The 144,179-nt window shown below is 39.4% G+C and overlaps 2 protein-coding genes across 15 annotated transcripts; both read left to right on the top strand.

Moving 5' to 3' along the window:
* Window positions 1–4,233: 4,233 nt before the first annotated feature.
* LOC149312614 (protein kinase C and casein kinase substrate in neurons protein 2) lies at window positions 4,234–72,888 on the top strand. Of its 10 annotated transcripts, XM_089524994.1 has the most exons (14): window positions 4,234–4,380; window positions 15,251–15,339; window positions 39,494–39,566; window positions 41,077–41,195; window positions 51,078–51,234; window positions 54,529–54,764; window positions 56,485–56,640; window positions 58,212–58,387; window positions 60,556–60,579; window positions 61,207–61,327; window positions 64,658–64,779; window positions 67,918–68,034; window positions 68,598–68,791; window positions 71,146–72,888. In XM_089524994.1, exons 4-14 carry the CDS (start codon window positions 41,136–41,138, stop codon window positions 71,256–71,258), a joined length of 1,476 nt encoding a protein of 491 aa, XP_089381120.1. In that variant the 5' UTR covers window positions 4,234–4,380; window positions 15,251–15,339; window positions 39,494–39,566; window positions 41,077–41,135; the 3' UTR covers window positions 71,259–72,888. The 10 variants fall into 10 exon arrangements, with proteins under 10 accessions (XP_089381120.1, XP_089381118.1, XP_089381121.1 ...); XM_089524992.1 differs by lacking the exon at window positions 39,494–39,566; XM_089524995.1 differs by lacking the exon at window positions 15,251–15,339.
* Window positions 72,889–79,806: 6,918 nt separating this feature from the next.
* On the top strand, window positions 79,807–118,940 carry ARFGAP3 (ARF GTPase activating protein 3). Of its 5 annotated transcripts, none has more exons than XM_089524998.1 (17): window positions 79,808–80,024; window positions 88,507–88,625; window positions 90,268–90,340; window positions 91,160–91,291; window positions 94,696–94,779; window positions 95,520–95,604; window positions 96,213–96,269; window positions 97,004–97,048; window positions 98,350–98,396; window positions 100,038–100,177; window positions 107,088–107,213; window positions 108,998–109,120; window positions 110,495–110,632; window positions 112,524–112,647; window positions 113,236–113,326; window positions 116,079–116,200; window positions 117,358–118,940. In XM_089524998.1, exons 1-17 carry the CDS (start codon window positions 79,956–79,958, stop codon window positions 117,373–117,375), a joined length of 1,593 nt encoding a protein of 530 aa, XP_089381124.1. In that variant the 5' UTR covers window positions 79,808–79,955; the 3' UTR covers window positions 117,376–118,940. The 5 variants fall into 5 exon arrangements, with proteins under 5 accessions (XP_089381127.1, XP_089381124.1, XP_089381125.1 ...); XM_089524997.1 differs by having other exon boundaries at window positions 79,809–80,024; window positions 96,210–96,269; XM_089525001.1 differs by lacking the exon at window positions 97,004–97,048 and having other exon boundaries at window positions 79,807–80,024.
* The last annotated feature ends 25,239 nt before the right edge of the window (window positions 118,941–144,179 follow it).

A 144,179-nucleotide genomic window follows, 5' to 3' on the forward strand; every position in this document is an offset into this window, starting at 1 on the left:
ACACAGACTCCCTGCCTCCCCCTCCCTCTCCCCATCTCTCCCTCCCTCTCTTCCTCCAGCAGCACAAGACGTTGGTTACAGATGTGATCCTTGTTCCAGATGGAAAGTTAGGAGGCCTGGGTTGCGGATGATGTGGTTGCTTTTTCTGACTGGCTGGCTATTTTCTCAGAGTCTTTCCTCCAAATCTGCTTAGAAATGTGTTCAGGGCTGCTGGTCCTGGTGCTGAACTTGGCTGGGAAGTCCGCCATCCTGGGTCCCTGATGCCTCTCCTGCCCTGGCCCTGGCATTCTCTGGCCCTCCGGGGACCAAGGCAGCCCAGTCCAGCCCAGGCTCTTTGACGGTTAAAGTGTTGGCATCCCGGAAAAGCAATCAAATTCGCTAATGCTTATCACACGCAGAGAAAAACAACGGGTGAAAAGCTTATTAATTAGGCAAGAAATTGGGTCGAATACGAATTTGGGTCATGAGGTGGATGAGGACAAATCCTGTTGCAAGCTTGGAAATATCTGACCGCTTCTGAAAAACCTTCCCTGGACCCTGGATTTGAAGAACTACAGGACTGTATCTCATCTTCCATTTTTTAGCAAGGTGATTGAGAGGGCTGTCGCCCTTCAACTCCAAGTCATCTTGGATGAAACCGATTATCTAGACCCATTTCAAACCGGCTTCAGGACAGGATATGGGGTGGAGACTGCCATGGTTGCTCTGGCTGACGATCTTCGTCTAGGCATTGACAGAGGAAGCGTGACCCTGTTGGTGCTTCTAGACCTCTCAGAGGCCTTCGATACAATAGATCATGACATCCTCTTGGAACGCCTGGGAGAGTTAGGAATTGGTGGCAGTGCACTCCAGTGGTTCTGGTCCTTCCTCTCGTGTAGATTCTAGAGGGTGATGCGTGGGGACAGTCACTCCTCAAAAACGGAGCTTAAATGTGGCGTCCCTCCAGGTGCCATACTGTCCCTAATGCTATTCAACATTTATATGAAGCCGCTGGGGGAAATAATTTGTAGACATGGGACAGGGTTTTATCAGTACGCTGATGACACCCAAATATATTTCTCCATGTCCCAATCAGCAGCTATGACAACAGATGGCATTGCTCCCCTCAATCAGTGTCTTGAAGCGGTAATGGGCTGGATGAGGAAAAACAAACACAGGCTGAATCCAGACAAAACGGAGGTACTTACAGTAGGGACCCCCAAACCAGGTACAGGGTTGCAACCTCCAGTCCTAGATGGGGTCACGCTCTCCACAAAGGACTGTGTTCGCAGTCTGGGGGTGCTCCTAGATCCATCGCTTCACATGAGAAATCAGGTGATTGCGACGATCAGGAGCGCCTATTATCAGCTTCGGCTGATATGCCAGCTGCGCCCTTTCCTGGAAGCAAAGGACCTAGAAACTGTGTACATTCACTGGTAACTTCACGACTTGATTTCTTTAATGCGCTCTACATGGAGCTACCCTTGTGCCTAGTCTGGAAACTTCAACTAGTGCAAAATATGGCAAACAGGCTGGTCGCCAACAAAACTAGGAGTGACCGAATAACACCCATCTTAAAATCTCTTCACTGGCTGCCTATTAGTTTCCCGGCACAGTACAAGGTGTTGGTTATAACCTTTAAAGTCCCACATGGCTTGGGTCCAAGCTATTTGAGGCATCGCCTACTCGCACATAATCCGCCCCGCACCCTCATGTCCTCTGGGAGGAATCTATTGCAGCCTTTAAAAGCCAGACTAACTACTACCTCCCAGAGGGCCTTCTCTGCAATTGCTCCCAAACTATGGAACGGTCTGCCGGACGAGATCCGTCAAATTGCCAGCTTAGACAGCTTTTAAAAAGCTGTCAAGACGGATCTCTTCCGGCAGGCCTTTCCTGAATAAAAGTGCCCGGCCAAAGAATGACTGCCCCCACATCATGTATCAGCCCACCGCTCTGTCCTTGCAGTATTTTTTATTGTGTTTTTAATAGATGTTTTAATTGTAACTTGTTTAATCCTGGGTTTTTTGTGGGGGGAAATTTGGGATATAATTTTGTAAATGTGGATTTTAATGTGTTGTAAGCCACTTTGATTGTCTTGTCACAGAAAAGCGGGATATAAATAAAAGTTTTATTTATTTGTTTATTTATTAACTCCCAGATGCCCTCCTTTTCCAGGACATATCCTCTATTTCTCCCTCCTGTACAGGAGGAATCCGAAAATGTCTCCTCTCTCTGCCTTCTTCCACCAGCTGCTCCCTTAGAGCAGCGGTTCTCAGTCGGTGGGGTTGAACAACCCTTTCCCAGGGGTAGCCTTATACCATTGGAAAACATATTTCCGATGGTCTTAGGAACCAAGACACTGCTCGGGGAGGTCACCACAACATGAGGAATTATATTAAAGGGTTGCGGCATTAGGAAGGTTGAAAACCACTGCCTGAGATATAGATATTCTTTTAAGAACAAGGCTACCTCTTTCTCTTTGGCACAGCAAGGAACCATGGAAAATCTAGGAACAGGGAGAATCTGGCACATGGTTTTCAGACTGCTGCAATTATGCGAAGAAAGCAAATTCGTAAGTGAACTGGACATGAAAACACAGTATTTTTGCAAAAATCCTTGTTCCCCGATGCACCTCTCTTTCTGTCTGGATTCTGACAGGTTTGTGCACAATGTCATCTGAAAAGCAAATGCAAAATTGTCCCTAATGCCCTGGATGACCCTTCCAATTTTGCTCGTGTGAAAACAATCCTGGGTTGGCTCTTACAGCGCCAGATCCAGCCTGATCGTAGAAGCTAAGCAGGGCCGGTCTTGGTTGGTATTCGGATGGGAGACCCCCAGAGAATATCAGGTGCTGTAGCCTATGCACTCATCACTCTATATCTTGGCTTTGATATTTGCACATTTGATTATTCATGGATTTGATTAATATGTTCTCTCGGTCCTCCAGTGCAACTCTTTGACCAAATTTAACTAAAAGTTGCACTGGAGGACCTAGAGATCCCTAGAGAGTGGTCCTCTTAGGCAAAAACATGGTGTTTTTGTTATTTGCGGTTTTCCCATATTCATGGGGGTCTTGTGCCCCTAACCCTAGCGAATATGGAGGGACAAGTGTATTACAGAGGATAGGACTGGCAAAATCAGTTTAGACTTGCAGTGGTTCCCCCAAACTTAGCTTTTCGAGGGATTTTGGCTCCCAGAATACCTGACTATTGGCCAACATGGCTGAGGCTTCTGGGAGATGAAGTCCCAAAAAAATAATCTCAGAGTATCGATTGCCTCAGAAAAGCCTGTGAAATTCATGGGGGCCATAGAAATCTCTGGGAAATTGAAGGCGCGGGCACACACTTGTGAGGAAATGCTCTTTTATTTTTGATTAAATGTGTTTCATAAGGACATTTATTCAGAAGGGTTTGCCACTGTTTTCCCCTGAGGCTGAGAGAGTTGACCCGAGGCGGGATTCGAATCCAGGTCTGCGTCCACACTGGAGAAATAACCCGGTTTGGCAGTGCTTTAACTCTCTGTCTGGCTCAAGGCTATGGGATTCTGGGAGTTGGAGTTTGTTGTGGTTTTATTGTTTTTATAAACTTTTATATTTTATTCATTATAAATGTATTTTATTTAATTTTTAATTTTATTTATTTTATTTTTATTTATTTTATTTTATATTTTATTTTTATTTTATTATTTTTTATTTTTTTAAAAAACACTAAATATTTTATTTTTATAAATTTTATTTTATTTATTTACTTTTATTTAATTTTTAATTTTAATTTTTTAATTATAAATTTTATTTATTTTCTTATTTATTTTATTTTTATAAATGTATTTAATTTTATTTATTTAATTTGATATTTTATTATATTTTATTTTATATTTTTATAAACTCCAACTCCCAGAATTCCATCAGTCTTGAGCCAGACAAAGAGTTAAAGCGGTTCCAAACCGCGTTATTTCTCCAGTGTGGACGCAGAGCAGCCCTTAAACCCGCCTTGCGCTTCCCTCATTTTTTGCACTCCGCCCCAAAAAAATTCTCCTCAGAACTAGGAAGTTGCCTTTGATTGACAGTCCAGAAAGAGAGCGAGGAGGAAAACCAATCGGATTCCGTTTTGGGTTGTTAAAATAAATAAATAAATAAAAAACTGTCCCTCGATTTTGGCTCCGTCCAATCGGAAGGGGGCTTTAGGGAGAGCTGGCCAATCAGGTTCGAGCTGGAGCTCGGCGGGCGTGGCCTGGGAGAGGGGGGAGAGGAGCCACTTGGGCAGAGGCTCATTTGCTCGGACGCTGCGGGCGGAGACGGACGAGGCAGGGAAGAGCAGAGGAGGAGGAGGGACTGGGGCAGAGGGAGTTGCCGGGCTCCTTCCTTCGTTGCTTGAGAGGCTCGTCTGCGCAGCAGAGGAGGAGGTGAGGGGCCAAAGGAAGAGCAAGCGCCCCTTTATTTGTAATGTGGGACAGGGCTGAAGGGGAGTGGAGGGTCCCACTCTCAGGAGTGAAAGGCAGCCTTGTCCCAGAGGAAGGGAAAGAGGGAGGGAAGTATGGAAGGTATATAAGGCAGCATAGGGTCACTTGGTATTCCCCCCCTCCAGGTTTAATTTTATTGATTTGTAGTTGTTGTTGTTGGGTGCCTTCTTATGGCTTTTGGCCATTGGGTTTCCTTGGCAGGCTGGCTCCAGAGGCTGAGAGAGTGTGACTTGCCCAAGGTCACCCCTATGGTTTCAGTCGGGATTTGAACCCAGGACTCCAGAGTCCAACGCTGTAGTGTTAGAAGCAGCAGGGCTGGGTGCTGGGGGATTTTTTTTTTGGGGGGGGGTAGGAGGGAGGGGAAGAAATAATGATAATAATAATAATAATAATAATAATATCATAAATAAAATTTTATTTATATTTATATGCCGCCTCTCCTGCAGGATCGAGGCAGCCTGCAATATCAAATAAAATGCAATACAAATAAAATATAATATAAAATACAACATATGTTAAAATGCATTTTATTACTTCCCCAATAATGATAAAAACTTTATTTATATTTATATTACTTCCCTCCCTGATAATAATAACATTTCATATATATTTATAGGCCTATAACATTCTATTACTTCCCCCCAATAATAGTAAAATTTTATTTATATTTATATACATTTATTTTAATATATGAATTTTAATAGATGTTGTATTTTATATAAATATAAAATGAATTTATATAAATTTTATTTATATTTATATAAAATGCAACAGATTTGTTTTATAAATAAATATTTATAAATAAATATATATATATTTTAAATAAATGTAAAATTTATTTATACAATGTATATTAAATACATATATTAAAATACATCTCCAACAATAATAAAATTGTATTTATATATGTTTATTATATTTATATATATATATTTATATATGCCGCCTCTGCTGCAGGATCGAGGCAGCCTCCAATATCAAATAAAATGCAATACAAATAAAATATAATCTAAAACACAGCGTATGTTAAAATGCATTCTATTACTTCCATCCTCAATAATAATAATTTTTTATTTATATCCGGCCTCTCAGAAGGAAATTAGATGTATTAATTGCCTTTTCTTTTTGCAGCAGTCTCTGCCCTTCCCTCCCATGACTTTTTGAATCCCTCTGCCTCCCTTTCCTTGACTTCAAAGCTGTTTCTGAAGACTGGGATGGTGGAAAACAACAGGAATCCTTCCAGCAGCTCTTGAGGGAGATTGGAATTGGCTCAAGGGTGTCCTTTGAAAAAGTTCCAGGTGCGTCCACACTCTAGAAATAGTGCAGTTTGATGCCACTTTGAAGTGTGGTGGCTCCAGTCTACGGAAACCTGGGATTTGTAGTTTTACAAGGTCTTCAGCCTTCGTTGCCAAAGAACGCCGGTGCTTCACAAAACCGCAAGCCCCCAGGATTCTGTGGGATGGTGCCATGGCAGCTAAAGTGGTGTCAAACTGCACCATTTCTGCAGTGTAGCCAGCGTGGCATAGTGGTATATGAGTGTTGGAGTACGACTCTGCCGATCAGGATTCGATTCCCAGCCATGGAAACCCACTGGGTGACCTTGGGTAAGTCACACTCTCTCAGCCTCAGGGGAAGGTCATGGCAAACCTCTGAACCAATCTTGCCAGAAAAACCCCAGAGTAGGTGGGTCACCCTAAGTCAGAATTGACTTGAAGGCACACAACACAGATGGGTCTTTGTGGTCCTGGTCTTGCAGTCCTCCTTGGTGGTAACTGCGGTTCTTTCCTTTCCCTGAAAGGAGAGGGTTAGTAAAGGTTGCCAGCCTCTGTTCTTTCCCCTTTACTTGAGGAGAAGAAGTAAAATGGAGAATTATTTGCATGGATGTGGGTTTATAACTAATGACTCAGAGAGGGAGAAATCGCCTGGTCAGATCAGTGAAGGAGAATGGGGACAGGTAACTGCGTAATGGTACACCTGAATGGAAAAATTCTCTTTATGACTTGGAAGTTGTTCATGCCAGGCCCTGCTCTGCGATGTGATTGATAGCCACCTGCCATTGGGCTTGTTTTTATTTACTGGGTGCTGCTGTACCTGGGAAGGTAGAGTGTCTGCTTTTGAACTGGCAAAGGTGTGTATTCATCTTTTGATGGTTATCTTCTGCATCTTGTTTCTGGCCATGTTTTGTCTCAGCTTTCAGTTTAGTCGGACATGTTCAGTAAAGCACAGAGATGGTTGGGAAGTACAGTTGGCCCTCTATATCCTGATTCCTGAAAGCAAACTTTGATTTTACTGTCTTATGTAAGGGACACCGTTTTGCTATGCCATTGTATATAATGGAGCTTGAGCATCCATAGATTTTGGCATCCATTGGGGCAGGCTGGGGTCCTGGAACAAAACCCCAGCGGTTACCAAGGGTCCACTGTAGCAGTTGTTGGATTCAATACATACATCACAGGTTACTGACTGAATTCCAGGAACAGTACCTTGTTTACTTCTTGGGTGGAGAAATGTCTGAATTATGATACTGTTAACAGCACCAGCATTGTTTTTCTTTTTCACATACAGAATCTAGCAATCTAGATACTCTGTAGTACTGTTCTTTCATTAAAAGAATCCCATAGCGTTATGCCACTTTAAAACAACTATTTATACTTTTATTACTTGTGTTATATCATTTATATGATCCATACTTATATTTATTTGGTAGTGTTTAAGGTTCCACAGGATCCTTGGTATTTGCTACGACAGGTCCACATGGCTATCTCTCGTAAGGTGTTGGTTCCAAGAATCCCATGTATAGAGATGGGAGGTGTTAACCCTCCCTCCTTTTCCTTAGAAACTAGACATGATAGATACACTGGAGATCCTGATCATAATCTCCTATTTGCCTTTTTATATTAATTGATGTGGTACTGGAATGTTTTATCAAGGGAACTGTTAGCAGTTGGGGAGGGAAAAATAACTACAGTATTTGTGCAAACTGCTCCTACTCTCAATGACATATCACTTCTTTGGTCTTCAAAGTGGACTCATATGGTTGCTGATTAATTTGGTGGGGGGGGGGGATGAAAAATCACCCCCTAAAACTATGTGTCATCTTTTTGGCCTTAAGATGTTGGACCTCAGAGGCAGGCAGTACTGATGGAGAAGGACATTTATGGGAAGATGGTTGTGCAGAATAATCATCAATGACAAAGAGGACATAAAGTAGTGAACGGCAGTGGTTGCATTCTGTTGTGGTTCTTTGTTTTTGCCACAGTGCATTAGATTTCTTTCCCTCTCCAGTTCTCCTGTTCTCATTCGGGCGATTGAGAAGGGTGAACTGGACTTTTAATGGTGCCGCAGACTGGGAAAAGTGTTGGTGGATAAGATTAAAGTCTAAAGGTGATGGTCGACCCTGGGAAACTTTTATTAATTCGTTTAGTAAAAGAGACTAAACGACATTCCTGTAACTCTTTCTGGCTCTTTCGTATGTGTTCCTTCATGTGGATCTGCAGTGACTTTACATATTGGAATAAACAATTGCTTCTAAGAGATACTGGCAATACAATACGGGGAAGTTTGGGCATGTTCTCTGGTTGGCACTTCTTACGCTAGACCACTCTGGGGAATAGAATTATGTGCCTTCAAGATGAAGGTTAAGGGAAGTGCTGCCTGGAGGATCTCTGTGGGCTGCAAGTTGGCCTATAAACATATGAACTGCATAGGACTTAAAAAAATTTATAGTGAGTATACTGGCATTTGCCATGCCTGGCTACATCTTTCCTCAGCTAGTTGGCGGCTTTGGTTTTAATGAGTCAGATGCTAGTCTAGCTGAATAACGCTCCTCTTCCTCCACCCTTTTAGAAGACTCCTCCTGTGTGAGACAAGAATTTAATTTATTCTTATAATGAATGCATGATACTTGGCTCTTTCAATAGCCACCCTTTTCTGGTTGAAAACATCTTCTGGTTAACGTAATTCTAACCTTGGATGTGTATATGTTGTACTTCCTCTATAATTATCTGAACAAATTATCTCTCCTGGTTTCATGAAGTACATTAAAACAAGCTCTAAAGCTAAGTAAAATATTGGTGTATTTCACATTTTTATTGATATAAGAGTGCCAAACTATTCTTTTCTCTGGGAAGCATTTGCTTGAAATTCAGGGTTTGCTGAGATAATCAACTAGATGATATCAGTTTGTGTTCAGTTTTAAATTTAGGCTCTTCTTTTTGGTTGTGGAAGAATCCACAAACATTATTTTAAAAAAATCATTGGGAGGAGGAATGTTTAACATTTTAGATAAATTCCAAGTTTTCAAATGGCTGGTGGTAGAAAATAATCTCTTCCAATTTTTCGGAAGACTCTAGTAGAATAAGTTTGGCTTCTGTTGTTGAAACTACTATAAGTAGTCTGCCACTACCTAGAAATACTGGTTTTAAATATAGATTTACGAAGCACAGATTTGTTCAATGTAATTTAGAGCTATTACCGTTGCTATTTTTTGCATACTTAACAGACCTTCTGAATCAGGATTGCTCATGTTTTTGCTACTTTTCTCCCTGACTCTTCCAATAGTATTATGTAATACTGAGCTGAGTTGTAGACATTGGTTGTGAATCTTTGTCCTTGTCCACTCCTTTAAAGAGAATTGCATGGAAATCTGTGAGGTCTGGGTGTCTGTAATCATGTTAGGGTTGTAAGATAGAACAGTTTTATTTATTTATTGGATATATATCTCAGATGGGATTCAAGGTGAATTCTGTTGGTGTACCACCTATTCCCCGTCTAACCATCTCCTTGTCAGAGTTGCTTGAGGTGGTCTCAGAAGTGGTTGTGTTGGGAGACTAAATGTCCATACGCAAATCCCCTCATTAGGAGAATGGTTCAAGTGCCTGTGGCTACCAAGGGCCTGTTTCAGCTGATATCTTCCTTGTTTAGTTAAGAAAGCTAAGTCCTGAAGGGGAGAGGACATGATTGAATTGGTCTGTCTCTGGAGTCTAATAGATCTGAGTTGATTCCTGTACTTTCTAGTAATTTTTTTTAGCAACTAGAGTTGGCAATCATGTTAAAGCCTGGTTAATCTGTTAAGCAGAGTGGTGACAAGGCCAGTTAACATGAATGCTGACAGGCACCCTTTCCTGGAATAGATATGGACTTGCTGGTCGTAGCCAAGAAGCTTAGGCCTTGCAAAGCACATAACTAGGCACCCCTCACATGTTCACAGTGGTGGGAAGACTTGGTCTGAATCTGATCAAACATGGGTTAGAGTTTTTGTTCTCAGTCTTCAAAACACCTGGATGATCTGAGTTAGAGAACCACTAAGAAAGAGCCACCCCTATGTGTTAGAATCATAGAGTTGGAAGAGACTTCAAGGGCCATCCAATCCAACCTCCTGCCATGCAGAAATCTCAATCAAAGCATCCTCAACAGATGGCCATCCAGCCTCTGCTTAAAGACCTCTAAGGAAGGAGACTCCACCACTCTCCGAGGAAGTCTGTTCCACTGTCAAACAGCCCTTATTGTCAGGAAGTTCCTCCCAATGTTGAGGCTTGTATCCATTGTTCCAGGTCCTGTTCTCTAGAGCAGCAGAAAACAAGCTTGCTCCCTCCTCAATATGACATCCCTTCAAATATTTAAACAGGGCTGTCATATCACTTCTTAACCTTCTCTTCTTCAGGCTAAACATCCCCAGCTCCCTAAGTTGTTCCTCATAGGGCATGGTTTCCATACCCTTTACCATTTTAGTCGCCCTCCTTTGAACACGCTCTAGTATCCTTATCTGGACATTTGAAATACCCCAAAGTACAAAATGAGACTTGAACATCCATGGATTTTTACCCCAAAGTACAAAATGAGACTTGAGCATCCATGGATTTTGGTATCCATGGGAGGTCTGGGAACCAAACCCCAGAGGATACCAAGCATATATCTGTGAAGTGATTTGCAAATCAGAGAATATACTGATTGTATACATTTTCCGAGAAAAGAAATAATTCTTGGCAATTCTTTAAAAAGCTGTGGACTGTGGTCATAGCTGCTTCTGCTCCTCGGGCCATTTAAGATGTTTTTTCAGGTTGTTAAAAATTATATCAGCTATGATAGAATTTGTATCCGATTCTATTTTAACATAATGTTTTTGCAAAATACTTTTGTATTTATTTATTTATTTATTTATTTATTTATTTATTTATTTCCCGCTCTTTTCCCAGGACTGGGACAGTTGTGCTGACAGATGAGTTGTTTGAAGATGAAAAATAGTCATCATGGTTCCTATGTTACTTGCTTTTTATTATTACCTTTGAGCAGTTAGTGCCAGCAGTGATTTAAGCTAGATATCATTGCATTGTTTTCTTGGATTTTCCATAGGCCATTGCTTTCTTTGTGCGCAAAGTTAATCTCTGGTAAGCGTTCTTTTTCAGCATGTTAACAATGGTATTGTGTGATGACATATATACTCAAAGCTATCTGTGTATGCAACAGCCCTGTTGCAGGAGTGAATTCATTTTGAAATTGGGACCAGTATGCTGAACAGTAAGAGCTTTGCAACTTGTTAATCAATACGTGTAGCTCATTTCAGGTATTAGGTCACACCTAATTCAACAATACCATGGCTCAGTACTGCTTGTCTGCTTTCATTTCCCATCCACATATCACTCTGGTTTCTAGGTAAAGAGGCCTCTGTCAGTGCAGTGCAGTGATTGTAAATATGCTGTGTGAGTTTAGACATCATGCCAAACAATAGTTAGTAAAAATCAGTTATTTGTAAACCTGCATCAAAATATTGCTTGTTCCAGCATGAATAATCAGACTTAACAGCTTGGTTGAACCATAAACTTTGCTTATTTTTTTTTCTTGGTTTAATCATACCTTAAAATGAAGAAGAGAAGGAAGGGGCTTTGCTCATGTCTAGCAGTCTTTTACATATCTTGGTTTAACAATCTGAGATAATCTGAATCGGTTGTCTGTTTGTTTCTAAACACAGAGTCAATTCATTTTGTCTCAGTTTATTGCCAAGCCTGGTGTAGTGGTTTGAGTGTTGGGCTGTGACTCTGGAGACCAGAGTTTGAATCCTGGCTTGGCTCTGTAAACCCACTGGGTGAGCGTGGGCAAGTCATACTCTCTCAGCCTCAGAGGATGGCACTGGCAAGCCCCCTCTGAAGACACGTTGCAAAGAAAACCCCATGATAGGTGACTTGAAGACATACAGTGACAATAATTGGTTGCTATGGGTATACGTAACTGAGATTGCTCATTATTATATTTTTAATCTATTATTAGCTATATGCATTTACAGATTGGACTGAATGAGAATAACTTTGTACCTTATGGGGACCTTTTAGTTCTCAGGAGTTGTAAGAAGATGTGTATTCAGAAATATGTATATTTGAGCTAATGAGTGTCCCAGATATTTCACAAGTATCATGTGTACTGAGATTTAGATTCCCCCGAATTGGAAAGTAAGCTATTTGTTCTAAGTGTACTTTAGACATTAAAATATTTTTGGTGTGGTTTGAGGGGGAAAAAAACACAAAATGAAATTAAACATACAGCAGGACATCACTGAATTGCTTGATTCTTTTACAAAGTGTACTAAATCCGCCAGTACTGTGAAATATGCATGTTGTCCAAATGTATGGTTAATCTGAATTTGAAAAATATTGTGACAAGATTGAGAATACTTTGAAACTTGCTTTGGGCAAAATTGGGCAAGAACAAATGAAAAAATACCTCTGGTATTTCTACAGTTAGAAAGAATTTCACTCATGTGGCAAGTTGGGTTTGCCTGAGGGCTTTATTGAATGTTACTTGCAGAGATCTTGGCCTTGTACTGTTTGTGCAATGTTGTGGGAATTAGGGGGGAAATGGCATCTGCTGCAAGCTCTTTTCCTTATGATGTTGTTGTTGTTGTTGTTGTTGTTTGCCTTCAAATCATTTTTGACTTACAGCAATCCTAAGGTGAATCTATCATGGGGATTTCTGAGGTTAAGGGTGTGTGACTTGCCCAAAGTCACTGGGTTTTCATGGCTGAGGAGGGATTTTAACCCTGGTCTTTAGAGTCATAGTCCAATGCTCAAACCAATACACCAGTCTGTCTCCTTTTTTCTAATATATCTTGCAGTAAAATGTGCTGTAATTTGATAGTACAAATTGGAAGCAACCTATGCATGTTGGGAACTGTGGAACTGTCTACTGGTCTCAACGAAATAAAATAAAATACAACATTGACAAAAGGGTGACACTTTTATTGGCCAGCTGCAATGCACAAAACACCACTCACCTTTTCTTCCTCCTGTGTGATTTTTAAAAACATATTTCTTTTTAAACTTTCTAACATGTTTTGCCCGATGAAGAAGCCGGTGGAGATTTGAAAGGCTGCACTATGTGTTTTGTGCATTTTGGCTGGCCAGTAAAGGTATCGCCTGTTTGTGGATTTTGTAGTGTGTTGTATTTTGCTGTATGGCCAGCACAGCTACACCTCAATAGGTTTCCTCGTCCCCAGTAAGTTGCGAGTTTGTATTATAAAAGTATAACTGTTTATTTCTTGAGCAGACACTTGCTCTAGATGAAATTGGATGATTTCATTTATATGGTCTGTAATCACTTGTGCTGACTGAGCAGTTTAGTGAGTAGATTGTACAAGAATTTGAGACAGTAAGTAATGCTGAATAACTGAACTGTAAGTAGTATGTAATTTCAGTCAACAAGGAAGATGAGATCAGAAATGCAGATGAGCTTGTACACATTCATTTCTTCCCTGTATTAGCTGTTTTGAAAGGGAATTCCACTACATGTAATACCAAGAAATTAAATTCATGAGTTGCCCTGGCAGTCTCCTGTGTCCCAGGCAGGTTGTGGTGCTTATTGGTGTTGTTGTGTGCTCCTGAGAATGGATACTTTGCGTGAACTTGCGAAGATTCAAAGCACAACATGACAGAGCTCACGAAAGTTGTTATTACATTTTGCAGGACAATTCCCAGAATCTCCTAGTCAACATTCTGGGCATTGGATTCCAAAAATGTTACTCTTTTAACCTCGGTGATGCAGCTGTACTGGGAAACTACTTCTGTGTGGGGTGGAGCACAGGGATTGCAGGAATGCAAAGGGTGCACTTACAGGGATTCCTTTTAAAATAATCATGATAGTGTTCTGTATATTTAGAAATGAGATCGTAATCTCTGGACAATTAAGTATGTGCTTCTGCAAATCTAGCGGATTTGTCACCAATCCCACTAATAGCAAAAATAAGTGGGATGTTCTGATAGAAATGGAGCATATTTGGGAATACTCCTACTCAGTATTCTTATATTCAGGATGAAGCAAAGGAAAACAATTCCAAAGAACATAGAAAGTTTCGGCAGGCATAACTGTTTGTGCTCACCCTGAAGGGTGGATGAATGAGGAGAGAACTATTGTACAGTAAATGATGAGTGTGATATGTTGGGGGGCGGAACCAGATTTGGGAGGGGTTAAGAAAATATGTACATGTCAAAAAAGATGTAAGGGCCAGAGTTAAGGTGCAGTATTAACTCTTATCAAAAAAGAAAGCATCTCCTTCTCTTAGTAGAGTGGCAGAAGGCAAGAGCTTCTTCAATCCTGGGAAAACATAAAGGAAACACTGACCCACCTCTTTTCTTTTGATGCACTTTAGAGGGCAAACGCCGAAGAACTGCTGCCGCTTCCACTGTTTTCTTGCACAGGTGTTCAACCACCCATTAGGTTCTCCTGGGATGGACTAAATGCTTTCCTTTCACCAGTCTACTCAGAGAAGGGGATGTTTCCTTCTTTTCTTTTCTTTTTTGATAAAAGTTAAGGTACAGTGCGCCCTCGCCATACGCGGGTGCGCCATACGCGGACTTGAGCATATGCGCTCAAGCTGCGGCGCGCGCGGGGGCGGAAGGGGCGGTGCGTCCCATTCAATTGAATGGGCGTGTGTGCCCGTTGCGCCCCACGCGCGCTCGCGCCACCGCGCTGCCGCGCACGAGCCCCATTGTTTCCAATGGGGCTTGAACATAGGCAGAATTCGCCTTACGCGGAGGGATCCGGAACGGATCCCCCGCGTAAGGCGAGGACGCACTGTATAGTATTTATATTGACCTAAGGATAAGTTCACCCAAGATTTTTTGGGCTGATTCTTTAATTAAAAATTCTAGAAATATGCTTTTGTTATATACAGTTGGCCCTCTACATCCCTGGATTCTTTATCCACAGATTTAACCATCTATGGCATGAAAATATTGAAATCCCCCCCAACAAAGTTTGATTTTGCCATTTTAAATAAGAAACACCATTTTACTGTGACATTGCATATATAGGACCTTGCTATTCATGGGGGATCTGTTGTGGAGCCCCCCACACACAATGGATACCAAAAAAGTGTGACCTCAAGTTCCATTGCCCCTAATGGTGGTACTAGCATGATCATGTGCACACACCGCCATTGAGGACTGCGGGGCTTGCCATCTGTGGATGCCTATCCCCGCAGATGGCAGGCCTGTGGGTAACAAGGCCCCACTGAACCTGAGTTCATATCCTCATTCAGCTTGAGAGAGTAACTTACTTGACAGGATAAATGTGAGGATAAATTGGGACAGTCTCATTTTGACCTTCATGGAGAAACTGGAAGTTAGAAAAAAAGATAGAGGTGCTTTACTATTTTAGATTATTAGTGCCCTAGTATACACTAATACACACTGCCTCTGTTAATTTTAAATTGTTGATTTAAGGTACATTCTTTAAGAACATTTTCTTATGCTTTCAAAAGAAAACTAGTTAAGCTTGTAACTTACGTTGTCTCAATCTTTTTTTCTTTTTTTTTTTGGAACATAAGACAAAGTACAAGTCTGTTGGTTGAACAGTATCTGGGAAAATACATTCTCCCCTGTGGAAGTAAAGTTTACAGTTCAACTGGAAATACAGGTTAGTGGTTCTTTAGTCCTGATAATGATACAAGGTCCATGTCACTGAAAGTTAATCAAACAAGTGACTTAAGATACACTGCTGTGTCAGAACTGTGGCAGAAATGTGTTCTCATAGATTTTACAATAGTACTGTCTTAGCATATTCCAGAAACAAAATATCAGCTGTATATTTTTAGAATTTCATATGTGTATTTTATTCCCCATCACTATGTACAGCTTTGAAGGCAGGAAGAAAATAAACTCATTTGAGATGTGGTGCTGGAGAAGATTGCTGAGGATACCAGGGATGGCCAAAATGATAAACAATTGGGTTGTGGAACAAATCAAACCAGAACTCTCCCTGGAAGCCATGATGATGAAACTGAGGCTGTGGTACTTTGGCCGTATCATGAGAAGGCATAATTAATTGGAAAAGACAATAATGCTCAGGAAGGTAGAAGGTAGTAGAAAGAGAGGAAGACCACATGCTATATGGCTCAATTCAATCAGGGAGGCCATGGGCCTGAATTTGCAGGACCTAAGTCTCATCCACAGGGTTGGCATGAGTTACAGGCCACTCAAGGGTAGTTAACAACAACAAATATTAAAATACACTTTTGATTTAAATCAAGGCCAAGAAAAATGACACCTCCACAAAGGTGCTTAATACACGAGCCAAATGGCCTGTGTTCCCTCCGGCCTGGTGTCCTGTACCACAATGATCCAGGCAAATAGTCCAGGTTGGGATCTGCCAGTCTGGCTGCTGATCTGGCCTGACTGTAGCCCAAAGGGCCCTTTAAAAACCCTGTCTGTTTGCTGTCTGCTACAGCCAGGAAACCACATGGGCTTGAATGCCCTTTACTTGTTGCCACTGCATCCTTTTTGAAGGCCCTTGCTATGGTCTTTGATGTTGGAAGGGGGAAGCCTTGCCTCATGGGAGTATCCAGGTAATCTTTTTCTGCTCTTACAGGCCACAGTGAAGGCCTACAGAGTAGACATGTTGGTGGTGGCAAGTAACAGGCACACAGCTACCTATGAACACATGCCTATTGCTGCATAGCCTATGAATGGAACTATGTCAGAACCATAGGCAGGATACTGTAGGGTTGGCCTGTGGTACTGGCCCAAAGAGGTCACTTAGAAAGAGAACTATTAAAGATAATGACAGCTGGTTTTCTGAGATGACTGGTTGCATCAGAGTAGTAGTGTACAACATCTTTTGTGACATTTTGCTAGTGTTTGCTAAGAATACATGTAGTGTATAGAGATATAAAGATTCCAGAAATTTTGAAGATATGGGGGAAAGCCCAGTTTTATTTTGTGGCCTTTTGGAGAGAAAAAAAACCTCAGGTAGGCTGGAGTGTACTCTAGCTCAGAGATAGCTCTCTATTTCTTTAAAATTTGCAGCATGCCTTATAACAAATTTATTTGGAACTGAAAATTTCTCATCCTATTCATTCTGTGCTCTCCAAATTAACTTTCTACAATAGTATTTGTATACAGCATTTTGGTAGACAAATATATTTGTGGCACAAAATTTTCTAAACTGGTTGTTGCCTAGTGATTATACAGGGAAATATAAAAATGGACTGGCATTATTAATGAACTTTATGTCTTGTAAATTTTGAGTGCCAAAGGCTGTTGAGCAGCAGGAGCCATTTGTCTTCATTTCTCTGAGTTTTCACATCTTGAATTTAGCCTGAATGACTGACCTAGTTATTCCTTGTCACTAATTGCTTCAAAATGGGTTCAAACGTGATGGTATGCCTGTTTAAAACTTACATTACTGTAAATCTGATTTTTTTGGGAGGTGGGGAAGAGCTGCTTATGTGGGTTATGTGTAGGATGTCCTATATAATTCTGTTAAAATCATCCTCTAAGACCAAGTTCTGGGATTTCTCCACCCTTTTAAGCAAAGTGGCGATCCTTTGGGAGTATTCTTCTCTGAAATATTGGTTTGGTGAGCTTATCTTTCGGACCCCAAGTTTATTTTCCCAAACATTTCATGGTTGCTTTGTTGTAAAGTGTCGTGGAAAGGTGAGATATAAGTGTAAGTAAATGAATAATTTATTCATATGTGTGTCTTTACCCTTCAAATGTATTTGGAAGTAGTTTGGGAAATACTGTATATACTCGACTATAAGTTGACTTCATGTATAAGTTGAGGGCAAGGATATGACCTGTAGATTGAGGGTAAAACTTAGGAGCATATAGCAAAGCATGAAGCAAAGCAAAACAATGTCAAAGAACTTAAAAAATTCCAGCAGACATAACTCGTTCTGCTTACTCTTAAGACTTGATGGATGAGAGAGTAGAGGGGGTTCGGTGCTTTCAGGACAGATTATACTCTTGCTTTTCACCAGGGGATGGTTCCTTCTTTTAAATAAGAGTTAACATACAGTACTTACATTGACTTGTGGATAAGTTGACTCAGGTTTTTTTATCAATTTTTTAACCGTATGTCATAGATGAGGAGAGAAAATGGTTGTTCTAGAACATAGGATGTATCAGGTGTGTGCTCAGAAGTTATCAGAAGTGGCTTCAGCTGTGTGAAGCTGCAGAAAAACTGCTTACCTAATGTTTGCATAACCTTGAGCTGCTGCAGACTTTTTCTTAAGGCAGTACTATGTCACATCAATTTACATATGTAGTTATAAAGCAGATGGCTTAAAGAAATACTGCTTGAAGTTATTGTGTGCTTGTTATCTGTATACCTGTGTATCTGAACAAGTAAATGGTTCAGATTTTAACTGTAGATGATTGTTGTAATAGCACGGTGCTGAAATCTATGGCAATATTGTCAATAAGAGAGTTGCTTCATCTCATTTCATCCTTTTTGGGCTTAGACAGTGGCTGTATTTAGATGATTCTTCAAACCATGACTTAGGCTTTGGAGGATTCAGAATCGACAGAAGCAAACCTTTAGCTCATGATCTCATGTGCAGAGGCTAGTTTGTTCTCAGATCTGATTTAAGAAAATACGTGGCTGCTAAACATTAGAAGCAGAAGCTTTAAATCTCCACCGCTCCCAACAAAGGGGAAGAGGCCAGGACATGAGCCCAAGTTTCATTTCTGCTTATTGTCATTACGACAAACCATAATTTCTCATTTTCCTCTAATTGAACCTTTTTGTGCATTTGTAGAAGAACGAATGATCCAGTTTTTTTCTGAAAGAGAAAGGATGATTGTTTTTCATTTCAAGTGTGAAAGATCTGCCCATTTCCTTTTTAGGATAGTCACCACTGTTCACCATCTGTTTGATTAGCTGTGGGACTGGCATTTATTTTGTTTATGTGAAAATAATTGTAGTTGGGAATTAGCCAGCTAAAGCATGTTAGTCCCCTTTTCCAGTTGACATAGTTTCCTATCCTTGCACGCATTGTATTGGTTGAATGCTACCAGCCAGCAGTGGCCATTTGCCCTAATTTCTGTGAGCCTTCAACAGATTTTGACTTTAGGCTAGACAAATGACCTAGTTATGCCCACTTAATAATTGGATGCAGACCAGTATTCCACTCAATACAGTGGTAATAGATGGATCCATTTTTTTAAAAGTCTGGGTTTGCTTAATTCATGTGTAAAGTAGTGAAAGTAGTATAAAGCTGCCAGTAGGTCTTATTTTTTTTTAAAGAATAGCAGTGGCAAGCAGATGGTGGGTGCTATACTTTCCACATCTTGTGGTTTATATCACACAGTCTTCTTTGTTATCAGAACTTAAGAGCATTAAAAGGTCTTGATGGGGCTGTGCACACCATCCATTAAGGCCAGCCTGGGGGTGGAGTTGGGGCATCCACATGATGCATGCCCCGACTCTGCGCACCGCTCCTGTGGCACTGTGTCCACATGACACAGAGACAAAGGAGTGCCTTAAAACCACAGCGCCACAACTATTGGTGTCTTTCTAGGGCGCAAAACAGGAGCCACAGAGAGGAGAGATCGGGGGGCCACGGTGTGTGGTTGCCATGGCCCCAATCTGGCCATGGGACAGTCTGCGCGGCCTCTTACTCTCTCTCTTTATATAGATCTTGTGTTTTCAAGCTTCTGAGGTTGCCTTGGTTTGGGGGACTTACACCATCTGAAATGAAGCAGGTGTTTGTCAGGCACACTACAGCGATCCCTCCACATTCACTGGGGTTAGGGGTGAAGAATATACGTGAATGTGGGGAAACTGCAAATAAAAAAAACCCTGTTCTTTTTACCTGAGAGAACACCTCTCTAGGAATCTTCAGGTCCTCCAGTGCAACTCTGTGGTCAACATCTGCCAGAGGTTGATCATAGAATCATGTTGGAGAATCTACAAATGCTTAGAGAAGTGTTTTCTCTAGGAACCTCTTGGTTCTCCAGCACAACTCTACGGTCAATGTCTGGCATAGTTGCCCTGGAGGACCTAGAGATTCCTAGAGATGACATATTAATCAAAACTACAAATAATCAAGTCTGCAGAAGTCAAAGCCACAAATGTGAAGGGCCAACATGAATCTGCATGAAGAACACAAACCAAGCCCCCACATACGGGATGCGGTCAATGCTGAGAGTCATGATACCGTGGTCATGATACAGAGTTCCTGCTTGGGGAGGGTGCCTCATCCACTTTAGGAAAATGATTAAAAAATCTCTTTTTTGTAGGCCTTTCCCTGTTTGTAAATTGATTAAACACACAGTTCAGGTTGTGTGTGTGTGTGTGTGTGCATGCACACTGATTCAAAGACTGATGTTGCTGATGTTTTTAGAAGCAGGTATTGGTAAATTGGATTTTTAAATTTATAATGGAATTGGTTAGTTGTAGTTCAAGATTGTGAGCTCCTCCTGGAGCAGATGCAGAGCAGTGGGATATAAATTTAACACAACCTCTTTTAGGTCTGTGTGCACATATCATATGTAGAATAAGATCATTGTTCTTCAAGCAAAAATTGGCGTTCTGTAATTCTTTGCCCAAAATGGTCACAGTTTTAGAAACACTATTGCTGACTTTACTTTCAGAGTCTGAAAGAGGCAGGCTGTTTCAGAAACTGCAGTACATAACATTAAAAAATAGTTAAAAGAAAAAAGATCCGAGTGCTGCAGTATGAAAGAATGACCTTAGCTTGAGCTACAAGGATTTTGAAGCAGCCGACAGGAAATGATGAAATGTGCTGTGACTATTCTGTTCGAAGAATGCTGGAGGTCATACACAGTTATGTTGGGTGAGGATAGGTACCAGCTCAGATCTGCACAGTTATATAACAACATTGATACTTTGAAGAATGTAAGATGTGTAAGGTATGCATGAGCAGATAAATGATAACAGAGAGTTAAGTTAAAATTGCTATCCGGACATAAGCCACTGTTTAGGATGATAGATAAAATACAAATTGGTGTGAGTGGAATTAGTTTGGTAAAACTAAACTGTCTTTAGTAACACAGAGGTTCTAAAAGGGAAAGGGGTTTTAGAAGTACAGTGTTGCACATTGCAGATAGACTTTTAGTGGCTGTAATATTCTCATGTCTTCATTGAGATATTTTAAAATGCAGATACTGTGTGTTTCTTGGTATTTTAAAACTAGGGTTGTTTCTGTTTTATGTTTAGTCACATCATGTTTTGAATCATTTGCATAGGTGGAATTTTTTCTTCTAGCTAAGGAAGCAAATAGGCTTTCCCAAGATTTCTGTGACTGCTCTGATGTTAGTGTGGAGAACTAATAGGGATTTGGGTTAACTACCCTGTTCGTTTTTTAAAAATAGGTTTCTCTTTCAAAATTTTCACATTACCAGCAGCTTAACTTGTGCACTTCCGTATGGAACAGGACTCTGTATCACACTGAGTTTAAATTTTATGGGCAGTAATACAAGAATAACACAGCAGACAAGCAAAGGACTGGTTTTAGGTGTGAAACAGAAAGTTTAGGTCCACAGTGAATTTAAGAGTTTCTCTTGTTCATTTAAAGAGCAGTAGATCAGGTGTTAGATTATAAAACCAAGGTAGCCTGAATACCTTAAAGGCAGCAGATCCCATATGATATTGGAAGCTAAGCAAAATCAGCCCTGGTTAGTGCTTGGCTGAGAGACCGCCAATGAATACCAGGTGCTGTAAGCTATATTTCAAAGGAAGAAACTGACAAAACACCTCTGCGTATTCCTTGCTTAAGAAAATCCTATGAAATTCATGGAGTGACATATGTTGACAAGTGACTTGAAGGCACACACAGAGCATATGAAAAGACGTTATTTTCTTTTGAGATGACTTATCAGTATGTACTATTAGTGCTAGTGATGATCTGATCTGATAATTTTATGTTTAAGTAGAATCAGGTTGCTTGAAAGACTTTCTGATTATTTAATCAGCCTAGATGGTGTCATGCAGTTATTTCAGAAGCTTTTTTCTTCCTTTGCATCTGAAATTTAAATGAGATTCTGCCAGATTATTGCCACAGGGGAAAAAAGTGAAATAAAGAGAATAATTTTGCAACTATGTGTTTTCAGAAATTTAATTATTAGTTAACTGCCCCAACTAACTCTTTAAATTAAGAAAGGGCATCTAACATTACTAATTTATAATGCAGGTCATGTTGAAATGTATGAGCATTGAACTATTCATGTTGATGAATACTTTATGGAGAAGTGGCATTATGTTCAATATACAACTAGTTCTGCAACTGCTTAATATGTACACTTGTTTTTTAGATGAGCAGTTAAAATTGCATGACTGCTAACATTATTGCTTAATGGGCTTTTATTTGGTTGAATTCAGATTCACTTGTAACAAGCCAAAACTGTTCAGTTGCAGCAGCAGAATTTCAAGTTGAGTTATAGGCTGCAAGCCATTGAACTCTATTATCAATTGTGGCTCACTAGTGAGAATTTCATGCTAGAGTAGATGTATAGCTATCTCTGAAGGCAACACCCCTGTCTGTCTCCTGCTTATTGCCTGACATTAGCAAGGCATAGTGTGTAGCAAAACGTTGTGACACTTCTATTTTTCCATACCTGTCTTCACTTTATTTGCTGCCATTTGAAAGAAAGAGAAGATTCTGAATGTCACACATTTTGCCTTGTTAAATATTTACTGGGTAGGAGAGAAATATCAGCCTACATACCTTAAAGGTACCAGATTTGTCTGATCTTGGAAGCTAAGCAGAGTCAGTCCTGGCTACTCTTTGCATAGGAGACTGCCAATGAATTACAAGTGCTGCAAGCTGTATTTCACAGGAAGGAACTGGTAAAACCACCTTTAAGAATTCCTTGCCTAAAAAATCCTGATGAAATTCATGGGGTCGCCATAAGTGGATAGGCAACTAGGTTCATGACAAACACACATACATACATTTTCATCCATACTTTCTCTCTGTGCCTGGGAATGGGCTGCTAGAAGCAAAGAATGCAGGGTGGTTTTTATTTCTATGGGAGCTCACAAACACACCTTCCTCCCCACTTTCCCTCTATGCCTGGGAATGAGAGTGCAGGGTGATTTTTATTTCTATGGGAGTAATATCTGATCCAATCACAAACACACCTTCCTCCCCATTTTCCGTAGTCCAGCATACATGCACACACATGTGTGTGCACACACACACTCTTTCCCTCCCCCCCAACTGACTCTTCACCCCTGCCTCCTCCTCATTCTTTGTGAGAAGACAAGCTGGTCACTGCAGACAAACTGTGGACAGGCCAGCTGTAAAGAGTTACCATTCTGGGGAGATTACTATAAAAGTAGGTTTCTTGTCAGGATTAAAGGGTTGAGGGTGCCTGTGACTGTTTAATCCCACTCCAAGAAAAAAAAGGGCTCTTTGGTGCTTCCTTGCTGTGGCATAACTTTGGCCCCAAAACATGCTCATGATTTATACATGAGATCGATTCATAGTTAAGTACATTTTATGCCATTTGAGATGATTTACATATTATAGTGCGCCCGCACTGTACGTGGCTTTCAGCCTACGCAGAAGCTGAGAGAGGGGAAAACAATGGGGCATGCGCTTGTGGTGTGTGCACCACACCGTGCCACAGCCTCGCACCCCATTATTTTCAAGCATACATGCTTTTTCCCTTGTGTGTGTGTGTGTGTGTGGGGGGGGGGTCTGGAACGGATCCCCCGCATAAGAGAAGGGTTCACTGAACATACATTGGAGATTCAGCTACACCGAATGTTCCAGCAACAGCCACAGTGACACAAGTCATAAGTGCCCAGAGCTACTGTTTACTTGGTTGCATTTTCTGCAGGGATGAGACATCTTCAAGTCATCTGGCCTGGTTCTGTGAATGAATCTGTAAGACACTGGATGTAGGAGAGATGATTTCTAGAAGGAGCATGACTTGCTGTTCTATACTTTTCAGTGATTAAATTAATGATGGATGTTGGATCAGTAAAGAGGCCAGATATTATAAGTCAAATGGCATTTGTTGTGCCTTCGAGACTTTTCAAATTTATGGTGACCCTAAGGCAGTGATTTCCAGAGTGGGTGGTATATCCCTCCAGGGGAGCTGTGTGGGGGAAAGGGGCAGCAGCAGTTCCTTCAGTCAAAGTATTGATGCACAAGAAAGACAAGCGGAACCAGCAGCCTTTAGGACCATGGTGGGGGTGATGATTGCATGAAACTTCTTTTCAGGGTTCCTTAAAACCACAATGCAGCCTCACTGATCATTTAGTTAAGAAAGCCTTAAAGTACTTGATTAGACCTAGTTCAGTAGACATCATTTCATCTATTCTTATCCTCTGTATTAAATCTTCTTCTTGTGGTATCCTGTTCATGGTTTTCCTGCACCATCTATGGGTTCTTTACAAGCATAATATACTTCTGCCAGGGCTTGCCTTCCACGTAAGCTCAAAGCCACGGAAGGCAAGCCCGCCTATGGGAAGAGCTGACTGTATTTGGGTTAGTGCATCTGATACTATTTCTCTTTCTCAGATCAATGGCTCCTATGAACTCTAATTCAGACATTCACTAGATTCTAATTAGATTCAGCTGGCAACATACGTGTTTCAGGACCATAGAAGGTACAAAGGCTTTGTACAGACTATTTCTGCTCTTCGCTGCCTTAAATCTGGGGTGCCCATGAAATTTGTAGTGCTTCTGTTGTAATAAGATTTGCTGGTTAGTTCATTACAATTTGGTGGTTCTTGGGGCTCCTGTCATCTCTGTTTGATAAAATGTGCCCTTTGTCCAAGCTGATTCTCTTAAATTTTCTAGTGTAGGAATCATTTTAGTTGTCTTGGCCATTGTTCCTGTCTTGTTTCTCTGAAAATGCAGTGCCATCAGTTCAGAGAATTTAAATAGTGTTTGGCTTGAGCTGTGTTTTGTTTTGTAGATTTACTGCTTTACAATAGACATTGTTAACATCAATATGTGTGGTATTGCTGTATTAAAAAGAATGTTTAAATGCTGACATTGCTCTGTAGTTTTATATTTTATCTTTGTATTAAATTTTTGTTTTGCACATTTGCAAGCTATTGTAAGTAGTCCAGTAGGAAGTTATCTCAGATGGAAAAAATAAAGTAGTCCATAGTAAAATACTTGTGTCCTTGAAATATCAGTAAGGATTGTCATGAAGGTATGCACATGCATGAAATTTTATACCATGAATATTCTGTCTTTTTTGCCCTATTAGAAAACCATTCCAGGTCTGTGCCCCTCTTTAAGAAGTGGGCCTGTCAGGAAGATGGAATCTAATATTTTGATCCTTGAAAACCTTAATTCTTCTTTGTGATCTCTGTGAATCACACAAATGGGTTTCCTGCTCCTGTGCAGAGATGTTTGGAAACTTCTAGAATCATTAGGGAAGATTTTTTGGTGGTAGCTCGGTCCACCCTGTATATACCCCTAGTGGCCCCACTCTTTCCCCCCAGTTCCCTTTTGTCTGCCGCGCTAGCAGCATGGAAGGAACTGATTCTTAGAATCACTCTTCAATTCAAATTTAACAGACTCTGGTCTAAGTTTTGGCTTTGGATTTCAGTTTTCAATTGGATTTTGGCGTTGGTGTAGAGTTTTTACTGGCTTTGACTTCGACTTGTCTTGTGATTTGGACATTGTTTGATCTGAAATGGATTGACTTTGGATTGGTAATATGGCTTCTCAGTCTGTTGTTTAAATGGTGTGAGGAATGTGGTGCGAAAATCCTTGGCAAAACAAACGCACTTGTTGTTTTCTCTGCCTGGGTGAGGGGCACAACATGTAGATATGTGCCCACTGTAGGGTCTTCACCCCTCAGGCCAGGAAAAATTGGCTCTCCTGCCTGCAGTCATTGTTATATGAAAGGGCCATGAAGCCTCATGTGCCCCCGACTGCAACCAACTTCGTCCCGCCACCATCCTCACCTCAACAAAGGCCTTCCACTATGGAAGCTGCCTGGCAGGCTGATGCTCCTCGCCTGAGTTTCTTAAGGTTGAGCCATGAGCCATCATCAGCAAAGCGTCGACGCTTGACTGCGGCTGCCAAACCCAAGGATCCACCCGCAAACAAGCGGAAATTCTTGCCAGCTGTAACTAATTCTACCTCTAAGTCCTCTAAAAAGGCATCTGAGAAGGAACAGAAAACTGGCACAAAAAAGAAGCATAAACATTTCCTGTTGCACTCCTCTTCTAAAAAGATGGCTGTATTGGATGAGTGACCTGTGGAGAAGCCTGCCTCCCCGGTACCCTCTATCCAGTTGGTTGAGGCCTAGGTTGCTTCTGTATCTGAGGGAGAATTAGTCAACTCTCCAGTACGTTGATCCCCCTCTCCAAGGCCCTTGTCACCTCTGTTGGCCACTAGATCTCTCTCTCCCCAAGCTTGAGTCCTTGACTGTCTTTTGGTTTCTGCAGTCCACCATTCCGAAGCTGACTTTCATCTTGGTACCGACCATTGACATGAATTCAATTCCCGATCCCTTACCGCCGAGCCATGTGTATGGCGCCCTGAAAGTTTCCAACATGACTTGCTGTTTGATCATGAGACTGGACTTTACTACATGCCGGTTGACCCGGAGTATCATTTCCAGCATTATGTCTGTGAGGTGCCTAGAGGTTCCCGGGGTTCTCCTACGGGTTCAGTAATCCTTCAGTCAGCTCCTGTGTCAAAACCCAAACCATTGGCTACTGCATGGACAGAACGTCCAGCACCACCGATTCTGCCGCTCCATGAATCCTTGGCTGACAGACCTCTACCAGTGCTTCTGCATTCACTACGTGCTGTCACAAGTAGACCAGAACTTTTACCTGTTCTGAGTTTTACCTTTCGAACTTTCCATGGCTCGAAGGATTTTTACAAAATGCATGGCAGTGGTGGATGCCTTCCTCTGTCAGCACAATATATCAGTCTTTCTCTACATGGACGACAGGCTTCTTACAACAATCTTGAGATAGGTTCTTGTTCAAAACATCCAGTTCACCTTGTCTTTGCTTGAATCCCTCGGCCTCATTATCAATGAGTAAGTCCCATCTCTCTTTGTCTCAAGAGATTAGGTTCATCAGGGCCATGCTGGACTCAAAATGAGGACTGGCCTACCATCTGCAGGACAGGTTCGAATCCTTAGTCCAGGCAGTGCAGGCTTAGATCTGTCACAGAAGGATCCTTGACCACAGAAGGATCCTGTAAATTGGTTTAGACAGAAAATGCTGTAATGTAATAAAAGGTTAGTTACGGGTTATTATTAATATTCTAACAAACCAGACTCTTCCTTTAAAAACAAACCCTGAAAATTCTTCAGTTAATGCTGAAATGATGAAATATTCTAGCATTTGAAGGAACAAAAACTGAAATCTATGGAAGTATTAAAAAAGGCTTGAGTGGTCCATTTTGTAGATTATTTTAATTTTTTAAAAAATTCCATTACTTTCTTAATTGGATGTTTTCCCAGAAGAGCCAATGGGGGAGTGGTTCAGATAAATCATTTATTAGTGGATGTTATCCAAGGACATTGCACAATTTTTTTAAAGGTTTTTGGACTCAGACTTTTGGTCAGCAGCATACTGTGTATTTAATAGCATGTTGCTTGTATTAATATATGTTGAGACTGCGGAACAATTTCAGTACTTTCAGTCATCTATTTGCCATCCTTTTGATTTTCTTCTTTCTGAAGCATATTTAGAACATTTTCAGCTGAAAGGAGAAATGTGTTTATCAGAGAAACTCTGAATCAGTGGCTAGTAAGGTGCCTTATACTGAGTCAAAACATTTGTTCTGGGGTGGTATCTTTAATATTCTCCAATCCATTTTTTAAAGCATGTCCTCTTTAATATTTGTTAAATACTTTGAAAGCAATTTTAGTGTGTTTCCCAATATAACTTTTAAAATTCCTGCAAGTTTCCAACTTTTAAAATGATTATTGTGATACAGTCAAATCTCATTCACTGGGGGTATCTGTTAGTGCTGTGGAAAGGAATCTACAAACTGTTTCTAAAGTTGCACTTGTAGAGAAAAATGAGTTCATTAATCTTTGTTCTGTAGCCTTTGAGTATTGGTGATTACACTATCCCATTTAAAAACAGTGATATTTTCAAGGAAAGCAGTTGGCACTTTAATATTCTAGTGGACTATGCACAGTTATGAAGAAAAAAAGATTTTTTGTGTGTGCATTTGGATGGAGTTAGATAGCTTTAAGCTCCAGGATACACGTGTGGTTCTGTGCTTGGCACTCAGGTTTGTTTTTGGGCAGAACTTCTGTTTATAAATGAGAACAACATTGGGCAGGAACCAAAGGGTTACATTAGGTGTGCCTAGTGGAATTTCTTACTCTTCCTTCAGTAGAACCAGCACTGGAATTAAAAAGAAATGTTTAAGAGTGAGGAGAGTTTCAAATGAGATTTACAATATGACAATTTGCAGTGTGGGTGGTGGATGGTGTTTGGTTGGAGAAGTAGACTTCTCAATATATATTTTTTAAATTAAGTCCACTTTGTGTAACTTAGAAAATCCATAAATAAAAGCATATCTTGAAAGTACTACTGGTTGGATTTTGACAGTTGGAGCCCCCCAGGAGAAGAGAGGATGAAGCAATGGCGGTGGTGGAAGAAGCCTGCCTGCAGTATTTGCAACACTTGCTGTGTGTTTTTGTAATATGTTGGATATTTTTTTTCCATTACAGTTTTTTGTTAAAACTGAATTCTTAGTAATGCTTTCAGAGTATCAGATCAGTGACTGAAAGGGTAATCTGTGCAACTTGTTCTTTTCAAACACTGTATTTTAAGGGAAACATTGCCACCAAATGTTCCTTCACAAGGGAGGTTGTGGGAATGTGCAGAATGCATCACCCTTTGAACTGTGCTTGAGAGCTCCATTTTAAGTTCTGGCAGGAAGTGAAAACTTCCACATGTAAAAACACTATCAGCTCTTTATGTAAGTATTGGTAAGATAGGATGTATGATGGAATCACAGTATTTATGTATGATGGGATCACAAGATTGCAATGTCTCCACATGTGAATCCACCGATCTCTTTCAGTAGAGAGCCATGAGTCTGAGTACGTGAACTTCACCTACAGGGAAAACTCCCTATGTGATTCTGGATCTAATTTTTCTGTGTTCTATGTTAGGGATGAAAAATTTTCAGAAATGTTGAAGTGCTGAGGAAAGAAGTTTCCCTCTAATTTTTGCAAAAGATAAACCCACAGAAAATTTCAGATTGAAAATTAATACAATACAATATTGGCACTCTTTACAGATTAAAAGTCATTTAGTTGCTTTAGGTACATAAAATATGTTAACTACAACTTGGTTTGACTTAAAATTCCCATGTTGGATAGTAAAAACATGCATTGGTCAGAAAATAATTACCAATCGAATTTACTTGTTTCAGTTTCATTTTTCGTACACTTGGTTCTGAACTGTTTAACAAACACGAAGCTATAAGGAATCTTTTTACATTTTTTCAGAATTAAAGTTTAAAGTTCAAAATCACTCCCAAACAGAAGTAAGAACAAAAAAAAACTGTCAACGTGAATAAAACAAAGAAAATAACTTTGGCTGCTTTATTCCTGCAAAGTGTTACACAGACATAAACCGTTCATTTTCATAAAGAGAACTGAGAAAGGTAACCAGAAACAGGAATTACAGTGGCATGATACTATACATCACTGCTTCTTAGGCTATATGATATGGGAAAACTAGATTATTCCCCTTAATGTGCCATGAGCCAGTATCATATTTTGTACCCATTGGCTACAGCTGTTTTGGCCCTACTCTACACCCAATCTTTTGAAAGTAGGGCTGCTATACATAGTCTTACATGAAACCTTTCTTCCTGAATGGTTTTAGCAATAATGTAGTGTGAATAAATATGAACACTTTGGCCTGAATACCGTACTTTTGTTTAGTCCAAACTTGAGTAGACTTGTTGAATCAGTTGATGAATGATGATTCAGCCTGTGGGTCAGAGAGTGACAAAATTCAATCCATGCACCCAAGGGTCAAAATTAATTTTTGTCCCCAAATGCTCTCTAGGGGCATGGGGGTATTCTCAGCCATTTTAGGCCCAGGAGAGCTCTTTTTCTAAAATAAGGTCAAATGATTTTAATTGGTGTGGGTGTGTGATGAGGATTTGTGGCCCACTAGCCTCCCACAGTTGCACCACCTCTAATGCAGGCAAGTCTCATTGATTCGGTCAGTTAGTTGTAATTGGGACTAACAACATGCTTTAGAATCATAGTGTTGGATGAACACAGAATCAAAGCGCTCCAAACAGATGGCCATCTAGCCTCTGTTTTAGGACCTTCAAATTTAGGATCTTGTCTTAAAGCATTCATCATTTTAAAAGAAAATATCCCATCACCCATTCTTTCTGGAAAAACAAGGCCTTTGGTGGAGAAAAAATAACAAAAACTTTAAAAAAAAAATTCCAGTTTTTTTTCCTGGCCTTTTTGCATCTCTAATCCAAACATAAGGAAATCTCTGCTATTTAGATTCATCACTCTCTCCACGTAAGAAGACTGATAGAATCAGAGACAGAGAGACTGAGGCTAGTGTGCTTTCCTTTTCACATGTTGATAGAATATGCTCACATAATGAATGAACAGAGTTATAATGTTAGCTACCCTTCCCAAAGCTCTTTCTGGTATCTGTGCATTAGTTTGCTGGGGGCTAGTGCAGTAAACCTGGCTAGATCAGGTTGTGGTTCAGGTGACAAGATGACTGCTCAAGATGAGTAATTCAGGCATGCTTCCAGGCTGGAATTAGTCTTTGTAAACTGTGATCAAGTAAGTTTCTTTCTTTTACATGTTAGTTTCCTCTTCCTCCTCCCAGTCTCTGGATAAGGAAGTGCTACACAGTGACAGCCCCTGTCGTGAGGCAATTCTCTGTATTCTTCAAATGCAGTTAATAAATCCTAACTGAGAAGTAAAAAATGAAAATAAAAGTGTTGGTAGGGAGAAAGTATTGTCTAGTGTGAAGTGTGTTCTATTCAGTCAGGGATCCTGTATAAGAACTAATGACACATTGATGTGTATATCATATTTCAATGTAAGTGTTGCCCATCTGTTTAGACCTTACTACAGTGTAATAGATTTCATGTGAGCAGCCAGACAGGGAAATGCTTTTTTGTAAAATAATTCTGCGTTGTGTGTATGTGCCTTCCCATTGCTTGTCTACTTACCATGAATTTCATAGGGTTTTCTTAGGCAAGGAATACTCAAGAGGTAGTTTGCCTGATCCTGCCTCTGAAATATAGCCTACAGTGCCTGGTATTCATTGGTGGCCTTCCATCCAAGTTCTCACCAGTACTTACCAAGTTCAGATGGATCTGGTCCCTTTAGGGTCTCAAAGCTCTTGCTTTATGTAAGTACTATAAATATTCTAGATATGTGTGAAGCATAGATAAGTATGTTTGGATATCAGTACTGTATGTTCGAATCATTACTGGAAGGAAGCGTACTGGCAGGGTTTTTTGGATAGGCTTAACTAGAACTAGTTGTACTATGGATCAGCTGGCTGATCTTGGGCAAACCACACAGTCTAAGCTTTAAAGCAGTGATTCCCAAAGTGGGTGGTTGAAGGGTCTAGGGGGGCGATGAGGTGGAAAAGAGGCAGTAGGGAGTCTATGAGGGGAAAAGGGGGTGGCAAGAGGGCCTTCAGTCAAAGTATTGGTGTGCGAGAAAGACAAGGGGAACCAGTGGCCTTTAGGACCATGGCAGGCATAAAACATCTTTTCAGGGTCCCCAGAAAACCACCACATGACCTAGCTAATCATTTTGTGTGGTGATGTCTCCACTCTTTGTCTGTCTATGTGAGTTCACTCTCTTACAGGCGTCTTTCGCTACTAGTGACAATAGGGGAACTGACGTGAGGCTGGGGCACAGGGCATCACTTCTGTGGCTTAGAGCAATACCATATTGGGACAGTCTGGAGCAAAGAGTTAGAGCACATGGAGGTGGGGGAGAAATGGTGGCAAAAAGGAGCTTTCAAATTTGGGACACTGCTTAAGCTTTGTGAGCTTTGCTGGAACTTGGCTAGCAAGTTGGAGTTGCACTGCTGCTCCTGCTTTCTCTCATCAGACAGGCTAAGAGAAGAGGTAGCAGAAGGAAAAAAAATTGTGTGAGCGTGGACACTTGAAACTGTTGGGAAGACACGTCTTCCACTCTGAGAGCATTTCGAAAGAACGGGGTATAAATACAACAGCAATAACAATAATAATTGATGATGATGATGATGATGATGATGATGATGATGATGATGATGATGTCTCTGGGGAAGGAATATCTGTCCTGAATTTTAGAAAGAAATCTTTGTCTTGGAGTTGCTCCTGCAGTTAAAATATCTCCCTTTCCTGGTCCACACCAGTCTCCAGTCCAGAGCATGCTGCCTCTGTAAACCCTTTACACACACAGGCTGTGTCTTTCTTTGCCTGGATGAAGGATTGAAAGTTCCTCCTCTCTGGGGAGAAGCTTCTCCCTTGCAGTGGTCAGCTTGGGAGCAGCATAAGTCAGAGTTGACTTGAAAGTACATAAAAATATTTAATGTCAGTCCTAAATGTGTGTGTTCAGAAGTGACTCATCATATGCTTATTGGCTGTCCTACCCAGTAGGTGTGCATAGAAATGCAACTTCTATTTTCAAGCCTCCTTTCTAATGGTGCCCTTAAACTTAAATTATTATAAATTAATCTTCATCGTTTGTTTATTTAAAGTATTTTTGTCCTGCTCCTCAGCCAAAAAATGTTTCTGGAACAGTTTGCATACACTCAATAAAAATAAGGCAGTTTTTCTCACAGGCTTGCAGTCTAAAAAGACAAATGGAAAAATGGGTGGGGAGGAAAGAAGAAAAAAGCAAATAACTTTTTCAGCAGTCCTGAATGGACCTGCTTTCCTTCTCTCCTTTCTCTGTTACAGTCTTTTGGAATGGCTGTTGATGGTAATAGTATGGCTTCCAGCTCATCTCCCTCTGCTAGCACTCTTGAAAGAGGCAGTCATTGTAGCATGTTGGAAGTTTGTGTAGGCATATGGTGAATATGGAATTGAACTTTGTATATGCGTGATCCTGTTAGATATTATCCTGAAGGTCTTACGATTCTCTAGTTTAGTATTTCTTAACCTTTTATTCACCACAGACCCCCTTTAAAAACCTTTCGTTGCTGTGGGCCACCAGGACTTAACTCAAGATTTAAAATCCTCAAGTGCATCAAACACGGCCTGTCCACAACAAGAGGGGGGCAAGCTGCAGTTCACAAGAATGTTATTATAGTATAGTATAAAGTTTATATAATTCTAGCCCAGAAGGGGAGGTGTGAGGAGCACAGAGAAGTTTACATGCCCTTTTTGTTTAAATTAATCATATGAATTTGATCACAGTACTGTCAACTACAATTGCCAGAGATGGCTTTCCAGGATCTCCAGGCAAAATCCTTTCCCTACTTGCAGATCCTTGATGTTCCCTGATGGTTTGTCATCCAAGTGTTTAACCAGACCTGTCCCTACTTATTTTCAGAAATCGGACGAGACTTGGTCTGTTCAACGGGGTGGTTTTCTTTCTCAACCCACAACTGGAAGAAGCCACTTGTGGAGGGAAAAGAGTTATACAGGTAGAAAGGAGTGGGCTCTGCACCCAGCTCTCCCAAACCCTGACTGATAGGATGGGCATCCTAGTAGCTCACCTTTTCCCCCAAGCCTCTCACTGGAATTATCATAGCAACACTGGTGGCAACAGAGACTTTTCCTTTCCCCTCTCCTCTGCACTGTTGAACTCTCTCTGGTTTTGGCCATCACTGTAATGTGCTGCTTGAGGTGCTCCAGCACTGACTATCTGCTGCCTCTTGATGGGGGAAACTGACATGGCGTTAGGTTCACAAAGTAGGAGGCACAAGGTATGCCTCGCAAGTTGGCGTTGGGGGGCACATAAATTTCTCCATGCTCCTCTCACCCTCCCCACCCAAGAAGGACTGGGAGGGTGAGAAATGGAGGGTGCCTGAGCATCTTATTTCTCCCAGGCCTGTTACATACAGCCAAAATAAAGCTGCTTCGAGTCACAGTGGAGGTATGGTGTTTCAATGATGCATGCGTCCTAAGAGTCCAGAAGCCACACCAAAGCCATGCTCCAGCCCTAAGGACTGGAGCGTGGCTTTGGTGTGGCTTCTGGACTCTTAGGACGCTTGCATCATTGAAATACCATACCTCCACTGTGACTCGAAGCAGCTTTATTTTGGCTGTCTGTAACAGGCCCCAATTTCTTTCATTTCATCTTAGACTTAGAGGCATAGAGGTTTTCACTATAAAAGCTCATAACATTTCTCCTCCCCCACCCATGGTCTTTATTACCATTAACAACAAACAAAACACATGTACAATACAGAACATAAATATTCAGTTACAACACCAGCAAACTCAAGTTATTCACCCCCTTCCCCTACTTAAATAATTATACATATATTGATTTCCCACCCCCCAAATTGAAGACATTTAATTAAAGTTAGAGAAACTTCTCTGTCTAACTGAACTATATTTGTATTTCCTGACTTAGAATCTTGGAGAAAAGGAAAAAAACACCAATCTTCTCATTTTACTAGATCAATCATATATTTAGTTTAGAAGAAGATTACCACATTTATAACTCTTATCTTGTAACTGTTAGCATATACCAAACTCTGTTTTTGATTTTATTATTTGCTTTACTTCCCATGAAAAACAAAAGTTAGCAAGGGTAACATGTTTTAATTCCAATTTTAATATAACCCAACTCCTGTGTGTGTGTATGTACACATTTTACTGCACCAGGTATCTCATATCAAATAACAAATTATTCCAAAACTGAATTAAACTGATCTAAAATTTTACCTAACACAGCAACCTTCTCAAGCCTGATAACACCACAAACTAAATCCAAATGAATCCAGTCTTTAAAAATTAACTTAGAAGCCTTTATATCTAACCCATGGCTTCCGCAGCACCTCTAAAAATTGAGCAACAGGAAAAACCTGTGTTAGAAACAATCCATAAACTACATAAAGAAGGAGAGGAGGAGAGAAAGTCAGACATAGTACATCATGTTTAGGCTCAGAGGCATATGAAAAGCCCTCCCTCCATCCCAATTGCCACTGCCCTGGCAGCAGAGGGAGAGAAGAACCAACAGCATCTGCTGGACTTAATCCCCACTTCATTCCTCTACTAAGAGGAAATTTTTTATCAATTTTGGGGTCCTCAGACTGGCAAAACTTCACCCTCTGTCTCCTTCATGGGCAGAGAGCTGGTGAGTAGGGACTGTTACTTTGCTCTGGCAGCTTAGATGTCCCAGCTCATAACAGTTCTTCAAACCTTCATGGACTCCCTGTGAGAAGATCGTAACAATGCAGGGATCCATGGACCATAGGTTAAAGACCACTGCTCTAGTTCATTAATAGGAAATGGCCACTGGGAACTGTCATTATCTATCATCCTCCAATCTTTCTCAGAGGTCTCATACATGATATAGTGAAATGATGTACCTTATGAAGTGGATACCAACCAAGTACTGCCACTGCTAAAGCACACCCTAGAACTGTTGTGCTGTCACAGTCATCCTGTGTTTCAGACACCTTATTCTGAGGCAGTTGATGGTCATGTTTCAGTTTCATAATGTTCTTGCTGCCCCATAGTTTGTTAGCTTCCTCCCTGTATAATTCTTTTTTACTTACCTGCTTACTACCTCTGGTTGCTTGCCTTTCTGCTTTCAGTATCCAGCCCTATCACAGCAACTGATCTATCTCACTTTATTTGTATACAGCTTTCCTTCCAAAATTGGGGTGCAAGGCAACTTACAAGATAAAAGGGAAAAAAAGAAGTTATAGTGTCTGAGAGCAGCTACAAAGAAGGCCCTCTCCATCATTCTCGCTAAATGTGTCTGTTAAATGCATCCCTCAGAGAGTGAGCTTGGGCAGGCTCATATGGGAACATACAGTGGTTCAGTTAGCATGGACTTAACCCATATAGGAGTTTATAGGTCATAATTCATCACCTTGAATTAAAACAGGGTGACAGCTAATGGAGCTGGGTTAACAAGAGAGTTGTGTGCTCACATTTTCAATCTTGCTTCAATTATTTGGACCATATGAAGCTTCCAAACGTTCTTGAAGAGCATCCCCATTTACGTTATATTAATCCAAAATGCATGTAATTAAAGCGTGTATTAAAGTTAGCTCTCAGTATACATGAATTCTTTCTTCATGGATCCAACCATCCATGGCTTGAAAATACTTTTTTAAAAATTCCATAAAGTAAAGTTTGATATTGTCATTTTATATAAGGTGCACCGTTATACTATGCCACTGTATTTAATAGTACTTGAACATCCATGTGACTAAGACAGCCTTCACTAGGCTGAAGTGGTATAGCTGAAGAAGGAGAGTAGATCTTAAGGTAATGTTTTAAGTAGTCTAAAAGAGTAAATAGGTTCCCAGTCCTTTTCAAAAAACCAAAACCTTTTCTTCTCCAAAGAGTATCTTGGTTTACTGTTTTTTTGAAGAGTGCCCATTGTTCAGTTCAACAGTTCACTGAATTTAATCCTAAATCAAACACAGAGTTAAGCTTGCTTAAATCCAGTGAAATTAGTTGATCTACGTATGCCTATATCTGTGCTGGATTTGAGCCTTCATCTTAAAGGAAGAACGTATCTTTTATTCTCAGAATGTTAAATGATTTGAAAATGTACTGCCCCAGGGGTTGAAAGGTAAGAGGGCTTACTAATGTTACCCCATATGTATTCTGCATACTAGTGTAACCATACTTTTAAAACAATGTGGCTCTTTTTCCTGAAACTGAAGCTAAATGAATGACCATCTTCTTTTAAAAAATAACGTGGACTGATTTCAAATGTTAACAAGATAGATGTCTGCTGTTGAAAATTAGGACAAATGCCAAGATCATTTTTCTTGTGCTAAGGAGAGGGTGAAGTCAAATCCTGAAATCAGCTGTGTTAAAGCACTGGCTGTTCTTTTAATCATTATATTGTAGGAGACTAGTATGACTCACTGCTAGCTTAATGTTGGTATTTCAATATCTTCTTTTTTTGAAGTCCCATGGAAGTAGAGATTTTTCTGGTGTAACTGTTGCTATGACTTCATAATATTTCCTTAAAGATATTTGTTCCTGCTTTCTCACTGTGTGGCACTAGCGCTATGTACATACTTTACAACTGATATTATGCCTAAATTTGTATATCCATTAGAAAGTTGTAAATGAAAAAAAATCCTTAATTCTGTGTATTCAGTACACTATTTACTAATCTTAGTTTCCTGTGACATATTAACAGTATGTAGTCATAGGCTGAAATATTAAAGATCATACATTTATATCCATAGCCGTATAAAACCTGTAATGTTAAAGAAGGTATTATATACATAGTTTGGAAACTTTGCTTTTTCCCAGCACCAAATAACTAAGTAAACAATATCTAAAACTACCATTTTGAAAGTATTAGGTTTCCCCACCCCAAACAACTACACTTTACCCTCTTATTCACTAAAGCAATTAGTGAGCTAAATAATTGGCTTCCATCTTTGCTGCGACTTATATACCTTTATTTCTGTTAAATATTGCTTTATTAAAACTGTTTTGATAAACCTCACTTTAATCAGCCTATTCAGGGAGAAAATATATAATGTAGATAAGTAACAAATTTTGTTGTTAAAGCCTTGTTCATGCAGTCTTAACAGTGAGACAATGGCCTGAGGTTGGTGTGATTTTTTTTTTTACTAACTCTTGGAGGGTATCCTTGCTTATTGCCTTTAGGATGTTGTATGTTACTTCAGAGACTTTATATCAGAGGTCGGCAACCTACGGCCCGCGGGCTGGATCCGGCCCGGCGAGGCCTTGTGACCGGCCCCAGCCCAGTCCTGTTGCCGATTGCCGCTCCCGCCGCAGCTTCCACGCCGCTCTGGGCGCCATTTTGAGTTCGGCCCCCCAGTTGTCTGAGGGAGAGCAACCCGGCCCCCAGCTCAAAAAGGTTGCCTACCCCTGCTTTTTTTCTTCAGAAACCTAACGTCATGGGAGCATTCCCAGGCAACATGTGTCAAATCATGCACCAAATACTGTTTTGTTTGAGGAGGTGGGAATTGGGTAAGATTGAAGGGACAGAGGGCATTGCTTTAAGCTCTTCCTCATAATATCATGTAGCACCTTTGTAGCATCCATTTTGACACTGGAGCTTATCGCACAGGAAAGCCAGGCTGGGATAGACACGGGTTGTAACCATCTAGATTTTATCGCACCTCTGGGAGGTGTATCCAACTTGGGCTTCTCCAGCAGCTTTTCAAGAATGGGAAAATTGTATTCATGAAAAGCTGCTGGAAAAGCCTGGGTTGGATATGGGCTGCTTACTGCCTGGGCTCCTGGTAGTACGATATGATCCGTTCCAGACGGGTATGACCCACATCTATCCTGGCATGGATTTCCTGTGCGATAATCTCCTTTGTCCATACATAGGAAGGAGCAAAGCCCCTGCTTGCATGCTGAATGATGAATCTCCCTCTTGTTTCTAATAGTGACAATAAGGATTTTCCCTAGATGGCTTCCCAATAGAGAATATAGGCAGGAGAATAATGCTCCTACCAGAGATCAGAGGTAACAAGGAGATTCCTTAGCACACTCATCTGATGAAATTTGCCTTGCAAATAGGTTTCTCTTACAAATAGTTTACTAGTCTATCCAACCTGGCAGTCTATATTGCTACAGTTGACTATGAAGTGAAAATGATTTGAGATGACAATTATGTCCAGTTCACAAAATTGCCCTTGTCAGTTCATATGGAAGCAATTCTAGCTTTGCATAGGGTAGGAGGAAACAAACCTGCTGAAGAAATTTTGTTTACTCTAAACAGTAATCTATGTGCAATGGAGATGGGATGCTTAGAGCATTGACCTCCAAATGTTTTTCAATTGCTTCATATCAGTATTTATTATCTCTAGTGTGTGTGCTTGTGTGTGTGTTTATATTCCACAATTTAGCTGTCTACTTCATATATTTGTTGCTCATGCATGCTGTTCAGCAAATTCATTTTTATGGTGTCATTGAACTCTCTCTTTTGTCAGTTGCTCTTTAAAGCAGATGATGATAAGATGGCACAGCACTCTTGGGTTTCTGATGTGAAAGGAAAATGTTATTCTGAGTAAGGTGTACAAGAGGGGGCAGAATTCATTTGGCACACTTGTCAGTAGCATTTGCCAGAGATTCCAGCTTTCTTCATGCATGTAGCACAGTGTGTGGGAAGAGTTCCAGATCTGTAACTGTTGAAATAATAACAAGCATGCTGGGTGCTATTGTGTGTGTTTGTTGTTGTTAACTGTCCCTGAGTTGATCTTGACTTATGATGACCCTATGGATGAGACATCTCCAAGACCCTCTGTCCTCCACTGCTCTGCTTAATTCCTGCAACCCCATACCTCTTTAATAGAGTCCATCCATCTGGCATGTGGCCTTCCTCTCTTCGTACTTCCCTCCACCTTTCCCAGCATTATTGTTTTTCCCAATGAGTCCTTCCTCCTCATGATGTGTCCGAAGTACGACAGCCTCAGTTTGGTCATCTTGGCTTCTAAAGAGGTTTTCAGCTTGATCTGCTCTAGGACCCATTTGTTTGTCCTTTTGGCTGTCCATGGGATCCTCAGGACTCTTCACCAGCACCACATCTCAAATGAATTGATTTTTCCCCTATCTTCTCAACTGTCCAGCTCTCACAGTCATACATGGTAATAGGGAATATGATGGCTTGTATGAGTCTAACTGTTGTGCTCAGTTATATATCTTTACATTTTAGAATCTTTTCTAATTCGTTCATAGGCACGCTCTCCATTCTTAAACTTCGTCTGATCTCCTAACTGCAGTCTCCATTTCTGTCAGTGTTTGATCCCAGGTATAGGAATTCTTTTACTATTTCTTTTTCTTCATTGTCTAAGTTGAACTTGTGAAGGTCCTCAGTGGTAATTATTTTTGTTTTCTTTATATTCAACATTAAGACTGCCTTTGCATTTTCTTCTTTGATCTTCCTTAGTAGGTGTTCCAGATCTTTGAGGTTTTCTGTTAGTGCTATGGTGTCATCTGCATGTCTTAGATTGTTGATGTTCCTTCCTCCTATTTTCACTCCTCATTCTTCTGTGTCCAAGCCTGCTTTTCTTATAATATGTTCTGTATACAAGTTGAACAGATAGTCACTTCTTTCCACAAATCCTGGTCAGTGGATTTTCTTCTACTGTACTTGTACAGTACTGCCCTGGCTGCTTTCATACTGTCGCCGCATACAGCGGGGATGTGTCCGCGACCATTTTTGAGCTTCCCCCACCATATGCGGCGGCCACAGATTCTCCAGTCCTGCTCAAGTTTCAGCACCTGGCGTATAAGACGACACCCGACTTTTGAGAAGATTTTCCTGGGTTAAAAAGTAGTCTTATATGCCAGAAAATACAGTATCTAGATATTGCTATTCCTTAATCTTGCTTTTCACTTTTTTGTTTCACTTGCTTCAGTAGTTCCAAGTCTTTGCTATTTTCTGTTAGTAGGAAGATGTCATTTGTATATCTTAAATTGCTGATGTTTTTTCCTCTAAATTTAATCGAGCTTTCTCTTTAGTATGTTCAGTGTGTAAATGAAAACGCGAGAGTGATAAAATGCAGCCTTATCAGACCCCCTTGCCAAATCTTTTTTTCCATATTCTGCCCTTAAAGTGGCACCTTGACCTGAATATAGGTTATGCATCAGGACAATAAAATGTTGTGTGATACACATTTTTAGAACAATCTGTAGTTTTTCATGATATAAAGAATCAAATGTTTGCTTATAATGCATAAAACAGACTGATTTTTCTTTATTTCTTTTGTGCTCTTCATTATCCAACATATGTTTACAATATGATCTCTAGTGACTCTTCTTTTTCTGAACCCAATTTGGGCCTCTGACATTTCTCACTCCATATATGACAAAACTCTTTTTTGTCAAATTTTGAGTAATACTTTGCCTGCCTGAGAGACTAATGCAGTTGCTCAGTGGCTACTATAACCCCTGGTGTTCTCTTTTTTGAGGACTGGAATATATGTTGAGTGTTTCTGATTTGCTGGTTATTGTTTTGTTTTCCATATTTGTTGGTGAATTTTAGTTAGAATTTGAATGGATTCTGTCTGTGGTGGAGTGGTTTGAGCATTAGCCTGTGACTCTGGGGGGCAGGTTTCAAATTCATGTTTCAGCTTAATCTGAATATAAACCCCGGACAATGTTTTTGGCATTTAATTTTTGTCCTGTACTTTAAGGGGGGCAGGTTGGAATTATATTTGGCAAAGATCTAAAATAAATATGACAAAGATTTATCTTGATTGTATTAGTGAATAAGCTCAATTCTTACTCTAGCCAATCTCTTTGCTTACTCCCTACAGACTTTGAAGAACTGTTCTATTTGAAGAAACAGACACCGGATTGCAAGCAGCAGGTTGAGATGTCTGGCTCATACGATGATTCTGTTGGAGTAGAGGTTTCCAGTGATAGCTTCTGGGAGGTAAAGTGCAAAAAAGCAACAGCATACATTTTGGTACATTAGGACTCTGATGGTTGAGAGATATTGATTGGCCTATGTACTCCAGATGCTTCAGATAACAACTCCTAGCCTGATTGAAATTGAAATCCCAAACATCTAGGAGGCACTAGGTATGGAGAAGGCTGCTGTATAAAGTTGTAATTCTTTAAAAATGATAAGAAGGTGAGCCTTTCTATGCATTATGAAATGTCTGTTACACCTAAGTCTGAATTCTTAAATTAGAACAAGTAGAGGAAAACCTTCGTAGCTGCAGTCAAGTGTCCAGTTTGTATTTTAAAATTCCTGTCAGGTTTTCCCCCCTTAATTTCACACCATCACACAATTATAAGAAAAAGACTTCTGCTCTGAAAACTTGTCTGCCTTCCACTCCCCTTCAATGCTCATAGAAGGCAATACACAGAGTGAGAGGTACTGTTTGAAGCAAACATGTCTTGCCTTGGTTTGGACATTGCCATCTGAGATTGGGGATGGGAAGCAGATGAGAGAGGATATGAGTTTGTGTTTGCCTGGATATGACTCCCCTTCCCCCAACTCTATGTGGTGGTTAACTTATGCAGACTTGGACTTGCAGAGCCTTAGATTTGTGTCTAGTTAAACATGGTTAAATTTGTGATGATTCATGAAGTTTTCTGTGCAGTTTTGGCAAATTGCTGTTCATTGCCAATATCCAGTGGTGTATTTCCATTTTCAGCTGAAGCAGAATTTGGTCTTTCATTTACTTCTACAGCCCTCTGCATTGGCAAAACCATGTGCCATATTGTTTTGAGCTCTCTAGAGCAGGTTTTTAGGTGTATGGGGGACTGCAGAAGGAAGGGAGAGTGCTGATTCTATAAAAAGGAGTAGAAGCACATCACTGGATCCTGAGTTGTATAATCTATATCCATATGTTTGTTGCAAGGATCAGATTAGAATGTTTGTGTAAGCCACCAAAGCCACTGAGAAAGATACAAATATAACATTAGAAATGATTACTGATTTCACTGTATCAATAAATAACAATGGCAACAACCCTGTTGAAATTTCTCATAGTATTAAGTGATGCCTCTCTGAAGTGTGAGATTGAGTGTACAGGTATACTTAAACTGAAATGAGATAATCTTTCTTCCACTGTGAAAAAGTACCTTTTGTGCTTTCAGCCACATGGAAAACTTGACCGATGTCCTCCTGGTCTGCAGGGTCTGCTATAATTAGTTTCAAAGCTTTGGGGGAAAGCCCATCCAGAAATATGTACAGTGGACCCTTGCCTTACACGGGGGATCCATTCTGGACCCCCTCCCCCCACTTAAGGTGAATTCTGCCTATGCTTGAGCCCCATTCACTTGAATGGGGCTTGTGTATGGTGGCGCAGCGGCACGCATGCGCCATGGGCGCACCCCCAATTCATCTAAATGAGACGCACTGCCCCTTGTGCCTCATGTGCTCCCGCGCAGCTTGAGCACGTGAGCTCAAAGCTGCGTATAGCGCACCCGCGTATAACGCGGGCACACTGTATTATGGAGAATTTTCTTTTAGGATGATCAACAAAATTCTTAAGACATGTTTGTATATTATTACCAGGCTCTCTGTATGTCTCTCTGCGTGTATGCGCATTTGTGTCTTTACGTTGCCTGGCATCTTATGGCAAGTCCATGCATTTCATAGGGTTTTCTTAGGCAAGGCATACTCAGAGGTAGTTTTGTCAGTTTCTTCCTCTGAAATATAACCACAGTGTCTGATATTCATTGGCAGTGTCCCATTCAAGTGCTAATCAGGACTGACCTTACCTAGCTTCCAATAACAGACAGGCGCTGGTGCTTTGTATTTAGGCCCTCTGCCCAAGCTTTAGTTTCCTAAAGATTTCGTAAAATGGTGCAATGGAAAATCTTTTTTTTTATGTTCAGGTCTATATAGTGTCAGACTGCACAAAATGTACAGTGAAGAGATGTAAACTTTCTTGAAATTTTGATGACATTGAAAGAAACTGTTTCTTTGATTATTTTTTAGGGAGGGATGTAAAATTGAATTGCAGGGAAATTTTGAGGAAAAATGGAAAAATACAAAATACTGTTTAGCACATACATGTATTAATCTATGTATATTTATCTATTGCAGATCAAAAGTCACTTATTTAAGAATGTAATATTATATATAACATGGTTTGCATGTAGAATTATCATGTTTTAATGTGTTCAATTTTAAAGTATAGTTTATTCAGATAAAACAAATATACTAATTATGTTTACTTTTAAATGTGCTTAGTTCAGCATTTCTGAATCCAAGTGGTTGCCTGAATACATGGACAGCTCAGTGGCTGATGGTAATGTGGGGGCCAGCAGCAACCGAGAGAGCATTAACTTATGACAAGTCTGAGAAAGTTAAAGATGAATCCATCACCATTCCAGTATAACAAAGAAAGTTATGTATTCTTAACCACACAGTGTCAACTAGGCACAAAAAGCACTTGTTTTCAGAATATGAGCTTTAGAAAGGGGTGGGGGGAGGTAAGAAAGGAAATAACATATACTAATTTTAAGTAAAGTTTTTCTATAACTAGTTTGATTTTCTAACCTGCCACAGCCAAATCTTTCTGCTGTTTCTGATCTATCATTTTTATTATTTTCACGTATGTCTAAAAACCAAAGGCTTCCTGAATTGAAACAAGTTTCTATGATTTTTCATATATCAGTTCTTACTTGACCTGATGTATTTCTAAACTTTAGATCATTTTTTTCCACAACCTGCTGAAGCTGAAAGAATCTGAACAGTTGGGGAGGAAAGGTCAGATATTAATCGTGTCTTGAATATTTTACTCAACTTTAAAAAATAGAAAAGAAAAAACCAAAAAGGCTCATAGGGGGATAGTTAGGGGGAATATCTTCCCCTTCCAGTTTTTTCCCCTCTAGGCTTTCACATACCTAATCAGATCACTGTGGCCTGTTACAGACTGCCAAAATAAAGCTGCTTCGAGTCTCTTTGGAGGTATGCTATTTAAATGATGCATGAGTCCTAAGAGTCCGGAGGTTGCGCCAAAGCCACACTCCATTCCTAAGCACTGGAGTGCAGCTTTGGTGCAGCTTCTGGATTCTTAGGGTGCATGCATCATTTAAACAGCATACCTCCAAAGAGACCCGAAGCAGCTTTATTTTGGCAGTCTGTAACAGGCCTGTGAGTTCCCTGCAACACTCTAGCTCAGCGGTCCCCAAACTGTGCCCTTTAAGAGATTTTGGACTTCAGCTCCCAGAACCCCAGACTATTGGCCAACATGACTGAGGCTTCTGGGAGCTGAAGTCCAAAATCCATTAAAGGGCACAGTTTGGGGACCACTGCTCTAGCTGATTACAGTGGAGAATGAAATGTTGACTAGATGCACCTGTGGTTTGATGTAACAGTCTGTCTCTTAATATAGGTTTTTGCAGTGATATTCAAATGTTCATAATTATCTATGATCTAATATGTTTCTAATAGTATAATCCAGTGATTCCCAAACTCTGGCCTTCCAGGTGTTTTGGAATTTGGTTCCCAGAATCCCAGACCATTGGTGAAGATGGATGAAGCTTCTGGGAGCTGAAGTCCAAAACACCTGGAGGACCAGAGTTTGGGAATTGCTGGAACCAAATCAGTATTTTTTGTAAAACTAATCTAAAAAGTTGATATTTTAAATATGAAACCTTCATCTGGGTGTAAATATTAAGATTATGGCTCGTACATACCTCCCTTTGCGGCGCCCTTGCCACGTGTGAGGGAGCACCCACACGTCCCTCAACCCTCGCACGTGACGAGGGTGTAACAATGGCGGTGCCCTGTATACATGAGCACCACCATTGTTACGTAAGTTCTGTGCGGCGTCCACATGGCGCCATGAGTCACTTATGTAATGACTGCGCCAGTGGCGCACTTGTTACGCCACCTCTGTGGCGTAAAAAGAACCCCCTTTTTGTGGGATCTTTTTCTGCCAGTGGGAAGCCATGCTGTTTGGCAGCTGAGGCTTCCCTCCGGCGGTAAAATAGGCACCAGCAGGCCACACTTTTTGAGCAGTCTGTACCGCACCTATATCAGCAAGAATGAGTCTTTGGTAACTCTGAATGGTGTAAAATATTTTTTAAGCTTATAGCAAGGAATAGTCCCCTTTTTGAGGGAGAGGGAAAATCACATGATTAAACTGAGTCTTTCTGATTAGAAATTTAAATCTAGATTTAAGTCAAATTGATTTAAATCAAATTCACCCAAGTCCTGTTGATCCTGGCATTTATTAGCTGCATTTTGTTCATTGTATTCGAGAGGGTTCTCCTATGAAAAAGATGGAACTTTTTAGTGTTAAAGACTCCTTTTAGCCATACCTGTGGCATATGAAAATACTATGAAGCATTTGCCACATTGTCATAAGTGAGAAGGAATTATATCCAGGCAGATGAGTAGACTGCTGAAAGTAGAACAGTGTTCCACTCACTCTGCAAAATAAGAAAACCCTTCTTGAGAATCATGGGCAGACCTTCCCCAACATGTCCTTCTAAATCTTTATTTGTGTCCTGCTATGAAAATAGGGCTTAAATGATTTTGAGCCAAGATATTTACTCTAGTTGCAAGCTCAAACAAGGGCCTTGTATCTGCCTTGTCAGTCTGTAGATGGCTTTGCACAAGGGATAACTGTTCAATGAAATCTACACTTGCATGTGTAGCCTTGGCTGTTAGACCACAATGTGTTATAGTTACAATGGCAGGCCAAGAGCTGATGCAAGAGCCTCTCATGAAAATATTTGCAAAAATGTATTTGGTGTGGGCTTTGTAGCATTTATTAACTTATACACCCACACATTGTTTTCCTTTCCATCCTTGGTTTTTCAACTAGAAATTTCTCACCTTGTAAAGACATTGTTAAATAGATTTGTATATTAGGCATGTAATTGTCACGTATATACTAATGTCAGCAGGGTTTTAAATAATAGACAGAATAATAGTCATACAGTTGGAAGGGATCACCAGAGCTATCCATTCCAATTCACTGCCATGCAGGAACACACAATCAAACCACCCCTCAGAGATGGCCATCCAGCCTCTGTTTAAAGACCTCCAAAGAAGGAGACTCTACCACTCTCCTAGGGAGTGTGTTCCACTGTCGAAACTCTGTGTAAAGGAAAAAATGTATATGTTCAAACCCCTAGAAGTAATGGGGCTTGTGCATGCACTGTGTTGTGGGGCACGCGCCATGAGCACGTGCCCCATTATCATATATACTCATGTATAAGTCGACCTCATGTATAAGTTGAGGGAAGGTTTCAGGGTCAAAATCCTGGATTTTGATATGACCCGTGGATAAGTCAAGGGTAAAACGTATGGGGCCATAAGGAAGGATGGAAAGGGGGAAATACCACTTCCGTCCCTGCATCTCCTTCTCTGGACCTCTAGGAAGCAAGTGGAATTAAATGGAGAGTTGTTTCCACAGAAAGCAATGGCTTGCAAATGGACCAGGCAAGTGCTTTTCAATGGGGAGCATTTTTAGTTATTTCCATGCCAGAAGTTACATTCAAGAAATGCAGATCACTCAAAAATTATATGTGGTATATAAAATGAGTCCACATAATCAGTGGGCAGATCTTTTGTATGTGTTCATGTAAGACCAGTTTTTTTACATAGATAAAGGAGGGCAGTACTATCTGTGCCGTGTCACTTATGCATACATCCCACCTCTCCTGTGCTGTTGTTCTTGCTTATGCTATTGCCATGATGTTTGGGGGGCTATGAATTAGGTGAAGCAAGTGGGATAGCTCTGGGGTGTGTTACAATCAGTATCAGCCAGCATGGCATTGTAGTTTGGCAGTTGAACTAAGACTCGGGAGACCAGAGTCTGAATCCCTGTTCCACCATGGAAAACCAATGGGTGACCTTGAGCAAGTAACACATTGTAAGCATCAAAAAATCCCGTGATAGGTTCACCTTAAGGTTACCATAAATTGGAATTGACTTAGAGACATGCAACAGCAACAGAAGAGCAACAGAGTACTTTGGTCTTGGAGAATCAAAGACAGAAAGAACTCAAAAAGAGGGTGAGCACAGGATTCCTACACTGTGAAGTAATTCTAATTATTGCTATTGTTGTAAACCATGCTCAGAGTTAAAGGAATTAACCTCATGGGAAGGTTGCTGTGGACTTCTAGAATGCACACCTTTATTTCTGCTGCAGAAATGAACTTACTCTTTTCCTATATAACATCCAGGGGAAGCCATGTTGGCCATATAGCAAGCCCAATAAAAAATCCACCAAACAGTCCTAAAGTGAGAAAATTCTGGGATGCAGTTCTCTATCAAATTTGATGTATCACTGATCAAACCATAAATTTCTGTCCAGTTTTGCTTTTGCTTTCTGTATTTGCTAAGGTAATTTTAACTCGAAACATAGGAAACTGATATTTTTTCTTAATACTGCTGCCAGATTAGAGGTAGCCAAATGTCGGATGTCAGGTGACCTCTCCATTGAGAACTGGTGGTCTAGAATTTGGGGTAAGTGGTTGATGGAGAAACTGCTACGATGAGGTTTTGCGTTGGCCACAAAAGGACTGACACATTTCAAGAAGACTGGATGATCTTTATTGACTATGTTAATCTTCACTCCCACCGGATCCAACCTCCTGCTTCACAGATTGATTTTTGGACGGACACTCTGCACCTTGATAAACCAGAATTTCTGGCTCTTGCTGCAAACTAATTTTTTTATTCTGCTACAGAATAACTATTATTCATCAGATACATACCCATGACCCTTGTAGTTAGTTGCTGCTGCTGCTGCTGTTTTTCTCATTGTTCTACAGAACTCATGTGTTTTATTGTAAAAACTCAATAAAAATGTAATTAGGGGGGGAAAATCCAACAAACAGTGATACTTTTATTGGCCAACCAAAATGCGCAATATACATGTTGCAAACTTTCGAAGCTTCATTGCCTTCTTCATCAGGCAAAGTGTTACAAATCAAACAGGAGAAAAAAATAGGCCTGCATTGCTAATAAAGGTAACTCTTTTCTTGCTTGTGTTGCCTCTGCTAATTTGGACCTTTTGCTAGGTAATGAATCTCTCTCTTGCGACAAAAGCACAGGCTTACAACAGTTGCAAGATGTGTGCTGTATTAAAGAACAGCAATAGTAGCTTCATTAATCTCTCTTAGATGACAAAAAACCTGTATCTTATTTTTCTAAGAATCAAAATAATTGTTTCTCAACTGCGTACAAAGATAGGCAAACACGTAGGCGTTATAAGAGTGAATCATTTTTTCTATGTTGTGGGAAATAAACCACAAGATGCAATATACCATGCCAAATTATTTTCTCATTAAAATTAGTGAAAAATGAACAGGAAGCAGCAGAAACTATTAAATCTGCTGAATTCAGTATATTTTGCTTTCTATCCAAACATACCTGGCAGACATCTTTCCCTACCCTCACTTGCATAAATTTGCTTTCTCCTTGGTAACTGCAGTTTACAAACCTGCTTTTTATCTTGCCTTTTAAAACCAACCTTGATTAATACCAGTGTGGGCATAATGCTTCAGTCTTGTTGGGAAAAAGAGAGGAGTGCAGGTTTGGGTTCTCACAGTTCCTTCATTGGGTTAGGACATGGCTAGCATTAGGCTGTAATAGGTGAAATCTGAAAAACTGCAACTAATTCCATATGCCAGCTGACATTTGGGCTCATGTTTCTAGACAGTTCAAAATTAAGTTTCATTTGAAAGGGAGAATACTCTTAAAAAGCACTTTGTGGTTTCTAAAGAAAAGGGCTTGGGCATCCTATTAATAGCTCATTGCATCCATGGTTCTACATAAACTGATCAGCAGTATTGTTATTATGCACATTAACTAAAAGGAAATGGCTAATTTTTCAAAGGCAAAGCTCTGTTTATCGTGCATGCGTGTGTGTGTGGTTTGCAAAGCTGATTTTTTCTTCTTTACCCATGGTTTATGAAGACTTGCTAAGAAAATGCCAACATTCCACACAATCATAAACATTTGAAAACCTACTGCAGTTCAGTTCACTTCATGTCCTGCTAGTTGAAGTTTAATGTCCTGCTAATTGAAGAAAAATGTGCAATACTTACAAGTTTTACAACATTTAATTAATGCATTTATTTGATACCTGAAAGTTCCAACATTTTGAGCATCATACCAGCTATCCCAAGGAAGTTCATCATATTTGCATGTTCTGTGCAGAAGAAAGCAGCTGGTAATTTCTTTATGTTTAGTAAAAACAGGAGGAGAGGAATAATTGTTACTTTTTTTTGGTAAACCTTAATTTATTACAGATATGTTTGTCAGTCAGAATGTTGAGATTAAAAACTGTAAAGAACTTTTAAATCCTGTTTGTCTTCAGAAGCATTCGAGCTGAAAACAAACGACAGTTTCTTTTATCTTTAACAAATGTGCAGAATAAATAATCAGGCCACTAACTTAACCAGGTTCCTATTTTTCAGCTAGAACTGACTCAGTTCAGACATTACGTCAAATCTTGGTTAATAGTCAGTTGGCAACCCAGAAACAGAAATATTGGTTTGAAGTTGGCTTTAAACTGTGATTTGCAAGGTCTCTAGTTTCTTTTGATGTGTGAATGGCCAGACCATAATTGTAGCTGTTGCTCAGTCTCCGGCAGCTATTTTACTCTAAAGGCAGCAGTGATGTTAAAAGCTCAAAAAATGGTAAACAAAAGCAGATTACAGATCTAAAGGCATATACCACCTAACAAATGCTACCGAAGTTCAAACTATGGCTTAGTATGATGTCTAAACTTGCTTACATGGGTATAACTGTTCATCTTGTAAATGCAAAGATCTTTGCTTTTATAAGTAACATGTACCTTCACCAGGGAAAACTAAAAGAAAAAAACTGTTTTGACAATCAGTGCATTCTCATAATCTCTTAACTATCCTGATTTGGCAGGGAAAGTACTGATGAATGCTCCACCATCCCACTTTCTTAGCTGCTTTTCAGATGTCATGGTTTCTTTCTCCTCTTTCCACTTTCTCCCTTTGTCCTCAACTTAGTTCAGTTGCCTCAGGATGAATTCAGAGTGCAAATGTAGTTTGCCCTCAACTCAGAAAGGAAAGAGGAAGGGGCAGAATCCTGTCCTTCCCTATAGACTCACACAAAAGCAAACTGCTGCAGTCTTTCCTAGCTTGTGTTCTCTTGCGTTCGGTGGGTATTATAGACCGGCACGTTTTTCCAAAACTAGAAATGGATTTCTAGTCACTTCTGCAATCAGATTTGGCAGTGTGTGGCAGCAGGGTATTATGTAGCAGATCCTGAGAAGAGTTGGCCCCCAGAACTTCTAGAATTGCTTGCCCCTGGTTTATGCTGCATAGTAAATTGTAAAAAACATTTCTGTTGACTTTGTCCATGTGTGATAATGTCAAACAATTAAATGTATCTGGAGTACAGTAGAAAAAGTAAATCTAGATGTGATTGAAGAGGCAATGATATTGCTCCCTAACACATTTTCATAAATCACATTAGCAGTACCATAGAAACCAACATCCTATCTTTGGCATAATTACATTTGAAGATAATGGTACTTGATCATGGTACTTCTCTTGGAGTGAGGAGGCTTCAGGATAACGTTAGATGTGAAGTATTGACTTTATGAACAACTTGACTACAATGACAATATATAGTCACTTAACAGGTTTTGATTAACTAGTAACAGGCATTCCAAACTTAATAGAAATACAAATTTAGTTCTCATCCAGAGAATTCTAATAATTTATGCTACCTTTTAAAGAAAAGAAAAGCAATGCACTTCCAATTTAAACATATTTTAAGAAGTGAAGGTTGGTTTTGTCTCAGCTGTCTTAACCCTAGCTACATTTATAAATGTTTCTCTGTTTTTAGGTTGGAAACTATAAGCGGACAGTGAAACGTATCGATGATGGTCATAGACTTTGCAGTGATCTTATGAACTGTATTCATGAGCGTGCAAGGATAGAAAAGGTCTATGCTCAGCAATTAACAGAATGGGCAAAAAGATGGAGACAGCTTGTAGAAAAAGGTAAACAGAACTTTTGTCTTTGTTGATACCACTGTTTAAAATGATTGGGTATTTTTTGTTTTCTGTACTGATTTAAAAGTGCAATCTTGCTTAATTATTTAGGGCACATTAGGATATTCCTCAAAATAAAAAGAACCCTTTTGTTTTTTTTCTATACCGTCCAAAGTGTCATCTAGTAAGGTCTTTATTCTTCATAATTTGTTTGTTGTGTACCTTCAAAGTGCCCCTATCACAGGTTTAGAGGGGGTTTGACTTTGCCTTTGCCATCCTCTGAGGCTGATAGAACATAACTTGTCCAAGGTTACTCAGTGCGTTTTGGTGGCTGAGCAGGGATTGAACCCTGGTCTACAGAGTCACAATGCCAATGAGTAATACTGACTTCAGGTTTCAAAAGAAAAATAAACAAATAAAAACAAAAATTGAGAGTTTTAGCCCTGCTTAATAAATTGTATGTAAAGAAATATGAGACTAGGATCTAGGTTGTGAAAACCACAATAATATGTGGATGCTCTACTGTCTTTACTACATGTTGATAGTGAGGAGGCTTAAGAAAAATATGTGTGAATTAGATAGTTGGGCCAACACTAACAACATGAATTTCAACAGGGAGAAATGTAAGGTACTGCACTTCGGCAGAAAAAATGAAATGCATAGATATAGGATGGGGGACACCTGGCTTAACAAGACTATATGTGAAAGGGATATAGGAGTCCTTCGAATTGAACATGTGTCAACAGTGTCATGCTGTAGCTAAAAACAGCCAATGCGATTACAGGCTGCATCAATAGAAGTATAGTGTCTAGATCAAGGGAAGTAATAATACCAGTCTATTCTGCTTTGGTCAGGCCTCACCTGGAATACTGTGTCCAGTTCTAGGCACCATAATTAAAAAAGGATTTTGAGAAGCTTGAGTGTGTCCAGAGGAGGGCGACCAAAATTATGAAAGGTCTGGAAACCATGGCCTATGAGGAGTGACTAAGGCAGCTGGGTATGTTTAGCTTGGAGAAGAGAAGGGTAAGAGATGATATGAAAGCCATATTAAAATATCTGAAGGAATGTCACATATGAGGATAGAACAAGCTTGTTTGTGGCAGCTACAGAGAATAGTACCCGGAGCAATCGATTCAAGCTAAAGGAAAAGAGATTCCACCTCAACATTGGGAGGAACTTCCTGATAGTTGTTTGACTGTGGAACACACTCTCTCGGAGAGTGGTGGAGCCTCCTCCTTTGGAGGTCTTTAAACAGAGGCTGGATGACTATCTGTCAGGGGTGCTTTGATTGTGAGTTCCTGCATGGCAGGGGGTTTGGATTGGATGGCCCTTGTGGTCTCTTCCAACTCTGTGATTTTGTGACAACTGTAAATAAGTTTAGGTTGGTTGCCAGAAGTAAAGGACCTTTTGGTTCTCCTGCTTCTCCTCCATGTATTTCTGGCTGTTCTGCTTTTAAATCTGTGTTGAAGACCTCCACGTTTGTGGAGGTCTTCAACACAGGCCCTAAGCAGACCATCCTTAACAGCTGGCCTGGGGATGTAGCATCCATATGATGCATGCCCCAGCTCTGCCCTCAGGGTGGCGTGACGCCATATGCTGCCAAAGGAGCACTGTGGCACTGTGGCGTGCAGTTGCTGCGACCCCATTCTGGCTGTAAAAGGGGCGGCTGGAAGCCGCCCCTTTGGGGCTGTCTGCACAGCCACTTTGAGTCCTCAATATATGCACTAGGATTGCCTTGTGTGGTGTAGCTTTATGGCAACTAGGGATTGTCCCAGGACATGTTTGGCGGAACTACTCAACCCCATAGCATTTGCATTATGAGGCCCCACAGGCTTCTTCTTTCTCTCATGCTTTTAAATATCTGCATGAAATTAAAGAGAAAGGTCATGCAGTGATTTGCAGTGAGCATTCTTCAATATGCTGATAGCCAGTTCTGTTTTTTTCTTTACATCAGAGTCAGAAATGATGGAAGAGCTGAAACAGAGGTTGGAACTGGTTGTGGACTTGATGGAACTGAAACTCAATTGAAATACAGTGAAGGTTGTGTTAATAGATGGTTCACCTGCCATGCAAGGAGGGAGGTGCTCATTTTAGATGTGGATTCTGAAAGCTCAGTTTTCAAGTTGTATTGCTGGATTGAATATTGTTACTAGGGGTACAGTGGCTTCTGTAGCAAACATTGCTCCACACCAGTGGGGATAGTGTGCTACCTGTGAGTCCCAGTCCTGGGAAAAGAGTGGGGTAAAAATAATAATAATAGTAATAGTAATAGTAATAATACCTGTGACCTTGCCTGCACTGGGTGAGCCTAGGTAGTTAATGTTGTTGATTCATTCATAATCTCTAAATTGCATTGATATAGTATGTGTATGTGAGGTTGCTTCTGAACAAATATTTTCAGTTATTAGGTTGCTATCAAGGACTGGCTATATAAAACATCTCACCATTTCCTAATTGATGACATTGATTACTGCTCTTGTAACAGCTTGGGACTTAGATACTTAAAGTATATGTTTCTGCACAAGCCCATTCAGACATTAGGAGGGTTTTCATGGTCCTATACAGACAAGCCAAAATAAAGCTGCTTTGGGTAAATTTGGAGGTACAGTATGCTGTTTATATGATGCATACTAGGAGTCTGGAAGGTGTGCCAAAGCTGTGCTCCACTCCTTAAGACTGGATTGTGGCTTTGGTGCAGCTTCCGGACTTTTAGTATGCATGCATCATTTAAACAGCATACCTCCAAAGTGACCCAAAGCAGCTTTATTTTGGCCTGTCTGTATGGGGCCCATGTTACCTGTTCACTGGAAAGGGGGCTTTTAAACATGCCACACTGCTCATGGAGTTTTCTTCCAAAGATGGCTCTCCTGGAACCTATATCTGATGTCATTCTACAGTCAGGGAAATGCACATTTCTAAGCAAGAATGATATACTCTGTGATTTTTAAATAAATTCGTAGGTGTGTGGTTTTACATTTTGTACTGATTTTATTATTGTTATTTGGTGATCCCCTGACAATTCACTGAAGCGGGCCTAGTTTTTTTGAAAAGCAAGAGCTTGTTTTTATCTCCAACAGAATGTTAAAATATATTTTGTTGGGAAAGAAATATAGAAGCTTGCCAAAATATATGAAATTAGGCATTTGATTATAGAGTTGACAAAGTTAAGCTGCAAAGTGTGTGCAGAAAATCTTACATAGTATGTGAGCTGATTTTATAGTATGCTTCTCTTTCATCCTGTATCTCTGGATGCAATGAGAACAATGATTTATTTTCTGATAAATTTTTTCCATCTGTTTTCAGGGCCACAGTATGGAACTGTTGAAAAGGCTTGGCATGCATTTATGTCTGAAGCTGAAAAAGTAAGTGAACTACATTTAGAAGTAAAAGCTTCGCTAATGAATGAAGACTTTGAAAAGATAAAGAACTGGCAGAAGGACTCCTTTCACAAGCAGATGATAGGTGGATTTAAGGAAACTAAAGAAGCTGAAGATGGATTTAGGAAAGCTCAGAAACCGTGGGCAAAAAAGCTAAAAGAGGTATGTAATTGGTGCATATTCTACAGTTCAGACAGATGTCTAATTCCATCCGTTAAACCACACTCTGGAAGTTGTTGGTTTGCCTCTAGTTACAGGACTAGATGTTATAGAAGGTGTGGGAAGGCTGCTGCCAAAAGTGAGATCCTTGCATCTAGTTGTCCCCTGTAATATCCAGTGAATCCTTCCAATTGGTGCTAGGCCTTCCTTTCTTTGCCTAGAAAGGAGGCTACAGGAGAAGCATCTGTGGGGTTCTGTTTGTACCTCAGGGAGATGCAGCAAAGAACTTGGCTGCCCTAAATCCAGGAGAGACACCTTTTTAATTGGAGAGATAACAAGGCTGCCCTTTATTGGAGACTGTTTTGGGATTGAAGTCCTACTGGAAATTTTTCATTCCCTATTACAAATGGCATTTTCTCACCAGTGAGAAAATACCTACTAGGAAACTCATGGTGCTGTGGTTTGAGTGTCAGACTATGACTCTGGACATCAGGATTCAATTCCCTACTTGACCATGGAAATACACAAGGTGACCATGGTGAGTTATACAGTCTCAGCCCCAGAAAACCCCATGCTAGGGTCGCCTTAAGATTGCCATAAGTTGGAAATGGCTCAAAGGCACACGACAACAACAGACATACTTAACATTGTACTGCCAAAACAGTAAGGTACTTGATACTACTTTTAGTTTCTTAAAGTGTTTATATTGAGGATTAGATGACAATTATTTGAAACTTGATTAATCAACAAAATATGAATTACTGTATGTACTCATAAGTTAAGTGTATAAGTTAACCTGGGTCAACTTATCCATGGGTCAGTGTAAGCCGTGTACTTTAACTCTTATCAGAAAAGGAACCATCCCCATCTCTGAGTAGAACGGGAAAAAGGCAGAAGCTTCATCCATCCGGAGAAGAGCTAAAAGAAGCACTGAACCCCTGTGCTTCCTCCACAGCGCCACTGCTTCTCACCTTTTTGAATGCCTGTTTGGGAAAATGGAAGCACAGGCAAAGTTATAACATTAATGTTAAAGACTATAATCAGTGTTAACAAAGTCACCATTTGTTTTGTCTTCGCATCCTTTTTGACATGTGTGCATTTTCTTATCCCTGCCTGTTCCTGGTCTCCTCCTGCACACATCACATGGCCACCATTTATCATAGTTCCCTCCTCATGCATCCAGCCTTTAGTATGAGCACAAATAGATATGCCTACTAGAATTTTGTTAAATTCTTCAGCATTATTTTCCTTTGGTTCATCCTTTTCATCCTTTGTTACATGCGCCTAAGTTTTACCTTCAATTCATCCAAGGGTCAGAATCCACAATTTTGGCTCCCAAACTTGCCCTGGATTTATACATGAGGTTGACGTATAGTCAAGTATATATGGCAGTTGATGGATCCAAAAAACAACAACAACCAAGAAATAATCCTGGATTTTAAGTGTTGGTGTTCAAATCTGTTTCTGTAGTAATCCATTACTGCATATTTCTTTCACCATACAATTTTCAGTTAATTTAAAGCAACCTTAATCTCCAGTTTCCCACACCTTCGGCCAGGAATTATGGGAAATATAATCCAAAACAGTCGAAGAACACAGTATATCTTGACAAATGCTTCTTACAGTAATATAATTTCTGAAACTGTATAATTTCTGCTGGTTTTTCATAATGATTCTGTACAAACATTAAATACATATAAGTGTTAAAACTGTCTCAACTCAGATGGAAACTGCTAAGAAAGCATATCATGCAGCCTGTAAGGAAGAAAAACTTGCTGTATCCAGAGAAGCTAATAGCAAAGCTGACCCAGCACTGAATCCAGAACAGTTAAAGAAACTGCAAGACAAAGTGGATAAAAGTAAACAGGATGTGCTTAAGGTAAATTGTGCATTATTCTGAAGACAGTACTTTACAAGCTTCCAGTGTAAACAAATGTCAATATTATTTCATTTTTGCTGATCAGTAAATACAGCTAGGGCTGTTAATGTAGAAATGGTCTTAGGAAAAGAGTAAAGAATTATCTTTCTTTTATATTATTAACTGTTTGTGTGTTTGTGTGCATAGATAGACAACACATGTTCTCAATTTATTTTATGATGCTATGTGAAAAGTTCTGAAAACTTCTAAAATAGAGTTCTATGTAATGGAACTTTGCACTATTATTTTGAGATTTGGCAAACTTGGTATAATGTATTCTCTAAATATATATTTTTTAAAGTACACCTAAAATTGACATCTTTTAATTAGCAGAGATTCAACAAGATGTTTTGGATACTGTCCAAAGCGTCTCAAATAGTTTGCTGATTAATTTGTTTTACTTTGGTCATTTTAAAATTCATTTGAGAGACTGTGGTCCTAAACAGACCGACAAAGTACACTGGCGTGAGGGCAGAGTGGGGACGTGGCGACTGCCCACTCCCACACTGGCATCGTGCTGGTGGCACGCTGCCCAACCAACTGCACGGTGGGCGGTGTCACACCGCATCTTTGGCTCAGTGTGTAGGCATGCTGTGCTGAAGAGCCTGGAAAAGTTGCAGTGGTGGCTATGGCGCCCTTTCCACGGTGCAAAAAGAAGCCAACTCAGCGCTTCCAGGGGCGAATCTAGGCCTAACACTGAATTGTAGTTTATCAATAAAGAACAGGGCACAGTAAACTTTTGACCCCTGTGTTCTGTCTCCTTTGATGTGGCTACAGAGAGGAAATTGGAAAACTTTGCTTTCATTTTCGATTAATCATACTTCAGTGTTGCATCTAAACCTTAAACTGTGGCTAATTTTAACAGTGATGATTAGAAACAAGTCAATTTTAAGGCTGCATTTTAAGTTGTTTTCCCTCCCATTCACCATACTTAAGTATAATCAATTTGCTGGGTTTCAAGGGCAAGCTGTGGTTAATCAAAATATGAAATAAAAGTATCAGAACTACGTCATGTGGTTTCACCAAAGGAAGAGATAGGAGTGGTGGTGCACAATCTGAAGGCTTACTATTGTAATGTATATTGTACTTTAATTCCTTGTCCAAATTTGGCTAGAGTCAGAATTAACTTGGCACTTCCTGAATCTAAACTAGGATGTCTCTGCAGGACCAGCCTCTAGATTTTAGCTTAGTGTTGAGATATAAGAGAAGGTAATGCAATGAAGTTATTCTTGCCTTCGGCATATTGCTGAGTTTATTTAGGCCTAGTTTTCTAATTTGTTTACCTTTTTTGAATTTGTAATTTCTGTTTTTGGAAATAACAGTCTGCTGTTAATAGCATATTGATATGATCCCCTCTTCTGGTGGATAGTTGTATAACACAGAATTTCAGTTTAATAGTGCTAGAAAAATATTCTCTCAATTGTATCATTTATTTATTTACTGTTTTAGCCTGTCTGTATGGATTAGGTGGTGAAAGTACATAATTAAAGAACTCCAATACTTTTGGATAATTTTGTGTGTCCTTTTTTAAGACAAAGGAAAAGTATGAAAAATCTCTTAAAGACCTTGACAGTACTACACCTCAGTACATGGAAAACATGGAACAAGTTTTTGAGCAGTGTCAACAGTTTGAAGAAAAACGTCTCCGTTTTTTCAGAGAAGTGTTGTTGGAAGTTCAGAAACATCTTGATTTGTCCACTGTTGCAAGGTAAACATGTAAGATGAAAGGTGCTACATATGGAAATTGTTTTTATGTGAATATAATAAAATTAGAGTAAATTGTGATCAGCTCACTAGTCTATGAAGGATATTATATTGGAGTGACAAACTTGAGTTAACGTTGTGTTATGTTTTATGAACTTTTATAAAAGATGAAAAGAGGAAATCTTTTATAGCTTTTACCCTTTCATTTTGAAATTTGCAAGTGAATTTTCATAACAGCTGCCCACTGAAGTAAAGAAAACAGTTGCTCTGAACTGCATGCATTTGATTAAAGCATGGTAGTGTTAAAGAGATTCTTGTTTCTTTTTATATGAAGTGCACGTATATAGTAACACCATCTTGGAAGAGAAGTATTGTCTATTGTGAAAGATATTGCAATACTAGTAATAAAATAGTAATAGTAATAACATTTATTCGGTCTTTGACCAGTATAAAAACAAAACCACACAAACAGCATATCAGTATAACAGTAACAGGTTAAGATATTGCAATACTTCTTCTAAGGTGGTATGTTTTTGGTGAATACTTTTATTAAAGTTTGCTTGTAGAGATTTCTGAAATTAGATTAAGGCCCAAAACACACAGGCTAAATGAAGTGGCTTCTGGATGCGGCATTAACATGACACAAATCTCCAAAGTTCCTGGAAGCCGCCCCAATGCTGCCCTTTGATCCAAAGGACTGGATTAAAAAGGAGCTGTTTTAATTTGGCTCCCGAGTGGGGCGACTTGGGACCACAGGTGGTGGCCCACTTTGGGAGTGGACTATGCGGTCACCTTGGTTCCGGTCTGATCTTGGCCGGATTGCAGCCAGAGGCCACTCCTTCCTGGCCATGTGCTTCACCCCTAAGAGTAGCAGTAGTCCATTCCTGGTCTAGGGATTGCCTAGTGAAATAAGAGACAGTATAAAAGGTAATTTCAGCAAGTGAAGCTTGTGTGACAATCCACACCTACTGCAGTTCTCTTCCACATAATCATGAAATTTCATCAGAAGCCTTTTCTCCCTTTCATAAAGCGTACCCCTATTGGGGTAGGTCTATATAAGGAGCAGGCTTTATGAAAGGGAGAAAAGGCTTTTGGTGAAATGTAAATATCTAGCTCCTGTTGTACTCAGCCTCCTTATATCTTCACAAAGAAGTACAATAGTAGGTAACTGCTATTTCCACTATGGGGAAATTTTTTATGAACCTAGAGAATGGTTAAATTAATTTTCTTTTTAAAACATCATCCTTATTTCTCATAGGAGAGATGTAGCATTCACCAGCTGTATACTGTCAGCGAAGTAACTACTCAGGCAATAGAACCAGAAATGTTCTGTTCTTTTTTTAGAGTGGTACAGTTTAAGTGAACACAATGCTAGAAATAAACCCACTGAATATGAAATCTAGTACTGTTGCCCTATACTCTTTTTAGTAGAAAGTTGAATATGTATAAAATAGAATGGAGGTTCTTGGGCAATGAAACAGCCTTTTCCAATAAAAAAATAGTTTGCAAGATACTTTGTCACAAAATATTGTACAAGCAATGAAAGTGTGTTATATTTTAGCAGAAAATGCCACAAAATAATATTGTGGCACTGGAATTCTTACAAAAATGTTAAGTCATTATAATTTAATAAAAGCTGAATATGAATCAATTCCCTAATTTAAAAATTATTGGATTGGTCTCCTGTTATCTCAGTCTCATCTTTGCAGACAGTCTGAGAAATATGTGCTAATTAGTGTGTAGAAATTTGTCTTAAAGAAATGCCACATTTGCTTTTCAACCTCCTAGGATGGAAATACATTAGATGCCTTTTATTATCTGATCTTCCTCAATTCATATTTAAAAACTAACAGCAAAAAAGAGGGGTTGCCTTTGTGTGCACTGCTTCTTAAATTAAGGTGGTAGTCAGTGAGGGAGAAGACAAGTCAGTATTTAAGGACCAATGGATTAAAGGACTGTCCACTTCCTGTTTACAACCACATTTTTTGGGTTTATTTTGCTATCATTTTGAATTATGTACAAGTTAAAATAGATGCACCGTTAACTTTTACATATCTGACTAAATTATGATTTTAACGTGAGCAGTATAGTAGCTGGCTGTTAGTTTTGAACTTGGCGTATGAGAAGCCTCTTTATTTTGAGGACTTGAGGATTTCTTTTCTTTTCTCTTAGTTATCAGGAAAAATTGGATTGCAGGTATGTTGACAGACTCAGTTCCATCACAATGAAGTAGAATAGTACAAGCAATGACCCCGCCCCCCACCCCCAACAATCCCCTTGTAAATAAGGAATTTAGTAGTTTGGGCATTAAGAGGGTTGTTTTTTTTTACACCGAATGCTTCTTTCTGTTAGTTGCCTTAAATGTCATGTTGTCAGGTTTAGAAGAGTGGATATTATGATAGGATTATAGTGTATATTAGCCATGACTGGATACCCTTTGTACCTTAACACTACCTTTGTGGCACATTTATATGGTCTTGCACTAATTGTACTGCTAATCTGTAGAGTTAATCTGTGCACTTTACTGTACTTTGCACCCCATTTCTGTTTTCTTGTTAAAACAACCACATTCTTTATGTATTTAGTTAAAGATATGTACAGTTTAAACTGTGTGTGTGTGTGTGTGTGTGTGTATAGAGAGAGAGTTTAGGATTTGTGTTAAACAGTGGTATGGATGACAAGATTTCTCTGGTGTACATTAGATAATTTTTTTAACATACTATGAATACATCAAAGTTCTAAAATAACTAAGTTAATATCTGTATAATAATTATAATATTTTCCTAATAGCTCTGTAATAATGTCAAAATGTATTTCCTACAGCTATAAAAATATTTATCGTGAATTAGAGCAGAACATTAAAGCAGCAGATGCTATTGAAGATCTAAGGTGGTTCAGAGCTAATCACGGTCCAGGCATGTCAATGAACTGGCCCCAGTTTGAGGTAAGGGCTTCTCCTCCTTTTGCAGCTCTTTCCTGCTCTGTCCTCTAAGCACCACTAAAGAGGCAAGACAGAATGAATTAACCAGAAAAAAATCTTCTGATTCTGTGTCTCTTGTGAATGGGGGAGAGTATAATGCATAATCTGTGCATGAAACTTGCACCTTCCTCGCTGTCATATAAAATCATAAAGCAAGGTGTAGAGAGTGGAAACTTACTAATACTTTGGAGTATGTGAGGCAGCCCACAAAGCTAAGCATTTTCTAATGTTTTAATGGTAAAGAAGGTCCCACATTTCTTTGTTACAGTTATCTATAATACTTCACTGGCTTCTTTTCAATGTGTGCTGGATGATGTTACGCTCCATGAACACTCAGTTTTACATCTTGCATGTGATCCTGGATTTAGACCTGAGCTGAGATGAATTTGGCAATAACCAGGAGAGTGCAGAATTTAGGGTTATTCAACTGAAGTGCTGGATCTCCCTATGGTGATAATGCCTTAGTCAAAGACCACTTGGACTACTGAAGTGCAGGCTTCTCCTCCGAATAGAGTTTTGAAATTTTAGCTGGTCTACAATGCTGAAAAGAGACTCCTGAACTGCTATGGTTTACAATACATAGCTCCCTTGTTACAGTTAATTTCACTGTTTTATCAGCCCCCATTCTTGGTGTACTGCTGGCTATGATGTTTGTCATGATTTGGGACCAGACTATTTAAACATTGCATTTGCTCTCTGCATCCATGGCTTTTAAAGACTTTGAAAGAGACATTTCCTTCTGTCCTGCTCTTATCAAAGGCACACAGTGCGAGTACAAGTGAGCGCTTTCCCCATGACTACTTGCAGGCTATGGAACTCTATGGCACGGGAAGCAAGATTAACTTTGTCCTTCCAATAGCAAGCAAAGACAATTTTATTTGGTTTGGCTTTTCACATTTAAGGAAACTTGCTAATGTGGTTGGTTTTAGTCTAGTTAACCATGTTTCTTACTGTGTTTTTATCCAGTATGATTTTACTTGAGGTTTAATGTTTTGATTGTTTGATTATTTATAAAGCCAAAATATGAAGGCCATATAGCATAAAATTTGTCTAATAAATTTGCATTTTAAAGTGCTTTACTTGTTCTTTGGCAATATGTGTGTGCCATCAAACTATAGTTACTAAGATCTTCCCATACAAGATAATTTCTGACCTCTCTGCCAGACATAAGAATATAATAAGATCTTTGTAGGAGAAATGTTTATAGTCTTTTGAGAAAGAGAGATAAAAGCCCATTTGCCACTAAGGCAAGAACTATTTGGCTTGTGTGTTTGTTGATTTCAGAGAAAACATCCACCCAAATTTTCACAAACATTTTGGACATTTCCAACAAAGATTAATGTACCATCATTTTTACACCATCACCAACAAATGCTCTTTAGGTTGGGCTTAACATACCACAGACATTTAAGTGTTAAGTTACCATCTATGAGTATGTTAAGCATTGTTCACAATGGGTAGAACATACAGGTTTAAATGGGGCTTTAGGCTATATAGGTCAGTGATTACACACTGTAAGTATTTTTTGTGTTAGGTTGTAATTGTGAAGTCCAATTACACACAATAGAGAATGAAGCCTGAGTAGATGAAAGGAAATTAAATATGTGATCAGTGTAATGTTACATCTTATTCCTTCTGTTCTACTGTTTAAATGTATTTGTAATTTATATTTCTTAGTCGCATGCTATAAATTAGAACTTTATCTAAAATGGAAATAGTTTTAAAATCTGTTAAATGTTACCTCTCCTAACAAGCATTTTGTTCATTTTTCATGCCACAAGGATGAAGTAAGTGCTAAATTCTGCTCTATTTCAACTTAAATTTTCCGAAGTTTACATGATCATAAAAACAAGCCACACAACTCATGTGCTAAGTGTTCAGATTTTCAGTTGACATTTGTTAATTGCTGCTTCATGTACACACACGACATTTGATACAACGTTGGTATATAATTTACACTGTCTATTAAGAGGAAAAATACTGAACTCAGAGATTTGTAAAAGGGCTAGGTGGATGCTGACTATCATGCCAGCCTCTCTACTTCCTAAAAACACTTTCAGAGTGTTTCAGGGTCAGAGAATTCTGTGTGGGATGGGCTGTGGTACCAAGAGTAGAGAAAAGGGTGATATAGATAAACTTTCTTTTATAATCATGAACTTTGTTCTGCTTTTAACAAAATAGTATTTTAATTCATGTTCTTTTGTTTGGCATAAATGTCTACATCAGAGTAATGGTGACACTTTTACTTGGTGAGAGTGGGTGAGTGGGAAAGAGTGGACATGGTTAGAGCAGTGGAAGCTGGAAAGTTTTTATAGTGTTTTATACATTTCCTTATTCTCTCTCTGAAACACAAGGAATATTCATTGCATATAAGGCTAACTCCAGAATGAAGGTAGAAAATCTAGACATACCTCAGCCCCAGCAAGACTTTACCAGGTAGAAACTATTGACAATATCACTGTTATAGAGCTGTTATTCCACTTTAACAGCTATGGGTGCCTCCTGTGGAATCCTGGAATTTGTAGTTTAGGGAGGAACATTTAAACTTCTCAGCCAGAGAGCTCTTAGGCCTCATTAAACTACAAGCTCAATAATTCCACTGGAGGCAGCCATAGCTAAAGTGAAATAATCATGATATAACAGTGTAGTGTGACACTGACCTATTAGTTCAGAATATAGGAAAAGAGTATCAAAGCCAGGAATCCAGGGTTAGTCAGTTTACATTTATCCTGTTGAAATCTACTCTGGAATCATCTAAAATTCAGGGATTCAGATATGCAAGGATGACTAGAACTTTTGCTAGCAAGTCTCCCTTGGTATTGCAGCAGTTTTGTAATCTAAAACCTCAGTTATACAGTAGCTTTAAAAACCAAGATTCTCAAAGAGTTTTGTTGATCTCACAGTGTCAGTTTCCACCGAAGTGAATGCAACGAAGGGAAATGCCTTCTATATAGCAGGCGGGGGTTCCAGGCTTTACAGTAGTACTTCTTTCAAAGACATTTGGACCTGAGCCTCTTTGTAGCCAGTCATATGATATTGCCTTGAGTAACTAGAAAACAGAACTAGGATTAAGCATTAGCAATCTAGTAAGTGTCAAACCTATGGAAGGTAGCTAACTCCTTTGCCTATCTCAGCAGTAGAGAAACTGACAAGGCATTTTGTGCTATGTTTTCAGATATTGCTAGGTTTTTTTCCAAATGAGATGGAGACCTCCAGATAGAGATGAAGGTGGGGATGGTGCTTTCTGTCAGCAAGTAGTTTTAAAGGCTTCATTTGCATATTCCTTTTTTGTAGGACTGGTCTGCTGATCTGAACCGCACTCTCACTAGAAGAGAGAAGAAGAAAGCTGCAGATGGGGTGACACTGACTGGTATTAACCAGACAGGAGATCAGGTTTCACAGCAGAAAAATAGCAGGTATTTGATTTTGCTATCTTAGCACCATTTGCTGACTAAATTCTTAAACAGTTGGATTATAGAATACACTAGAAATATGTAGGTTTGGAAAATTAGTGTGCAAGGCCTTAGTTAGAATCGTCATTAGATTGACTGAATTTGGAGATGATGTAATTCCCTGAATGTTAGTCATTCCAGACCAAGGGAGATTATATCCTCTAAAGAATGCCAATGATCTTTCAGTCTTCCAGAGTCAGTGGAGATGATAGCTTTTGAAAAAGGTGGCATTGCCTGGTGTTGTTGGAATATGGGGGAGAGTCCTAGGTCTACATTTTTTCAGAGATTGGATTAGAAGATTGTGTCAACTAGAAATATGATTTCCTGGGGATGGGGGGATGGGTGGGTAGTTAGTCATTCAGCAACTTAATGAGCAGTTGGCAGTGGTTTTGGGACCAGATTTCTGCCCGGGACCCACCAAGGGAAATCACATCAATTGTCAAAAATGTCAAAATCCAAAGTGGCTGGAGACCAATATCTTGTTTGGAAAAATTGGTATTTTTTATGTTTAACAATGCAAGAAGCCCTTCTGACCTATTTAAAAGGTTCCCAGTTGCTCCTAGAAGCTTCCAGGACAGGCAGTTCCAATGCCGCCCCCCCCCCCCCCCCAAATGGGCAGTCTGTGCATTCTGGACAGATCAAGATCTGGAAACCCAGCCTTGGAGTCACTTGAGAATTTTGTCCACCCATGACAAAAGTGTCATGATTCTGAACATCTTTGGTTAAAGATTTGAACGTTTTCAGAGTAAGACAGATAATACTATTTACACAAAATGTCACGTTGTTGAAAATAGATGGGGAAATTACTAATTTTATATTGAGATTGATAGTGATATATTTAGCACTAACAACAAATCACTTTGAGGCAGAGACCATGTTGCACATTTGCTAGCCACAGAAACATTTAACTAGAAATGCTAGTTCTTATACACTAATACAGGGATAGGCAACCCTTTTGAGCCAGGGGCCGGGTTGCTGTCCCTCAGACAACTGGGGGGCCGAAGCCAAAAAATAAATAATTAAATATTTTTTTTTAAAAAAAAAAATTAAATAAATAAATAAACCGGGACAAATGTAGGATAACATTTTGAAATGGAGGGCACTTTTAAAATAAAAAATGGAGGACACGCGAAAAAAAATGCTGATTTAAAAAAATGTTAAGATAAATGCATGTTTGTGAGGCTTCTATAGATAATTGCCCCACCATGCCCCTCGCGTGAAAATCGGCGGCAGGACCGGGCTGGGGCCGGTCCCAAGGCCTCGCTGGGCCGCATTCGGGCCGCAGGTTGCCTACCTCTGCACTAATATATGTGGACTGTTATGAAACAGTGGTACCTTTCATAATAATTGTCACTTCCAGTAAATTCACTGGTTGCCATTTCTTATAAAATTTATCAGGACTAAGTAGGTCTGCTTCTGTAATAAATGGGACAACAAAAAAGTGAAACAGGAAGTAATGTATGTATAGGTGTCACCATTTCTTGTATTAGAACAGGTGACCTGCCTTTGGATATTTTTATAGATGAAAAATTATCAGTCATGATCAGAATGAATTGACATTATTAGCTAATCAGTTTTTGGTTCCTGTCGTGGGATATCAGTTTCAAGGTTTGTTTTTTCTTTAGATATTCACACTTGCTGATTATAGGATGCTGTTACTTCCGAATTCTGCAGTATTGACAAACAAATCCTATACCATTAGAAGAGTTATTCTTACAAGTTAAAAGAAGGAATAGTAGCAAGTATTTGTATTTGAGATTGGAGGCAGTAACATAGTAACAACCCCCCTTCCCTCTGTTTAGCTACTGTTCCAACTATCTTCAACTGCTTGTCTGTATGGGGACACTATACAACTATGGATACATAGTTGATACAGATACTGGCAGTATGGGAAATTCTGACAGTCACATGTTAACATACTTATGTGAACGTATTATGTGTTTGCATTGTTTGTGAGAAGTAAAATGTTGTATGAACAGGAGTGGTTACTTATTAATTTATTAATTTGTTAAATACATTGATTTAATATTTAATACTTCTTATTAAAATTTAGCCATACTAGTACTGTGTCTTGTGCTGTATACTCATTTTTTGTCATCTAAAATGAAGGGCAGTGAAGCTTTAACAGTAATAAAGGACACTGTTGACCTTTGATCAGTCAGTTTCATCAGCAAAGGTTATTTTTCATACATCAGGACAAGTTCATGTATTTTGGGGGAAAAACATGTGAATGTAAATTTATTCTGTGAGCCTACAGAAGTGTGGCTTGTTCCACTATGTTGTAATTCCTGTAAAGAATAAAGTATGTGGAATAACCCTCTGCATTCTGCAGTTGCCATATGATGCTAGGCTTGTCTGATTAGAAGGTTAGTTTACAATGTATACTGGTCCTCATATCTTTAAAAAAAAGGTATTAATGATATCATTAAAGTTTAAAACAGGATTGGTAATTTGAGGCTCTTCAGATGTTGCTATACTGCAGTGCTTTAAAATTAATTATGATGAGAGCCGAAGTTCAAAATTTGAGGGGCCACAAGTTGCCCATCATTGTTTTGAAAGAAACAAATAGTGTTTCATATTTAGTGATAGGCCTTCCCAATGCACTATTGTCTTGCTGGATGTCTTAGCCCTGTGAGAATGTTAAACTGGCCTGATTCTGACATAATAGAGGCTGGATTAGAGTATCCAGGCTAGTGAATGTCTTTGATTTCCTAGATAGTGATTATTGTAGTTTGCTATGCATTACGTAATCACTCATCATAGTTTACTCTCAAACCAAAGATGGAAACTGGAATCCTAGGCTTATGATTGACCTTTGTGATGTCAGAACCAGACTGGAGACATTGCTTGATATTCCTGTATTATAATTAACAGAGCAGATGTTGTTTCTGAAAGGAAATATTAGAATTTACATTGTCAGAATGGAAAGAGAGACGGTGTATTAATATGTCAGTTGCAGTTTTATTTTTAAAAGTGTTTTAACAAGATAAGCCATAGAAATAAAATAATTTTTATGGCTTTGGTGTTAACTGCAGGGATATAGAGATATGTTGGTTCCATAAAATGATAGGGTCACCTTAATCCTTTTTTTCTCCCAAATAGCAACCTTAGTGTCCCGAGTAACTCAGTGCAGTCAGTACAGTCAAGTTACAATCCTTTTGAAGATGAAGAGGATACTGGAAGTACTGTCAGTGAAAAGGAGGACAATAAAATCAAAAAGTTGGTGAAAGACTGTTCTCAAATTGTTTTTCAAGCTTACACTTTTCTATCAGGGTTTCCAACTCTGGGTTTCTACAAAAACACTATTGCACAATGCATGAGGTCCTTGTTCAGAGATTATTGTGTACATGTTGCAAACCTGACTAACATACCAATGCTCTATCACTTCTGTTTTTCTGGTTGTTTCCCCCCACCCACCCCACCCCCCGGTTCCACAAACTTTAACTATGGCAGTGTGCTTAGAAACTGCTTGTGGAATTTTGCTGCTACCTGTGCTCATTGGATGTGTCCCTTCTGAGGCACTCTCACCGCTTACCATTTTTGTTCAAGAGGATATGTTGTTCCTGGTCTTTGATATTGTCTTGGTGATTAACATCCTGTATGTACACTCTTTGTATCTCTAAATGCATTTCATGCTAAAATTGATTTTGTTCTTGATGTCTGACATCATGAAGCACAACATTGTCAAATATGTGTCTTGTGGTACCCTGTTGGCATATGTATCCAACTCTCTGACATCTAGTTCTGCTAGGCAAGCTAAAATACTTTCACCTTGTGTTTAGCGTTAGCAGTTATGAGAAAACAAGCTATGGTGCAGAGTGGTCTGATGAAGAGACAAACAATCCATTTTCATCCACTGATGCCCAAGCAGAAACTAATCCATTTGATGAGGAAGCCTCCCCTACAATGGAAGTGAGAGTACGAGCATTATATGATTATGAGGGTCAAGAGCACGATGAACTCAGCTTTAAGACTGGTAAGTACCCTTGGATCCTTGCATCTTTGCAATGTCGGAAGAGGCTACAAGGGCCATCTAAGCACCACCCCCCCCCACCATGCAGGAATACACAACTAAAGCACTCATGAAAGATGCAAATCCAACTTCTTTTTAAAGACCTCCAAAGATGGAGAGTCCCTCATACTTAAAAATAGTCCGTTCCACTGTCAAACAGTTCTTACAGTCAACAAGTTCTTCCCAATGTTTAGGTGGAATCTCTTGGTTTGTGTTCTAGTGTCTGGAGCAGAAGAAAACAAGCTTACTCCATATTCTGCATTACATCCCTTCAGATATTTAGCTATCATGTCTCCTCTCAGTCTTCCATCTCCAAGCTAAACATATTAAAACGCCATATTAACTTTTTCTGTAATAAGCAATGTCATAAGAAGCCCCCTCCCCCTTTGAATATGATTTTTACTGTATGGCTAGTATAATTTTTAATAAAGGAAAAGGCATTGTTAATTTCATTTTCAAGTGGTGGAGACAGTAGGTTCATACCCATGTGTAAAAAGCTACAAATGCCTTGGGAAAGATTCCAGTTGATGCCAGTGAGGGACATAAAATGGCAGTTACTCTGCTGCCACAGTATCCATGCAGCATTATCATATTTTAAAAATCTTCCTAGAGCAGCAGTTTCCATCCTGTGGTTTGATGAGCCCTTAGGGCTGCACATGCACATCCCAAGTGCTCCGCGGCCACTCCAGGAAAATAAAAGAAATAAAAAATGAATAAAATTAAAGAATAAGAATATATTCTTATATATACAATAAGCCCTCCGTTACCCCCCCCCCCAAAAAAAAATACAAACTCACAGCCCCAAAGGCTTGAATGGGGACACATGCATGCCCGGTTTTAAACCCCCCCCCCCCCCCAATTTGCTTCTTACAAGTAAGTGAGGGTTGCGGATCTGAAGTCTGTGAAAATGGAGGGGCAACTGTATTACTAAACACCATTAACTTGTACAACACAGGTAGGCCTAGGGGCTTCGCCATAGAAATAAGGGCTCTGCGAGTCAAAAAGTTGGTATCCCCTGTCCTAGAGTGTTACCAGTCTCATTTCCAGAAAAGATGAAGACTGAGCCTGGGGGTCAGTCAATAAGTAGCAGTGTTTTTAAATGGATAAAACCCCCTCCCTCAATATTCCTAAAATCATTGCTTCTTAAACTATTTAATATGAGGGACTGACAAGTGGCATAATTGAGTCTGTTGATAACAATTGCTTCTTTCTTTTTTTGAAACCAGTACTTTAGGACTGGCACTAGTCCCGGTACCATCACTTTGGGTAGCACTGCCTTAGATCACTTCATGAGAAATGTGTGAACATCTGCCTTCACTCAAAAATGGGCCCTGTTCACACAAATGTTCATATTCTCAATCTTTGAAAGGATTTTTGACCCCCAGAAAGGATTTTTTTTTGTTGTGTTGAAGTATACTGACTGTCAGCATCTATAAGTCTAAAAATTTATGCCCAAAAATTGACCCCAAAATACCAGGTCAATTCATTTATGGGTCACTATGGTAATGTGATAGCAGCTCTTTCAGATTTCCCCATGTGGTGGGAAGAGATTATCTTTTTCTCTTGAGCCAAGCAGAAAGAGTCCTGAGTGATTAATTGCTTTAAGACAGAGTCCCTCTCCTGCTCTGCTGGCCATGGCTGTCTGGGTGAAAGCTGAAACCAAAGTTGAAACAAATTTAGAGTCTCTCTTGCTATATGTACACATACACACACTGAAGTAGCCTCCAAGTTTTACCCTCGATCTATCCACAGGTCATGGCAAAATTCATAATTTTGGCACCCAAACCTGCCCTCGACTTATACATGAGGTTGACTTATAGTTGAGCATATGCAGTAGTTCCTGATATATATTTTTTTCTAGTTAGTTTAGTGTTTTAGTAAATTCATCGGTCATCCTATCTGTATAAGAAAGGGATTGGCTAATGTGGTAGGTCTAGGAAGGCACTTCCATGGGCATGAACAGGCTACCCAAAAATGAAAAGAACAAAACCAAGTGTGACTAGAAGTCCACTTCTGGATATGACCTTTATAAAAGGTAAATTGAAGACTTCCAGGAAAAGGAATCCCCATCTTTGGTCAGAAAAAGAGGTGATCTAGGGAGTCTGGAGGGATTAAGGCCCTCAAAAACATAGGGAGCTACATGTGTCTTCTGGGGCATAGTTTCTCCATTGTTGGTATAGTGAATAGAGAGTAATGCAGTAAAAAAAATCCTGATATTTATAAAGAAGGAGTCCTGTAATTGCTGTGGAAATGAAATTACTGAAAAACATCTAAAGATTATCACTTAAAGGTTGTCCATTGACTATTTTTCTCTTCAGGGGAAGAGCTAACTAAAATAGAAGATGAAGATGAACAAGGCTGGTGCAAAGGTCGCCTGGACAATGGACAAGTTGGCCTCTATCCAGCAAACTATGTGGAGCCAATCCAGTGATACATGATTTTTAACAGTGCTGTAGTACCTGTCAGCCAGTGTGATACTTGAGGGGAACTGGTAGAAATGTGTGTATATTTCTTTTAATGAAGCAGAATGATGGATTGATACTTGGTTCCCTGAGAAATCATCAAACGGTTGAAGCTGGAACTGGGAGAAGATAGGCAGTCTGTATGCAGCACAAAACAACCAAGACAGAAAAAGGTAGAACAAATAAAAAATGATTTTAGCACCTGTTGCCAGTTTACTGTTTTATCATGGCATTTGTATATTGTTTCAGAATTTGCTGAATTTATGCCTCAGTCCCAGTATTCTGGGTGGTGGTTTATTTTGGCTCTTGTTTAAATCAGCTTTTTAAAGTGACCTTCAATAATTTGCAACTTGATTTTTTTTTTAAAGAATTGCAATTTTGTATCTGTTCTTAGCAATATTTGAAAGATGCATTTTTTATTTAAAGGCTATTTAGTATGCCATTTTTTCCATATGTAGTTTATTGACAATTACTATTTAAATTATGATTCAGATGTATTCCCCAGTCCACACTGTATTGTATTATCTTTTTCATGCTGTTAGCATCGTCTAATAGTGTAAATGCCATATTGTGTCTGTTACAGAACAGTGTAGCAGAATTGTCTGCAAATATTAAGGTTTGGGTTTCTCTTGTGAATGCTTTTCATGTATTTTGACACCTGAAAAATGAATTTCCTTAATGAAGACTTGAGGTAGATTTCTAAAAAATAAGATATTTAAACCATTCCCCACCATATTCTTGCTGACCAGCGTAATACTTTGCAAGTTGTTAATTATTTTGTATGATTTTGAAAGTTAAACATATATGAAGATTATTTTTTCATGCAGAGACTGTAAAAATAGATGAGTGCTTTTTATTGATACGCTCTTAAGTTGTGTATATGTATATATAATTTGATATTCAAATATTTGAAGAGCACATCCCAATTAGCAAACCTATTGCCTATGCATTAGATTTCAGGTATAGTTTTGGTAACAATAAATCAATGTGACTTTGCTATTGGCTTCAGTTTGAAGTGGATTGCAGTAAGCCACACAATTTAAATGGCAGACCTATTCAAATTTGCTTTATCAGTATATATAAATGTTTAAATGTAAAGCAGACCAATCGCTCAGTCCAGTTCACTGTGGATGTAGCACTCTTAAAATGTTCCTATTTGTCTACAAGATTATGTCATAATATAGGAAGTAAGAGGCCTGTATGTTGCGAAAGTGTCTGTCCATAAGGCCACATAAAGCTCAGTGCCTCCAAAACTTGCCTGTTCAAATAATCCAAGGTTCACCTAACATTCCTCGAGTATGAGGAGTAAGGAGACTTGGATGGGGGTTTGGGAGGCATGTACAAGCTTTCCATTAATTGTAATGGCCTAATAAGACTCCTTCAAATGGTCTCGAAAACATCTGAGCTGTTTTGTGCATTCTGGGGATCTTTCAGGGGCACTGCATCCACAGCACCCTGGAATGAAACCTAAGTACTCTGTGATCCATATTCTTGAATAAAGTGAAAATAATAGTATATCCTAAGATTTATATTTGTTAGTAAAATTGTGGATCCAAATACAGACTAGCATTAGCCCCACTGTGGATTATTGTAGCAGAACACTGTAAAATCTACTTATTTGCAAATGCAAATCAGCTGTAAAAGTGTTGAATCATAAACATTTGTAGGAAATTTAAATAGCTGGATTGTGAACATTTTAGAGCAAGTTGCTTTATAGAAAACCTAAATTTTATCAGGTAAGTAGATAGGCTATATTAGGGAGCTGCAATGTAATTGAAATAAATTTATAGCAGTTAAAATGCTGTAAATGCTCTCTGGCATTTGCTTTTGGTCATTGAATTATTTATTAACATCTGAAGTTCAATTGTACAAGCTAGAATATTGGATCTCTCTTTTATGGTAATATTTCAGCATAATTCACAGAAATTGAAGATTTGCGGCAAATGGGCATGAATAAGTCTGGAATATTTTTCTGTATAGCATACGGTTTTAAAAATAAAATCTTAAACCTATTGAACTGTTTTACTGGTGAGGTTGTTGTGTTTCTTTAAAATTGTAAACATGGTATTTGTGACTGGACTGTTAGAAAAACTATCAGTTTGCAGATGCCAGATGGACAATGATTAGGGATGGGAAAGAATTAATTTGCTTCGCATTTTAATATGAAATAATTAAATAATACTCGCACATGAACAGGCTATTCTTCAGTTTGTTGATGTCTCGGAGGTTTTGTGAGACATTTCTCCCACTCATTTTTGTACACATTTCTAATGGATTCTGCCTAATATCATGCATGATAAGGAATACGTATTACTTCGGTGTGGAGACACTTTACTAAAACTTTCACAAATGGATATGGACAGAACACACTTGTGTATCAGAAGTTCAAAAATTGTAGAAAACAAAACAGATTTGTCCATTTGTAATAAAAACAGGAGCAACTGTGTGTCCAAGCTATGTACACCACAAATGATCTTGGTTAAAATGCAACAGAGCCCCCACTTTCTAATTTCTGTAAAAGCTGTGTATTATGCTCACACATAATACCTTGGGCTAGATTCATTTATTTTTTATTTGATTTAATTTATATCCAGCTTTCTTCCCAGCATGGGATTCAAGGTGGCGTACAATCTTTAGAAAAGGCAATGTAACTAAAAAACTTACTACAAAAGTTAACACTTAACCAATATTCTATTTTAAAATCCCAAGTTAAAAGCAGATTAAAAACACATATAAAACATAATATGGAATTGCAGCATTCTCTATTAAAAGCTCAATCTGCCACAACATATTAAAAATCAAATGCTTCCCTAAATAAATATTTGTACCTCGTGGTAGAAAAACAGACCTTATGGATAAGGGAATTCTAGAACTTGGGCACAACCATTAAGAAGGCTCTCTCCCATGTCCCCACTGTTTTGTGAGCTGCTTTGGGTCCCTTTTCAGGATAAAAGACAGAAGAATGAAATAAATGTGTGCCTCTGTCAGTGAGACTGAGAGAAAGCCCTATCCTGCAGATCTTAGAGCATAGGCAGGCTCATATAGAGAGAGGACATTTTTTCAGATAGTCTAGACCCAAGCCGCATAGGGTTTAAAAGTAATTAACATCACTTTGAATTCTTCCAGAAACAGACTGAATTTTTGGAGCACAGGCAGGTTCATATAATCCCAGCAAACATAGACTGAATCTGTATTCCTAGATAGGCCCTCAAAATACAAAATGGGCTGAATTTAGACTCTCATACCATGCAATATAACATGTACTTTTGTTCAGACCTGAGGGGAGAAAGTGAATTTGACTGGAGCTAGACAGGGAATGACTGTATGGAACATACCCTAAAATGCTGCCTACATGTTTCATTGGACAAATAAAGACAATAGAATTTTCAACTTGATTTACACATCAACTCAAATGCTAGTGTAGATAGTCTTGTTCCTGGGCAGATCTGGATCAGGTGGATTCAGCTGAAACAAAACCAGACTACTATATTTTTATACATGAATTAATCTTTTATCTTATTAAAAACAAATGAAAATACTTTAAACAATTGCCATGGTGCTTTGGAAATGGCTGCTGGTAAGTTGGTGATCTGAAGTACTAGTCAATATGTATTTTAAATAATGAATTTTCAGAACTCTCCACAGCCTAGAAAAAGTACATTTACACCCAACATGGTGAGGGTATGTACAAAACATTTTCATTATTAAAATCCTGCACCTGTCTATACCTTGTATAGTCAGTTTATATAACTAAAGCTGTAAGTCTGTTTGGGGTTTTCTTTGTAATTCTTACTAATACTCAGAAACAACTGGAGATTGGACAAGTTACTAGTTGCATTGTATCTCACTGTCTCATGCATTTGCTGTTCTACAAGCCATGTCAACCTAGTACAGTGCACTCTTGGTTTCTGCTGGGGTTTGGTTCCCGGTACTCCTGTGGAAACCACAATCCATGAATGCTCAAGTCACACTGAATACAGTGGTCTTGTGAAATGGTATTGCTTATATAAAATGGCAAAAATCAAGGTTTGCTTTTTGGAATTTACATATTTTTAAATATTCTCAAGGTCTGGATGGTTGAATCTGTAGATACTAAGAGCCTACTGTATTGGAAAGACAGTGCACTTCAATTTAAGCAGGCTTAGCTTCAGTACAAAGGTAAAACTGAATTCAATATTGGCATTTCATTACATTTTGAAGATTTGGGGGGGGGGGCTGTTGAAGGGTCAAAAAAACTGCAGTGGATCCCACCACAGTCTAAGTCCAGTTGCTCATCCCAATTAAAGCAGATCTACTCAATTAAAAGGATTTACATGAGTGTGAACTCTTTCAGTGGATACTCTCTAGATGGGATCAGCAGATGAAGTTACTATATATATTCATGTATAAGTCTAGAAATTTAGGTAAAAAAATTGACCCAAAAAAACCTGAGTCGACTTATCCATGGGTCAATGTAAGTACTGTATCTTAACTCTTATTTAAAAGCGGGAACCATCTCTTGGTGAAAAGCAAGAGTATAATCTGTCCTGGAAGCACCAACCCCCTCTACTCTCTCATCCATCCAGCCTTAAGAGTGAACACAAAGAGTTATGTCTGCTGGAATTTTGTATGTTCTTAGACATTCTTTTGCTTTGCTTCATCCCTTAGATCCTTTGTTACATACCCCTAAGTTTTACCCTCGACTTATCCATGAGTCATAGCAAAATCCATCATTTTGGTCCCAAAACCTGTCCTCGACGTATACATGACATTGACTTACAGTCGAGTATATGTGGTAGGTGTATAGGTTTAGAAAGGAAACCGTTCTAAACATTTCTTGTATAAAAAATTATTCAGCCATGGTCAGCTCATCTGTTGGTGTCAGAAAAAAACAACAATATTTTAAAATTTCAAGTTGTGTCCATCTTATAGCAACCCCAAGCTGAACCTATCACAGGGTTTTCTTTGGAGAGATTGTTCACAAAGGGTTTGCCTTTGCCTCTCTCTAAGGATGAGAGAGTATGTCTTGCCCAAGGCCAGCCAGTGGGTTTCCATGGATGAAAAGGAATTCGAAGCCTTGTCTCCAGTGTCATAGTGCAATGATCAAACCGCTCATGACAGTTGTTCCTAAAATTGCAAGTACTGTACTGTTCAGAATTTCAGACAGAGCTGGGAAACAATTATTTTATAATAACTTGTAAAATCTGAAACTTCCTGTAACTGTAAGAGTAGAAAATTCTAATACAAAGAGTTACCATGGAGAATAAACTTTCCTCCCAAGTGCCACTTTAGTTTCTTGAAGTTAATGTCTAAACAAGCAATGAAGCTAATCCTAATGGAAGGCTCTATGTTGACACAGACTTTGCCTCAAAAGTGCCAGAAGGACTTTCAGGCAAGAAAGCACTGCTCTGAAAAACAACAGCAGCAAATATCAAAACACACAGGATCTAAACATGTATAGTATGTTATCTGTTTGTATGAACTGTTTCTCTACATATTTTCATGTCTTCAGTTCTGAGAACAAATCAAGTGGCTTATTAGAACTAGTAATTATTTTTCATAGAAATGCCATACTATTTAATGCAACCTTTATATATTTAGGGATGTAGTTGTCATTAGAAGGTGGGATCCCTTGCATTTATATCCAGTCTTCTCATTAGGATGTACAGTAGGTCCTCCACATTCACTGGAGTTAGGAGCACAAGACCACTGTAAAAGTGGGAAAATCGCTAATAAAAACAACAACTGAATGATTTTACCTGAGAGAACACCTCTCTAGGAACCCCTAGGTCTTCCAACACAGCTGTATGGTCAACATCTGCCAGACATTGACCATAGAAGCACACTGAATGACCTACAAATGCCCAGAAAAGTGTTTTCTCTAGTAACCTCTAAGTCCTTTAGTGCTATGTTATGGTCAACATCAGCAAGAAATTGATCATAGAGTCATGCTGGAGGACCTGCAAATACCTAGAGAAATGTTTTCTCTAGTAACTTCTAAGTCCTCCAGTGCAACTCTGTGGTCAACATCTGCAAGAAATTGATCACAGAATCAGCTGGAGGACCTAGAAATGCCTAGAGAAGTGTTTTCCCTAGGAACGTCTCGGTTCTTCAACATATCTCTATGGCCATTTTCCAGCTGATTTGCGCAGGAGGACCTATAGAGAACATAATTGATCAAATCCGCAAACAAATAATCAAATCCCCAAAGGTCAAAGCTGAAATCTGGAGGGTGGCCTGTACTCCATGTTCCCACAACTCTATTCATGGAGCTGAACCACATAAAGAGAGGCAGGTCATGCACACTGCCTGCAGAAGAGGACTGATCTGGTTATCCCTCCTCTCCATAAACTACTTTTAATATATTCATAAAATACAGCAAAGGTAGGTCATTAGTATTCACACATTTGACCTATACTCTTTTTACTGTTTTAAGGGGGGGATTGAAATCTGCAATTCAATTGTTTTTTGTGGGTTTTTCAGGCTATGAGGCCATGTTCTAAAGAGTTTATTCCTGACGTTTCACCAGCAGCTGGGGCTGGCATCTTCAGAGAAACATCAGGAATAAACTCTTCTAGAACATGGCCACATAGCCCGAAAAACTCACAAAAAACTTATGGATGCTGGCTGTGAAGGCCTTCGACTTCACATTGCAATTCAGTTCTTTTAAAAAAATAATCCTTAGGGAGCTCCTTTAATTTCTATTCCTGCACTGAGAATCCTACGCATCAGGTACTTCTGCCCCACCAAAACCTACATAAGCCTCCATTAAAATTGTCATTGCACTGCATTGCTTTACAACAGGAACTCTATTTCCTGACGGTTTTACAGCAAGTTATTGCTCCACCATAAGGCCCCAACTACAGCAAGTACAGTTTTACAACAAGTAGTTGAAACCCTAGCACACATTTTATAACCAGTGTCATAACCATCTGATTGTCTGCTTGTTGAGATGCAAGCCGGTCTGTTCTGAATTGTTTTGCATCAAAATGCTGTTGGCTGCAAAATGTTTGCCACTGGTAGTTAAAATTGGAGAGAGTGAGCTACTAAAAAGGGGCCCGAGTAATGGATCTATATCCAAATGCCATAATTTTATAATGGCGATAATCCCCAGTGCTGCAATCCAATCTGACAATTTAATTTTACTCTTTAACTTTGTGCATTTTAATGTAACCTTTCTAATTTTATATTGGTTTTATATTATATGTAATCTTTCCATTTACATATGTGTTTCAAGTTATTGTATGCTTTGATACAATCTTAAATAAAGATTGTCTTGCCTTATCTTGTTACATAAACATGGATGACAGCCTGATTAGTACTTAATGAATCCCCTAGCATGGCCATTGAAGTGGGGCCAAACTGGATTATTTCTGCCTTGTGGATGCCCCTTCAGGCAGGTTCAGTTCTGACTGAGGCTGGCACTTCTGAGGGTGGAGCAGTCCAGGCAAAGGCAGACGTGGCAGAGAGAAGGAAGGCCTCCCTCCTCCTCCTCAGTGCTGTGGAATTCTGGGAAGTGTAGTTTTTGGGAGACTTAGGTTTCCCTATCTGAGAGCACGGGTGCCAAAACAAACTCCAGTTACCAGAAGCCCACAACATTTGAGCAGTTGAAGGAGTGTCAACCTGGATTGTTCTTGCAACTCCAGGCTTGCTTCAGAGAGGCTTTTTTCCCCTTCTCACTCTGAGGCTGAGAGAGTGTGGCTTTCCAGAGTCCAACGCTTAGACCCCCCTAAAATGGAGTCCAAAGAGGGAGCTGTGTTAGCATGTAAAGAGGTCTTGAGATCCAAGACACACTGCAGGAAACAATCCAGTTTGAGACCTTGGTTCAGTGCTAGGGAATCCTGGGAATTGTAGTTCAGTGAGCTCTATCGCAGAGGAGGCTACATGTCTCACAAAACTACACTTCCCAGAATCCCAGGTGCAGTTAAAGCGGTCTCAAACTGGATTACTCAAAGTGTCTTGGACCTAACTGGATGAAAGAAGCTGGCAAGCATGAGCTTTCCTAGAGCCCAAAACACACTGCAGAAATAATCCCCTTTGAGGATGCTTTAACCTGCCCTGGAATTCTGGGAAGTGTAGTTTTTTGTGAGATATTTATCCACGTGTGTGTGTGTGTGAGCACAATAAACTACAACTCCCAGGATTCATTAGCACTGAACCAGTTAAAGCAACGTAAGCTTTCCTCTAGGCTGCATCCGCAGCGCAGAAATAACCCAGTTTCACTCCAATTTGGCTCAATGCTAGGGAATTCTGGGAAGTGTAGTTCTGGGTATACATTCAGCCTTCTCTGTCAGATAGAGCTCTGGAGCCATAATACAATAGTTTTGTCAGGCATTTAGCCTTCTCTTTTGGAGAGATTTGGTGCTACAATAGTTTTGTGAGACATTTATTTAGCCTTCTCTCTTGGAGAGCTCTGGAGCTACAATAAACTACAATTCCCAGGGTTCCCTAGCGCTCCTTCCCTGAGAGGGAAGTGCCTAACGGGGCCTCTGCGCATGCGCACCGTTACATTAGGCCTAGCCCTGAGGAAAGTACCTCTTAACGGGGCCTGTGCGCATGCGCGGCGTTACACTATGCTTCCCTGCCAACGACAGGAGGCCCCGCCCCCTCGCTGGCCTCCTTCTTGACTCTGCCTCGCCTGGCAGAGCCTCAGTCCCTGAGAAGAGCTTGAGTCGGGCGGAGGCGGGATGTGTGAGCCCAGCAAGCAGGACCTGGCCGCCGTCTTCAGGCGGCTCCGCACCGTCCCCACCAACAAGGTAAGGACTGAGGAGCAGGAAGAGCCTTCTCCCGTCGGGCTCCGCTAGTGACACGTCGCACGGCGGAGAAGGGGCGGAGTCCCCCTCCCTCGCCTTGTTGTTGTATGCTTCCAAGTGCTTTCCGACTCCTGGCCGCCCAAAGGGGCTTCTTGGCAAGCTTCCTCCAAGGGGGGCTTGTGTGCTTGGCTTTGGCTTCCCTGAGGCCGAGAGAGTGTGACTGGCCCGAGGCAGGACAACGGCTCTGAAGCCTGGCCTCCAGGGTCCAGCGCTCTCCAGCCGCCGCCACGCCACGTTGGCGCTCCTTGGGCTCAGAGGGAGGGAGATGGAGCAGGAGCAGGAGCAGGAGGAGGAAAACTAAGTGTGTGTGTGTGTGTACATACATCCACAAATATACATAGATCCCCACACACATATACAGTACGTATCTATATCTATACACACACACATACATCCACAAACACACACACACACATATATACACACACACATATGTGTACACGCACAGATATATACATCCACACAAACATATATACACACACACACATCCAGCCACAAACACACACACACATATGTACACACACATACATGTATACATATATACATCCACATGAACATATACCCACACACATTTGTACATCCACAAACACACACACACACATATACATATATCCACATGAACATATACCCACACACATTCGTACGTCAACAAACACACACACACATATATACACACACACATATGTACACACACATACATATATACATATATACATCCACACGAACATATACACACACTCATTCGTGCATCCACAAACACACACAAACATATATATACACACACACATACAGTACATATCTACACACACACACACAGATATATATACAAACACACACATGTACACACACATATATACATCCACACATACATATGTACACACACATACATATATACATATATACATCCACACGAACATATACACACACGCATTCGTACGTCAACAAACACACACAAACATATATATACACACACACATACAGTACATATCTACACACACACACACAGAGATATATATACAGACACACATATGTACACACACATATATACATCCACACACACATATATACACACATACATACATCCACACGTACATATATATATATATATACACACACACACACACACATACATCCAGTTTGAGTCCTTGCCTCAGTGCTAGAGAATATATATCTATATCTGTATATATGAATATATATATGTGTGTATATGTATATATGAATATATATACACACACACACACACACACATATATATATATATCCTTAGTTTTTAAGGTAGATTTTTATTTTGAGCCAAGTGTATCCTTCTGTGTGAACTGCAGCCCATTTGGTCCCCCGCTTGGTCCCACATAAATCTACCTAAGAAGAAATAGAGTGGGTTTTGTGTACCGAAATGACAGCAAAGACATTAAAAACTAAGAACGCACACACACATACGCACATATTGCCTTAGTTTTTAATGCACTTTTTTGGGGCACGTGGTAATTTCCATGCATTGCATCATATTTGATCACCTGCATTCTGCCAAATAAAACTGTTTACTTTTGAGGTGCCACAGCTAGACCCTCTTGGTTTTGATGCGACGGTCCTCTTGGCCAATACACAAATGAACGCTAAAGTTAGGGTCGCCCAAGCCATCATTTTCGCCATCGCCATCTACAGATGTGATGAAAGCAAGTGGATAAGAAGAAAACCAACTCATTTGAGATGTGGTGCACAGCCTGCCATCTGTTACAGCTCCTCATGTACCAGCCATTTCTGTGCCTGAACGCTTTCCCTTAACCTGCCTCTCTCTAGTTACTTTTTGCTGTATGCTGTGTGGCGCCTTCCTATCTCACCATAGCGTCTTATTTAATATTACATTAATATTACAATCTTATATTGAGATGAGAGTCCATGAGTGTGGACTATGCATGCTTGGATAAGTCTCTTATCCAAGCGTAGGTTGAGTCTCTCTTACCTGGAATTCCTTCATCTGAAATATTAAACAACCCAGTTTCTTTCCCATGGGTGGGTGGGTGAGATAGTGACACCTTTGCTTTCCGATGGGTCAGTGCAAACAAACTTTGTTTCATCCACAAAATTATTTACATTTATTGTATTAAATTAACTTCATCTATACGTATAAGGTGTATATGAAACATACCATGGGTCCTTGGTATCCGCTGGGGTTTGGTTTTAGGATCCCATGTGTATAACAAAATCTGTGAATGTCCAAGTCCCATTAAATACAGTGACATAGTAAAATGGTATCTCTCATAAAATAGCAAACTCAAGGTTGGCTTTTTGGGGTTAAAACATTTCCAAGTCATGGATGGTTGAATTAGTCGATGCAGAATTTGTGGATACAGAATTAGTATTAGCAAGTACATTTCTACACTGCTTATCGATGCGGTTTGTGTTTAGGCTTGGGTCACATCTCCAAGAGATCTCATTATGTACATATATGCAGATACAGATATTCCAAAATCAAATAAATGAATTGATAGATATTCAAAAGGCTTCTGGTCCCAAGCACTTTGGATAAGGGAGACTCAACCTGCATAAGCCTTAAGAGACATTGTTTTCTTCCTCCTCAGGCTTGTAGTCATAGGGCTGAACCTGGTTATTAATCCAAACTAGTGTAGACCAGTTGTATCATTGGGAACCTGGTGGATCATCATTCAAATCCTGCAGATTTTAGTGGGTCTACTGTAGTTGAGACTAAGATATAGATTTAGGCCATGATGAGCAGATGCTTGAAGAAGGGGCTAACATCTTAAGAACTTTAATGTGTGTGTTCACAGACAAAATGGGCTATTCTCTTGCTATAATTGCAGTTTAAAACCTCGGTGTGAGGAAGTCCAAAGAAAGGGATTTCTTATGCTTGAGATTTTTAGAAATGTTTTTGAGTTTCATGTGTGTGTAGACTTCCATGAGAGAGCCATTGTGGCATGAACATTGGACCAGGACCGTGGAGGCCAGGGTTCGAATCCCTGCTTGGCCATTGAAACTCACTGAGTGACTCTTGGCAAGTCACACTCTCTTAGCCTCAGAGGAAGTCAGTGACAAAACTCCTCAGAGCAACTTTTGCCAAGAAAGGTTTGGCTTAGGGTCACCATAAATCAGAAACAACTTGAAGGCACACAACAACGACAAGAAGACTTCCTTGTCTGCCTTCACCAACTGAAACACTCCTACCTTTCTTCATTGTTATGCGTGTAATGGTGTCCTTTATTTCTTTCTATGCAGGGACCACATAGTGGAAACATTGAACACAGTGGAAAACTTGGCCTAACTTGGCTGCCTGATCCTAACTTCTTCCTCTCAGACATAAGGAATATTAGAATTTCAAGAAGCTTGTTTTTAAGTGATGGGACTTTGAAGTAAATGTGTTAAGAACTGTGGGCTTGGAAAGCAGGCAGAAATCCATTATAAATTATGACATAGCTGGTTTGAATACACATTTGCTGGCTATTTGTTTTTAGGGCAGGAAATGTATACTCAGATCACTCCCACCACAGTTTAGGAGATGTGTCCGTCTTCTTAAGTTGGCAGTCCTGTGCACATTTACTTGTGTAAGTGTGAACCCCATTGATTTTTCTCAAGTCTCAGTTACATGCACATGTTGGGTCCAATACCTGATGCAACATTATGTCAATTAAGAGTGTATAGTAAGCCAAACAATCTGTATTCAGAGAAGATTATAGGCCAGCAGTCAGTTTGTTAGATAGCCTTAGACATGTCTCTTGGCATCACTTTCCCATGCGTTATGGGGTTAGTAGTGACCTGCTTTATCTTGGTCAACTTGCTAGCCGAAACTGATTTATGGGTTGATTTGTAAGGAGAGTTATAAATCAAATAAATAAAATGGGCTCATGAATGAAATTATTTGGCTTCACTGTTTCTATAGCTGAGAATTAATATGCTAAGAATAACTTACCAATGTACAACTAGGACCTACTATACTATTGACTTATTGCTTGTGATTTTTAAAACTCAGGTGAAAAAAAATGACTTCCCTCATTATGCAGTTAATGGTTGGAGTTCGCTTTAACAAGGATCGGTGGTTGTCTCCAGTCTCCACCTTACATGACTTTAAAAAGTAACCTACAGAGGATAGAACTGTGAAGCACTGTTATCCCCTATAGAAAAATAATGGCAAACTACCTCTAAACAAATCCTAGCAAGAAAACCTTGTGATAGGTTCACCTTAGGCTCAACACAGGTAGGAAATAACATGCGGGCACATAGCAACAGCAATTAGAATGCATAAGCATGAGAAGATACGTATTTCCATATGTTCCTTAAAATGCTTTCCCTCCAATGAGTCACAGTTGTTGATTTAGCATTTCTACCATAGTAAGGACATCAAAAAAGGAAAGGTGTGTGTGAGGGGGGGGGATATAATGCCAATGGATAAATCTTAGGCAGGGTTCTTTCTCTGGGATTCTGGCATTTCCTGCCATATGTTTAAATTCCTACAATCCTGTGACATGCTAGGGTTGTTGTTGTGTGCCTTCAAGTCATTTGTAAAGTGAACCTATTACAGGATTTTCTTGGCAAGATTTGTTCAGAGGGGTTTTTCCTTCCTCTGAGGCTATGATAGTGTGACTTGCACAGGGCCACGTATTAGGTTTCCATGGCTGAGTGGTGATTTGAATCCTGGTCTCCACGGTCCTAATCCAGTACCCAAACCACTACATTATGCTGGTTTTGACAGTAAATCTTTGTGTTGGCTTCAGTTTAAAATGCTGGGATATGACTGAGAGTTCCTGCATGGCAGGGGGTTGGACTGGGTGGCCCTTGTGGTCTCTTCCAACTCTATGATTCTGTCTTTGGGTCACTTAACTGCTTACAGTTGCAAATGTAATATCAAATAATTCTAAACTCAGTGGAAATGTTTGTGTTGGGGTAAGGGCAGTATAAAATAGCTCTCACATAAAAGTCAGTGACCATCCTAAGCATTGGTCAATGTTTGTAAACTAGATTGAATTGTAGGGAAGACAAAATAATAGTTTGCATGCCCCAAGATCCCAAGAAATGAGCTATATAACAACATCAGATGTGTAGAATGCTTTGTACTCTATTGTCCAACAAAGTGTATTGTATGTTGGGTAAAGAGTGGTGATCTAGTGAGTGCTTCAAGTTGTGAATTGAGTCATAAATGGTCTTTTGAAAATAAAAGTTGCTTAGCAGAAGTTTGGTTACTGCGGCAAAATGTACTTTATTTCATTTTCCCCTGCTTTGCTGGTATGTGTGGTCAAAGTTTCATTCCCTTTATCAGTGCTGGTAATGCACCTTTGAAGCATAACGTGGAATGTGAGCTTCGAGTTCAGCCTACAAACTGATGAGCTGGCTTTAGGAATTCAGATGCAGATGTTTTGATTTTGTTTTTCTTGATGGATTGTGACCTTTCAAAATGGGTGGAGCACTGTAATGTGCTTGTTTGAAAGAGACTGGCTGTTAGTTTTGCTGTGTATATTGCAGTGCCAGTGGTTGTTTTTTTTTTTACAGTTTTGTTTGCTTCTTCCCATTATGACATATAGTCCTATTTCTGTACTTTTCTGTTATAGTGCTAAACAGCCAATTATATCCTCCACTATTTAAAATGGCATGATGATTTTAGGCATGAATTTGAGCAGTGTCAGTTGATCAAATGACAAATTGGTGCGGTCGTGATAAATAAGGTTCTTGAGTTGATAAAGTTATCTCCAGGATGATGAAATTAAAAATAATGGAAGGAAGTGGCTAATTGAGGATAATTACTTAATGGCATGTAATGCTTGTGGGGGTTTGGTTTATAAGGTTCAGATGTTAGCCTAAATACCTGAAAGGCACCAGATCCTGTCCAATCTTGGAAGCTAAACAGGGTCACCCCTAGTTACTACTTGGATAGGAGACCACCAATGAATACAGTATTAGGTACTGTAGATTATATGTTACGGAGAAACGGAGATGAGCACCACCCCCTAGAGTCAGTTATGACTAGACATTCATGTCAAGGAACTACCTTTACCTTTAGGTTATATGTTAGAGGAAGGAACTGGCAAAACCACTTCTGAATATTCCTCACCTAAGAAAATCCTATGAAATTCATGGGGTTGCCATACACTGCTAGGCAATTTGAAGACACATATACACACACAGAAGGTCTAGGCTGTGAGTAGGCTGGGTTTGTTCATATAGAAAGAAAGAGATGAGTATATTTGATATTCAGATGACCTGTATAGTTGTAAAATGTATGAAAACAATTTCTGTTAAAGGCAGTTTACTCTGTGTTCAATAACTGGATAAATTTATGTAGAATGGCAGCTTCAGCAATTTTAGCCTTGTTTGCACAGTTTTCTAGTGTACAGCCTAATGAAATAGGAAGCATGTAAGGGCTGAAAGAGGCAAACGAAAGCCTTCTGTCTGTAGCAAAAATAAAAATTGCAGCATGGTGTTTAACTTTCTGCTTTCTATCTAAAACTAGCTTACTTATTTGAGTAATTTAGAGCCACTTACTCTTTGGGCACTAACTACACTGGATAGGATGCTGTGGTCAGGAATGTAAGGACTATCAGTTTATTAACAGTGTGTGTGTGTGTGTGTGTGTGTGTGTGATAGGGAGAGTTTAGACTCGGTTGTTTCTTGGCAAACTTCAGCCCTATGATTATTGTGGATTACTGTGTTATTTCTCTTGAGCTTTGTTAAATGCACAGTCATCCAAATTTAGTCTAGTGGTGTGAATTTGCTGAGGTTTCAAAACATCTACATTTCAAATAGTGTTAGGATTGAGTTTGATAGTGTTCCTTAATTTTTACTCCACTTTTACAAACAGTAGTCTTGCCTGATCATTAGGACTGTGTAGGGTATTGTATTTCCCATGCTAATGGTCGATTCCAACATTTCATCTGCTGCTCTTTACGTTGGTAGTAGATAGCTTGTTTATTGGTATGGGAGTTCATGCACAGAAGGAAGCCATAGAAGCTAAGATCTTGTGTGCTCTATCAGTCTAGTTACATCAGTGATGAAGGCAGCGTTGGCAACAAAAAGGAAGTGCCAAGAAGACAACGCCGGGAAATATCTGCAATGTTGGCAGAAGAGAGAGGCAGTCAGGAGAAGCAGGCTTCTAGCTCTTTGCAGCCTGTTTTGCAAATCCCTGGTTTCCTGACTTCATGGAATTGAAAGGCTGGCTTGAACAATCACCTATACCTTGGCTGAGGTGCTTGCCCAAGCCACCTGCTCTCATGATGTCTCAGCTGTATGTTTTCCTCTTGAAGCCAGAAATCTGAGAAATGGGGTGCATGGAGTGAGCAGGTCCTTTCACTACTTCATCTGTTCTCCCTACTCCACCCTGTGCAAGCTTGAAGAAAATGCCATTGCTCATATAATAGGCAATTAAGTCAGCAGACTCCTGACCAGAGTTGTGGAGGGAATAGTACTGGGTTTATATGTAATAGAATAAATCCAGTTGCTAGTCCTGGGGCATAAACAGATGGGCAGGATAGCACCAGCCAAGCCCATGCTATCCTGCCCCGGGATCTGCTCCGGGTCATCCCCCACCGGCATGGTAGTGGACTGGTGTTCATACATCTTCCCACTGCCATACTGTGGATCCACTGCCACCATGTGCCCCTTACTTGTCACCACCGCCACAGTCTCTGCCACTGCCCATAAGGGTGGAAACAGGGGCCCTTGCTACTCCTGTATTTTATGACATTACACCCCGAGGCAGAGGCTGTTAGAGAGGATGTGACATTAGCAACAAGTAAGGGGCATGTTGGTCCACCCATTCTACTGGCGTTTGTGGCAGAGCTTCAACTCCTTTGACCAGGGTAAGGGTGTTTTGGGCTGGGATTGGATCAGATCCATTGGATCTCTGTCCAGTCTATGTGATCCTGGCCCGGGGTTTATTTTCCAGATAGGATGATGCCAGGCTGGGAGGAACACGGGCCCTTTCAACTGTCTGGATGGGACCCTGACTAGAGTAGCCACCTTGAGTCTGCAAGATTTGTAAGTGATTTGCCATTTAAAAATGGATTCAGTAGACTTACTCTAACTGGTTCTAGCAATGGGATTAGACCATGAATTTGAATATTTAATAAAAGTGAACAAAACAAATATTCAATTTATTAATGTAAATATGTCGAATTTTAAACTTCATGATTTGTGTCCAGACTTAGCTCAACTAGCAGTCTCTTTGAAATAAATGGAGCACATTAATAAATTAATGGAACTCCCATTTATTTTAGAAGAACTCACAGGTAACTTAATCTGCACACAGCCCCATAAGAACGAAGTCACAGTGTTGTTAAACCTTTTCTTGTTTCCTCCATTGCACCAAAATAGCTCTGACGTTAAGTAGCAGTTTGTGTCGTAAGAGCAATTTCCTGGTTATGATTTTAATCAGTTGAGAACTTGCATGCTGCATAAGTGCTTAACTGTTGTGGTTGTTTTCTAGACATGTTTCGACTGTGGAGCAAAAAATCCAAGCTGGGCAAGCATAACATATGGTGTTTTTCTGTGTATTGACTGCTCAGGGACTCATCGGTCACTTGGAGTTCATTTGACTTTTGTTCGGTAAGTAGCTTTGAATGTTTTTCTTTGTAGATGCTTCTTTGTGCTAATGTATTTGTTTTGAGTTTTCTCCCATGTTTAGATAAAGGCCGTTGTTTATAAATAACTTGTATCTGTCTTTTTTGCCTGTTAACTTTAAGAGTATTACTATGTTCTCATAGTAAAAAAATGAGAATTGCTTTATAACACTGGTGTCGTGTTTTAGAATGGAAAGGAGAGTGTTGGTTCAGAACCTCTGGATTCAAACTGGGAAGTTTAGATTCCATTTAAACCTATTTTTAGTGGTTCTGACCTTTATGCTTTACCTGTTCCAGTTTTTAAAAAATCACTTCTTTGGTCATTGGCTTCTGTGGAAGCAGCATTCTGAACGATTGGACCTATTTTTGGTAGCCATTGAATTTCTCTAAGCTAGCTACAGAGATGGAGGATTTAAATTAGTGTTCAAATCAACTTTGGATGTAAATAAAGGTGAGGTTCATTCCCATAACATATGTTGTCTTATTTTTGATTTCTTTGAAAATTAATAATGAGCGAGCATATATATATTCAATATTATGGTAGCTTTCCCCATGTGGTTCTTGTTGACATTCCAGTACTATTCACAGTTACAAGCAGATCGTTTTGCTTGGTAAATGAATGTTCCATATCATCTGTAATGTTCTGTTTTGACTTTGATTTTAAAGATTAGAAATATCTCCGATAATTTATTTTATTCTTGCCATACATGTGATACAAGATGGCATCATTTATTACACCAGAAGTAGATTGCCTTGTCCACCTATGCCTCATGGAAAAGATCACTTTCACTAGAACATTATCACAAATGAATTACTGTATATACTCTTGTATAAGTCTAGAAATTTAGGTCAAAAAATTGATGGAAAAAAACCCTGAGACAACTTATCCATGGGTCAACGTAGGTTCTGTATCCTAACTCTTATTTAAAAGAAGGAGCTACCCCCTGGTAAAAAGCAAGAGTATAATCTGTCCTGGAAGCACTACTCTCTCATCATCCAGACTTAGGAGTAAGTACAAAGAGCTATGTCTCATGGAATTTTGTAAGTTCATTGACATAGTTGCTTTGTTTCATCCTTTAGGTCCTTTGCTATATGCCCCTAAGTTTCACCCTCGACTTATCCATGGGTCATAGCAAAATCCATAATTTTAGCCCCAAAACGTGCCTTTGATTTATACATGAGGTTGACTTATAGTTGAGTATATATGGTAATATCTTGGCCACTTTCTCTAGGGCAGAGTTCGAAAGATAAAAAGAAATAAAATAAAATAAAATCTTTCTGATTATAATACTAGCGAAGCAGTTGTGTAGCCATTTATGTATGTTTTCTTTTGAGCACAGCAACTGGGATGTCAGAAAAGGGTTGCTGGATTAGCATTCAACTTCACGTGCCAAATTATTTGTATATTTGGTCATCTTTTCTATAAATTTATGCATGCTAGAAATTTGATAATGTTGTATTTTCAGATGTTAACCAGTTTAATGTCTTTTAACTATGTTTTCACTTTTTATCTCTTTTTCTCTTCATTGTGATTTTTGCACAATTGCAATAGGTAATAAATGATTTACTGTGTTTAAAATTGTTCTGGAAACCATGGTTAGAAAATGTTTTGGGTTTTGTTTTTGTAGGTCTACAGAATTAGATTCTAACTGGTCATGGTATCAACTGAGGTGTATGCAAGTTGGAGGAAATGCTAATGCTGTAAGTTTATTATTAAAACTTCATTTCCCCCCTGTAGTTTCAAGAAATCTGTTTTATGTTTAACTCATTCATTATCTAGTAACAGGCCTGTGTATACAGTATGCTGTGAATATTAAGTGAGTGCAAAGGAAAGAGCAAAGAGGAAACCAATTTTTAGGGGTACATCTTCAGTGTGATACCTATCTGCTTTTTACCTGTGGCTGCTCACAGGGCAACAAACACTCTTCTTACAGAACTAGGCTCTTGACTCAGAAGTTCCTCCAAGGGACCTTTTGCCCTCTTGTTCTGCCTTGCATCAGCTCTTGGTATTATAGCCCAAAGTGAAAGTGCCTTGGCAGTGAGCCTTCAGCCTTAAGGGGTTCCCACCAGATGTGTGACTCCACAGTGAGATTCAAAACAATTATCTTTGATGTAAGCAACAATGTCATGTAATCTGATATCTGAAATAATTTCTTATAGTTTGTTCATATAGGGTGCATCTGTATTGCAAAAATAACCCAGTTTGACACCACTTTAACTGCCATGACTCAATTCTGTGGAATTCTGGGAATTGTAATTTTGTGATACATTCTCTGTCAGAGAGCTCTGGTGCCACAACGAACTGCAGTTCCCCGGATTCTATAGCATTGAGCCTTGGCAGTTAAAATATTTCCACACTGGATTATTTCTGCAGTGCGGATACAGTCTGATCCTTTCTTGGTAGAGAATATGGTACACATATATAATTTAGTTGACTATGCATTTATTTTCATATTAGAACAAGTTCATCCCCAAATGTATTTTTTCATACACTCATACTGTCTGTTATTCTTTTCACAGTCTGCATTTTTCCATCAGTATGGTTGCACAACAAATGATGCCAATGCCAAGTATAGCAGTCGTGCTGCTCAACTTTACAGGGAAAAGATTAAATCTCTTGCAACTCATGCAACTCGGAAATATGGTACTGATGTATGTAATCAAGATTTTTGTTTTGTTTTGTTCCTGTTGTGCATTTGGTCAATTTGAAGTTTATAAACTTGACATGGTTTTTGCATAGTACATATACCTATGTATTACACACAACGTTAAATGTATGAAATAATACTAAAATTTTGTAAATAATCTGGAAAAGCAAAAATTGCAACTCATATGTTGTACCTTGTTAAATACTCTGCAGATAGTCAGTTTGTAAAAATATTACTGTGTTTGACTGAAGCCAATTACTTTTGGCTCTAGTTGTCAACATGAGATATTGGGTTTGCTATATCAGGTGTAATTTTGATCAGTGTGGTGTAGTAGGCTGTGAGTGTAGAGCATTGGACTGTGACATGGGTTTGAATCCCCACTTGGCCATGGAACAAAGAAGTGTCCTTGGGCAAGTCACACTCTCTCAGCCTCAAAAGGCAAAGGAACAAATTCTACCAAGAAAATCCCATGATAGGTTCTCCTTAAGATTACCTTAAACCAGAAATGACTTGAAGACATACAGCAGAAACAAAAATTGTCAGAGGTTTCTTTTGGCTACAGTGAGTTGCGGTACTTTGTACAGTGCTGCTGATGGTGGTTGAATATAAGTAAAAATCACACAGAGTCAGAGGAGATTTAATAAGTATACTTTATACATTCAGGGACCAGGTACTGAAGAGCTGATTTCTCTGAAATGGATAGATGAACACTAATGCCAGAATTAACTCCAATATGATAAATTGATAGATTTTTTAACAAGTATATTTATATTGGAAATCTGATACAGTCAAGACATTCTGGAAGTAGGTGGTTTATACTGAACTACTGGGTAAACTTGGACAAGTGACATGCTCTCAGCCTCAGAGGAAGGAAATGACAAACCTCCCCTGAACAAATCTTGCCTAGAAAAACCCATGATAGGTTTGTCATGAGTTGGAAATGATTTGAAGGCACACATCAACAACATTCAGATGTTACAAACTTTGTCTTAAATGCTTTTTACTATCACTATGAACAAGTAGAGATGATGATGATGATGATGATGATGATGATGATGATGATTTATCACCTACCCCTCCCCATGGATGCCTTGATTGAATGTTTGAGCGGAGTATTTGTCAGTTTCCTCCTTCCCAGTATGACTTATTTTATATAAACTGAGGAGGATATATTCAAGGAAATCCATTAGTTTAGAAGTGATTCACAGTTGACATGTTTTAGATTGAGGATGAAGATGGGGTGAACATATCCTTCTTTGTGAAGTTTATTCTTGTATGCTGTGTTTTATATGGATGAGATTATCTACCTATTTACAGATTAAGAAAAAGGTGTGGTTGTTTTTTTGATGCTGGCATTCCTAGTGAGTTGGATCCAGACTTGCTCTTCTTCAAACAGAAAGACCCCTTAAAGTCTATCAGAGGGTGCTACTAGAGGAAGAGATGGTATCAGTTTCAGTTGCTTGCCATTGCAGTCCTTTGGGCATTCGACCATCTTCCCTTTTCTGTAACTCTCTAGAATGTAATGTCATGACATGTAGGAGGGTACACAGAGAAGGAAAAATTGGCAAAAATTGCCATGTGAATGTTTGCTGCTGCTTGTGGAAGCCTCCAGTTAATAGAGTTCTGCTCCTGGCAATTCTGGACTGATCCCATCCCAGTACTTGTAATGTTTCTGTCTGTGTGAGTGATCAGTCTGCATATGTTTTAAGAGTTTGAGTGAGTTACTTTCATATACTTCTGGACCTCAACTGTTTCCTATCATCCTGATTGATGTAGTATGGTTTTAGAAAAACGGTTAGATTTAATAATCTAAACCTTGTCTATTTTGCAGATTATAAATTCTAATCCACTTCTCCCATTTACCTTTCCTCCATTTCCCACCATTTCTTCTGATGCCCTGGGTTGAGTTTGTGTCTAATTCCTTCAAAGCAGGGACCTGTCTTCTCACAATTTACAAATGTCATCCTTATAATATACAGAATAGTCTTAAGCAGTTGCAGTGAGCATACCATCTTAGATCAGGCAATTTTTAAGAACATGTGACACTTGAACAAGTAGGTAGGTGACTGTTGTCATTTTTAGTTAGTAAGTAAAATGTGTAGGTGAATTCTTGTGTTTACCACAAGATAATTAGATACGTATTAAATACGGTGGTTGATGATTTTGCCCATGCTAATATGAAGAGGCTGGTTCACAACAAAACATTGCAGTCTTACATAGTCTTACACAGAAAGCTGTCTTATACTAAGTCTTATCATAGGTTCATTTGGACCAGTATTATTAGCTTTTGACTGGCAACAGCTTTTCCAGAGTTTTAGGCACATTTCTTTGCCCAGTATTCCCTGGTGTTTGCCACCAAAGTACTAACTAGACTTGATCCTGTTTAGCTTCAAAAGACAGATGAGATCTGGAGTCTTGGTGCATGACGAAAGAAAGCTGACACACAGCAAGAGAGAAGCTGCTTTCTCCATAAGTCTCTGCATGCCATCAAAGCACTTCTGTTTTCTTCCTGAGGGAGACGGTAATAAAAGCATGTCTTTTGTCATGTTGGAAAAATCTATTTGGCAAAAGGCATGCTTTTATAACCATCTCCCTCTGAAAGGAGAACAGAGGTAAGGAGAAAGCCGCTACTTTCTCACTGTGTGTTGGCTTTCTTTTGCCATGTGATAAGGCTTTTAGTGTGTTCAGAGTATTGTGGCTGTAGTAGAGTTTTCACCAGCTAGGAGTACTTCAGCTGAAGCAAGAGCTGTTTAGTTTATTTTGGGTTTCCCACTGACCTGCAACCATCTTTTACTCTGCTCTATAGTGCTAGCATTCAGGATTGGGACTGATCACAATAAAATGAGATACTCTAACATTCTAGTTCTTGTGCCTAGTTGGTATTTCCTGGAAGTTCACAGAACTGTGCTTTCCTTTCTGATTATTCTGATTGAAATCTTATGTTATCAAGTGTATATTCTTACATAACAAGAGAATCCTAGAGTGTGCAGAAATCATTGCTTTCTTTTTTTGTTGCCCTATGTCACTTCCAGCTGATAGTCTCTTGATTTCTTAAGTCAATGTTCAATAGAATGAGTTTGATCGAATTCTGTTTTGACACCTGCAATATTTACAGAGTTCATTGATACTTATTGCTTCATTTTATGAATGCCAGTGTAGTTTGTTGGAAGCTTAACAGCTGTGATATTATGCCAATAGAATTTAAATGTTTAACCTTAAATACATCTGATCTGTTGTTTATAATAGTATTTCCACTACAGTGCGTTTGCTTTCTTATCTGAGAATTATCTAGACCTTTATCTGAAGGAGGATACATGATGTTCTTACAAAAAGTCCTGCATGTATTGCTGACTGTGCCTTTAAGAAATTGAGGGAACACTCTGAAATGACATGCTGTGTTTGTTCTAGTTATGGATAGATGGCTGTGGAGTTCCTCCCCTATCACCTCAGGAAAAAGAGGAAGACTTCTTTGCATCGCATGTTTCTCCTCGGGTATAAAATAAATTGAATTTTGCTTCTTAAGTCTTTACTTTTTCTCAAGGGGCAAAGTTTCAATGCCAGCTGTGATCCATGCATGAATGTACACTAAACAACCCATCCAGCACCAGAAAAGGAATCAGGGTCCATGTTCTGTTTCACCACCACAACTCAAAAATTCATACTCAGCCTGTGTAGACACAGCATTGCTGTACTTACAGTTTATTAATAGCAGGGAGGTTCACAATCTCTAATTTCCTGTTTGGCATGGGTGGCAGGGAGTGCATTGCCTACCCAATTGAGCCCTGATGAGTTCATAGGTAAATAGCATTCTATGAAAATGTGTCAGTTTTTATTACTCTCGTAATAATTATTACTGCCAGCTATTTACTTTATTTGTAACTTTGATCATTGTTCATTCTGAGTTATACTGATTTTTTTAATCCTTGTAGTAATCCTTGTTGAGGGTAATGAGTGACAGCCTTTTTATATAAACAAAATTTATATAAGTTAACAGTAACATTTTTCAACTGCATGTTATGGTATAACTGTTTGCATGATTTTGTAGCATATATCACATGGAGAAAGTTTGTGAAAAGTATAACTATGGAATAGTTATATCACTGGCCATATAGATCAAACCGTGTTATGAATACTGAAATCAGCTGATGCTTTAGCTAGTATAGTTTTTAGTTGCTTTTAGCTTATTACATAATTACTAATAATGGTAATTACTATTTCCCCCTTTTTTTTAGATTATTAATACAGAATGGGAGGCATCACATCAGGAGACAGCTAGTCTTAAGCAGAACCTAGCAGATAATTCAGAAAGCAAAGAAGGTATAGTTTCTCAACTTCAAATTTCTCATTTTTAAAAAATTATGTTGAAGCTTCTTTTGCTCCCACTGATTGTATGTCCTTAGTTTTTCTTATATCATTGCACATGTGATAGCAGCAGATGCTAAGTTAGAAGCTTTGTTTTACAGTTGGAAACATAGGAGACCTTGACAAAAAGGGACTACTTTGTACTCTACTATAAAAAAAGTCTTACTCATTATGCCAGCCACAGACGCTGGCGAAACGTCAGGAATAAACTCTTATAGAACATGACCTCATAGCCCGAAAAACCCACAAAAAAACTCTTACTCATTACTTGGTCACTATAACTGAAATTCAGCTTGTCAAAACATGTGCTTTGAACTTATGCTCTCTTGAAAAAAAATGTACATAATTACCAACATTTGCATGTTGTAAGCAATTTACATCTGTGTAATCTTTCATTTCCAGTTTCATAATGCTGTGGCTGAATTTGCATCTTAAAGAAGTAGAAAGTCATGAGGCTTTGTGTGTGAATGTGAGTGCAAGTGAGAGAATTATTTTTATAATGATCTTAAAAATCTTTCTAAAAGCATTTTTGTCCTTTTTTAAAAAACACATATTTCTAGAAGAACCTGAAAATGGACCAAGTGTTGACTGCCTTAGTGTTTCACCACAAGCATCACTAGGTAATCAGTCCAAAATGGATATAGATATGTTTTGTGTATTTTAATATATTTAAAATAATCTATGTATTTTATGTGTACATATATAAAGAAGATTGCCTTGACAGAAACAGTGCAAATTTTGTATCATTTTAGCTGGATTATTAGGAAAAACGCATCCCAGTCAACAGATAGACCAGTTTTACTAGTGACATAACTAGGCAGATGATTGAGGAACAGGTCTGTATGTTACTGCTACAGCTCCTCATTGTTAGATCTATTTTCACATACCATTCTCAGAAATTTGCAAATTGATAATAACTGGAATGCTTTTAGAATAGTGGTTTTCATAGACTCATAGTTCTTTCATAACTTCTGGTCTGTGTAAAATGTGTGTGATTGACATCATATGGTGGAGGCATAACGTTTTTCATGTTTTCAGCACTATTTAAGCATCCAAGTATTCAAGAAATCTTGGACTCATTCCTCATGCTTATTCTTCATTTGATGTAGGGTTCCTGGGTCTCCACCGATTCACACTATTATAGGGAATTATAGATTAGAATGCTTATCTTGCCAAAACATGCAATGTCCTTCATCTGCATTTTGAAACAGTACAGTTCCTGCAACCTGGTAGTATAGGAATAAAAAGAAGTGTAGATTGGTCAGGTAGCTGCCATCATATAAATACAATTGCTTATTTAAATTATTGATCTTTTTAGTTAGTGATGCATCTATGTTTTTTATCTCTTATTTAGCCAGCTTGGAGAATGTAAATACTTCAGGCACCGCACCTAGCAAAGGTGACTGTAAACATTTTAGATTCTCTGTTTTGCTGTTTCACTTCCCACGTTAATTATATCTGTGGAATGACATATATATATATATTGTTTGTTTGCAATATCTGCTTAAGCAAATGCATCTTTCACTAACAATCTGAATTGTCTTAAATGCTTTAAACATTTTCTCAACTTTGTTGTTTTAATCTCCAGTTTTCCCTTGCACTTAAGATCCATGACTTATTATTATTATTATTAACCTTTATTTATAAAGCGCTGTAAATTTACACAGCGCTGTACATACAATCATTGTAATTAGACGGTTCCCTGCCCTCAGGCTTACAATCTAAAAAGACATGACACCAAAGGAGAAGGGAGTGGTGGGGGAAGGGGATGAAGTCCAGCAGTCTTCTCTACCTCCGAGGCCTGGACCAAGGGAGATGGACTGGAGGAGGACTTGGCTTCTTGGAGCTAGCCTGCCCCTCTCCCCCTCAAAATGGTGGCTGAAGGGAGGGTTTGTCTTCTTCCAGGCAGGGCTGTTGGAGCTCGACTTCTTTACTGTGGGTCTCTCCAGTGTATATCACAACTTTTCCACCGAGTTATTGGCTAGATCAATTTCGAACTGGGGAGACTCATGTTCCTATTCCCATTTGCCATGGAGCTCATTGGGAAACTTTTTCCAATCATTTTTTCGTTGCCTGACCCCATTTGACAGTTATTGTGAGATAATATGTGGTGAGACAACTCGACTCATGTATGCCAACATGAGTCACGGTAAGAAAGGCAAGAAATGAATGTAATGAAATACAAATTGTAAATTATACAGACATGGGAGGTACATATAATTTTGACTCATGATTTGGAGAATCATGATTTGTTTTTTAAAAAATTTGTATCAGTTGTAAAATAGTACAGAACTTTAAACTAGTCATCCAAAACATTTTTGATATTTTATGCCTTTAGAACATCACTTTCCATCTTAGCTTGAGCCTGATCATGTTTTTTTAAATCTATGTAGCAATAATATATTTATGTCACATAGTGAACTACTTTTCCTTCTCTACCTTTGTGGATGTTTTATGAAAGTATTGTCTATTTATGAAGACATTTTAGAGCTAATTCCTAATTAATGCTTAATTCTTGTGAAAATGAAAGTTTCATATTAGATCATACTACTTAATTTTTCTTAATCAAATTGCTGTATTTCAGTTAAACAAAATTAAAGTTGAAACCTGCTGAAATTATGCTTTTGCAGAGGCTGGTTTTAATAGTAGCTTTGTTACTTAGAATATGTATTGTGATTGAATGTGTTTTGATTTTTGCAGAGGCTAGCTCTATGCTGAAGAAGAAGTCAAACCAAGTGAAAAAGGGGGTAAGTTCTTAAAATATCTTTGGGTCAGAACAGACCGGCCGCTTCAGTCATCTTCAAGCTGGCTTGAGGGTTTTGTGTTTACATCATCACACCTCCAAGTTGCCTGAAAGTTGTGTTGACGACACACCAGGCGGCATCTGGGCGATTTGGGGGCTTGGCATTTACATGCCACATGCTCCAGAGCTGGTGAAAAGCCAGCTCCAAAGGCAAGGGGGCAGATTTTTTCTGCCCCAAATAGGAGCCCTAATCCAGCCTTAAATGGGGAGGCTCCAAGCTGCCCCATCAGGGCCGTCTGTTTCTCCCCATATTCTCTAGACGGCAAAGGAGGGGCAATCAACACACCCTTGGGTTATTCCCCACATGCCAGCTAACTAGGCAGGATTCCAAGATTCTTTTTCTGTTATTTCCATTGACTCAATTCCCTTCTCTGCTAACGTTTTGTTTCCTGCCTTTTTGGTTTTTTCCCTTTCACTCACACACATTAGATTAATAATATTAAGAAATGAAGGGAAATAATAAAAAGAGAAGGGCACCAGACCGTGAGGCAGAGAAAGGGGACACAGTTTTACATTAGGGGGAAAAGAAAAACAAACTGCGCCAGATCCATACCAGATCCAGTAACTTAATTTAATTTGCTGACTGCTGTCCAGTAAATAATGGGTCTAGAAAGTAAGATTGCCCTAAATCAGATGACCAATACCCAGTGAGTCTCTGAAATTAAACAAAATGGTGCATTAAAAAGAATTTTTATGAGTTTGAGTGAAAGTGAGTCAGAAGACTGGATAGCACTATCTCTGTCACAGAAAAAAGAGAGTAGAAAGGATAGTCAAGAATGAGGCACTTAAAAATATCAAAAAGCCCACTGTCCAGTCATTCCCATTGTAAATGGGACTGGTTTAGCTGTGGATCTTGCATCTGCTGTTTGCTTTTGTTACCAGGAACTTTGGTTGTCCATCTTCAAATTAAAAACCATGCTTGTTTTATTAGAAATCAGAAAAAAACAAAAACAAAAGAAAACTTGCTGATGGAAGATCTACAGTTTGTTCATCAAATGCATCTTGACGTAAGAGCCAAGTGGAGAACATCCAGGAAATGTATACTAGCATGTTCACCCATTCGCACTAAGACAGGCACTTCAGAACCCTTGCTTGCTGTGCCATGTGAACGTGACCATTGGCTCATGATCAAACCATTGTTGACCAGGAATATACTTTTTGATAACCAGCTGATTACATTTCATGCTAATTCCAAACCAAAACTGGAACATAGTTTCATACTGAGATTATTAGAAATGAAATCTTTGTCTGATTTCAGTTATCAAGAAAAAAATGTGATTGCTGCAAAACAGATGGTTCAACAGGAAATCTAGTGTGTCAGGAGATGGGAGTATACAAGCCTGCACTATGCTTTTAATATGATATATTAAATTAGTATAAACTGGCCTTCTCTTATGCTGTTTCTTTTGCCTAACCATTATTTTTTTTCCTTTTTTCTCATTTGTGTAGGACAATGATATAATACAGATTCAATCACTTCACATGTATTTACTGTGTGACTCTTTTATTTTATTTTATTGATTATTTCCTTGCACCACAGTTTGATACTGCAAAGTGTAAGCCACATATTTTTTTCTTTTTAAAGCTTGGAGCAAAGAAGGGTGGCCTGGGAGCCCAGAAAATGAGCAGTCAGAGTTTTACTGAAATTGAAAAACAAGCACAAGCAGTAGACAAAATGAAGGAGGATCTACATGCTGGCAAAAGAGCTGAGAAAGAAGAGCCCCTGTAAGTGTGTAATTTTGTTTATAATATTTTCCTAGCAATACATTTGCAGGATGTTTGAAGCTGAAATTGTTGAATGCTCTTTGATGCAACTGGCATTCTCAGAAGTAATTGTTTTACTCTTGTGCAAGAAATAAGTGATGAAGTTGACTAGTACTGTAGTATCAAATTATCATAAAGAAAAGAGAAGAAAAACAAAAGGGAAATAGGAACAAACTAAGAATTACGAATTCAATAGTACAATGGCTTGTGTGGAAAAATAAAGAAAATTACTACAGTGACCAATGTAGAGAAATAGAAGATAGCAACAATAAGGGAAGAAGAAGAGATCTATTTTGCAAGATCCGGGAAATAAATAAAAAAAAAAATCAAGCCAAGGACTGGGACACATGACAAAAAAATAACACAATTCAAGACCAGGAAGGAATAAAAAGGCGTTGGATGCAATACACAGAAGAATTATACAAAAGAGATGACAAAATGTAGGATACATGGAACAGAGAGCCATATGAAAATGAACCACAAATTCTAAAAAGCGAGGTGGAAACTGCAATAAGAGAAATAGCAGAAAAGAAATTACCAGGAACAGATGATATTCCAATTGAATTGCTGCAATCCACATTGACAGAGTCAACTGTAGTGCTAACCAACATATGCCAATAGATATGGAAAACAAAACAATGGCCAACAGATTGGAAACAATCAATATACATCCCCACCCACAAAAAGGAGACAAAAGAGACTGCAGCAACTATAGGACTATAGCATTGATCTCTCATGCAAGCAAGATTACAATTTAACATTAACATTAAGGAACAGCAATATCTAGATGTGTGCAACTGAGACATAGTGGTCTTACCTAGAGAAGCCGTAAACTTAAAGGTAAAGGTTTCCCCTTTGACAAATTTGTCTAGTCGTGCCTGACTGTAAGGAGTGGTCCTCATCTCCATTACTAAACAGAGGGAGCCAGCATTGTCAAAGATGACTCTGACATCATGTGGCCCGCATGACTGCACAGAATGCTGTTACCATCCCATCAAAGTAGTACCTATTTATCTACTTGCACGTTTACATGATTTCAAACTGCTTGGATGGCAGAAGCTGAAACCCACTACTCCCCACACTGTGAAGCCATAGCAAAGGAAATATTTGAACTGGATCTCTTCACTTCATGGCTTAGCCTTTCATCAGCTCTAGTAATTTAGTAATTAAGTTGAGCTGTGACTGAAGTTTTTATTCCAAATTGTATACAACACACACACACACACACACACACACACACGGTCAGACAAGACTGCATCCTTTCACCTTATCAGTTTAACTTGTTTGCAGAACATATAAGAAAAGCAGGCTTGGACACAGAAGGAGGAGGAGTGAAAATAGGAGGAAGGACACCTAATAAGGAAGATCAGAAAAGAAAGTGCAAAGGCAGCCTTAATGTTGAATATAAAGAAAACAAAAATCATTCCTACCGAGGACCTTCACAAGTTCAACCTAGACAATGAAGAAGTAGAAATAGTAAAAGAATTCCCATACCTGGGATCAAACATTGATAGAAATGGAGACTGCAGTCAGGAAACCAGTAGAAGACTAAGAATGGGGAGGGTGGCTATGAAAGAGTTAGAAAAGATTCTAAAATGCAAAAATATAGAACTGAGCACAACAATTAGAATGATACAAACCATTGTATTCCCTATTACCATGTATGGATGTGAGAACTGGACAGTTAAGAAGAAAGGATGAAAATCAACTCAATTGAGATGTGGTGCTGGAGAAGAGTGCTGAGGATTCCATGGATGGCCAAAAGGACAAACAAATGGGTCCTAGAGCAGATCAAGCTGGAAACTTACCTGGAAGCCAAGATGACCAAACTGAGGCCGTCGTGCTTCAAACACATTATGAGAAGGAAGGACTCAGTGGAAAAGACAATAATGCTAGGAGAGGTAGAGGGAAGTAGGAAAAGAGGAAGGCCACATGCCAGATGGATGGACTCTATTAAAGAGGTCATGGATAAGGATTTGCAGGAATTAAGCAAAGCAGTAGAAGACAGGGGGCTTGGAGATGTTTCATCCATAGGGTCGCCATGAGTTGAGATCGACTCAAAGGCAGTTAAGAACAATAACAATGCATCATCATTAGTAACAAAACTCCTAACGTTTTGTGAGTAGAATTCAGAGTAGTCTCAGGAGTGTTGGGGCTCTTCATACATTGTGTGACTACTTGGCTTGTACCTGTGGCCTACTTTTTGACATATAAAGAAGATATGTGGTTTTCTTAGTGCATTTTTGCATATGCATGCATTGCGTATATACATACTAGTTCCTGGCCATATGCAGTAGCATTGTATGAACTCTACAAAATGATGTTTATCCATTTAAGGTATAGATAATGTAAACAGTTTCATGTTCCTGAAATAGGATGCTGGACTAGATGGATCTTTGTCTTGATCTCTTAGGTGGAGTGCGCTGTAGACACATATGATGGCCCACTATATTTTTAATACATGAAGCACCCCTTCTAATGGGCATATTAAGAACTTATGTTAAAATATCAGAATATTAGAAACTTTGCTTACATTAGAGCCATCCCTTAATAGTAATGAAAATGCTGATGTGAAAATACTGCTAGTTGCTGAGTGTTTGGTTCTCTGCATTCTCACTGCTTAGGAATTCCTTGTTATTTAAGCAGATGCAAACTTTGTTCTTTTAGTTGTTTAGGCAATACAGCTAAAAGTTAGCATAACTTGTAGTTCTGGAGTTTAACTTGGCTTTGCAAAGACATACAGTACTAACTTCAAAAGCATATCCAATAACATCAAAAATCCACCAAGCAGTAATAATTTTATTTGGCCAACCAAAATGTGCAATAAACATGTTGCAAGCTTTTGATGCTCCACTGGCTTCTTCATCAGGCAAGGTGTTAAAAACCATACAGGAGAAAAAATTGAAGATGTTAGTAATAGGCCTGCATTTGGCTGTTTTGTTCTTAGTTCAAACGGTATTTTGCGGGGGGGGGGGGTATCTCTTGCAGGCTGGCACCTCCTCCTTCTTGCTGTGTTGCTACTGGGAGATTCTCAAAGTCCAGGAAATTTAACATCCATTTGAAATACAAAAAGATACTTCATTTGCAGTCTAGTATGTGTCCTTTGCAATCCAAAAGCATAGTTCTGGTTAAAGGAAAACTATCCCCTCCTTTTAAAATTTCTAGTTACTTGACATGACCACGAGATGGCAGCATAAACACATTTTGGAAAGGTATCAAGATTTTGTCATGGCTTTCCCGAAATATGTTTTTATTCTGTTCATGTGATGTTCTAGAGCAGGGATGTGCAAAATGCAACACTTTAGATGTTTTTGGATTGCAAATCTCAGCACTGGATAGGCTGAGGAAAGTTGAAGTCTACTGACGTTTCACTCTTGGGGTAAAAGAAGGAGCATAAATACATCATCATCCTCATCTGGATGGCCACACTCTGCCCATCCCTGATCCATACTATTTAGTTGTTATTGAATCTATATATACTAAACATTAGAGGAATGAACACTGCCCCCTTCTTGCACACTTCAGTTGTCCCCTACACGTGGACTGTGATGATTTGATACTCCTATATCCAGGAAAGCACTCCACTAACTATGGGTTGCAGTTATTGGACATCCAGGGATGAAGTTTTTCCTTTTCAGGCCATCACTTCTCTTATGTAGAGGCCAATAGAATAGTGTAACAATGGTACAGAGCTAGCACACTGTTCATATGGTGCTATAAATAAGTCATAATAATGCTTGAATATATCTTGTATTATGGGGGTTTTTTTGTAATAGTATCCTACCCAACATGTTTTCCAGAAAAGATGCACTTGTAACTCGTAGCAGAAGTTCATTTATTCTCTTTTATTTATTTAATCATCTTCGAATACTACTGTTTTGAAGACAACTAAGAGACAGTAAAAAAAACCAAACCCAAAAAAACCTGCAACAACAATACAGTACTTGTAGGAATAATTTTCTTAATTATGAAAACTTAAAACGAGCAGAGATGGAAAAGATCAGTCTAAAAGAACCCAGTTAAAATAACTTCCACTAGATTTAAAACACTTAAGTAAAAGCACTCATAAGAAGGATGGTCTCGGCTAAATGGCAAAATATCACTTTGGTGAGGATGCATGCATGTTTGGGGTACTGGGGTGATCCTGCAGTCAAATAATTACATTATCCAGATGCCTGTAACTAGCACATTGGCTTTTTGACACCATTATTATTTAATTTTTGTGACTAATCTCTTTTGGTATATACCTACCCATCTAGGGGAATTTATTCCTGCTAGCCTCATTTTATGCTTTCATAAATTATATTTCATAAATGTCTGTTACATTTTGATCAAACAGCTCCTCAAGGTAGGTTAAAAAGTTTGTGCCTCGTTTGTAGAAACATACAATTCTGACATCTTTGATTTTGTTAATGCTGTCAGAGCGAGATAAAAGTAAGTGTGGCTTTTGCTTTGTAGTTGAAAAATGAAAAAAAGCACGTTGACTTCCGCAACATATTTGCACGGCTTCAGACAGGAATTTGTACACTCTTACCTCGGGTTACGAATTTAATCCGTTCCGGCGCCATTTTCGTAACCCGGAAGTCTTCGTAAGCCGAGAAAGCCATAGGCGCTAATGGAGGGAAGCCGCGATTTGGTGCGAAATAGCGCCGAAAAGCACCAAAAGGTTATTCGTAACCCGGAATAACCTTCGTAACCCGGAAAAATTTTTTTTTTTTTTTTCGTAACCCGAAAAGTTCGTATCCCGGCGCATTCGTAACCCGAGGTAAGAGTGTATTGCAAAACATCTTCAATTAAATTGTTGTTTATATGTATTCATTTGTCTTAGCAGTGATTACTTCAATTTCCATTAGCTTGTTTCCTTCTTTAAACATTATTGCCTGACAAATGGTATGCTTTATAAATCATCTATCTGGTGATATACATTTCTACCCTAAAGGATCTTTTTACATTTTGTAAATTTTCATTTTCATTTTTCTCATTTCAAGTGATCCATTAAACATGCCAGTGTAATTGAATGTAAATGTGAAACTAGTTATGAACTACTGCAGAGGTGGGCAACCCTTAACTCTCCAGTTATTTTTGAGCTACAACTCTCATAATGTGTTGCCATTGATTATGTTTGCAGAACTTCATGGGAATTACAGTGCAACAACATCTAGAGGGCCATACTTTGTCTGTTTCTGACTTATGGAAATAACATCTTGATTTTTGCATAAAGTTTTAATTGAATACACATGCAAATACTATGAGATGTTGGACTGTGCTTGTGTTTTAGATGTACTGTGAGATGTTCCATCCTTATGGAACTACAGTGCGTCCTCGCCTTACGCGGGGGATCCGTTCTGGATCCCTCCGCGTAAGGCGAATTCCGCCTATGCTCGAGCCCCATTGGAAACAATGGGGCTCATGCGCGGTGGCGCGGGCGCGCGCGGGGCGCAACGGGCACGCACGCCTATTCAATTGAATGGGACGCGCCGCCCCTTCCGCCCCGCGTGCGCGCCGTGGCTTGAGCGCGTACGCTCAAGTCCGCGTATGGCGCGCCCGCGTATGGCGCGGGCGCACTGTAATGCACAGGATAATGCTTTGGCATTATACTAGAAATGTGGAAAGACGTTTAAGGACATTTTGTCCAAGTGGATGCAGATAGGATGTAAAAATTAGCAATAGTTTATTGACATGATAATGAACCAACCTGAGTTTTCATACATTCCTCCCATCCTTCATTATAGACATGAAGAGGTATTTAGATTTTTTAATTCTATTTTAGAAATATCCGCATTTAATTATTATGCTCATAGCTGACCATTCTATTGCTAGTCTTAACTGTGATTAGTAGAAGCAAGCCAGCTTGAAACCATAGTTCATGAAACTGCCTTGTTTCAACCAAAATTATCTTTAATACACTTTAGAGACTAGATACACTATGAATATGTAATTGACTGAAATCTGAACCAGAAATTTTTCTATATGCTTATGGTTGTGCTAGAGAAAGAAGACATAACCATAAAATACTGGTTTATAGTTGTGGCTTAACTGGTTTTGGATCCAGCAGTGCAGTTATGTGAGAGAAAGGCATTCCATTTCATGCAAAGATCCATCCTTGCCAGCATCTTCACCAATTTTTTCCACTTTTATATCATATTAAATGTTGTAATAGAGAATAAATAAGCATGTACCCATTGATGGATCAGTAAATGATCCCCCATTTTGGTTTTATGATGTCTATCTAGTTTGCAGATCCCCATGTTAATTTTGTCAATCAACTTAACACAATTTAGTTATTGTTTCCCAACCTGCAACATCCCCAGGGATGAAAACAGTTGTGGTCTGATAACTTTCTGGGACTAAAGGTTGGGAAAGACTGTAAGACTATCTTTCAAGATACCATAAAGAACTTAAGTATACACCCACTCTTCTGACTGGCATGTGCTAGACAGGCTAAGACCCAAAGGTATCTTCCTCTTCAGGTGCAAATTTATCTTCTTCTCCAGTTCCCTTCTGTTCTTTTCCTGTTCATCACACATCTAATTCCAACACATTTAGACCACACTGCTCCTCACTCTTAAGATAAATCCTTTTGCCTGCAACTCTTCTCCTCTTAGAATCCTGGTGTGGCCTCTTCCTCCAGACTCATTTTATTCTGTATGGATTCTGTTGTGTACTTCAATCTTTCCTATCCTGAAAAGCTAGCAAAAGGATTTTGTCTCAATTATATCACATGCAGTCTCATCATACACATTTGAAAAAAAACAAAACACCTTTTCTCTTCCTCCCTCTTCTTGCGCATGGTTACTATTACTGTTGGATCAAGAAGCAGCAGCTCTGTTTTTCATTCCCATATATTGACTTTGTGCGTTTCCTTTTTTAGAGTATCATCTTTACGTTTGGCTTACAAAGATCTTGAAATTCAGATGAAAGAAGAAAAGTTAAATGTGGCTGGAAAAAAGAAAACAGAGGTAGATAGACTTGGCATGGGATTTAGTAGTAACAGAAGGTAAGTTTACCATATATACTCGACTATAAGTCAACCTCATGTATAAGTCAAGGGCAGGTTTGGGGGCCAAAATTATGGATTTTGATATGACCTGTGGATACGTCGAGGTTAAAAATTTAAGGATTTAAATTTAGGATTTAAAAGATGAAACAAAGGAAAACAATGCCAAAGAAATTACAAAATTTCATCAGGCATAACTGTTTGAGTTTACACTAAAGGCTGGATGGATGAGGAGGGAGTGCTTCCAGGATAAATTACACTCTTGCCTTTCAGCAGGAGATGGTTCCTTTTTTGTAAGAGTCAAAGTACAGTACTTACATTGACCCATGGATATGTCAACTTAGGTTTTTGAGGTTAATTTTTTGACTAAAATTTCTAGACTTATACATGAGTATATACAGTAAATCTTTAGTCTGTGTTAGAAGACAGATAATACAGTTTAATATGTAGGGAAGAGATGTCTTTAAACGTAAATTTTCTAGAAACTTTCGAGCCATGAGTGGGGAAAAACTGATTTGTGAGTGAGAAATGGAAATTTTCTGAGCAATGGAAAAAAGTAGCATTAGCCTCCTTTACAGAATGAAAGTAACTTTGTTACTTTAGGTCCATTAAATACACTGAAATTCATCTTAGCATAAAGTTACCATGTTTGATATATTAAAGGTAGAGATAATTACAAATAGAATTTAGTTCTTCAAATATTATTGCATAAAGTTCTGAACTGCAAGCAACCCCTTAAGTATAGGGAACCGCCTTGCTTTTGCCAACTTATGAGAAGCTGGCAACTCCCCCATTAAAATGGGGGGAAGTGTCAACATTAATAAAACAGAGAAAATTATTTTGTGTTCTCTGGTCCGTAATAGTGCCAAGCTGACGTAAAGCAATCAGCAAGTCAAGTGAGCTGTAGTCTATCAAATATATGCTTTGGTGTATTTGTTAGCTGCATTTACTGCATCAGACACAGATGATGTGGGATATGGCTTTGTGAAGTGAGAATGTCTCCCTCTAAAGATGAAATATGCTCCAGTACAGAAGGGCTTAATCTTTCTAATGAGCAGAATACCATATATCCATTGGAGGAGGACTCTGATATATGAACATGTATGCCATAGTAAATCAGTGTTGTGTTATCTCTAGTTTTAAGGTTTTAATGTGAGAGACGTTAAGGGTCTCAGAAACATTTGCTCAATAAGGTGTTGAAATGATGTTAAAGTGTTTGCCTTCTGTCCCAGTCAAGAAGGGCATTGGGGACATGCCAACATCTCCAATCACTTTCCTGGTAACCATTCAGACTTCACTAGGATGTCTGGCACCATGGTTTGTGATCGAGTGCTGTATAACAACATTGGTTTGAAGAGGAGGTTTGGAGGAAAATACCTTAAAATCAAATGTCAGCCAAGGAGATCTGAAACTTGATTTGTTTTGGGAGAGGTTGTCTGGAGGTTTGGAGTAAAATGTAATCTAGATTTTAGATTATCATTTTAAAGCTTGTTTAGAGTTTTGTATAGATTTTTAAATATATTTTAAATTTTAATGTGCAGTTTTTTTAACTTATTTTTTAAAACTTTGTATCTACATTTTAATCCTTGCATTGTTTTTAACTTGTACTGTTTTAAATTTTTGTTAGCCACCTTGAGTCCCTATATAATAGTTATTATTTTATTAAGCCTCCTTATTGTCTTGGGCTTTAGCTGGTTCCTGAAAATACGCCCTTTGATCTTTATGTAGATGTTGTTTTGCCCCTTATGATGCTAATGTGTTTTTATATCCTTGTTTTCTGCCAGTGGCATTTCCCATTCAGTAACGTCAGATATGCAAATAATAGAACAAGAAACACCTACAACTGTAAAGCCACGGAAGAAGTACAATGATGACGATGACTCATATTTTTCTTCCCCTGGTTCAAGGTGATATTTCTTTGAGGGTGGCATAGAACAAAGTGTATTAAAGGATTATAGGTTACATATTAAGTCATGATTAAATATTAATATAATTAATATTGAGTATTGCTGGTTTAAAATCTTCAATTTTGACATCATCATGAAACCAAAAAAACCTACAAGTAGAGTTGCACTTGCATATGGGGCCTTGATCTCTACAGTATGTTGCATTTTCTGAAAATCTGCTTCGTAGAGTTACACTTGGTGCTTTTGAGGATCACATTATGGTGGCTTCAGTGGAGAAAGGTTGATATCAGTGTTTTTTTTTAAAATAGTATTTATGTATTCCACTTTTACATTAGGATTTCATTAGTCTTTAATTCAAAAGACTGTTTTGGACTGCCCCTGAATCTAAATTTAGAAATGTTGCAGCCTGACAAATAGCACTCAGATTATTTATTGCACATTATCTACATTAAATTCTGAACCTCCTTTCATTCATTAATCTGGACTCATAAATAGCCTTGTTAATAATCTTTCAGCCTAAAAAGATAATAAAGGATTCCTGTCTTTAAGACAAACTGAAAAAAAGAAGTTTGTAGTGTAAGCTTTTGTACACTTAATCTGCCTCATGGAATAAAGACTCTGTGGACAGATATTGTAATACTAAATTTGTTGCCATATTATGGACTTTTATTATGAGCTTTCTAGAATTTATCTGCTACTATTCTTCCTTGCTTGTATTGTTTAGGCACATAATACTGTGAAATAGGAGGTGGTGCAGAGAAAGAAATCATGTACTCTATTTATTTAGCCAATAGATGAGAAAACGTAGTATTCTGCAGTAGCGTTACTGAGGGGGGTGCGGACCGCACCGAGTGACACCCTAGAAGCGAGGTGACGCCCGCCCGGCCCCCTGCCCCCTGTGGTTTTGTTGGGCTTCTGCAGCCCTCTCCAGAGCCCCGTGGCTGCTCCCCGTCTTTCCTGGGGCATGAGGGGCTTCTTCAGCCCTTCCTGGAGCCCTGTGGCTCGTCCTCAGCCTTTCCTCAGGGCATGCGGGGCTTCCGCAGCCCTTCCCAGGGCCCTGGGACTGCTTCCTGGGGGAGCACACATGGCATTTCTGGCCACACACTTGCACTTCCACACGCACCAGAAGTGCTCCAGGAGGTTGCATGCTGGCAGTTCCGCCCCATAAGTCTCACCACCTTGTGAGTGACTGCACCAGGTGACACACACCCTAAGGATGCCACTGGTACTTTGTGGTAAATGTAATTCCATTCTATAGAAGTAGATCCAAGGGTTACAAGACTATCTGGTTTGTCAGCCATCTGTGCTCTTGCACACAAAGCTTAAGGGATCCTCTAGAACTGCAATCTTTTAATGTTTTCTTTCACCACACAGATATTTTGATTCACCTGAGTTGAGAAGCAGCACTTTTTCTAAATGGGATGACAATTCTGATGCCTTCTGGCGGCAAGAGAGCTTGAGCAAAGACATGGAAACGATACTGTCTCCAAAACCTGCAAGCTATTCAGATAGGTACCTAAAGAACACTTATCTGCAAAACACTAAACATTATTTGTATGACTGATAACAGCTTAAAAATGTATTATTTTGTGAATTTAAGCCAATAGCATTCAGTAATCACTTCTGCAAAACCAGTGTACTTAAGTTGTGTGGTTGTATCTACATCTGAGTGAAACATTGTGAGAATAGGGAAATGTTGATGACTTAGTATTCTAGCTGCATTCATACCTCTCTGCTTCTGAATTGGCTGGGTTATGATCCTTCTAGAGATATAAAATAGCATTTATTACTATTTTCCTTTTTGGATCTTTCTGCAATGGAATGAGTGCACAAGGAATTCACTAACAAAGCAGATGGCTGGGTGGAAGATCCTAGAATTATTTTAATGAAGAAATGCCAAGGATCTTCTTATAGAATGAAAATTCCAGAGTCATGGAGATAGTGATTTAAAAAGTGCCATATTGTTAAGTTTTACAAATAAGATAGTGAAATTATAAATAATAGTTCTTGCTCACCATTGTAGAAATCAGAAGTTTTTAGATACAAATTTTGTATAAATAATAGGGTTTTCTTCACATCTACCAGTACTCACATATGTTCAAGAAAATGTTGATCAAGCATTTAATTCCCTTCATATTTATGGATGAAAGCAGGAACATTGGGGAATGCTAAGTATTAAGCTCCTTAAAATGTCATAGGAAAAAGTGGTACAAAGGAAAATGGTTAACCTCTACTCTTGATAACAATACATTTTTAATGAATTCTCAGTTCAGTAAAACCATAGTGACATAGCTAGGCAGAATTTGTGGCCTCTTGGAAAAAATGACAGTATTTTAATGTGTGTGTCTACCATACAATCCTATCAATTATAACAAACTAGCTGGTGCAGTAGAGCAGGGATGGGTAAAATGTGGGCTGGAGGTTGCATGTTACCCTCCAGGGCCATTTTGTGGCCTCCAATTTTTGTAGTAAAAAATTGGCCCCAAATATGGGCTTGGGACATTTAACTGTGTTTTCAAGGGCCACTGGGCCATTTTCAGTCCAGGAGAGTTCTTTTTTGAAACAGGAAGAAGTGCCTTCTACTCACTTCCAGTTGTTAAAGGCCCCTCCTGGACCTGAAATGGCTGGGCAGAGAGAGGGGGGCTAAAAACATGGTGAAACTGTTCCCTTCGCCCCTACAGGCTATTTGGGAACAGTTTGTTTGTTTGGTGACATAGCTTAGCTGATTTTCAAACAGGTGGTGAACTTGTGTCTCTTCAGACGTTGCTGGACTAAAACTCCCATTACCGTAGATTTGGCTTTTGCCCTTGCTGGCTGGAGCCCAGCAGTAACTAGTGGCATCCTAATTTGGAAAAGTGCTCAAATCTTTGTGGTGTTGCAGCAGAAAGACATTTACTATTACTCTGTGTATGTTTCTAGTTTTTGACAACAATGTGCCCTTATAGTTATAATTTAGCACCCATTCCATTCACAAGAGGAATGAAGGTGGTTGATCAAGCATACAGTGGAATTAGTGTATACATTTTCTTTTAAAAGAACTTTCCAGCCTAGCTTAGAAGGGCTTTAAATAAGCACAATGGGAAAGTGGTAGTAATGCAATGAAGATGACTCAAAAAGGTTTGGTAAAAGTTCTTTTAAATTTCATATATATTTATTGACTTAAGTAGGTGCAAATATGTTTCTGTATGCACATTTCCTTTTGAGTTTATTTCCCTGCACAGATGGATGTCTTTGAGCTGAGTGAATGTTTCTTGTTAAGCTGAAATATAAGGTGCATCTCCTAGATCAATGGAATATATATCAAGCTTATATGAAATATATTAAGGGTCTTTTAAAAGAAAAAGAACACTGTTCAGCTAAACTGGATCCTCTCAGATGTAATCATGTGAAACAATATTCTTAGGCCTTCCTCTCGTCGGAAAGCTGATTATGAACATTCATCAAATACAGATGAGGCACAAAAGAAATTTGGCAATGTTAAAGCTATTTCATCCGATATGTACTTTGGAAAGCAAGACCATGCTGAAGTAAGTTTTTAAAAAGCAACAGCAAAAAACAGGCCTATGGCTTTCTGCAATTTATAATGAATTTAGGGGCCATTTTGTCTTTCTGTGGTGAAAATAGAGGACAGTTTGCTGGTGGCAGTGGTTGTGGTGATAGCCTGATTAAGAGGCCACTGTTTGAGATAGTTTTCAGTCTGGGACCTAGGTTAGAAAAAATGACTTCTTTGAATTCCATCTTGATAATACTGGGTTTTTTTTCCCCCTCAAGCAAATTGTCCTTCATATGATTTCTTTATGTATGGGGTGAATAGCCAATGTGCTTGCTCTTTTCAGCAGCCTATGGCCTCAAGTGATTAAATTATCTACATGGAACAATATGGTATTCATGAAATATATTTTGAGGGTGTGGTGAGTTTTTAAATATTCAAAACAAGATTGTGATTTAACAATTGGGATTAATGTGCCATTTCACATGGAGCCACTAGTGGACAGTAATGGGAAGAGAAAGTGGTTTTACCTTGATAGTTTCATTACAACTGTGGAAATCGTGTCACCTAAATCTGACATTCAAGTAAATACATTATTATTAAAAGTCTCTACATTCTTTCATAGTACGAAGCCAGAATTCGTTTAGAGAGGCTTTCTGGAAACTCTGCTATAAGTTCAGCTGATTTGTTTGAAGATCAGAAGAAATTGCCATCAGGTATGGAAACAAAATTGAAATGAGCTTTTAGATGTTCTGAATCGTGTAAAATACTTTTAAATAGACTGTTGTTTTGGAGTTTATATCAGCTGCTTAAAAGAGAGATTCTCCTGTATTGTAATACTTCCAATTTTAGTATATGTACTGCCGAAGTGAGCACAGCTGTATTGTAATACTTGCCTACACTTGTATAGTGATTCTTTTTGATCCTGGTGATTAATAACACATGATTGTAATACGGCAAAGGGTTTAGTTCTCACTCTCAGTATCTGTAACAGCAGGTTTGCAACTGTTTATTGTGATACATGAGTGCTTTAGTACTGGAGAGCCATTACTGATTACACAATTCTCATTAGGTATCAAATTGTTTTCAGGGTAGGAATTGTTTTATTTAAAAATATTTTTAAAATCTGTTTTAAAATATTTTTATTAAATACACAAATCTGGATGCATAAAGCAAAAAACAATAAACACACAAAATAGCATAACCCCTGACAAAGAATACAAATACAGACACAAAATAATAACCATATATATGACTTCCCCGGCTGTAAACTTTCAACTCAGACAATAACCCCTTCAAAACAAACCTTGCCAAGAAACCCCATTATGGGTTCATATTAGAGTCTTCACAAGTCAGAAATGATTTTGAGTGTGCACATGCATGCGCGCACACACACAAAAATAAGAATCATTTCCATGATACATAAAAAATCTGACGAACATTGTCAAAATGATTGAATCTTTCAAGACGTCAGAATATTGACATCAAAAAGTGGAAAAGATTTGACTGTCTTTGTACCTTACAAAAGTTGTGCATCTCCAAAACAGCTAGGCTTACCAAGAACTGCAGGGGAGTGGCAACTCCCCAACCTTTTCTGGGCACTCATAATTACATCATATGGGACAATCTGTTGAGAAAGGTTTGGCATGATTTCAAACTACTCTATCTGCTTGATGTTGTTGGGAGTTAACTCTTTTCTGTTCCCTTTTGAAAGAGGTTGAAGGGATGATTCATTACATGTGGGTGAAACTGATTTCCTTTGGTATAGATCACTTCTTGATTCTTAATATGCCCAGGATTATTGTTTATGTAGGACTGATTCCAAATCATACCATTTAATTTTGCTGAACCATCAAAACTTCAACCACACAGAATTTGCCAACTTCTTTCTTTTAGTTAGTCTCAAAAGTGCTACAAGATATTTCTGCATACACACAGAATTAAGTCATGAATTGTTGTCACTGATACCACACTTCTCCTTTTTGAACTTACTGTAGAAAGGAGCCTGCATAGTAATTTGCAGCCACCAGACAAAAAAACATTAACAGTTTTCCTACAGTGATTTCTGTATTGTAACAAATGAGCCTGTGAAGCCAAGCAAAAGTTCCCCAACTTGGTGTTGGAATGAAAAGTATCACCGATAGTAGGAAGGTCCTTGATACATGTTTTGAGCTCGATGCCACTTAATGAATGGAAAGACTGAAGCTAGGACCATAGTAACAGAAGTTACCCCTGGTATGTGACACGTATGCCAGTAGTACTGATGGAAAGAGGACTCTTCATGTCACAGTTGGTGTCTTCTTTCAGAAGAGAAAAAATTTAAGACTTTGCCAATAGCAACCCCCCCCTAAAAAAAAAAATTGAGAGAGAGAGAGAATGGAACTGGAACCATACAGGAAAGGGCAAATCTGTCAAAGAATGCACGTGTACTATTTCCAGAATGTCAGAAGATATGTGATTTTGGACAATTACGAAGATTTCAATGTGCTTAAAGCTATGTGATTGATGCAGCTGACATTTAAAATAGAGAGGACTCTGATGGCTGGGATTGTTTTGGTGGTTGAAGTTCCCCTACAGAAAATGACTTCCACAAATCAAGCAGCTATTCAAGTAGTAGTAAAAGTTTATTCGGTCACTGACCAGCAAAAAGCAGCTATTCAATATTCTAAAGGTTGCAGCAGAAATTATGACAAATCCCTCAAAATAGTTGCAGGTCAGCAAAAGATTGTTGAAATAATTTGAAAAATTCAAAACTAGCACTTCCAGTAAAAGCATACAAAAGCCCTTAGTTTGAAATTTTATTCATTCTATCAGGTATCTTCTACAATAGATGAAACCATGGAAACCTTTCACTTCTTAAGTCATTTCTTTCCCAGTTATAACATGCCTACTATATATCAGAGATTCTAACCATTTTTATAGACCTAAATATTGCTGCTGTTAAACAACTGAGATTTGAAAATCCTTGCTGATCTACAGTCGGCTCTCCTTACTGAGAGTGGTTTTGTTCAATCCCCCCACAGATACCAAATAATGTAGGACCTCAAGTCACATTAGTGTCAGTGGGCAGTGATGTGTGTGTGGCCATGTCGATGTGGCTGCGTGCATGCATTGCCACTGATGATAATGGAGCCAATCCGTGAATGCAGTACCTATAAGGAGGGCTGAGTGTACTGCATATTACCAAGAAATCTATCCAACTCTATTTGTTTTCACATGTCTTTAGTCTTTTTTCAGAAAGACTCAAAGGGCAAATTAGAACAGGTTCCTGTTTCAGGCTTGCACATATTCCAACTATGTAGGAGTTTGTTCTCTTCTAACTTGTACATTCTAAACCTCTGTTTTATGAAACTAGAAGTTATCTTTAAGTAAGTTAGTGCAACATGTACTGAAATTTAAGAAATTTCAGGGAACACATATATCTTTTCTGTCTATCTCACCAACATATATTTTTCCTCCTCCTCTTAGGTGGTTACAATATTTCAAATGTCTTACCCAATGCTCCTGATATGGCTCAGTTTAAGCAAGGAGTGAAATCAGTTGCTGGAAGGCTTTCTGTCTTGGCAAATGGAGTCATGACTTCTATACAGGTTAGTAAACCTACAGAAATGGCACTGACTTACTCTTCTAAGGACTTTAAACATTTTGGATTTGGGGCGAAGTAGATGGCTTATCATGAGTAGCCAGAGGCTGCACCGGCCATGATCACACCGGAGCTGCTACAGCCCCAAGCCTGCAGCCACTAGGAGGCAGATTCCATCAACTCCTTTTTGATCCTGTCTAAAGGACTGGCTCGCGGCTTTGGAGTGGATTCCAGCTGCTTTGGGGGGGGGGGGGTGTCATCCAAATGCCACACCCCCAAAGCAGCCAGAAGTCACTTCTTTTGGCCCGTGCATTTTAGGCCTTAGTTGAGTTTTCAACAAAGAACAGGCTCAAAACATTCTCCATCCATGATTGATCAGTCTGAAACTGAAGTGTGATCCTTACTCAGAATTCAAAGATTTACAACTGTTGGTTGAGAGAGCTGAGTTGGTAAATTGAACTTAAATTTTTTTTTACTTCCTTTCTTCCAAAATGGGATTCAATTTGAGATACATAAACCTGGTCATATTCTTAAGACTAGGTTTTTACTCTATAAAAATATGGGAAACTCAAATCATCCACTTTGATACTAGTTATATGTTAGGTTAATATGATTAGTAATACAGCTTAACACCTGTAAAAATGATGGATTTTTGACCGAAGGGAAAGCAGTGTTGCATCCAAGTGAGTCATAAACCAAGGAACCCCAATGTGTAGGGGTTTAGAATATTTAGAATTTTAAAAAAGTAACCACCAAAACGAGGGGGGGGGGGTTATAACAATCTTGGGAGGGACACCTCTATCCTTGTATATCTATTTCTTTGGTAGGATAATTGAGCATGCTATCACCCCACTCCAGCCTTTTCCCAACAAGGCAGCTTCCCCACCCCACCCTGGTGTGAGGGAATGGAGAAAGGGAGAAGAGGAAAATAGCTTGTTAAATCCCCCAGATTGGTGTGATGGGTGCAACTCACAGTGATTGTTTTGGGGATGGCATTAAGGTATAGATTTTAAATTGCTTTAGAATTTCTGACATTTAAAGCAACATAGAGGTTTCTTAATTTGTTTTAAAAAAGTAAATTCTAAAAAAAATAATAAAACTAAATATGATTTCCCCCCTTCCTTATGAGAGATGTAACTCTTTTTTCACTTCTTTCCTCATCAGGATCGGTATGGTTCTTAACCATTTTTATTCAGCTGACTGGATACACTGAAGAGTTTTTTTAAATGTACTTCAGCCGGTGACCATACTCTTGATTTTACATGAAGGTTGCCTTAAGGCTGTAGAATATTTTATTCCAGTTGATTTGGCACCTGTATGTTTTACCACATGTTTTTTTCTGCATACTAGTGTCTCTCATTTAATGTAGTCATTTGTTATCAGTTCTGCTTTTATTCTGTTACTTCAGCATTTCCTGCTGTATGCGTCTACCATTATTGTGCTATGAATGGTGTCCTGTCATTTATCTGACCTCAGGCCAGATAAAAAAACGCTGTTTTCTCTTACACGAAATGGCTGTAGACTAGCTTTGAATCCCTTTCATAAGCTTTAGTTGTCACTTGCAGAAAAAGTGGCCAGCTGTTACTTCAAAGTGGGGCTTGTCCATATTTTACTCTTTCATTACCCCCCTCAACACAGGGTGAGTGGCTTTCAATCTTGTCTTATTTACCTACTACAACCTTTGTGGGAAAAGGCCTCTTTTGGGCTTAATACTGGTCTGCTCACCTCAGAATTGGCCCAAAATGCTCACTACTATTCCAAAGAAGCTTCTGGGGCTGATGAGACAGTTTTTGCTCCAAAACTGGGGGAGAGGGTTTAGTGTACTAACCAGCCTTAGGGACCTATATGCAGTCATACTTTGCCCCACCATAGAAATCGTGTTTTGGGTACAGCAGTGCTTCAAGTCATCATATGTGGAGTTCTCCTGTAATAATGTTTAATCCATTGGGGGTGCTTCCTATACTAAGAGGTTTTCCCAACTTGAGCATTATTTACTTGGGCTAGTGCTCCTACTCTTGCTGCACATAACTGAGAAGCAATTGGGGTGGAGGACATTTCAGTATGTTCAGAAAATGGGCATGGTCCAACACAGAGTTACGCATCTGTTGATTCCAGTAGGTGAAAATGTGTTTAATTGTGAGTTAGCCTGTATCCATGATGTATGGATAGTTGAAAGAAATATTGAAATGAAAGTTAAGCACTATATTGTTTAGTATGAAAATGAAATAGTCTTTCTAGCAATGCTTAGATGAGAGCAGTGATCTTTCATGTAATTTTTCCTGGAATAGGCACAACTAATTTGTCTTAAAGATTTCATTTTTGTGTTTGACATCTATTTATTCATAACATTGAAGATTTCTTTTGAACTGCAATTAGATGCTTTAAATGCCTTTAAGCAATCAATAGGGTGTATAATATGAGATATATAAATATGGGAGGAAAGGAAAAATATGGTTAATACAGGGCCAAACAAGAATAATCTAATAGAATGTTTGAATGTCATAAGAATTATAACACCATCTTGTCGATTTAAAAAGAAAATACTGAATATGTACATTAAAAAAATGATATAGCCTGGCTGTGTGTTAGACATCCTAGAACTGTAATTGTTCAGAATAAACTAAGTCTAAACTGTTGTTTGAAAGATTGCCAGAAGAACTTCATTCCATCAGTTCTATGTTTCTGGAAGAGCTGCCATTTCAACTCAGTAACATTTGAAATAAATTCTAACTTCACATGCCAAATAAGCTCTGAGATTTTTTTTATTGGTATATTGATGTTATTAACACATTTACAGGAGGGTTTGTACTTTGCAGACAAAGAGACTCTGTCCAGTTGGTAGCAAACAGAGATGAGACCATCTTAGATGGTCAACTGTTTATTCAGTGTTTAAAAAGCCCAACACATTTTGGCCAAACTAGGCCTTCTTTCTTTTGGCTGAAACGCATTTGGCTTTTTAAACACCGAATAAACAGTTGACCATCTTAGAGCATGTGGAGCTTGTCTCCTCTCTGTTTGCTGCTGAGCTGTGTGCTTTCAGGTCCTTACCTATTCTGTCCACTTGGTGCCATAGCTTATGCCTATTCATTCATGACCTTTGGTATGAGTCTAGTGAAAAAGAGGGCTTTAAAACAACAACAGATAATTCACCTCTTCCTAGACTTTCCTCTGTGGGTATTTGGTGATCTTGGTCAACATGAGATGGGGCATAGGGATCCACTGTGATAGGAGTGAATGGTCCCAAATAAGTCCTGTATCTTAAAATAACTTAAAATTAAATTCACAGGAGGAAATTCCACCCCCATGTTGTATTGTGTGAGGCCTCCTGGACCTTCCTGAGAAAAGAGACAAGCCCTGCTCATGTTTTACATGAACACACCTGGGGTAAAACTGGGGATGGGGTGAAGATCATGGACATAAACGCCTTTAGGAAGTTAAGCCCTGGAATGAACAAGGGCTCTATAAATATGTGGGGAGTTTTGAATTTGGGAAGAAAGCAGTGATTCTGAAATTTTGGATTCAGCTGGCAAGAAGCAATCATCCAAGACTTTGAGCAACTGTCATTCTAGGTCTCCCCTATGCTGTACAAGTGTAAATAAAAATATATTTTAAAAAACACCAATACTTGATCTTTACAAGAAAATATGGTCTGTAAAAGGCTCCTGTAATCGCTCTGTGGGAAGCCAGGAATGTTAAACAATATTGATGGTCTGTCTGACAGGCTGTGGAGAAAGGGTAAGTGCAGGAGCACAGGTACAGATGGTTGTGTAATGTTTTGTGACAAACCCATTTTTTGATCTCATCAGATTTGTTAGGCTGTCTTGGTTTTAAATACAGATAATGCACCCCACATTTTCTAGTTGGGTCTCAGAAGGCATATAGGCTTGACCTATAGCTTTTGTGAGCAGAGGAACTGTAAAATAATAAAGGCTGCACATTCCAAACTTAATGTGAGTCTAAATTCAACTTTCAAAAGACTGAACGCAACAGAAAAGGACTTGTATGAGAAAGCTGACCTTGGAAACTGGCAATTGAGAATGGGTGGAAAGGGAAGTCCTTTGTCATGCACAAGATGTGCCTTCTCAAGAAAAACAATGCAAATTTGTGTTCTGATTAAAATGAGATTAGCAGCAGAACATTTCCTTAAGTTTATATAGGTCAGCAGAGCAGAACAATAGCATGATAATAAACAGTACTAACTGTCCTGCCAGAATAATTTGGGGGAAAGGCATGTAAAATTGGTATGCTATGCAATCTGGATTTAGATGCATACATTCCACTCACAAGTGTTTAATTCAATGATAGCTGATTGCACCAGAGTCAAGGAGGCCAGGAAACCTCTCGGGGATCTAGACTGAACTTTAAAAGGAGATAGCAATAGCATTTACATTTCTATACGGCATCAGTGAACTGCACTCTCAGTGCTGTACTCTCTAAGCAGTTTACAGTCTGCAAGCCAATTGCCCCCAACAAGCTGGGTTTCCAGTTTACTGACCTACGAAAGGATGGAAGGCTGAGTCATCCTTGGAGCGCTGCAGGATCAAACTCAGTGTTATGGCTGCAGTACTGGCATTTAACCACTGCACCATCAGAGCTATCCAAGGTGCTGAACCTATTGGGGGGGCAGGTTTGGGGACCATGGAAGACTCATTTGAAGTTCAGAATAAAACCCAGAGGGGATTTACAACCCCACTTGGTAATGAAGCCACCAGCTGGCACTGATTTAATGTGGCTTTGAATATAAATATTTTTTTTAAAGAGTGGATTTATTTGTGAGTCTGGACTGAAAAAACGGGGCCCATTTCACATTGCACAATTATAGCACCATGATCCCACTTTAATTGCCATGGGAACAACCTATAGAATCATGAGACAATTATGCTGCCTTTTTTATTTTGCCAGTCACAGACTCTGCAAACTTATCAGACCTTTCTCCTCACCTTCCCTCCGTTCTGGTAGTCAAGGTCTGCTGTCCCAGCCCAGGATTTCCTCTGCCCCATCTCGGATTTGCCCCTTTTCACTCGCTGCCCCTCACTCCTGGAACCTTCTTCTCTCGTGAACAAGAGCCCTCACTTCTTTAACCAGCTTCAAAACGGAGTTGAAGACCATCCTGTTCAGAGAAGCCTTCCCAGGCCTTGCATAATTGTCGCTTGCCTCCTTGGATGAAGATTAACCATCCATTATGAAGCCAAGCCCTCCCTCCAGTCCATCTGCCTTGGTCCAGGCCTTGGAGGTAGAGAGGAACTGCTGGACCTCATCCCCTGCCCCACCACTACTCCCTTCTCCTTTTGTGTCGTGTCTTTTTAGATTGTAAGCCTGAGGGCAGGGAACCGTCCAATTAAAAAGACTGTATGTACAGTGCTGTGTAAATTTACAGTGCTTTATAAATAAAGGTTAATAATAATAATAATAATGATAATAATAATAATGGAAACCACTGTGGATGTAACCTGGTGCTGCTTTCAGAAGTATGTTTCCCATAGTCCACACATTGCATTAGGACGCTGACATAGGAAGGGGGAGAGAGAGAAAATCCCATATCTTTTTATGTCTCATGCCACACTTGCTGCAAAGGAAAGAAATTTTGAGGCATATGGTTGCTGAGAGCCAGTATGGTGGACTAGGACCCTGCTTGGCCATGGAAACCCACTGGGTGATCTTGAGCAAGCCACATTTTCTAAGGACAAGTACTTTTACAGACATTGCAAGGAGATACTTAGTACTTTCTTCTACAAGGGTTTTTGCCCAGGTCTTCAGTAAGAGCTAGCTGGCACTAAAGAAAGATCTGTTTCCTTGATCCAAACAGCCACTGACTGACAAAGAAGAGAAATGCAGTGGGAATTGACTTTATATCCCAGTGAAATCAGAGAGGCAAGTTAGTCATGACTTGACTTAAATCACTTTGATTTCAATGAGAAATGAGTGCAGCTAACTGAACACGGACCCAACATATTATTTTATAGACCATGGACAGAACTGACCTCTCTCTTCTTCCTTTATTCCAATACATTCAGTACAAAGTTTTGTACTGCACAAAACAAGACACAATTATCTGGAGCTCTTACATCTTCTAAAAAATTAATGAGGTCTAATGTAGTGTACAAAGGCTCCCCTCATCAAAGTGTATAAACATCTAATGGAAAAAAATGAGGTAAGACCTAAATTTTTCAAAGAAGAATGGAATGAATGACTCACTCACTGAACACTTTTTATATGCTCCAAAATCAGGAATCAGTCACTGTGCTTTTTCCTTTGTCCTAATACCTCTGGATGTAACCAGAAACCTGCATAACTGGGAGAACTTAATCCAACCAAGGGCCCTTCCAGATATTGTTTTTTAGTACCTCAATATTTTCTGAGTATTTTACTCAGACTCAAAATGTGACCTATTTTTTAAAAAGAGAGAGACGTTTGATGGCTACTGGGTTTTGTCACTACGAGTTCCCCCTCCACCACATACCCAGGGGCTGAAGAGAAGAGATGTGAGGAACGGATGCTGGTTGTCCCTGGTCCTCTTCCTTCTCCCAGGGTAGGAAGGAACTTTTTCCAGTCTGCCTCTTTCCCTCCCTTTCTGATCTTGTTCTCCTCCATCTTCTTCTGATCTGCTTCCTTGCTTCCCCCTTTTGATCTTTCCATTGTTCCTTCAAACTTTTCATCTCCAACTTTGACCTCCTTATCTCCAGTCTCTCGATCCTCCTCATTCCCAAGGCTGAAATCCCATACCACTGACCGCAAGACCAGTGGGGAATAAAAGGAGGCATATTGAGTGTTTGGCAAGCTGGAAGACCAGCTGAATAGAGAATTAACAAAATGATGTAAGAGGGATCTGGATGCAACACAATTTGGTGCAAGACAGTTCAGGAAAAATAGCCAGTCGGGAGGAGTTAGTGCATATTTGATACCTCTTCCTAAATTCCACCTTAACAAAATCAGTGAAGATCCTATGGTCTAAACACCAGGCCAAGCCAGCTCCCCAGCCATTACATAATATCCCCACTCAAAGAGTTTTCACGAACCAAAGCTTGTGCAATATTTTGAGACATATTAGTTGGGCATTGTCCCACTACAAGTTTTAGGGTTTTTTCCCCCTTCTGCACCAACTTGTATAAAGCAAATATCTATAGAATCCTCACTGATTTACAAATGTCAAGTACAGTTTGAAAGATTTTGCATGTAGACCTCTGATAATTGTGATTCAAACTATGCCCCAATCTGCTCTGCACCAGTCCAGACCTGATTTAACCTTAGTTGCCCAGTCTCAAGATCCAGACTGTGACAACAGGAAACCAAATTGCCATGCCTTTGACTTGATTCTGTTGCAAAAATGAACAGCTTCCAAACTATTTCTGAGTGATTTTTTAGGGGGAGAAGGGGGCACCCTTGAACAAATGTGTTGTGGTTTTAATACATTTTACAACGTTAAACAATGCTGTGTCTATGTCTTTCTTGAGGTCTGTTTTAGTCCAGATGGAGTGCCAAATTATTTAGTGATTAAATTTTTGAATTGACAAACAACATCTGAGTGAATCACTGTAAAGACTAGAAGGTTCTGGCTATTCCCCTGACAAATAAGAAGTGCACTAGTGGTAGCAAAGTTGAAAAACAGTTGTGTTTTATAAATGTATCTCAATACATGAATATAGGTTCTTTCCTGCACTCCCTAAAAGGCAGCCCTTCCCAGTCAAAAACAGATGCTTTTCCCCAACAGAATAGCTGAATATATTTAAACTTATGAGGAATGAAAGGGATGGAGCCTCCTATCTTACAAGTGCATACATATAGCACTCCAAAATATCAATTTAAGCCAAATAAAAAGGAGAGGGGGAACCCCCCCTTTCTTATTGTAAGCACTCTTGAAAAAGCAGTCATGCAGGCCACTCCAGAATTAGTCGATGAATTTTTAAATCTATGAATGAGAGAAATGCCCTGCTTTTCTATTTTTCTAAGCTGAAACAAGCAAGTATGCACACATGCACAACTCTGAAGACTCTTCAGTTGTCTATCCCCACAGTGGACCTTAAATAATGGAGAAACGTGAGAATGAAGAGAATATACGACTTCAGTGATACCACACACAAACCTTCCTTACAAGCAACATGACTGGAAGTTTCCAAAAATGCAAAGGAGACCTTCGCCACATACTGGAAACCAAAATGTCCACTCCATTTCCAATCTAGCCCTTCCTACACACAATAAGCACATCACTACGGTGTATCAACTAATCCTTTTTGGAATTTGAGCTTTGGCCAAACCCTAATTTTTGTACATCATGGCCAATGTTTCTAAAATTTATTGGCTGGGCATCTTAGCATGTGTAAAGCATTAAGTGGAGATGAAACCCTTATGAATCCAAAATTCATTCCCTATGTTACATAGAAGGGTCACGATCCTATATTAGAACCCTGTGTGGTCTTGTCCAGCTACTAGATTCCTGGTGCACTCCCTCAGCCATTTTCTGCTGGGGGAAGATATGAAGAGTTCAGAAACCATCTAGATTTTCTACAGTCAAGAGCAAACACCAGCTTTCTTCCTTTTGGATTTCCAGTGAGTACTCTGGAAATCTGGGAGGGAGATGCTTTTCCACCCTGGCTGCAGTCAAATAGCTTGCAGACATCCTGGACTATTCCAAGCCACTAAATGGCTACTGAATAGTTCTTTCCACAACTATCATGAAAGGACATAGATGTACATAAAGTGTGCATAGGTCACCAACAGGATTCCAACCATGGAATCACATGTCAAGATGGAACAAAGGCAATTAGTTATCCCTTTGTAAATTAGATGTAGCTTTTTACTACCCATAACAAGAAACAAATTAATATTAAACAAACATCTGGAAGCATTAAAAAATGAAATCATTTATTGATGAATAAGTTAGACACTGTTTATGGGAAGACAAAACTAAAAAGATAGAAGCATCCCTGTCAGAAAATTGGCAGAGACAGTAAGATACTGGATGTAAATCTTGGCTCTGTCAATGGAGTTGTCAGAAAGGTCTGGGCTCTTGTACCATCACTTATGCTGCCAAAAAGGAAGGATTCATGGAAGGAGATTGTGTGCACCCCAGGGAGAATATGTTTGGCAGGAGTCACTTGGTTGGTCTAGAGCAGTGGTTCTCAACCTTCCTAATCCTGCGACTCTTTAATACAGTCCCTCATGTTGTAATGATCCCCAACCATACAAGGAGTGGTGTCTTGGTTCTTAAGACTAACGGAAACGTGTTTTCCGATGATCTTAGGCAATCCCTGTGAAAGGGTCATTTGACCCCCACAGGGATCACAACCCACAAGTTGCGAGCCGCTGGTCTAGAGAGAGAGAGAGAGAGAGAGAGACAAAAGCCTGGAATGACATATTGAACCAAACAGCAGAAATACACTGGTGGGGTGAAAGATGTGACTTGAATATAATAAGTGAAATGTACAGCTGGTTATGAAGGAAAGGTGTGTGTGTGAGAGAGAGAATTCTAAAGAGTGTATACACCTGCACACAATCTCCAGAATCTGAGTAACAAAGCCCATTGAAAGTATATGGATGTGTAAAGAGGACAGAAGGAGATGAGGTCAGAAGGAGGAACCAAAGTAAAATTGTTAGTGGCAGAACACTACAGACAGATATGATGCAACGTTTTAACAGAGACAAGCCTCTAAAAAGGGGTGGGCTAAGTGTGATTGATAGTGACCCCAAAGTGTAGTCCTTGAACCCCCCCCCCCAGTCCTCAGATTCCTCTGTTTTTTTACAGGTACCCCCCCCCCCCCCCAAAGAACACGCCAAATCCACCCTGGTTGTAAATGCAATAATTTACTCTTTCCACTCCCAGAGTCCCCCACTCCCCCCAAACCTCTGAAAAAAAGCATAGAAGACTATAAATTGGCGAAAGTTGTGGCCAGAAGTGATGTAATGTCACTTTTGACATGCTTAAACACAACAAAGCAGCCTACTGTGGGGAGTTTAGGGGAACTGCCCCTGCTGCCCCATCCACAGTGACCAACTCCTTCTCTCTTCATATCTTCTAATCCTGACATTACTACCATGATGAAATTAGCATCCCTTCCAAAGTTACCTTAAGTAAAACAAAATAGTGGTGGAAGGTCAGCCACAGATTTTCTAAGTGTGGTTTATGTTTTGGTCTTTGGAAACGAAACTAGTGTAGATCTATTTGGAGAGTCACCAGTTTCCCTGGGCAATATGTCCAATGAAGATACAAGCAATAGGCATTTGCTACTATCCTGATGTTTGCTGCTACAATAAGATGGCAAATCCACAACATTTTTGACAATTTAGGTCAAAAACACACTGCAGAAATAATCCAGTTTGAGACTGCTTTAACTGCCCTGACTCAATGCTAGGGAATTCTGAGGACCGTGGTTTTGTGAGACCTTTAGCCTTCTCTGTCAGAATGCTCTGGTGCCACAATAAACTACAATTCCCAGGATTCCCTAGTACTCAGCCCGGGCAGTTAAAGCAGTCTCAAACTGGATTATTTCTTTTAAACTGGATTATTTCTTTCTTTACTGCTTTTCTTTACATTTTAATTGTATGTTTGAAACTGTTTTTAGTGTGCTAACTGTTAACTCCATTTTAAAGTCAATCTTTTGTATGTTTTAACTATATTGCACAGTTTTAATTTAAGATTTGGGGGAAAGGAAGAGTATAAATAAAGTTAATAAACACTACTATTACTACTGGGAAATAAAATTACCATCAGATAGGGCCCATACAGACAGGCCAAAATAAAGGTGCTTCGGGTCACTTTGGAGGTATGCTGTTTAAATGCTGCATGTATCCAAAGAGGCTGGAAGCCAAGCCAAAGCCACACTCCAGTCATAAGGACTTGAGCGCAGCTTTGGCTCAACTTCTGGCCTCTTAAGATGCATTCATCATTTAAACGGCATACCTCCAAAGTGACCTGAAGCACCTTTATTTTGGCCTGTCTGTATGGGACCATAGACTGAACTGTATGCTTGATTTCGTATGCTCAACCCTTCCATTTAGACCATACACACATGTACATTTATGCAAGTGTACCGGTATGTGTGAACTTCTCCAACAGTATCAGCAGCAATAGCTCACTCCATCAGCTCTATACAGATTTACTCAGATCACCTCTCTTGCAGTCTGGGGAAAAGATTAACATCTATAAAGACATTCACACAGACCTTTGTGTTACTGCTCTTGCTGTTGTGCTCAAAAAACAAGAGAAGTAAGCCAAGGTAATCATATAAAGAGTCTTAGGTTTTTTTTTGTGATCTCTGAGCCAAAAAATAGCCACTAGTTTGCTGGTCCTTTTAGCATGTGAGCGAACACAGCATGTGTGTTTGCTGGTTGTGGGCATCTTGCTTTATCCCGATTTGTGTTCCTCTCAAGTGGACCCTTGTGCCTTTTGTGGTGGTGGAGGGAGTTATGATCCTATGTAGCAAACAGGCAGGGCAGCTGAACCAAATGAACAGCCAGGTACTGAATAGAATAAGGACTTTCAGGAGAAACAGATGTTCTGTGTGTCCAGAATTAGTGGATTAGTCCAGTTTAGCACAAATTAAAACATGCAGTGGTAGAAAATGATGGCTACGTATGAAAGAAAGAAAAAGGGAGCTGCCACTAAGGCAGAACCACTCTGGTTGTGCTATGGCAAAGAATGGGAAAACTGGGCATAGTTGGATGTGTACCCTGGATTTTGGAAACATCATATTGCTCAGAGAAAAGTTGATTAGGTTCCCATGGTTTGAAATTCTGAAGGACAAAAGTGTTGAAGAAGGAAGGGAGATTATGAGAAGTTATGAATGTGGAAACTGTTGCCATAAGAAGGAAAAGGAAGAGAGGCAGTTTTGTTACACTGGCTTCTCTCTAATGAGAAGAGACCGAAAGATGAAATGTCTTAGAGATGGCTGATTTGAATAGAGCAGACTACACCTGTCAGGATATTGTCAGGAAGGCCAAAGCCGAGAGTGAAATGGGATTAGTCACACTTCCAAGGCCTGCTGCTACAGACAGAAATGGTTCCTTTGGACGTTTTCAGAGCAGGAAGAAGGCTAAGGAAAGTATCCACTGCCTGGAGAACATGGAAGATAGAGAGAACGAAAAACTTGATCCTTGTTTTCCCTCAGTCTCTTCTCCTCCAAGGAAAATTTTGTTCAACCTGGGAAGGGTACAACAAATGAGGGAAGGGGCTTAGAAAGTGTATGCTTCATATTTTAATACCTGCAGCTTGGAACAAGAAATAGGGAGAGGTATATAAGTTTCGATTTGCAAAAACACATAAACAAAAAAACACTACTTCTATACTAACCTATAAAGACAGGGATGAACAAGTGACTTCCAACTTGCCAGTGTGTTTTTGTTTGTTTGCAATGTCTGTAGTATTTGTAGTGTTATAACTCTCTATGTGTGTTTTATATTGACCAAAATGTGTGTTTTAATAACAATATTTTATTTTTTAATATCAGCTGACCACATCCACACTTCTTCAAGTAATATGCAAATCAGTCTTAAAATTATCCTCCAATTTTTGCATACTTTATGCATAATTTTTGCACTTTTCCAACATCTCAAAAAATAAAAAGCAATAAAAATGTGTACATTGGGGGGAAATTGCAAATGGAAACACATACCATATATACTCAATTATAAGTTGACCTCATGTATAAGTTGAGGGCAGGTTTTGCAGCTGAAATAATGGATTTTGATATGACTTTTGGATAAGTCAAAACTTGGGGACATATAGTAAAAGATCTAAAGGATGAAGCAAAACAAAATAATAATTAAGAACGTACAAAATTCCAGCAGACCTAACTCTTTGTGCTCACTTTTAACACTGGATGTATGAAAGTAGAGGGGACTGGTGCTTCCAAGACATATTATATCTTGTTTTTCACCAGGGGATAGTTCCTTGTTTTATTTAAGAGTTAAGATACAGTACTTACATTGTCTTGTGGATAAGTCGACTCAGGTTTTTTTGGGTCCATTTTTTGACCTAAATTTCTAGACCTATATATGAGTATATACAGTACATTAGGAGAACTCTGAGCAATACTGCATACCGCAGGAGAAATGCAGATGGGATAAATACACAAATGGATTTGATTTGTGTGTGCGCCTGTGTGCCAAGTTTTAATAAACAAATTTGCAAACTGAAGCAGAAATGAGAATAACTGAGTTTGTGTTTGAAAAAGTTTGAAAGTTGGAGGAAATAGACTTGTCCATCCCTCAAAATTATACATAAGAGAGACTGGATGCCACATTATGTAAGGAGATGGTTAGAGAACACTAGCTAGTTTGAACACCCTACTCCACTTCCCTGCTTTCGCCTACTTCTTCCACTGCCATTTCATTCACTCTCCTTTTAGCTGCACTCTGGGACTATCACATGAACTCTTTCCTGTGATCTTTGATAGTAATGCAGCCACTATGAATAAGGTGCCTTTTGCAGAATGAAATGAAACTGTGAAATGGTGTTTATGCATTTAACTCTGTCAGGTGAACACCTGTTTCTGCCAGAACTCTATTTGCTAGCTGCACTGGTTGATTAAAATCCACTTTGGACCTCTTTCCATCCTTGCCATTCACTTCTTATCTTCTCAGAAGCTGTTGAAACCAGAGCTAGAGAAAACTGCAGTAAAAGAGAACATAACAGCTGTCTTATCAGGTGTTGGAATTAAAAATCATTTAATGCCAAAAAATGAGGGAGAGGTGAGTTTTTAGAAACTTAAGTAGCAAGATAGTAAGTCATTTGTGCAGGGAAAGAATTTGAAGTTGGGGAACAACAGGATGGTGAAGACATGCCAAATATTCAATTGCCTTTGAACTAGTTCAGAAACGTCAGATGATACAGAATGCCCAAATGTTTGTGGGAACAATATGGTTGAACCCAGAGCTTGGAAAAGTTACCTGTTTGGATTAAAACCCACAGCATCCTTCCGATCCAGAACAGCCAGTCCAAAATCACAACTTTTAGAGCTCTGATGGCATCATATGCTGTAGCCTTTCCGTACTTTCCACCACCAAGACGCAATTCTATCTTGGTAAATACAGCAATTAAATGGGCAAATACATAAGAGAAGGCCTTTTCTGAAGGAGCTGGGGCACTTCTGAAGATTCACTTGTTTCTGATTTTTTGTTTGTTTGTGTTTGGCCTTCTGTTGAGTATGTTTTGTGGTCTGTTCTTGGTTTTTAGTTGCATTTGTGTCTCTGATTTTAGTACTATCTGGCCCGGTACATACGAGAGGGAAGCGGCGTGCTGGCACCAATTCTAGGGTTCGGGAGCACGCAGCAACCGCATGATTCCAAACCCTAGTCCGTATGGATACCTCCATCATGGTGGCCTCCTGTCCATACAGGGGCCGGCATGATGGCACTGCTACTGTACAGCGACCAGACATTGCTGGCAGGAAGTGGCGTCATGGCAGCCCCCCCCCCCTTTTTGTGGTGCTGCAAAAACAAAGCCTCTCTAGGCAGCTTCTTTTTGGCGGTGTATCAGTGCTGCAGCATACGGCTGCTGCAGCACCAACTCAGGGCAAAGATGGGTGACATGGAGCCGCCCATCTGTTGAGCCCCTCTGGTTTTAATACTCTTATTTGTAGATATTTTTGTAGCTTATTTTTTTGCTGAAAGCCATACCTGCTTTGCCACTTTTCCAGCTGTTTGGTAGAAACTCGATTTAGACCTGAATTTGCCACAGAACATCCAGTTTAGACTTTCTGATTGGTGAGAAAAGATGCATTTATTTTGGAGTACACACTGTGTATGTATCTCAGTGAGTGTCTGTGTGCATATTCACTACAGCATGTTCTCCCAGAGCAGATTACTTCCTTCTTATAAAGCATGACAAAAGCAAGATGTACTGTACAGAAAAATAATAAAATACCCAGAGCAATGATCTATAGTTACTAGAATATGTTTCCCCAGAGCAGATTACCTCCCTCTTATAAAGCATGACAAAAGCAAGATGTACTGTACAGAAAAATAATAAAATACCCAGAGCAATGATCTATAGTTTCTAGAATATGTTTCCCCAGAGCAGATTACCTCCCTCTTATGAAGCATTTCAAGTGCCAAAAGCAATAAGAAGCTCCAGGGACTTCCTTTTATGGGATCAGTTCTGATTCCCTTGTGTGAAGAGTTATGAAGGGACTTTTAGGGTTTCATGATGTTCTTGGCAGAAACAATTTCTTTACAAATAAACAGAACTGTTCAAAACTTAAAGTGCGCTTAGATGCAGCCTGGGTTTTCTTGGATGAACCAGAAACCAGTATAAAGTAACACCCATTTCCTCAGGCTTGTGTGGAGAAAAATTCAAGACTACGCAAGCTGTAAATAAAATAAAATATTTAGTTGAATGAGTTACTATTGTCTGTTAGATCAGTGCTACTTAAAAAGATGGCCCATAAACTGGTACCATTGGCTGTTGGCACATGGAGAGTTTCCAGGAAAGAAAGAAGCTGTTGTAGACAATGAGAATAAATATGGTACTGGCCCCTGGCCCATTAGAAATGCAAATTTCTGGTTCCCTACATCTGATTGCCTAATAAACACTACACTAGGCCCTTTAAACTCCCCTTTCATGCATGCATTGTGCAAAGGGTGACCACATGATTACCACTGAAAAGCCGGAAATGCTTTTGAACATTTCTCTGGCAGGAAAGCAGCTTTGAAGGATTATAATAGAGGTGGGAACCTTTGGAGTGGCATGGGGGATTTGAGTAGTGAGGATGGTAATGGGTTTTGCTGCCACCAGTTCCACAGAAGTGGAAAGGGCTGAATAATAGGGTGTGAGTTTGTCAGCTTTCTGCAGACAATATGCTACCTACCCCAGCTTACAAGGCTCTGCAAAAGAAGTCAGATGTCTCTAGTCATCTATCAGCATCCAGGGCAAGGTCAGCAGCAGCCCTGATGCCACAGACCAGACTAGAAGTATGGGACCACTTCATGTCTTGACAATGTGTTAGCATGTAGTGTTAGTTAACTCTGATGCTACTTTATTGCTAGTCAGCTTCCAAAAAGTTGCCTCTTTTACCCATATTCACTGCATTACAGGCACAGTGTATACTATAGACTAAAAAAAAAATCTGCCTTCACAAACGGGATGGAAAGAATATATTTTTTTTAAATATACTGCATGACTTACACATGGTCTTTTGCAGTCCAGGGTTTTAAACAATTTAAAACAATTTATAACATTATGAGAATGATATTTAATATTAAAATTTGTGCACCACATCATGATACATATTGGCACATGGTTGCATATGTATGTAATTTGGAAATTATGGTGTAATGGCAATCTTGACTGTTTTGATTTGAGCAAGTAACGTATATAAACTCTCTAGTATTAATGCTCTGAAAATCTTACTATTTGATAGGTGGAGTAAATAGCAATGATGTTGAACTGATTGGTCATTTATAAATGGCTGACAAAAGCTCTAGGGACATATTTCTGTTTAAAGACATCTTTAAGAGTAGTTTTTTTGTTTTTTTAGAAAAATTGGCAACAACAATGAAACTGACCTATTTTACATTATTATTATTATTATTATTATTATTATTATTAACCTCTATTTATAAAGCGCTGTAAATTTACACAGCGCTGTACATACAATCTTTTTAATTGGACGGTTCCCTGCCCTCAGGCTTACAATCTAAAAAGACACGACACAGAAGGAGAAGGGAAAGGTGGTGGGGAAGGGGGCCTCTCTAGTAGGATAATACATATAAAATACATAGAAATACAGGAAATGATTCAATAAAACAGACAACAAAAGAACATCAAATAGCAGGTGACAATTATGCAATGCCTGGGAACGCTTCTCTGAACAGGATGGTCTTCAACTCCGTTTTGAAGCTGGTTAAGGAAGTGATGGCTCTTGCTCGTGGGGGAAGAAGGTTCCAGGAGTGAGGGGCAGCAAGTGAAAAGGGGCAAATCCGAGATGGGGCAGAGGAAATCCTGGGCTGGGACAGCAGACCTTGACTACCAGAACGGAGGGCCCTAGTAGGAAGGTGAGGGGAAATAAGGTCTGATAAGTAGGGAGGGGCCAGCCCATGGAGGGTTTTAAACGTTGACATCAGGAGCTTATACTGAATGCGGAAAGGGAGTGGGAGCCAGTGAAGGGATGCCAACACAGGAGAGATGTGGTCAGAGCGGAGGGTGGAAGTGATAATGCGTGCAGCTGAATGCTGGACAGAAATTAAAGGATGGAGGTGAGAGAGAGGAAGCCCAGCCAGGAGGATGTTGCAGTAATCGAGTCGTGAGACCACTAGGGCACGAACCAGGATCTTGGCAGTAGAGGCGGAGAGATATGGTCGGATACACATATCTATCACAGAGAAAAATCAGATTTTCAGATACAATTTGGTAAAGGAATTTATATTGTTTACAGCCTCAGAGCCTGAAAATATGGAGAGAATTTAAATCCTTATTCTTCAGTTTACTGTAATCTGAGCTGCAAATTTTATTATGTGAACCCTGCCCTTCTTTAGGCTTTGAAAACAGTAAGAATTTGGGATACAAACTATGGTCCCTAGAACAGCAGAAAATTCCTCACTGAAATTAGAGGCAGACCATCATTTGGTCCCCCATTGAAAAGATCTAGTGGATATCCCCATTGGAGAGGACAGAAAAGAGGAGGATAAAGATAATGTTGTGTGTGGACTGAGGAAAGCCCTTAATTCTAAGTCTTTCCAGCCCTTGTCTGTGGAGATTATCAGACAGGGGAAAATAGGAGAAGAAAAAGGCATACTCCTGACAAAGTTGTGCGACTGTGCTGAAGATTTGCACTTATCCGGGACTTAACCCATGAAGATCCATGAATGCTCCAGCAACAAACCATTCCTGGGACTTCCCCATGTTGCTGGAGCAGGGATCTTCATGGGTTAAGACCTAGATAAGCACAATATGTCTGAAAATCTGCATGATCGTTCAATTTGCCAGGAGTATGCCTTTTACTCCTGACTTCCACCCCCCCCCATCTGATAATCTCCTACAATTGTTTTATAATATAAACGTTTATAATACTTTGCATTATGTTTCCCCCTTGGGACCTCAGAGAGCTCTGATTTACTCCTATGATTGCCCTATAAGTCTTCAGTCCTATGTACGCTTGCCCCATGACAATAATGGAACTTTACTTCCAATGAATCATGCATAGGATTGACCTGCAATAGTTTCTAAATAAAAGTTTTCTCCTTTGCAATATAATAGAAGTTATGTAATGCATAAAGAGCCTAATCTATAATTTATCTGAAGCTTTAAAAACTGCAATATTGATAAAATGTGCTATTTTACAAAGATAAACCATTAATTACTCATAATAGAATAGCACGATTGTTTGTATAATACACACCAAAAAATACAGGCAGCACAGTTATTACCAGGAACAGCTCTCCCATGGGGATTTTTGCCCTGTAAGAATTGTACTGTAAACATACTCAGAAGTTTTCCTCTCCCATACTTCTACAAATTTAAAAAGGGATTTCAACCCTCAATAGACTGGCAAAATAAATGGATATAACTTTAGTGCACTTATTGGAGGATTGTAATGAGCAGATTACATGATTGATGGGAAATTTTCTAATGGAGGCAATAAAAATCTGGCATAAACTGAATAACTGTAGTGCACAGAATTACATGTTAGAAGGATAGAATTTTAAAATAACTATGTTAATAATTTTAGTTAAAATTTTAAATTTTGTATGATTTTTTTTTTTGTGATGCCTAATAAAGGTTTTATGGTATGGTAATAGACTGGCAAAATATGCTGGCATGAGGGCAGAATGGGGGCGTGGCAACTGCCCACTGCTTGCCCCCATGCCAGCATCATGGTGGTGTAACGTCGCCCGACCAGCTGTATGGCTGATGGCGTCACACCACATCTTTGGTGCAACATGTAAAAATGCTGTGCCAAAGAGTCATGGGAAAGCCACGGTGGCATCGGAAAGGGCACTGTTTCTGCGGCACAAAAAGCAGCTGCTTTTTGCGGCTTCTTTTTGTGTCACAGACCTGCCGAGTTGGTGGCGTAGTGTGCGGTTGCCACATCCCCAACCCAGTGCTTCCAGGGGCAGCACAGAGCTGCTTGTTAGGGGCAGTCTGTCTAGCCCCTTCCTCTCAGAAGATATACAATGTGTATTAATTCCAATGCAATACTGTATATGACACCAAATGCCCTTGCACAGAAGTATTAAAAAGGTGGAACAAAAACTGTTTGTGATCTAAAGGGTGTATTTAGACCTTGTGTTTATCCAAAATCAATTAAGTCTTTGTATAAATGTTTTTATACAGGGTCAATTCAAGGAATGGGAATATACAAAGCTTATATGCAATGCTGGATATCTTCCAAAAAAAAAAAATAAATAAAGACTCAGTGCGGTACAGTTAAAAGGCATTCTTACAATTGTTTTCCCTAGTCTAGGTATACCATTCAGCACTATCTCCTATAGCAAATGGAACTTTATACTTCTAGAGTATTCTTTATGTTAGTCATAGTCTCCTTAGAAAAACCACGCTATTTAGTAAGAACGACCAAAAATATTTTTGCTGTGTGAAGGAAAGGACAAGATGACCTAGTATCAGAACAACATCTGCCTTGTACGCCTGAGTAGAAAATGGTAAGGAGACAAGCTCACACACATACATCACATATACAGACATGTCTAGCAAGTCAAGGAATTAAGCATTTGTGAAATGGCTAGAGATATGTCTCAGTTTTTCAGAGATCCTTTGCTTGAGCTAGTGTTGTTACACATATTTCTATTTCTTGTTTTGTACCTGTCAAACACTATACTAGTCTAGATTTTGGCAGATAGGCATGATTTCATTATCCAGGGGGCTGCATTGGCTTAGGCGACCTTCTTCCTGAATTTCAGTTCCAGCCCTGAACAGACACATGAATCCAGTTGTTAGTACCGAGTCATAGTTGATTTCATTGTCTTATTCTGGTTAGGACTAACACTTGGTTTTCCAGAGGTTGTTGACACAAGTCCATCCAAAACCCTTTTTCTTGCCAGAGATATTTAGCTGTTCTCACTTGTCACTAAACTAAGCATTTTTCTTGACTGCAACTTTCTTGTTTAAAATTGGCTTTCCTTTTGCTGTGTTCTAATGCAGATATTCCTCAGCTAATACTCTGACAAATATTTGTTTTATACCTGCCCAGCCTCCCTTTTTGTTCTCTGTGCAGCTGGAAGGTTTTTTGATTTTTGTTTAAAGCAGCATCAGTATTTTAAGGATGGCGAAGGAGGGGTGGAGAAACATAGGCCACGTACAGACAGGCCAAAATAAAATTGCTTCGGGTCACTTTGGAGGTATGCTGTTTAAATGATGCATGTTGTTATGCCCAAGTTTGTAAGGGCAACCTGTTTATCCTGAGAGCGTGTAATGAAAACCTCTCCCTCCGTAGTCCTATTCAGAGTAGGGCTGACACAGACACTGAGACACCAAATTTGGTTTTAAACACCATGCATGTAACATTTATTAAATCACAAAAGTAACACAAACATTGATTATCAAGAGCTCTTTCACTCACACATTCATACTTTACTCACACACACTTTCCTTCCGCCGAACATTGATCAGGTGTTCTCGAAGGTTGGGGATGACACCGTTGCCGTGGTAGATGCCAACCAACTTAGGGTGAAAGTCCAGGGTCTTTATACTTTTTCTTCTCTCTGGCTTTTGGCTGCTGAAGTCTTGCAATACTGCAGCCTATTACTCAATTTCCTCTTTTGGGAGGTGAGGCAGGCTGTTCCAAGCAACTTGTTCTGTTCAGAGTCTCTCGTTCTGTTCAGAGCACTCCTGTCCTGTCAGTTCCTCTTCATGGCGACTCAGGAGATAAACACCTTCCCGGTCATGGTTTGTCACACCTGGACGGCACCCCGCTTCAGCTTCCAAGTTCCTCAGGCTTTCCTCGTCTTGGTTGCCAAATACCTTCGTCACATCAATGCTTTGCGCAGAACCATCTTGTTTGGTTCTTCTGTGGTTCTTCAGCTCTGGGATTAAGTCAAAACTCACACATTCATCTTCCAATGTGTCCTAAGAATCTGGAAGCTGTGTCAAAGCAGGGATCTGAACCCTGGTCTCCTTAGGCCCTAGTCCAGGACTGGAGAGTGGCTTTGCTGTGGCTTCTGAACTCTTAGGACACATGCATCATTTAAACAGCATACCTCCAAAGTGACCCGAAGCAGCTTTATTTTGGCCTGTCTGTACAGGCCCATAGTCTTTGAGTGCATCTACACTGTAAAAATAATGCAGTTTGACACCAGTTTAGGTGCTGTAGCTCCATGCTATGTACTCTTGGGATCTGTAGCTCCACAAGGTCTTTAGCTGTCTCTGTGAAAGAGTACTAGTGACTCACAAAACTACAAATCCCAGGATTCTGTAGCCATGGCAGTTAAAAGGGACAAACTGCAGTGCAGTTGCACCTTATTGTTGAGTTGCAGCACCATGTCGCAGTAAACAATGCAATTGTCATAATCAGTGGATTTGGTTATCAATAACCAAGAGAAAATTGTACTGTGATTTAAACAAAAGATTTTATTCTAGGAATTTAGACAGAAGTTCCTCTGTTCAGAATTTCTGTCAGAACGGAAAAGTCTTCACCCTGGATCACACTTAAGAGTTCCCATCATCCTGTCCCTCTCCCCGGCTACTATCCTAAGCCTTTGATCTGGATCAAAGTGACTTTTCATGTTTCCCCTTTCCTTTCCTTTCCTTTCCTTTCCTTTCCTTTCCTTTCCTTTCCTTTCCTTTCCTTTCCTTTCCTTTATTATCATTCATTTGCACTTAAGGAAGGAGAGCATTCCTGGTTTACAGGCCCAAACAGCTTGCAGGAACAACAAGGTAATAAAACCACTAACCTTTCTTGCCTCTAGCCATTTGACCCCTCCTATTGTTTCTCAAGCTTGGCTTCCCACAGGATTCCTATTCCCCAATCAATAAACCAGCAGCTATCATAACACTATATCACCATGTCATCTTACCATCATATCATCATGACAGAATCATGCATATGGATCTGACAGCAATAAAGCCTGAGCTGGATTCTCTCTAGATGAATCTACTGTAGCTGTGTGTGCCTACATACAACTGGCAATCCCATACTGAACATATGTATACAACAAGGCAGAGAGAGAAAAGAGTGAAGATGGTATGCCCTCCTCCATTTCATGTACAACAGAGAGAGAAATTATAGCTGAAGCAAGCTTCAGCTCCAGGTCCTCCCCAATTTTATACATGGAATGGATGAGAAAATCTCAAGGCAGTGGACTTCCCTTGTGCCTGATACAGTTGCCTGGCTACCTAATGCCTAATCACACCTCCAGCCTGCCTCATTTCCTAAATTCTAAGGGGCCTCAGATATGGTTACCCTATAGGCTTCCCTCTCCTCCCCATTGCCTCCTCTGTCTTTTTTTCTTAGTCTTTCAAATAGAAATAGACAAAATAGCTGCACAATCCTTTCTAATCCCTAGTGTGAGAAGCTCTCTTTCTTGAAAGACTTCCAGAAAGGAATAGGATTATATACTATTGGACCTTTTGATTAGTAAGACAATACAGCCCTCCCTGTTACGGACACACACACACACCCGCATATGGAGAAAAGAGCGTGTGTTCAAGCCCCATAGAGAATAATGGGGTGTGTGCTTGTGGTGGAGCATGGCGCACGTGGCCCAAGTACGTGTTCCATTACTTCAGCTGGGGCTTGCCTTCTGCGTAAGCTCAAAGCTGCGGAAGGCAAGCCCGCCTATGAGGAGGGCTGAGTGTATGCTTCTGGATGAGAGACAGCATGGTGTAATGGTTTGAGTGTTGGACTAGGGCCTAAGGAGACCAGGGTTCAGATCCCTGCTTGACCACGGAAACCCACTGAGTGACCTTGGGCAAATTATACTCTTTCAGTAGAACTTGCCATTGCCTAGAGAAAGGCAATGGCAAGCCCTTCTGTGAACAAACCTTACCTGGAAACCCTCATTATAAGGCCACCATAAGTGAGAAATGACTTGAAGGCAGAGAATAGCAATAGTGCTTATGGACTGGGCAGGCCTAGTCTGAGTACATGATTCCTGGCCTTCCCTTAAGATGAAACAGACCCTTCTATCATCAGAAGGCTTGTCCAACCTGGTGCTCTCCAGTTTTAGACTGCAGTTCCAATCAGCCCTAGCTGACCTGGCCAGTGGTAAAGGGTCAAGGGTGCTACAGTCCAATTCCTGGAAGGCATTAGTTTAGCAAGAGCTTGATTTACTGCAAGGCTGGTGGACCTCTTTCAGACTGATGCCAAAATCAGTTTTACAGATGTTTTTAGGGACTGCATTCCAGTGGTGGGTTGGGCCAAGAGCAAAAGGGTGGGAGCAAAAACACCAACACATTTTAGCTTAAAGCACTTCTTGTCATAACTAAGACCTTGTGTGCACTGTCCAGGATACTTTGGAGCTGAATCAACTGCCCCCTCCCATTTCCCTGTCATCTGTTTCTGTGCTGGGGTGGCTGTCTGCACAGGCATCCTGCTGAACTGCCCAATGGATCCACTACTTCTATGGGTTGCCCACTTTTGAGGTCTGAATGAGGTGCCCGGTGATGATCACATGGCTGGATGCTTCGCTCTGACCTCAAAGCCAGTGACCGTCAACAGTGGCAGACACACTAAGTGAGTCAGTCGGTTGCCCATGCAGACAGCCACCCCAGCATGAAACCAGAGGGCTTCCTCCTGGAAGATCCAGAGTAAGAGTAAGCTTATTTTAATTCATTTTGAGGTTGTTATACCCTGGGTCTGTAGCAGGATGTCATCCAGACTGCTTGCACCAAAACTGAGGATTGGTCCATGAATCATCCAAACATGACACTACAACAGGGGTAAGGCAGGCCTTTTGAGCCATACACACAAGGTCCAAGCCTTAGGAGAGGCATTTCAACCTTTTAGAAGGGGGAGGGGGGTCTCTACAAAGGTTGGGAAGCCACCAAACAAAATGGTTTAATGTAGAATGGCTCATGACCATCTGAGCAGTGGTGGCTTCCACATCAGTGGCACAGTGAAACAGCTCCAAGCTTTTGTCTGACTAGCAAAGGAGGAATTCAAGGTAGTAAACCTATCTGAGGGACATGGTTCACCATCTTGAATAGCTCCTTTAAAGTTCAGTGATTTTCATCCCTGGTGGCATGGAAGCCATCACTGCACCTGATTTAGAGGACCCCATCCAGGACTGGATGTGGCCTGAAGGTGTGAGATTCCCTTCCTGTGGTGTACTTCTTGATTGTAGGAATTCAAGACCAGAGAACACATATTCCTGCTCCAGTCTGCTTGCCTACTCCACATCCTAGTTTTTATAGTAGATTTTTGTTGTTGTGTGCCTCCATGTCATTTTTGACTTATGGCAACCCTAAGGTGAAGCTATCATAGGGTTTTCTTGGTAAGTATTTTCAGAGCAGGCTTGCCATTACCATCCTCTGAGGCCGAGAGAGTGGTTTTTTTTGCCCAAGATCACCCAGTGGTTTTTTTATGCTTGAGTGGGGATTTGGACTCTGGTCTCCCGAGTTTTAGTCCAATCCTCAAACCACTGCACCAGACTGAGCCTCTGACAGTAGAGTTAGTAGCAGATAATTTACCGATGCAAAGCCCCAGTGAGAGTCCTGAACCAGTCATTGCCTACGGTCCACAGAGTCCTTTGCAAGGTAATTTCTAATGCAGTCAGAAGTTTCTCCACAGGCCACAAACGCTTGTGTCCCTAAGTTATCCTCATTCTTTTTTAAACATTTATTTAAACATATTACCAATGGGAACACTTTTGATTTGATAATCTTAGAGGATTAATGCAACAGAAATTTATCTTCCTCCATCCCAAAGTGTCTGGCGCCATGTAAACACTTTCAGATCTTAGTTCGTGAATAGATGCCAACAAAGCCATTATGTGGTTTTTCACAGAGGTCAGGCAAACACATTTTTTTTGGGAAATTTTTATTTGAATTAAACTTTGGGAAAGTAGGAAAGAAAGTATCAACAGCACATTTTAATCCCTGTTTTAAAAAGAAATTGGTCTTATTTCTTCAATCCTGCATATTATTTGGATTTATGAAGTAATGGCTGGAGTCCTGTATCAGTTACTCAGTTAAGTATACTTAACTAAGTACCCTGTCCTGGCCAACTCTCCAAACCTGATAGAAACATTATTCACTCATGCTCCAATAAATCTAGGCAACTGTTTCACATTTATTATTGCTACTTAGTCATGGTTTGGCACTATTGTCACGACTGTAACTCTTGCCCAAACGTATGTCACCAGGCATCAGCTGCATGTGGTGAAGGAGATCCATTCTGCCTATGACTGATATGTGGGGGATTGACATTTCCATCAGGTTTTGGGGACAGGATCAGATCAGGAGAGATAACTTAGGGATGAACCAGACCGCCCCGAAAGGCCAGCTCTGTGCTGCCCCTTTGAGCACCAGATCGAGGCTGTGGCAACTGCACACCACAGCCTCAATCTGGCATTTTTCCACCTCAAAAAGGAGCAGTAAAATGCTGCTCCTTTTTGGGGTGGAAAAAAGACACCTTTTCCACCACAGTGGCAGCTCTTCCACATTTCTGAGGTGCAGCTCATGTAAATGCCATGCCATATAAACACCGTGATGCCACCCAGTGGAGTGGAGTGAAGCCAGCTTGGGGGTGGCATTAGGGCATGTGCTGTGCATATGCCACGTCCCTACACCATCCCAAAACGGGCATTTCTTGCAGGTCTGTTTTTCCCCTTTGTTAAGTATACTTAGCACTTTCACACTTAACAACACTTTCACACTTTTCTTGCCCAGTTTTTTGATCCTGTCTGTCTGATTGAATCCCCATCTTTTCTCTACTATAAAATAGGTTATAACATAGATTAAAGCAGAATAGAACTAAAATAAATCATAATATTATATTTAAACATGTTGTTGCTAAAAGTACTATGTCTTACTGAATAACTTTGTGTACTTTTGAGTTAAGTATACTTAGTAGCTGCTACAGGATTCCAGCAATTGAAAGTAAAATATTGGAGTTTTGTTGGAACCTTGTCAAATGGGACCTACCCATTTTTTGCAGTCTGACAGGTGACAGATGATAAACAATGCTTAGTGAGACCCTAAAGTATGGCCAAGATTTTGGTTTTGCTGCCTGCTCAAAGCTCCAAACCTGGAAACCTATCAGTTCTCCTGCAAGTTCCATAAATTGTGACAACTTAATCCAAAGAATTTGGAAGTGAAATTAAGAGGTTTCTTACCAAGTGGCACCTGCTTTATTTTCCAGGAAAGCTAAAAGAACGTTGTGAAGTGTCATGAGAATTTTCAAGGGAGCTTTCTAAATACATCTCTTAATAAATTTTTGTAACCTCAGGTATAATGTTAAAAACATATGGGCAAATCCAGATGGATTTTACTATGATATTCCTCTTTCTTACAGTGGCCAGATTCCCTCAAACAAGACATGAAGGCGATAGCAAAGCACCACTGTGCTTTCCAGGAACTGCTGTTCAGTAGAACGCCTTTACTGAAACAGAGCATGGAAACTTTACTTTTTGGAAAATTCCTTCCCAGATTCCTCCAGGCATCATGGCCACTACGGAACATAACCATTCCAATGTGTTTTGTGAACATGGCTGTGCTTCTCTTAGCAATTAAGGCTAATAATATTACATAGAACTCTTCTCCATGTACATATCAAATACCACTTTAAAGCCATCTAAGACGATGATATTCTGCGTATCTTGTCACTGTAACTGTGTAGTGTTTTACTGCTAGAAAATACATTTCTCTCTTGATACTCAGTTTTACTATTTTGTTTCTTTCCTTCACTGTGGTTCAGTAGTGATTGGTGGAACCACTGCTGCAAAGCCAAATCCGTTCTGGATTTGCTGCTGTTCCTCCCACAGCTGTGCTCAGCTGAACCTGAGCTTTTTTGGTTCTGGATCCTAGAGGTCAGCCTGGAATAAGTGAGAAGAATTATGGTAAAACCAATAGTGGATTTGCCCCCTTTGCATCCATGCCTCTTTTGGATAAACATTTTATTCAGCTCATTTTCCTTCTTATATTCTCCCCCCCTCGCCAAAGTTTCCATGTTCAATTTAGATCTCCTTTATTTGTATCTCATAGTGTTTTGTTCATTTGTTTAGGCTGTAAGCCAGTGGGGCAGGAACATGCTGTTGTTGTTAAGTGTGTATTATAGTATTCTGTGAATAATACAGTGAAAATGGGTTATTGACCTTTTTTTTCAGGCATGGATTTTCTGTCTTGATAGTGTACTTAGAAAGGTTGTATTTAAGACTTCATTTCAAATCAAGGGGAGCTTTACATGATTAAGTGGAGTAAACCCTAATTTTGTTTCAGACAGGGTCAGTACGATGAATAATAGCTTTATGAAAATCTTGTTCTTGTTCATTGTACACAGGAATGCAGTGTTCTGAGTCCATTGCATCCATGGGCTTCATTTGCTCTGTGATGATGCTGCAATTTAAGAAAAATGATTTGAAACATTATCATGGTGCATTGCAATTAGCAGTCTAAATATGGACAGCTGTGAAGAAGATTTGTGGAAGTGGAGCCATTTCTCACTGGGGGAGTGCAGACAAACATGAAGGAGGCAGGATGGTTCAGGGGCAGATCACCATAATGGATTTTTTTTTGGTGGGGGAGACATATGATATCAACAGTCAGTTTGTATATTTTAATTTGAAAATTAATGAAATTAACAAGGAGGTTTTATACATGTGAAGCTCTGGTGTTCTTTTTGACAAAGGCTCCAGAGCCTCTTACAAAACGTTCAATATATTTACAGTTACTTATACTTAAAGTTACTCTATCACTCAAGTGGGAAAATGTGCCACTGTTCTTGTAGAAGCAACTATGGGCTACAGAGAGTAGTAGAGATAGAAATGGACAGTTAGGGGCTTCTCTTGTATCTTCTGCTTTGTAGCTTCATTGACAACAGATTGGTATTCTGTCTGCATGTCGGATTGATTGATTGATTTTCCACCTTTTCACCAGTATAAAT

The sequence above is a fragment of the Sceloporus occidentalis genome, unplaced genomic scaffold (assembly GCF_023333645.1).
Source record: "Sceloporus occidentalis isolate IW3139 unplaced genomic scaffold, rSceOcc1.0.p SCAF_5, whole genome shotgun sequence".
Taxonomy (NCBI): domain Eukaryota; kingdom Metazoa; phylum Chordata; class Lepidosauria; order Squamata; family Phrynosomatidae; genus Sceloporus; species Sceloporus occidentalis.

Excerpts from the sequence above, each read along its gene's own strand:
- LOC149312614 (XM_089524986.1), top strand. The coding sequence starts at position 6,017 with ATGGAAACCCACTGGGTGACCTTGG. Across the intron at positions 56,641-58,211 it reads GTAAACAGGATGTGCTTAAG|ACAAAGGAAAAGTATGAAAA; the intron begins GTAAATTGTGCA and ends TCCTTTTTTAAG. Across the intron at positions 64,780-67,917 it reads TCACAGCAGAAAAATAGCAG|CAACCTTAGTGTCCCGAGTA; the intron begins GTATTTGATTTT and ends TCTCCCAAATAG.
- ARFGAP3 (XM_089524997.1), top strand. The coding sequence starts at position 79,956 with ATGTGTGAGCCCAGCAAGCAGGACCTGGCCGCCGTCTTCAGGCGGCTC. Across the intron at positions 90,341-91,159 it reads TTGGAGGAAATGCTAATGCT|TCTGCATTTTTCCATCAGTA; the intron begins GTAAGTTTATTA and ends TTCTTTTCACAG. Across the intron at positions 94,780-95,519 it reads CATCGCATGTTTCTCCTCGG|ATTATTAATACAGAATGGGA; the intron begins GTATAAAATAAA and ends CCTTTTTTTTAG.